This window comes from Oncorhynchus masou, chromosome 2 (assembly GCF_036934945.1).
Source record: "Oncorhynchus masou masou isolate Uvic2021 chromosome 2, UVic_Omas_1.1, whole genome shotgun sequence".
Classification (NCBI taxonomy): Eukaryota; Metazoa; Chordata; class Actinopteri; order Salmoniformes; family Salmonidae; genus Oncorhynchus; species Oncorhynchus masou.
The window spans coordinates 9,081,726-9,210,060 of record NC_088213.1 but is presented as its reverse complement, the minus strand read 5'-3'; the positions used below and the strand labels follow the sequence as shown (position 1 = coordinate 9,210,060).

Genomic DNA, 128,335 nt, shown 5'->3' with positions numbered 1-128,335 from the left:
TTACCCACTAGTCTATACCAATTGTTTACCCACTAGTCTACACCAGTTGTTTACCCACTAGTCTACACCAGATGTTTACCCACTAGTCTATACCAGTTGTTTACCCACTAGTCTATACCAGTTGTTTACCCACTAGTCTATACCAGTTGTTTACCCACTAGTCTACACCCATGTTGTTTACCTACTAGTCTATACCAGTTGTTTACCCTCTAGTCTATACCAGTTGTTTACCCACTAGTCTACACCAGTTGTTTACCCACTAGTCTATACCAGTTGTTTACCCTCTAGTCTATACCAGTTGTTTACCCACTAGTCTATACCAGTTGTTTACCCACTAGTCTTTACCAGTTGTTTACCCACTGGTCTATACCAGTTGTTTACCCACTAGTCTACACCAGTTGTTTACCCACTAGTCTTTACCAGTTGTTTACCCACTGGTCTATACCAGTTGTTTACCCACTAGTCTACACCAGTTGTTTACCCACTGGTCTATACCAGTTGTTTACCCACTAGTCTACACCAGTTGTTTACCCACTAGTCTTTACCAGTTGTTTACCCACTGGTCTATACCAGTTGTTTACCCACTAGTCTACACCAGTTGTTTACCCACTGGTCTATACCAGTTGTTTACCCACTAGTCTAGACCAGTTGTTTATCCACTAGTCTATACCAGTTGTTTATCCACTAGTCTATACCAGTTGTTTATCCACTAGTCTATACCAGTTGTTTATCCACTAGTCTATACCAGTTGTTTACCCACTAGTCTATACCAGTTGTTTCTGGCTTTAGAAGATGTAGGGCCTGTCCCAAATGGCTGCTGCTCATGTCAAGCCAAGGCTGTCAGTCTGTCTGAGAGCTAACTAATAACAGACTAATATTACTACCCTGTAACACCACACCACTACCATCATATTACTACGCTGTAACACCACACCACTACCATCATATTACTACCCTGTAACACCACACCACTGCCATCATATTACTACCCTGTAACACCACACCACTACCATCATATTACTACCCTGTAACACCACACCACTACCATCATATTACTACGCTGTAACATCACACCAACACACCACTACCATCATATTACTACCCTGTAACATCACACCAACACACCACTACCATCATATTACTACCCTGTAACACCACACCACTACCATCATAGTACTACCCTGTAACACCACACCTCAACACCACTACCATCATATTACTACCCTGTAACATCACACCAACACACCACTACCATCATATTACTACCCTGTAACATCACACCAACACACCACTACCATCATATTACTACCCTGTAACATCACACCAACACACCACTACCATCATATTACTACCCTGTAACATCACACCAACACACCACTACCATTATATTACTACCCTGTAACACCACACCACCACACCACTACCATCATATTACTACCCTGTAACACCACACCACCACACCACTACCATCATATTACTACCCTGTAACACCACACCACTACTATCATATTACCACCCTGTAACACCACACCACTACCATCATATTACTACCCTGTAGCACCACACCAACACACCACTACCATCATAGTACTACCCTGTAATACCACACCACCACACCACTACCATCATATTACTACCCTGTAACACCACACCAACACACCACTACCATCATATTACTACCCTGTAACACCACACCACTACCATCATATTACTACCCTGTAACATCACACCACTACCATCATATTACTACCCTGTAACATCACACCACTACCATCATATTACTACCCTGTAACACCACACCACTACCATCATATTACTACCCTGTAACACCACACCAACACACCACTACCATCATATTACTACCCCGTAACACCACACCAACACACCACTACCATCATTTTACTACCCTGTAACACCACACCAACACACCACTACTATTATATTACTACCCTGTAACACCACACCACTACACCACTACCATCATATTACTACCCTGTAACACCACACCACCACACCACTACCATCATATTACTACCCTGTAACACCACACCAACACACCACTACCATCATATTACTACCCTGTAACACCACACCACTACCATCATATTACTACCCTGTAACACCACACCAACACACCACTACCATCATATTACTACCCTGTAACACCACACCAACACACCACTACCATTATATTACTACCCTGTAACACCACACCACTACACCACTACCATCATATTACTACCCTGTAACACCACACCACTACCATCATATTACTACCCTGTAACACCACACCACTACACCACTACCATCATATTACTACCCTGTAACACCACACCACTACCATCATATTACTACCCTGTAACACCACACCACCACACCACTACCATCATATTACTACCCTGTAACACCACACCAACACACCACTACCATCATAGTACTACCCTGTAACACCACACCACCACACCACTACCATCATATTACTACCCTGTAACACCACACCAACACACCACTACCATCATATTACTACCCTGTAACACCACACCACTACCATCATATTACTACCCTGTAACACCACACCAACACACCACTACCATCATATTACTACCCTGTAACACCACACCACTACCATCATATTACTACCCTGTAACACCACACCAACACACCACTACCATCATATTACTACCCTGTAACACCACACCAACACACCCAACACCCTTTCTCCATTCTCACGCCAGCCACACAAAGACAGGACGAAATGACTAAACAGTTCCCAGTCAAAAGTTTGGACACACCTACCCATTCAAGGGTTTTTCTTTATTTATTCTTTATTTTATTTCTTCATTGTAGAATAATAGTGAAGACATCAAAACTATGAAATAACACATATGGAATCATGTAGTAACCCAAAAAAGTGGTAAACAAATCTAAATATATTTCCTATGTTGACAGCTTTGCACACTTGGCATTAGGTGTGTCCAAACTTGTGACTGGTACTATTATTGTACCACAACAGTTACCACATGATAAAAGCATCTCTGCACTGCCCTTGGAGTATTAAGGAAACGAATATGGTATGATTATACAGCAACCTCACTTCTCACACAACTAACACAATCACATGGAGATAAGAAGTCATAAACTCTATGTCGTCAGGAAGCAGCAGAGAGAGAGAGATGCAGGGAGAGAGAGAGAGAGAGAGAGGGAGAGGGAGGGAGGGAGAGAGAGGGAGTGAGAGAGAGATGCAGAGGGAGAGAGAGAGAGAGAGAGGGAGAGAGAGATGCAGGGAGAGAGGGAGAGGGAGAGGGAGAGGGAGAGAGAGGAGAGAGAGAGGGAGAGAGAGAGAGAGAGATGCAGGGAGAGAGGGAGAGGGAGAGAGAGAGAGAGGGAGAGAGAGAGAGAGAGAGAGAGAGAGATGCAGGGAGAGAGGGAGAGGGAGAGGGAGAGGGAGAGGGAGAGGGAGAGGGAGAGAGAGGGAGAGAGAGAGAGAGGGGGAGAGAGAGATGCAGGGAGAGACAGAGAAAGAGATGGAAGGAGAGAGAGGGAGAAAGAGAGATGCAGTGAGAGACAGAGAGATGGAGGGAGTGAGAGATGCAGTGAGAGACAGAGAGATGCAGGGAGAGAGAGAGAGAGAGAGAGAGAGAGAGAGAGAGAGAGAGAGAGAGAGAGAGAGAGAGAGAGAGAGAGAGAGAGAGAGAGAGAGAGAGAGAGAGTGAGAGAGAGAGAGAGAGAGGAGAGAGAGAGAGAGATGCAGGGAGAGGGAGAGAGAGAGAGAGAGAGAGAGAGAGAGAGAGAGAGAGAGAGAGAGAGAGAGAGAGTATCTAACAGGCAGTGGCCTAACAGGCATTGTGACAGTGACAGATCTGACCATATTCAGCTTAGACTCCTCCCCCCACTCTCCCTCTCTCTTAATGTCCCTCTCTCCCTCCATCTCTACTTTCTCTCTCGTCTACCCTTCAATCTCCCTTGCTCCCTCCCTCTCTTTTTCTCTCTCCTCCTCCTCCCCCCTCTCTGTCTCTCCCCCTCCCTCTCTCATTTGCTCCTTCGCTCCTCCCCCTAACTCCCTCCCTCTCTCTCTCTCCCCCTTCCTCCCCTCCTCTGCCTCTCTCTCTCTCTCTCTCCCCATGTTCTCTCCATGGAGCTCCACCTCCCAACCCAGACTGACTCACATGGAGCAACACAACATATCACCAAGACTGTGACAATCTATTTCTACATAGTACTGTATCACTCCACAGGCTACGAGTGGACTGTCTGTCTGGTAACTGTCTACGTCCCTTTGCCTGGCTGCTGAGGGGCTACTGTAAAGCCCTGTGGACTGTGGGACAAGCCGTGTTGGACAGTTGGATATTGGTCTCTTTCTTTAGTGCATAACTGTATGGATTAACTGCTGTTCTGTACCATGGCGTTCCTGACACTCCAGGAGGATTTCAACCATGGTAAGAGAGATAGACGGCTGTACTATCAAGTTACAGACTAAGTTGAACAAGGCAGAAGAACAGTATAAGGGCAGAGGGACTCTGGTTGAAGTGTTCTATGGGCATATAGGAGAGTCTAAGAGACATGAGAGGTTTGTTGGCTGGGCAAGTTCCTGTGACTGTCTGTTTCAGCGGAATAGCAATTTAGTTTTTGACGATTGTAGATGAACAACGAGCGCTAGAGATCTCTGTATGTCTCTCTTCTTCTCTCTCTTTCTCTCTCTCTGTGGTGAGATATGGTGAGCTGGAAGCATGAGTCGAGGCTGAGGCAGGCAGAAAGACAGACAGGCAGACAAGCAGGCACTCAGAAAGACAGGCGTGCAGGCAGGCTTGTGATGAGCTTCCTTTGTGATTATGCCCGCTGTCATCATCACAGCCGCATATAACGTGACAGACGGGTGTAAACAGAATTTTCACGTCTCCTTGGAGACACGGCAGTCGGGAACCACTCTTCACACTCTGAGGACAGAGAACGTTCTGTGCAGATGAACTAACACTGGAATTAAGTCCCAAATAGACCCCTATGCCCTAGGGTGCTATTTGTAATGCATCCCGGGACTCAGACAGGGATGTCTCAGCCCGTAAAGCACAGCACATCCATACAAAGTGGTTCTGTGGTAACAGTGTCGACACAGGTGTGTTGTCCCTATGTTGCTTTAAGATAGAGTTTAAATGTGATATCAAAGTCACGGCAGCTTTGTTTTGTCAAATCCAGCTCCCACTATCTATGGTGCTACTTCATACTGACCATCTGTGTGGTGCTACGGCTTCGGTTTCAACAGATCAACATTAGGAAAAAGTAATAACATTAGTTACCTTAGTTACCTTAGTTACATAAGCTAGTGTGATGGATATCCTACTACTTCAGCTCCCCTCAGCAGGTTTGACAATATGAATATACAATATGAATGTTCTTTGAGGGGGAGTCTAAGGGACTCAACAAATGATACTGTAGACTAACCTCGGGAGGGAGGGGGAGGGGGGGATATGGGGTTGATGTGATTGATTTATGTCATAGTGATTGATCTATGTCATAGTTATTGATCTATGTCATAGTTATTGATTTATGTGTGAAGGTAGGCAAGTTGTACCATTGGTCAGAATTCCATTCAGCTCCTTTTCTTTCCACCTTCATATGGAACTGACATAGAGAAGCTGATCTGTAGCTCCTTGGACGTAGTCTCAAAATGCTCACCTCACCATGTCTGTCGCATAATAGACTGAGCATCCTTCCAGTCTCTCCATCCCACTAGTCTACATCATCATCATCATCATCCCAGGCTGGGTCAGGTAACGTTCTGCAGCATTCTCAGCCACACGGCTCTTCACATGGTCTGCTGGCCCTGCTGATGGACACTGCAGTTGATGGGAGCAACCTACCACATTGCTCCTGCTGCTTCCCGCGTCCAGCCTCTTCCGGTCCTCTCATTAAACTGGCCGATTCTGTTGCTCGTTCATTCATCAACATATCCTACATATCCTCCTTCCCCTCCGCTCTCCCCTGCTCTGGTGCTGCCTATGCTGATGTTGTTACATCACACTGGCTCACAGACTAGCTGGTGAAGCTACTGCATAGCAGACAAGGACCCCAGACCCGCAGAATCTATCTGAATATCTCTGGATCCGAATATTTTGGCCATTCTGTTTTATTTCCGTGTGATTTTTATTCCTTTATTCGGAATATTATTTTCGGAAGGATGTAGGTAGATCGCAGTGCGAGAGATTCCACATACCGCCAGTCGGGGGAAAAAAGAAGACTAAAAAAAACAGCAGAAAAAGGCGACAAGCCCTGCGCATCATGACAGATGGACTATCTAAATCCTCGCGCAGCACCAGTAACCTTTCCGAGGGACTTTTACCTCTAACGCGGCTAATAACCCAGTACTGTGTACCATAATCTGAAAATAGCATTTGGGCAACGCTCAGAAAACACTGCATTGCTGCTGAAGGATGAAAAACAACGGCAGCACCTCCGCAGTCCTTCGCAAGCAAAATCATTTCCAAATCAAGTTTGTCTCTCTTGTCTGACTGACTTGCTTGGAAGTTGACACAAATATTAGTATCTCTCTTGAGTGCTGATATTGAATATTTATTTTGAAAATATAAATATAATCCTCCGTCTCAGCAACTGTGTGTGACATATGGTCCAAACGTAACAGGCACTGACTACACCTGTGCCCAGTCAATAACAGGTAAAATACATGCGAGAGAAGTACAGAAAACTATAGGTCATGATTAAATGATTGATTGAATTTGATGTGAAGATAAGCTTATACCGCCTATCGATCTGTGTTTTACTTTAAGTTTAATACATGAGGATTTCATTGAGCAGTCAGACTCAACCGCATAGTCTCTGTGTTTACTATAAATATAATATATAGGCTCAATATGATTGTCAATTAGGCCTATAGACTATGCATTATTTTAGGCTATAGGCTTTATATATGCCTATAGGCTGAACATGACAGGTTGTCAATTAGGCTTATGCATTATTTTATGTACAGACCTACGTCTAAAAACAATGACCTTCTGAATTAACATAATCCTAACTATCAGCAGTTTAATAATGAATTGATGTTAACTGTTTTTAATGGCTGTTAATTGATTTTAAACTGTTTTAATGACTGTTATTTAATGTTGAACTGTTTTGCGTTTGAGGCTTCCCAAGGCTGCTTTGATCCTCCATTCAATAGTGATGGCGGCCTGTTAAGTGTTTTTCCTTTGTATTGGGGCTATCTATTTAGGATAAGATTCTGCCTGGCTGGCTGTCAATAACACTAAGACTATAACAATAAAAAAACATAACAAAAAACACAGTCAGTAAAATAACATCAAATAAACATTAGAAGATAGAATCGCCCTAAACATTTGTTTTATTCCAATATTTTGAATTTACCGCCCGATTCCCCATCGTCTCCGTTCTCCACGTCTGTTGAATGACGCCGACGCTGACGCGGGTAGCCAGTCTGAATGGCGATGGTAACAGACTCGCAGCGCGGTGCGGACGGAGCGCAGCCCGACCTTATATCGCTTTGAAAAAACATCGCTATATCAAATGAAACGGACGAGAACAGTAAGTGATTCAATACTATTTTTTTTGTTTGGTTAGATAAGTATATTGTTATGTGGGAAGGTCGTATTATGTTTTTAAACGGCAGATTATGTGACATTTTCCACGTCGGGTTTTCGACGTCGGCTTTGTGTTAGGAGGGAGCAGGATCCGCTGTTGTATGCCTCAGAGGGACGACCACGGAGCCGAATAAAGCTAACTAGCGACGGCCTTGTGAGGTTAGCCAGCTCAACTCAAGACCCTCTGGCCAACAACAGGGCGCCTTTGTTCATGTCACGGGGATCGTTGAAAACCTCCCTCTCTCTATCAACCAAATATGTGGATAAAACCTTGTTTATATGGGTAATGTTATATAGAAGAAGCCTTTGGCTGAATATCAACGATATTTCACCCCCCTGTAAGGTTAGGATAATGCGAACAGTCAACTAGGGGGTCTGTTCCCCGAAATATCACCGGAGTCGGAGGTTCACGACTTTAATGGGGGGGATCACATGGTTAACTTGGCTAGCAGTGGCTATCTGGAGAAAGTTAATCGTAATAACGTGGTTATCTTCACACAAAATAACCTATAGTCGGCAATACGGCGAGTATGTTTTGTTGGCAAGCTGCTATCGCCATGTTATTTACATTTAAACATTTCGGTGTGTTTTTTCTGGTTCCGTTTTGGATAGAAAGTGTGTCGCTAGTTAGCGAATGATGCTACAGTAGCTAGTTTACCAGGCGACTCAACTCCACGATTAACTATGGAGTTGAGCGGCGCAGTGTTAACATTTATTTATTGTATTTTTTTAAAGGAAAAAAAGTAGCGTTTGTCCATTTGTCCCTAGATGACATAATAGGGATTTGTTTTTACGTTTATGCTGTCCCTCAGTCCTCTCATGCAATGAGACATTAAATCATTAAAATGCACATTTAAACAAAAACAAAAAAACAACAACAAGTACTTTTTTTGAAAATAGTATACACTTTATTTTTTAACTTGTTATTATTGTTTATGCCTTATAGAGAGCTGTGGGGTCATTTGACAAGGAGCCGATTTAATAAATTAACTTCACTTGCTGCAGCAGAGGGGTGAGGACCAAGAGGCTAGAGTGGCGCTACCTTAGTGGAGCAGGAGAGGAGCAGCTGAGTTTAGCCAGGCAGGGCACACAAACACGGAAGTCACTAAATCCCGAGTGGCGCAGTGGTCTAAGAGTGACGTAGAGAGCAGCTCGCTAAGACACTGCAGTACCTGGTTCGAAACCAGGCTGCATCATATCCGGCCTTGATTGGGAGTAGCATAGAGCGGCGCACAATTGGCCCAGCTTTGTCCGGGTTTGCCTGGGTAGACGGTCATTGTAAATAAGAATTTGTTCTGAACTGACTTGCCTCGTTAAATAAATGAAATCAACCAAAACTAACTGGGGCAGCCTTTAAAAAGTATCTAAATACATTTGCCAATAAAAGTCGCTCGAAGAATCTGACTTGCTAAATCTAGCAACAAAGTATTTAAAATGAAGTTTTTATTAAAAACTACTGATTTCATTACCCAAAGAATATCCTGCAATTACATACATTGTTCTCTGTAATTGCAGGCTAACGCTATTCTTTGGGTGCTGAAAGAGGTATTTTTTAATAAAAACTGTTATTTTATGTGAGGTCGGAGGTCCAGTCCATCCACATTTCAGCCAGGTGTACAGTCGTGGCCAAAAGTTTTGAGAATGACACATATTAATTTCCACAAAGTTTGCTGCTTCAGTGTCTTTAGATATTTTTGTCAGATGTTACTATGGAATACTGAAGTATAATTACAAGCATTTCATAAGTGTCAAAGGCTTTTATTGACAATTACATGAAGTTGATGCAAAAGAGTCAATATTTGTAGTGTTGACCCTTCTTTTTCAAGATCTCTGCAATCTGCCCTGGCATGCTGTCAATTCACTTCTGGGCCACATCCTGACTGATGGCAGCCCATTCTTGCATAATCAATGCTTGGTGTTTGTCAGAATTTGTGGGGTTTTGTTTGTCCACCCGCCACTTGAGGATTGACCACAAGTTCTCAATGGGATTAAGGTCTGGGGAGTTTCCTGGCCATGGACCCAAAATATCAATGTTTTGTTCCCAGAGCCACTTAGTTATCACTTTTGCCTTATGGCAAGGTGCTCCATCACACTGGAAAAGGCATTGTTCGTCACCAAACTGTTCCTGGATGGTTGGGAGAAGTTACTCTCGGAGGATGTGTTGGTACCATTCTTTATCCATGGCTGTGAGTGAGCCCACTCCCTTGGCTCAGAAGCAACCCCACACATGCATGGTCTCCGGATGCTTTGCTGTTGGCATGACACAGGACTGATGGTAGCGCTCACCTTGTCTTCTCCGGACAAGCTGTTTTCCGGATGCCCCAAACAATCGAAAAGGGGATTCATCAGATTAAGTGACTTTACCCCAGTCCCAAGCAGGCCAATCCCTGTACCTTTTGCAGAATATCAGTCTGTCCTTGATGTTTTTCCTGGAGAGAAGTGGCTTCTTTGCTGCCCTTCTTGACACCAGGCCATCCTCCAAAAGTCTTCACTTCACTGTGCGTGCAGATGCACTCACACCTGCCTGCTGCCATTCCTGAGCAAGCTCTGTACTGGTGGTGCCCAGATCCCGCAGCTGAATCAACTTTAGGAGACGGTCCTGGCACTGGCTAGACTTTCTTGGGCGCCCTGAAGTCTTCTTCACAACAATTGAACCGCTCTCCTTGAAGTTCTTGATGATCTGATAAATGGTTGATTTAGGTGCAATCTTACTGGCATCAATATCCTTGCCTGTGAAGCCCTTATATGCAAAGCAATGATGAGGGCACGTGTTTCCTTGCAGGTAACCATGGTTGACAGAGGAAGGACAATGATTCCAAGCACCACCCGCCTTTTGCAGCTTCCAGTCTGTTATTCGAACTCAAACAGCATGACAGAGTGATCTCCAGCCTTGTCCTCGTCAACACTCACACCTGTGTCAACAAGAGAATCACTGACATGATGTCAGCTGGTCCTTTTGTGGCAGGGCTGAAATGCAGTGGAAATGTTTTTGGGGGGTTCAGTTCATTTGCATGGCAAAGAGGGACTTTGCAATTCATCTGATCACTCTTCATAACAGTATATGCAAATTGCCATCATACAAACAGAGGCAGCAGACTTTGTGAAAATTAATATTTGTCATTCTCCAAACTTTTGGCCCCGACTTAGCAGTCCCCAGACTGGTCTCATCGATTAGACATAACATAGTAAAAGTAAATCCGGGACACTCAAATTAGTATGATATGTTACATTGTACTAATTGCAATTTGTTACATATCATATGAAATGTTTGATGGACATCCACAAATTAATGCATACCATACTAAACTTATCATATCATACGAAATGGAGTGTCTCGGATTTGCGTACAGAATGAATGTGAAATACTCTGAGACCACGTTGTTGTCCCAGACTAGTTTTTGAGATCGGATATGAAATCCCCATGTCGTTGCCTACTTGAGGCGCGCGGCTGTCACCAACGCTCGTTTAATGTGAGCGGGTCAGAGACGCAAATCTGTGATTTTTCCAATCCAATCTTTGAGCAGTCTCAGACATCCAAATATTTTCAAACGTTTGATTTTAATGGCACAAACTCTGCAATGCTCTTGTAGTGTGAGATGTGCAACGACAAGTTTTGACTGAGAACGGTGATTATCAATGGCCAATGAGAGCTCGCTATAGAGATGCCAGGGAGATGTTGCCATTGTTTCACATCACCCTGAATGTGTCGACTGGAGCAGGAGCCATGACTACAACTAGTATGCATTTATATTTGCCTTTAACCAAAGCCAAAGTGTCAAATCGGCTGACGGTAATAACAACCAATGTAATTCAATTAAAAAATGTTGGCTAGATATTTCAACTCTGTATGTAAAGTGTGAAAAATAAGCTAAAATAGAGAATTGTTTTGAGATGATCCTACCAAGGATCATTTATCTATTTTATTTTTTACATTTAGGACCTCCTTTATTTATATATATATATATATGAAACATTGAATTTGGCCTTACTGCTATTAGCTCATAGAAACACATTGGATAACTGGGCACATGCAGATGCAGACAGGTGTATTTTGATGGGAATTTGGGCACAGGGCTAGGCGTTTAACTGGGGCACAGGTACACCAGACTGGGCACAGGGCATGGGACTGGGCACAGGGCAGACTGGGCACAGGGCAGACTGGGCACAGGGCAGACTGGGCACAGGGCAGACTGGGCACAGACTGGGCACAGGGCAGACTGGGCACAGGGCAGACTGGGCACAGGGCAGACTGGGCACAGGGCAGACTGGGCACAGGGCAGACTGGATGTGTTTTTGTTTGTCCATCCTTGGTAAACCCTAAACACTATCGTGCGTTTAAAGGTCTAAGGAGGCTGGCCGTTTCTGAGATACTGGAGCCAGCATGCCTGGCACCGACGATCATACCAACGCTCAGTCGCTAAAGTTAGTGTTGAGCCAGTAACCGTAACGTTGCTGGATCAAATCCCTGACCTGACAAGGTAAAACATCTGTAATTCTGCCCCTGAGCAAGGCAGTTAACCCAGTGTGTTCCCCGGGTGCCAAAGACGTGGATTAAGGCCACCCCCAGCACCTCTCTGACACATTTCAGTTGAAGGCATTCAGTTGTACAACTGACTAGGTATCCCCCTTTCCCATTCTAACATCTGCCTAGCGACTTTCCACAGACCATATGGTCTTTATTGCAACTTAGCTGGATTACAAAGCCAGGTAGCATTTTTTTTTTTGAAGTTTATTGACTAAAACTGGACGTTTTCCTCAAATAGTTAAAATATAAGACTATTTTCCAATAAATATCAAGGGTCTTATTCTGTTGACGTGATCATCGATGCTTAGCTGCCGTTTGACAACTAAAGATCATCTCGCTCTTTTATCGAACAATAATACAATTATAGTCTTATACCCACACTGTATCACACTTGCTATACAACATATATTTTGTGAAAACCATCAGTAGAGTTGAAAATGTGATGAGAAACCATTTAACTTGCTTTTTTTTATTACATTTTTTTTACGTGGGAATTTAACCGCAAAATGTATTTTGATGCACACTGTCATCGCTATGTCATCACTATGTCATCACTATGTCATCATTATGTCATCGCTATGGCATCATGCACATGTCAATTCGATGGAAACTCCGGTGGGAAAATTTGCATATTGTTTTTATGCAGATTTTTAGAATATTTGTGTGGAAAATCTGTCGCCAATTGGATGAAAAACCTAGTTTGAAACTTTTGAAATGTATTAGCTAGCCTTTCTCTCAATGTATTTCTCTTTTGGGTCATCTTAAATTGGACAGTGACAGTCGTTCAGTCCATTTGACGTCAGGCTATTAAACGGTTGAATGGAACTATGTCAAGTCAGCCAGCCATGGCAGTGTTACTATTGTCTAATTGTTGTCTGATTGCTGACCTAAAGCATTGTGTTGTTTCTGTTTCAGGTTACCCCTATGTAAAATGGAGGATAGTTTTGATTGCGACTGTGGTGAGCTTGAGCCACCCGATTGTTGAGGGCCAGACTACTCTGTGAAGACTAAAAGGCAAGACACCATTTTGGATGAGCGGTGGTTTCAACAGGAAGAAGATTGAGTAAATACACACAAAAAAAAACACACAAAAAAATAATAATTTGAAATTGTAGTGCTTTTTGGCGCAATTGTAATCAATGCAGCTCCACAGGATGAGTCAATCACTGAATGTATCTGCACTGTGAGGATGCAACAAGATGCTGTTGTAGTTTTTGAATTGGCCTCTTGAGTTCATTCCATTATTGCTGGCTGTTAAACACTATAAACGTTTAAAAACGGTTTAATAACCGGAGAAGCGGCAAAAAAAAAAAAAAAAAAAAACAGATTTAAATAAAAAAAAAAAAAAAGTAATTCATGTTAGGCCTGGAAAAAGTTGCTCCATTTGTCAAACAAACATGCCTTTCTACTCTGGTTGTGAGTCAAAGAGCCGTGTGATTCTGTGAGGGTTAGACAGGGGGAAACAGTAGTCTTCTGTGAGGGTTAGACAGGGGGAAACAGTAGTCTTCTGTGAGGGTTAGACAGGGGGAAACAGTAGTCTTCTGTGAGGGTTAGACAGGGGGAAACAGTAGTCTTCTGTGAGGGTTAGACAGGGGGAAACAGTAGTCTTCTGTGAGGGTTAGACAGGGGAAACAGTAGGGGAAACAGGGGGAAACAGTAGTCTTCTGTGAGGGTTAGACAGGGGGAAACAGTAGTCTTCTGTGAGGGTTAGACAGGGGGAAACAGTAGTCTTCTGTGAGGGTTATACCATCCAAATTTCTATTTTCACAATGTTACACACCAGGCAAGACCTCCTATAGCTTATTACCAGTCAGTTTGTCCATTTTGTATTGAACAACCCCCAAAGTCAATCGAAACTTAGTCAAAACACCAAATCCAAGATGGCGGAGAAGTTTGAGTCTCTGATGAACATCCACGGGTTTGACCTGGGCCCACGTTACATGGACCTGAAGCCTCTGGGCTACGGAGGGAACGGCCTGGTGTTCTCAGCCATCGACACGGACTGCGACAAACGAGTGGCGGTGAAGAAGATCATTCTGACGGATCCTCAGAGCGTCAAACACGCCCTGAGAGAGATCAAGATCATCAGGAGGCTGGACCACGACAACACCGTCAAGGTAACGGCAGGAAATGCAGTAACGAACTGTACAATACTTTTTTTTATTGGCCATTCGTATGGAAATGTATTTTGTCAGGACAGCAGTGGAATGGGTCAGCTCCTAACACTGCAGACAGTGGAATGGGTCAGCTCCTCACACTGCAGACAGTGGAATGGGTCAGCTCCTAACACTGCAGACAGTGGAATGGGTCAGCTCCTCACACTGCAGACAGTGGAATGGGTCAGCTCCTAACACTGCAGACAGTGGACAGTGGACAGTGGAATGGGTCAGCTCCTCACACTGCAGACAGTGGAATGGGTCAGCTCCTCACACTGCAGACAGTGGAATGGGTCAGCTCCTCACACTGCAGACAGTGGAATGGGTCAGCTCCTCACACTGCAGACAGTGGAATGGGTCAGCTCCTCACACTGCAGACAGTGGAATGGGTCAGCTCCTCACACTGCAGACAGTGGAATGGGTCAGCTCCTCACACTGCAGACAGTGGAATGGGTCAGCTCCTCACACTGCAGACAGTGGAATGGGTCAGCTCCTCACACTGCAGACAGTGGAATGGGTCAGCTCCTAACACTGCAGACAGTGGAATGGGTCAGCTCCTCACACTGCAGACAGTGGAATGGGTCAGCTCCTAACACTGCAGACAGTGGAATGGGTCAGCTCCTCACACTGCAGACAGTGGAATGGGTCAGCTCCTAACACTGCAGACAGTGGAATGGGTCAGCAGTGGAATGGGTCAGCTCACACTGCAGACAGTGGAATGGGTCAGCTCCTCACACTGCAGACAGTGGAATGGGTCAGCTCCTCACACTGCAGACAGTGGAATGGGTCAGCTCCTCACACTGCAGACAGTGGAATGGGTCAGCTCCTCACACTGCAGACAGTGGAATGGGTCAGCTCCTCACACTGCAGACAGTGGAATGGGTCAGCTCCTAACACTGCAGACAGTGGAATGGGTCAGCTCCTCACACTGCAGACAGTGGAATGGGTCAGCTCCTCACACTGCAGACAGTGGAATGGGTCAGCTCCTCACACTGCAGACAGTGGAATGGGTCAGCTCCTCACACTGCAGACAGTGGAATGGGTCAGCTCCTCACACTGCAGACAGTGGAATGGGTCAGCTCCTCACACTGGAGACAGTGGAATGGGTCAGCTCCTCACACTGCAGACAGTGGAATGGGTCAGCTCCTAACACTGGAGACAGTGGAATGGGTCAGCTCCTAACACTGCAGACAGTGGAATGGGTCAGCTCCTAACACTGCAGACAGTGGAATGGGTCAGCTCCTAACACTGGAGACAGTGGAATGGGTCAGCTCCTCACACTGCAACATCAAACTCTGCAGTCATATGACTTGGCCTGAGTCAAACAATACAAGTCACTTCCAATTGCTGGACTACCTCCCACTAGTTAGTGCTAAACAGGCAGGATGGAAGCAACACTGCACACAGTCAAGAACACACAGACAACATGCAGGTGTGTCTGCTCGTATGAGTTGATGTTAACATGAACACCTTCCCTCTGCCAGGTATTTGAGACCCTTGGGCCCAGCGGTCGTCACCTAACAGAGGACATAGTCTCTCTGACAGAGGTGAACTCTGTGTACATCGTCCAGGAGTACATGGAGACAGACCTGTGTCAGCTCCTGGAGAGGGGTCTGCTCTCTGAGGACCACGCCAGACTCTTCATGTACCAGTTGCTGAGAGGCCTCAAGTACATCCACTCTGCCAACGTACTGCACAGAGACCTGAAGCCTGCCAACTTGTTCGTCAACACAGAGGACCTGGTGCTGAAGATAGGAGACTTTGGACTGGCCCGGATCATGGATCCTCACTACTCACACAAGGTAAGAGGCTAAAACAGAGACTAGTTAAACTAACAGTCATTACTGTCTGTAATAATAACCATGTGATACCTGCCTAGCGTTCTGGCTTTATTGCCCAAAAAAACAACTGGGCTAATCCCTCGGGTGACGCTATCAGCCTACCACACTGCACCGCAGGACGTTCAATAGGAGGTATGGTAGTTCCTGATGTCGCGCCTCCGTTTCCCTTCCCAGGGGAAATGCTTCCGCTGAGATAAGGGCCCTGGGAACCAATATTTCCGTTGAGGGTTGGGAGGCCACATCCACATCCTGCCCCGGGGTTGACCAGGCTGTGTGGTTGTTGACCAGGCTGTGTGGTTGTTGACCAGGCTGTGTGGTTGTTGACCAGGCTGTGTGGTTGTTGACCAGGCTGTGTGGTTGTTGACCAGGCTGTGTGGTTGTTGACCAGGCTGTGTGGTTGTTGACCAGGCTGTGTGGTGTTGACCAGGCTGTGTGGTTTGACCAGGCTGTGTGGTTGTTGACCAGGCTGTGTGGTTGTTGACCAGGCTGTGTGGTTGTTGACCAGGCTGTGTGGTTGTTGACCAGGCTGTGTGGTTGTTGACCAGGCTGTGTGGTTGTTGTCCAGGCTGTGTGGTTGTTGACCAGGCTGTGTGGTTGTTGACCAGGCTGTGTGGTTGTTGACCAGGCTGTGTGGTTGTTGACCAGGCTGTGTGGTTGTTGACCAGGCTGTGTGGTGTTGGTGTGGTTGTTGACCAGGCTGTGTGGTTGTTGACCAGGCTGACCAGGCTGTGTGGTTGTTGACCAGGCTGTGTGGTTGTTGACCAGGCTGTGTGGTTGTTGACCAGGCTGTGTGGTTGTTGACCAGGCTGTGTGGTTGTTGACCAGGCTGTGTGGTTGTTGACCAGGCTGTGTGGTTGTTGACCAGGCTGTGTGGTTGTTGACCAGGCTGTGTGGTTGTTGACCAGGCTGTGTGGTTGTTGTCCAGGCTGTGTGTGTGGTTGTTGACCAGGCTGTGTGGTTGTTGACCAGGCTGTGTGGTTGTTGACCAGGCTGTGTGGTTGTTGACCAGGCTGTGTGGTTGTTGACCAGGCTGTGTGGTTGTTGACCAGGCTGTGTGGTTGTTGACCAGGCTGTGTGGTTGTTGACCCAGGCTGTGTGGTTGTTGACCAGGCTGTGTGGTTGTTGACCAGGCTGTGTGGTTGTTGACCAGGCTGTGTGGTTGTTGACCAGGCTGTGTGGTTGTTGACCAGGCTGTGTGGTTGTTGACCAGGCTGTGTGGTTGTTGACCAGGCTGTGTGGTTGTTGACCAGGCTGTGTGGTTGTTGACCAGGCTGTGTGTTGTGTGGTGTTGTCCGGGCTGTGTGTTGTGGGTGTTGACCAGGCTGTGTGTTGTGTTGTTGACCAGGCTGTGTGGGTGTTGACCAGGCTGTGTGGTGTGTCCAGGCTGTGTGTTGTCCAGGCTGTGTGTTGTTGACCAGGCTGTGGTGGTGTTGACCAGGCTGTGTGTTGACCAGGCTGTGTGGGTGTTGACCAGGCTGTGTGTGTGGTGTTGACCAGGCTGTGTGTGTGGGTGTTGACCAGGCTGTGTGGGTGTTGACCAGGCTGTGTGGGTGTTGACCAGGCTGTGTGGTTGTTGACCAGGCTGTGTGGGTGTTGTGTGTGGGTGTTGACCAGGCTGTGTGTGGGTGTTGACCAGGCTGTGTGGTTGTTGTGACCAGGCTGTGTGGGTGTTGACCAGGCTGTGTGGTGGGTGTTGACCAGGCTGTGTGGTGTTGTCCAGGCTGTGTGGTGTGGGTGTTACCAGGGTTGTTGTGTGGTGTTGACCAGGCTGTGTGGTGTGGGTGTTGACCAGGTGTGGGTGTTGACCAGGCTGTGTGGTGTTGACCAGGCTGTGGGTGTTGACCAGGCTGTGTGGGTGTTGACCAGGCTGTGTGTTGCTGGGTGTTGTTGTCCAGGCTGTGTGGGTGTTGCAGGCTGTGGGGTGTTGACCAGGCTGTGGGTGTTGACCAGGCTGTGTGGGTGTTGACCAGGCTGTGGGTGTTGACCCAGGCTGTGTGTGGTGTTGACCAGGGGTGGTTGTTGTCCAGGCTGTGGGGTGTTGACCAGGCTGTGGGGTGTTGACCAGGCTGTGTGGGTGTTGACCAGGCTGTGTGTTGTGGGTGTTGACCAGGCTGTGTGGTGTGGACCAGGCTGCGTGGGTGTTGACCAGGCTGTGTGGGTGTTGGGTGTTGACCAGGCTGTTGTGGGTGTTGACCAGGCTGTGTGGGTGTTGTCCAGGCTGTGTGGGTGTTGTCCAGGCTGTGTGTTGTGGGTGTTGGGTGTTGTGGGTGTTGACCAGGCTGGGTGGCTGTGGGTGTTGACCAGGCTGTGTTGTTGACCAGGCTGTGGGGTGTTGACCAGGCTGTGTGGGTGTTGACCAGGCTGTGTGTGTGTGGGTGTTGGCCAGGCTGTGGGGTGTTGACCAGGCTGTGTGGGTGTTGACCAGGCTGTGTGTTGTGGGTGTTGACCAGGCTGTGTGTTGTGGGTGTTGACCAGGCTGTGTGTTGTGGGTGTTGACCAGGCTGTGTGTTGTGGGTGTTGACCAGGCTGTGTGTTGTGGGTGTTGACCAGGCTGTTGACCAGGCTGTGGGTGTTGACCAGGCTGTGTGGGTGTTGACCAGGCTGCGTGGGTGTTGACCAGGCTGCGTGGGTGTTGACCAGGCTGCGTGGGTGTTGACCAGGCTGTGGGGTGTTGACCAGGCTGGGGGTGTTGACCAGGCTGTGTGGGTGTTGACCAGGCTGTGTGGGTGTTGACCAGGCTGTGTGGGTGTTGTCCAGGCTGTGTGGTGTGGGGTGTTGACCAGGCTGTGTGGTGTTGACCAGGCTGTGGGGTGTTGACCAGGCTGCGGGGTGTTGACCAGGCTGCGCGGGTGTTGACCAGGCTGTGGGGTGTTGACCAGGCTGTGGGGTGTTGACCAGGCTGGGGGGTGTTGGCCAGGCTGGGGGGTGTTGACCAGGCTGTGTGGGTGTTGACCAGGCTGTGTGGGTGTTGTCCAGGCTGTGTGTGTTGACCGGGCTGTGTGGGTGTTGACCGGGCTGTGTGTTGTGGGTGTTGACCGGGCTGTGTGTTGTGGGTGTTGACCAGGCTGTGTGGGTGTTGACCAGGCTGTGTGGGTGTTGACCAGGCTGTGTGGGTGTTGACCCAGGCTGTTGTGGGTGTTGTCCAGGCTGTGTTTGGGTGTTGACCAGGCTGCGTGTTGTGGGTGTTGACCAGGGTGTGGGTGTTGACCAGGCTGTGTGGGTGTTGACCAGGCTGTGTGGTGGTGGGTGTTGACCAGGCTGTGTTGTGGGTGTTGACCAGGCTGTTGTGGGTGTTGACCAGGCTGTGTGGGTGTTGACCAGGCTGCGTGGTGTTGACCAGGCTGTGTTGTGGGTGTTGTCCAGGGTGGTGGGTGTTGACCAGGCTGTGTGTTGTGGGTGTTGACCGGCTGTGTGGGTGTTGTCCAGGCTGTGGTGGGTGTTGACCAGGCTGTTGTGGGTGTTGACCGGGGCTGTGTGGTGTTGTGGGTGTTGACCAGGCTGTGTGGGTGTTGACCAGGCTGTGTGTTGTGGGTGTTGACCAGGCTGTTGGGGTGTTGACCAGGCTGTGTGGTGGGTGTTGACCAGGCTGTGTTGTGGGTGTTGACCAGGGCTGGGGTGTTGGGTGTGGTGTTGACCAGGCTGTTGTGTGGGTGTTGACCAGGCTGTGGGTGTTGACCAGGCTGTGTTGTGTGGGTGTTGTCCAGGCTGTGGGGTGTGACCAGGCTGTGTGGGTGTTGACCAGGCTGTGGGTGTTGACCAGGCTGTGGGTGTTGACCAGGCTGTGTGTGTGGGTGTTGACCAGGGGCGGGTGTTGACCAGGCTGTGGGGTGTTGACCAGGCCAGGCTGTGGGGTGTTGACCAGGCTGTGGGGTGTTGACCAGGCTGTGTGGGTGTTGACCAGGCTGTGTGTGTGTGGGTGTTGTCCAGGCTTTGTGGTGTTGACCAGGCTGCTGTGGGTGTTGACCAGGTGTGGGTGTTGACCAGGTGGGGTGTTGACCAGGCTGTGTGGGTGTTGACCAGGCTGTGGGTGTTGACCAGGGCTGTCCAGGCTGTGTGGGTGTTGACCAGGCTGTGTGTGTGGGTGTTGTCCAGGCTGTGTGGTGTTGTCCAGGCTGTGTGTTGTGTGGGTGTTGACCAGGCTGCGGGGTGTTGACCAGGCTGTGGGGTGTTGACCAGGCTGTGGGGTGTTGACCAGGCTGGTGGGTGTTGACCAGGCTGGGGTGTTGACCAGGCTGTGTGGGTGCGGGGTGTTGACCAGGCTGTGGGGTGTTGACCAGGCTGGCTGTGGGGTGTTGCCAGGCTGTGTGTTGGTGGGTGTTGGCCAGGCTGCTGTGGGGTGTTGACCAGGCTGTGGGGGTTGACCAGGCTGCGCGGGTGTTGGCCAGGCTGCGGGGTGTTGACCAGGCTGCGCGGGTGTTGTCCAGGCTGCGGGTGTTGGCCAGGCTGTGGGTGTTGTCCAGGGTGTTGGACCAGGCTGACCAGGCTGTGTGGGTGTTGGCCAGGGCTGCTGGGGTGTTGGCCAGGCTGCGGGGTGTTGGCCAGGCTGACCAGGCTGTGGGGTGTTGACCAGGCTGTGGGGTGTTGACCAGGCTGTGGGTGTTGACCAGGCTGTGGGGTGTTGGCCAGGCTGGGGTGTGTTGGCCAGGTGGGGTGTTGGCCAGGCTGGGGTGTTGGCCAGGCTGCGCGGGTGTTGGCCAGGCTGTGGGGTGTTGACCAGGCTGTGGGGTGTTGACCAGGCTGTGGGGTGTTGGCCAGGCTGGGGGGTGTTGACCAGGCTGGGTGTGACCAGGTTGACCAGGCTGTGGGGGTGACCAGGCTGTGGGGTGTTGGCCAGGCTGTGGGGTGTTGGCCAGGCTGTTGACCAGGGGGTGTTGGCCAGGCTGGGGGGTGTTGGCCAGGCTGTGGGGTGTTGACCAGGCTGTGGGGTGTTGACCAGGCTGTGGGGTGTTGACCAGGCTGTGGGGTGTTGACCAGGCTGGGGTGTGACCAGGCTGTGGGGTGGACCAGGCTGTGGGGTGTTGACCAGGCTGTGGGGTGTTGACCAGGCTGTGGGGTGTTGGCCAGGCCAGGCTGTGGGGTGTTGGCCAGGCTGGGGGGTGTTGGCCAGGCTGGGGGGTGTTGGCCAGGCTGGGGGGTGTTGACCAGGCTGGGGGTGTTGACCAGGCTGGGGGGTGTTGACCAGGCTGGGGGGTGTTGACCAGGCTGTGGGGTGGACCAGGCTGTGGGGTGTTGACCAGGCTGTGGGGTGTTGACCAGGCTGGGGGGTGTTGACCAGGCTGGGGGGTGTTGACCAGGCTGGGGGGTGTTGTCCAGGCTGGGGGTGTTGACCAGGCTGGGGGGTGTTGTAGATTGAATGCCTGACTGGTGCACAAAGCTCAGAGATGAGGAGATGAGGCTGTTATCTCTGGCTCTGGGAGAATGTAGGTTGAGGTGGCTCTTTCCCCAGTCGTACACTGCTCTTTAGACAGGACTCCGAGGGGAGAGCAGGAGTCACAGAAGAATGAAGAAAGGGTTGAGCAGAGAGCTGAGGAGTGGAGTAGTCACCATGCAGCTACAGGTGTCTTAGATTAGTCATCACCGGGGCCCGTCTGGTGTGGGACTCGGCCCTCTCTCTCTGGCACAGCACAGGATTCACTCGGGACTTTTACAGTTAGCTAGGCCTCACACGTTCTCACACACACTGCTCAGCCCCGAGTCTTTTACAGCTAGGCCACAGCTTCACACACACACACACACGCAGCCCAAAAGCAGCTGGTTTTAGTGGCTCATATCGCAGATCAAGTGTTGACTCGCTACTCTCCAATGACACATCGCTGAGAACACTCTCTCCTTGAATAGTAATCGTGCTGGGGACACGGCAGGAAACTGGCATTTCTGTGTGTGTGTGTGTGTGTGTGTGTGTGTGTGTGCGCTACAGGTGCCTGTTTGAAGTTCGAGAGATTTTCTCACGATCTTCAGTCTCTAGCCAGACACCCCCTCCACATTCCCTCCTCTTCCTCCCTCTCCTAGCCCCTGTAGCAGCTCTGTTCTGCTGTGTGTTTTCCCTATCTAAGCAGGTTTTGTTTTGATGAGGTGGAGGCAAGGGAACGGCCTATTGAAAAGACCCTCTGCTGATGTCAACTCTTTTTGTATTTCCGTGGACTGCAGAAGCTCAAGTGTGTGTGTGTGTGTGTGGACACGCTTCTCTCTGCAGAGGATCACAGCAATTTGGTGTCGCATTCCATGTACCATCCAGAGAGCCTGGACACACACACAGCCTGAGTGGATGGGTGGGGGGGCAACCACTTGACTCCCGTGCCCCTGCTTGCCCAAGCTGCCCTCTGTTGGGGTAGCTGGCTGGCCCTGCCTCTCTGCATGCTATTTGTACAGCTCACTCTGTCTAAATAAAGAACCAGCCCATTTGCAGCAACTAACCTTGGTCTCTGTCGGGACACTGGCAAGAACTTGCACACGTCTCAATGTATAGATATTCTATAGTGTCTATATAGATGCTATATTTGAGCAATATGGCCCGAGAGGGTGTGGTGTATGGCACGACGTAATGCCTGGATACAGCCCTCGGCCGTGGTATATTGGTCATATACCACAAACCCCCGAGGTGCCTTATTGCTGTTAGAACCTGGTTACTAATGCAATTAGGGCAGTACAAATGTATGTTCTGATATAACACGGCTGTTAGCCAATCAGCATGCAGTTTATATTTGTATATATCTTCAGCAAGACCTACTCCATGTCCTGTGTTGTACATGACCAGAGATGGGCCCTGATTGGCTTAATATGGCCAGAGATGGGCCCTGATTGGCTTAATATGGCCAGAGATGGGCCCTGATTGGCTTAATATGGCCAGAGATGGGCCCTGATTGGCTTAATATGGCCAGAGATGGGCCCTGATTGGCTTAATATGGCCAGAGATGGGCCCTGATTGGCTTAATATGGCCGGAGATGGGCCCTGATTGGCTTAATATGAGCAGAGATGGGCCCTGGTTGGCTTAATATGAGCAGAGATGGGCCCTGGTTGGCTTAATATGGCCAGAGATGGGCCCTGGTTGGCTTAATATGGCCAGAGATGGGCCCTGCTTGGCTTAATATGGCCAGAGATGAGCCCTGATTGGCTTAATATGGCCAGAGATGAGCCCTGATTGGCTTAATATGGCCAGAGATGGGCCCTGGTTGGCTTAATATGGCCACCATTTGTATATGATTGGGTTTAGGTGATTGGGTTCTTATGGAGATTACATTGTCTGTTTCTCAGACTTCCTTTAGGCTCTATTGAAGTTCTCCGAATTTGTCCCATCCCCCCACCCTTAGAAATATTCTGAACTCTGCTAGAGGATTGAGTGGTTCTGTATGTTGAGTGGTGTGTGAGAGCCTGTTGTGTGCAGAGTTTCTCAGAGCCTCCTCAGCCTGCTTCTGTGGGACCCGCAGCAGTCAAACACCCAGTGGCCCACCACCAAGAATGTCTGGAATTCACGTGCAGGCAGGAATCAAGCATCTTGTGCATTTCCTTCCTTCCCTCCCTCCCTCCCTCCCTCCCTCCCTCCCTCCCCCTCCCTCCCTCCCTCCCTCCCTCCCTCCCTCCCAGCCAGTCAGTCAATCATTCCTTTGTCCTGCCTATTGTGGGAGCCTTTCTCCAAGACTAGAGCTGCTCTCAAGCTGCTAGCATAGCATAATCATGTCTTGAGGTTAAGCAGGGAACGTGGCTGAGCTGTTACAACCAGTGTTAGTTTAGCATTTAGCTTAGCGTGCCCTTGGGCTGACCAGCTAGACGCATGGGTTCGGCAAAAGCATTGCATTTGCGTCCGTTAGCTTAGCATTAGCAATAGCATCCCTTTTTCGGCTTGGCACAGAGAGCATGGCATGGACTCGGCCGGGACCAGAGTTAGCTAGCTTAGCAGTTAGCTTAGCTTAAGTGTGCCCTTCAGTGAAGCAGGGCAAGGGTTATGGCTGTGTAGACTAGCATTAGCTGAGTGATATGACATCTGCTCAGTGAGGCAACTTGACCTCCTATTTTACAAGATGTAATCCAACCCTGATGATTTCTTAATGCAAAATGGCCTTGACATACATACTGAGGGTTTGTTTATCGGAATATAAAACGTTTTATTGAACCCAGTTTTCTTCTAGGAAGTTAGATAAAATGAAGGGCTGACGGGCTTTTACATGTGAGCAACAAGTGGTTTAAGGGGTGTTTTTTTTTTTTACCAAGTAAGTTAGTCATTTTCCGAACAAGTTGTTTTCATCTAAAACCCTGAAAAGACGTCGGTGTGAATGAGATGTATGTCCCCTAAAACCTCCCCTGTGTGTCATTATGATGAAGCAGCAGACTGTTAGGTTTGCAGATGGTAGCTGCTCTTGATGTGCAGGTGTACATTTCCTGGAATGTTATAAGGAGAGAGGAGGGGGGCTGAGACATGGGGAGGGGGCTGAGACATGGGGAGGGGGGGAAGATGGGGGGGGGGGCTGAGACATGGGGGGGGGGGCTGAGACATGGGGGGGGGGCTGAGACATGGGGAGGGGGCTGAGACATGGGGGGGGGGCTGAGACATGGGGAGGGGGCTGAGACAGGGAGAGGGGGCTGAGACAGGGGGAGGGGGCTGAGACAGGGAGAGGGGGCTGAGACAGGGAGAGGGGGCTGAGACAGGGGGAGGAAGGGGAAATGGGGGGCTGAGACAGGGGGAAGATAGGGGGGGGGGCTGAGACAGGGGGAGGAAGGGAAAAATGTGTGGGGGGCTGAGACAGGGGGGAGGAAGGGAAAGATGGGGGGGAGAGAACGTCATTCCACCACCACACATGCTTCCTGCTGTAGCTCGGATCACTCCACCACAGTCCTCCTCCCATGACACACATACTCACGTTGACCCAATTACCCAGCTATAGCAACACACACACACACACACACACACAGCGCTCCTCTTGGCTCGCCGCTTCCACTCCAAGGTTCACAAGGCTTTTAAAATGGCAGGGAAAAAATGACTTGAGTCGTGTGTATTCACCTTTTATAAGCAGAGCAACAGCTCTAAAAGAAACCATTCTACATGCCTAACACACATCTCCTGGGGATTAAAGCTGTGTGTGTATATATAAAGCCAGTCAGTGTGTGTGTATAGCTAGCTTCATGTGGTTCTCTGAGGAAATCTAGCCACTAATCCTCTGTCACCAGGTTCTCTGAGACAACCCTATAGTACTCTACAACTGCTGCCTTCCTCTCCTTCCTCTTATTTTCCTCCTCCCTTCCTCTACACTCCCTCTTCATCCTCCCTCTCTTCCCTTCCTCTCCCCACTCCCCCCTTCCTTCCACTGAGGTGTTAGCCACCCATCTGAGACAGAAACATATGATCTATTTTTTTTTTCTTCTAAACCACATTGCACAAATGAAGCTAAAGTATAAATGTAAACTATTCTACACAGAAAAAGGCTTTACATAGAGAACCATAGCATGCATGGCTGTTCTTCCTGTCATGAATGGAAGACCCACTAGTCTGGCAGTGAGAACAGCACAGCGCTCAGTGAGTGGAAACAGGTTTTCTCTCTGTCACACACTGGGCTAGATAACACTGACTGTTGCAAACCTGTGGCTTTGGTCTGGTCTGGAGAAATGATGTGTGTGTGTGTGTGTGTGTGTGTGTGTGTGTGACGTGTAAGAATTCTCCTGAAATGAGTTAGACAAGTAGTTAGAATGTTCACTTGTTGTAATCTGCCGTGGATTCTCAGAACCTCTTTCATTCTAGACTTCTTATGCAACATTACAGGCAGTCTACCATGCTGGTTGTTGCCAAATCTCTGACTACAGTCGTCTTGACTGCTGGGAACTGCTTGGAGTTTCCTCATTTGTGATAGTGTATTGACTGATTTCATGACATTCTGCTGGCTGGTTGGCTGGCAGACTGTTCTGGCTGGCTGGTTTTCTGACTGCTCCTTCAGTTGCTTAAAAGCTGCTGATGCAAGAGCGACATCTACCCATTTCTAAATATACCCACCCAGCCAACCGGGCCCTGGTGTTGCTTAGAATATCCAACCAGGTTTTGCTGAGTAGATCATTTCTCCTGTCTCTACATCTAGATCATTATGTCATTCAACCTAGATCATTTCTCCTGTCTCTACATCTAGATCATTCTGTCATTCAACCTAGATCATTTCCAGTTGGTCCACATGTCTCTTGGCCCGCTAGCTGAGCCTTGTTGTCCCTTGGTTGGCTAGCTGAGCCTTGTTGTCCCTTGGTTGGCTAGCTGAGCCTTGTTGTCCCTTGGTCCGCTAGCTGAGCCTTGTTGTCCCTTGGTCCGCTAGCTGAGCCTTGTTGTCCCTTGGTCCGCTAGCTGAGCCTTGTTGTCCCTTGGTCCGCTAGCTGAGCCTTGTTGTCCCTTGGCCCGCTAGCTGAGCCTTGTTGTCCCTTGGCCCGCTAGCTGAGCCTTGTTGTCCCTTGGCCCGCTAGCTGAGCCTTGTTGTCCCTTGGCCCGCTAGCTGAGCCTTGTTGTCCCTTGGCCCGCTAGCTGAGCCTTGTTGTCCCTTGGCCCGCTAGCTGAGCCTTGTTGGCCCGCTAGCTGAGCCTTGTTGGCCCGCTAGCTGAGCCTTGTTGGCCCGCTAGCTGAGCCTTGTTGGCCCGCTAGCTGAGCCTTGTTGGCCCGCTAGCCTTGTTGGCCCGCTAGCTGAGCCTTGTTATGAGCTGAAGACATTAGACTGCTTAGTATGGGACTATCCTACCTGAGCTAATTCATTGATTTATTGGTATGTCCATAATAAAGGAGGCCATGGTTACAGACTGGTGTTCATTACATTTAGAAGGTCAGCACAACCTGTGTGCTTGTCAAAATTGTATAATGATATTCTGACTGACACACAGGGTGTTTGTGAGTGAGCCTTTCTAGCGACAGAGACCGAAACAGCCAGCTCACCACTCTGACGTAGCAGGGAACCAAACAGAAGCAAATGGAACACAACGGGGAGGGGCCTACCTGAATTTGTCCAATAGAAACTTGTTTTCGTTGCAAAAATGTTTTCCATTTGGATTAAATGGTTTCAGTTGTGAAATGTTTTTGACTAATGATTTCTCCCCAGGTCAGAGGGTGTTGTTTTACCACTGTAATACACACACACACACACACACACACACACACACACACACACACACACACACACACACACACACACACACACACACACACACAGCATGGGACCTTGTGGGGATCTAGAATTGATTTCCATTCAAAATCCTATTTTCCCTAACGGCTAACCCATAAGCTTAAAATAGCCTTTGTCCTTGTGGGTGTGATCTTGTTTTACTGTCCTTGTGGGGACTTTTGAGGATGGAAGAACAAGACGGGGCACTGGTTTGGTGGGTGCCTTTTGTGTTGCAGGGCCTGAGGGCAGACTGTCAGGCAGCGTATTGTTGCTGACTCTACTGTCCCGGAAGTACAGATTGGTGTGTGTGAGGCAGGGGGATTATCCTGCTTTCTGTGGCTGCTGACTGGGCCTGTGTATGTCTCCTCGCTCTTTCTCTCACTTTTTGTGCGGCAAAGGGGCGAGAGGCTGTAGGGGCGAGAGGCTGTAGGGGGCGAGAGGCTGTAGGGGGCCAGAGGCTGTAGGGGCCAGAGGCTGTAGGGGGCCAGAGGCTGTAGGGGGCGAGAGGCTGTAGGGGGCCAGAGGCTGTAGGGGCCAGAGGCTGTAGGGGGCCAGAGGCTGTAGGGGCCAGAGGCTGTAGGGGCCAGAGGCTGTAGGGGCCAGAGGCTGTAGGTAGGGGGCCAGAGGCTGTAGGGGGCCAGAGGGCCAGAGGTGGGCCAGAGGCTGTGGAGCCAGAGGGGTGGGTGGGTGGGATTGAGCTCTGGGACAAATGTACGTGTATCTCCTATCGTCACTGAGGATACTGCAGGCAGGTCTAATGTGACAGGGCCCGAGCAGAGCTCTAGTAGCTTTGATCTACCAGGTTGGGTGACTGGCTGCTGGGTGACTGGCCGCTGGGTGACACAAACAAACAGGGACGGCGGCCTATTCCCTTTACAGACACTACACTACCACTACAATACAGACGGAGCTGTAGGGCTTTACAGTGCACTACTGTTGACCAGGGTCCATGTAGGGAATAGGGAGCTGTAGGGCTTTACAGTGCACTACTGTTGACCAGGGTCCATGTAGGGAATAGGGAGCTGTAGGGCTTTACAGTGCACTACTGTTGACCAGGGTCCATGTAGGGAATAGGGAGCTGTAGGGCTTTACAGTGCACTACTGTTGACCAGGGTCCTTGTAGGGAATAGGGAGCTGTAGGGCTTTACAGCGCACTACTGTTGACCAGGGTCCTGTAGGGCTTTACAGTGCACTACTGTTGACCAGGGTCCATGTAGGGAATAGGGAGCGGTAGGGCTTTACAGCGCACTACTGTTGACCAGGGTCCTTGTAGGGAATAGGGAGCTGTAGGGCTTTACAGCGCACTACTGTTGACCAGGGTCCATGTAGGGAATAGGGAGCGGTAGGGCTTTACAGTGCACTACTGTTGACCAGGGTCCATGTAGGGAATAGGGAGCTGTAGGGCTTTACAGTGCACTACTGTTGACCAGGGGCCATGTAGGGAATAGGGAGCGGTAGGGCTTTACAGTGCACTACTGTTGACCAGGGTCCATGTAGGGAATAGGGAGCTGTAGGGCTTTACAGCGCACTACTGTTGACCAGGGTCCATGTAGGGAATAGGGAGCGGTAGGGCTTTACAGTGCACTACTGTTGACCAGGGTCCATTATAGGGAGCTGTCGGGGAAGCTTCCAGAAGCAGATTGTTCTGTTGATACAGCTTTGATGAGTCTCTGCTTCTCAACCGTTAAGAGGTCATTAGCTGAATGTAGTTAACAGGATCAATGGTGCTTTTGAAGTCAATACAGACCTGGAGAGAGAAACACACACACACACACACACACACACACACACACACACACACTGCAGTACAGTAGGATGACATCTGTTTCATTCATAGAATTAAACTAGTAACCTATGGGTCTGTGGTTTAGGTGTATCTCATAAGAGCTGATAAACCAGTTTCAGTCACATTCTGTTTATTCATTCTGAACACACACAGAGCGAGAAAGAAGGGTTGAGTCATTCTGAACAGGGAGAGGGGTTGAGTCATTCTGGAGAGAGGGGTTAAGTCATTCTGAACAGGGAGAGGGGTTGAGTCATACTGGAGAGAGGGTTAAGTCATTCTGAACAGGGAGAGGGGTTGAGTCATTCTGAACAGGGAGAGGGGTTGAGTCATTCTGGACAGGGAGAGGGGTTGAGTCATTCTGGACAGGGAGAGGGGTTGAGTCATTCTGGACAGGGAGAGGGGTTGAGTCATTCTGAACAGGGAGAGGGGTTGAGTCATTCTGAACAGGGAGAGGGGTTGAGTCATTCTGGACAGGGAGAGGGGTTGAGTCATTCTGGACAGGGAGAGGGGTTGAGTCATTCTGGACAGGGAGAGGGGTTGAGTCATTCTGGACAGGGAGAGGGGTTGAGTCATTCTGAACAGGGAGAGGGGTTGAGTCATTCTGAACAGGGAGAGGGGTTGAGTCATTCTGAACAGGGAGAGGGGTTGAGTCATTCTGAACAGGGAGAGGGGTTGAGTCATTCTGAACTGTCAACAGGGAGAGGGGTTGAGTCATTCTGAACAGGGAGAGGGGTTGAGTCATTCTGAACAGGGAGAGGGGTTGAGTCATTCTGAACAGGGAGAGGAGTTGAGTCATTCTGAACAGGGAGAGGGGTTGAGTCATTCTGAACAGGGAGAGGGGTTGAGTCCTACTGAACAGGGAGAGGGGTTGAGTCCTACTGAACAGGGAGAGGGGTTGAGTCATTCTGAACAGGGAGAGGGGTTGAGTCATTCTGAACAGGGAGAGGGGTTGAGTCATTCTGGACAGGGAGAGGGGACTCACACGGGTGACCGGTGAGGCAGGTTGAGTCATACTGAACAGGGAGAGGGGTTGAGTCATTCTGAACAGGAGAGACTGACATGGGTAGTCATTCTGAACAGGGAGAGGGGTTGAGTCATACTGAACAGGGAGAGGGGTTGAGTCCTACTGAACAGGGAGAGGGGTTGAGTCATTCTGAACAGGGAGAGGGGTTGAGTCATTCTGAACAGGGAGAGGGGTTGAGTCATTCTGGAGAGAGAGGGAGTGGTCCTGTGAATGCAGCTTTATCAGGCTCTTGCTCCCGTTCAACTCTTTAGTGTGCACGTCTCACTAAAGAAGTGTTAACTCACCCTCCCCTCTTCCCTCTGCCTCCTCCTCCAGGGTCATCTTTCTGAGGGCTTGGTGACTAAATGGTACCGGTCTCCTCGCCTGCTGCTCTCTCCTAACAACTACACCAAGGCCATTGACATGTGGGCTGCCGGATGCATCTTCACCGAGATGCTCACCGGGAAAACGCTCTTCGCAGGTCAGTCAAGCCCAGACTCACACGGGTGACCGGTGAGGCAGGTTCACTGTGCCACTGAACTACGGGGCGGAAATGTAGGCCACAGGCTCCATGGCACGTGGGTTCTGGCAGAGCTCACTCTCTCTGACTGACATGGTGTAACTGATATGGGCAGACAGTTTTAAGAGGTGCCACGGGGGGGTTTGGATATGGAGCTGCTTGTCTATATCAGTGTTAACTCTGGGGGGTAACCTTGAAAGTTAGCTTGCTAAACTGAGGTAACCTGGAGAGTTGGTTAGCTAAACTGAGGTAACCTGGAGAGTTGGTTAGCTAAACTGAGGTAACCTGGAGAGTTGGCTAGCTAAACTGAGGTAACCTGGGGAGTTGGTTAGCTAAACTGAGGTAACCTGGAGAGTTGGCTAGCTAAACTGAGGTAACCTGAAAAGGAGCTTAGCTAAACTGAGGTAACCTGGAGGTTAGCTAAACTGAGGTAACCTGGAGAGTTGGCTAGCTAAACTGAGGTAACCTGGGAGTTGGCTAGCTAAACTGAGGTAACCTGGAAGTTGTCTAGCTAAACTGAGGTAACCTGGAGAGTTGGCTAGCTAAACTGAGGTAACCTGAGTTGGAGCTAAACTGAGGTAACCTAGCTAGGTAACCTGGGGAGTTGGTAACCTGGTAAGAGTTGGCTAGCTAAACTGAGGTAACCTGGAGAGTTGGCTAAACTAGCTAAACTGAGGTAACCTGGTAACCTGGGGAGTTGGTTAGCTAAACTGAGGTAACCTGGGAGTTGGTTAGCTAAACTGAGGTAACCTGGGGAGTTGGCTAGCTAAACTGATGTAACCTGGGGAGTTGGTTAGCTAAACTGAGGTAACCTGGGGAGTTGGCTAGCTAAACTGAGGTAACCTGGGGAGTTGGCTAGCTAAACTGAGGTAACCTGGAGAGTTGGTTAGCTAAACCGAGGTAACCTGGGGAGTTGGCTAGCTAAACTGAGGTAACCTGGAGAGTTGGCTAGCTAAACTGAGGTAACCTGGGGAGTTGGCTAGCTAAACTGAGGTAACCTGGGGAGTTGGTTAGCTAAACTGAGGTAACCTGGGAGTTGGAGTTGGTAACCTAGCTAAACTGAGGTAACCTGGAGAGTTGGCTAGCTAAACTGAGGTAACCTGGAGTTGGCTAGTTGGTAACCTAGTTGGCTAAACTGAGGTAACCTGGAGAGTTGGCTAGCTAAACTGAGGTAACCTAACCTAAACTGAGGTAACCTGGAGTTGGCTAGCTAAACTGAGGTAACCTGGAGAGTTGGTTAGCTAAACTGAGGTAACCTGGGGAGTTGGTTAGCTAAACTGAGGTAACCTGGAGAGTTGGCTAGCTAAACTGAGGTAACCTGGAGAGTTGGCTAGCTAAACTGAGGTAACCTGGGGAGTTGGCTAGCTAAACTGAGGTAACCTGGGGAGTTGGTTAGCTAAACTGAGGTAACCTGGGGAGTTGGTTAGCTAAACTGAGGTAACCTGGAGAGTTGGCTAGCTAAACTGAGGTAACCTGGAGAGTTGGTTAGCTAAACTGAGGTAACCTGGAGAGTTGGTAACCTAGCTAAAACTGAGGTAACCTGGGGAGTTGGCTAGCTAAACTGAGGTAACCTGGGAGTTGGCTAGCTAAAACCTGGGGAGTTGGCTAGCTAAACTGAGGTAACCTGGGGAGTTGGCTAGCTAAACTGAGGTAACCTGGAGAGTTGGCTAGCTAAACTGAGGTAACCTGGAGAGTTGGCTAGCTAAACTGAGGTAACCTGGGGAGTTGGCTAGCTAAACTGAGGTAACCTGGAGAGTTGGCTAGCTAAACTGAGGTAACCTGGGGAGTTGGTTAGCTAAACTGAGGTAACCTGGAGAGTTGGCTAGCTAAACTGACTGAATCTTATGCTTAGTGATGTTAGATTTGCGTCAATTTGAATCTGGTATCAGGATAAATATGACAGTCACCGATTGTATATTATGTATTTTTTTATTAGCTAAGCAATAAGTGGTAAATGTAATTTTCGTATATACGGGCTCTCTGTCCCACCTCGCAGGGCAAAACAGAGAACTAACAAGATGTATGTAAACAGTATTCTTATACTGTGATAGGCCAACAGACGGGTTGGGACAATGTCTATCACAGTAGAGACTGGGTGTGGTTTAGACTCACCCAGCCTATCGTTGATTGTTGTCGTACGCGCTGGTACCAGCCCCGGGCGCTCCAGTTGATAGATGTAACTTGCTGTGAAGAATATCTATGCGCTAATGCTCGATACCGTTATCTCGCACCTGGCTCCTGTTATCTAACAAAAGGCAGCTTGTTCTCGCGACACCCCCCTCTGAATGTGCCCCCCCCCAACTCATCGAACAGTTCCTGTCTTCATGCTACTCTGCATTTTTCCATCATGAGAAAGGCCCATGGCCCTGAAACTGTTAACAATGTTTCAAGTCAGCTATGTTGCATAACACATACATACATCCACACAAGCCCACAGCAGATAATATTCAATCACATATATGGTAACGGCTATAATGTAAAACACAGGATCCAACAGTGACCAGACAGAGAAGCATCAGGTCCTGTTTTTAGAGTCTTTGGCATCACTCACTCGACCGAGGTTCGAACCCCCCTTCAACCTTTCAATCTCAGGATGGACACTAACCACAAGGCCACTGAGTTGGTGGTCTGACAGTTGGGTGTAAACGAACCCTGTGTCCTCCTGTGTTTTTAACCCTGTGTTGAACCGGTGTTCTTGCAGGAGCCCATGAACTGGAGCAGATGCAGCTGATCCTGGAGTCCATCCCTGTGCTGAGAGAAGAGGACAGGCAGGAGTTACACAGTGTTATCCCCGTCTTCATACACAGTGACATGTCCCAGCCGCACAACCCACTGGCCAAGCTACTGCCCGACGTCAGCCCACAGGGTGAGTCTAGACTCGCACTCGTATAGACACATACACAGTGACATGTCCCAGCCGCACAACCCACTGGCCAAGCTACTGCCTGACGTCAGCCCACAGGGTGAGTCTAGACTCGCACTCGTATAGACACATACACAGTGACATGTCCCAGCCACACAACCCACTGGCCAAGCTACTGCCCGACGTCAGCCCACAGGGTGAGTCTAGACTCGCACTCGTATAGACACATACACAGTGACATGTCCCAGCCGCACAACCCACTGGCCAAGCTACTGCCCGACGTCAGCCCACAGGGTGAGTCTAGACTCGCACTCGTATAGACACATACACAGTGACATGTCCCAGCCACACAACCCACTGGCCAAGCTACTGGCCGACGTCAGCCCACAGGGTGAGTCTAGACTCGCACTCGTATAGACACATACACAGTGACATGTCCCAGCCGCACAACCCACTGGCCAACCCACTGGCCAAGCTACTGGCCAAGCTACTGCCCCACGTCAGCCCACAGGGTGAGTCTAGACACACAGTCACACTCGTGACGTACACACACACACACCCGCACTGGACAAACTGATGCCTGACATACCACCAGGTGAACACACACAACCTAACACACTCCTATTCTATACCATATTGTAAAGCACTGTACATGCCACACTGTACCATGGTAAATGCTCCTCTTCCCTTCCAGCCCTGGATTTCCTGCAACAGATCCTGACCTTTAACCCCATGGACCGTCTGACAGCAGAAGAAGCCCTAGCCCACCCCTACATGTCTGACTACTCCTTCCCCCTGGACGAACCCGTCTCGCTGCACCCCTTCCACATAGAGGATGAGGTGGATGATATCGTACTGATGGACCAGGGTCACAGCCACACCTGGGACAGGTACATGTAGTCTGCATACGCACACTGGGTTCCATAGCTAGTTAGTTATAGGAGAGGGTTTCTTTTACTGTGGAGGTCAGACTCAGGGGTTTGTGCTTTGGGTTGTCTTAACCCTTTTACCTCCCTCCCTCCCTCCCTCCCTCCCTCCCTCCCTCCCTCCCTCCCTCCCTCCCTCCCTCCCTCCCCCTCCCTCCCTCCCTCCCTCCCCTCCCTCCCTCCCTCCCTCCCTCCCTCCCTCCCTCCCTCCCTCCCTCCCTCCCTCCCTCCCTCCAGCAGGTACCGTGACAGTCAGCTTTCAGAAGGGGACTGGCACCTCCACACCCACAGCACTCTGGACACTGACGAGGTACAGGTGGACCCTCGGGCTCTGTCTGACCAAACTGACGAGGAGGAGGTTCAGGTACGGAGAGAAACACACACACACACACACACTCACACTCTCCAAGTCACCACCCTAACCCCTGCCCCTCCTACCCCTCCAGGTGGACCCTCGTAAGTATGCAGACGGAGACCGGGAGTTCCTGGACGATCCCTCCTACGGCTACTCCTCCCTCTTCACTCCCGAACGCTCGTGGCCCGACCCCGATGACGAACACTTCGACCTTCACCACGAGAACAAGTACTGTGACCTGGAGTGTTCCCACACCTGTAACTACAAGGTGGTGTCTCCGTCCTACCTGGATAACCTGATCTGGAGGGACAGCGAGGTCAACCACTACTACGAGCCCAAGCTCATTATAGATCTGTCCAACTGGAAGGAGCAGCAGAGTAAAGAGAAACAGGCTCAGGCTGCAGGCAGAGACAAGGAGCACAAGGCCCAGAAGAGCAAGTGTGAGAAGAATGGCCTGGTGAAGGCTCAGATGGTTCTACAGGTAGAGAAGGGCCCGGTGGAAAAGGACTCCCAGCAAGAGAAGAACCAGACCCAGACTACTCAACAGAATCAAGGCTTTGACTTTGACTCCTTCATCGCCGGCACCATCAAACTGAGCCTGCGAACTGAGCCCAGCGACGTGGGACTCCTGGGAGACGTGGGCCTCCTGAGCGAGGTGGGAGTGGGCCTCCTGAGTGAGGTGGGCCTCCTGAACGAGCTCAACTCGTCTGTGTCCCAGCTGGAGGCTCCGCGGTCAGGCTCCATGTCCAAAACCATCAGCCAGGAGAAGGAGGAGAAGTGCCTGGTGAACTTTGCTCAGGTCAGCATCACCGTGGGGACCGCTGGGTCTGGGGCGCGTCCCGCACACCCCTGGGAGAGCTTCGGAGGAGGGGAGAGGGTGGAGGAGCGGAGAGGGGGGTGTCTGATGGACGGGGCGGGGCGCTGGGACGTCGGGAAAGAGGAGCAGCTCCAGAAGGACAGCTGCTACACCAGCTACCTGGACAGACTGTTCAGCAGGAAGGACGAGGGCAGCGGGGAGAGTGCTGCTAGCGCCGCCGACACCCCGGAACCTGAGCCCTCGGATGTGGGAGGGGAGAGGGAACGGGACCTGGCGAGGAGCGGAGAAATCATGTTTAACATGCAGCTGGACTCTCTGGCGCTGCCGGGATTCGATGCTACGACCGACGTGCCGCTCAAATCCATCCAGGCCTCCCTCGCTCCCTCCACGGTCAAATGCTCGCCTCAAATCGCCCACACAACCTACAGCAGCTTCTTCAAGCATCTGAATTAAAAAAAAAAAAAACATAAATGATACCATGTTCCTCACAGTGCAAGATCTCTAGGCTGGTTCTGTTCTGTTGTCCTTGTATTTAATTTCATTATGGTAGTAATGTTATTTTACTTGAATCATTTCATACCAGATCGTATGGCTCTTTTTTTTTTTTTTTTTTTTTTTAATATAAACTTTTATTTGTATTTTTTTTTATTTTTTAGTTGTTGTAGGAGTTAAAGGTAAAATAGACTGGGTTGAGAAGTTGCTAGCAGATCAAACATCAGAGTTATTACCTCTGGGGTCACTGACCCTACCTGAGTTGATCTCCACAATTTTCCCTCAGCATCCACCAACTGGCAGCATTTACACTGCACACTGAGTACTGTAGACTAAAAGGAGAGGAGAGAAGGAATGGGGAAGAGAGAAGAAAGGTGAAGAATTGGATAGGGGGAGATATATGGAGGGATATGAGAAGTGGTGCGATGCCATGCAGAACAGCCCTGTTGATCCTGCAGCCTTCCCCCTGAGCTCATCACTGATCTAAGACCTGTGGCTGAATAAGTGAAAGGAAGGTTTGCACCCTATCACTTAAACCAATCAGACACTCTCAGATCAGTCATGTGGTCAACACAGGAAGAGGTGTATAGAAATCATTGTATCTGTGCCATTCTGGTGTCTGTGACAGCATGGCCAGTGCCATTGAGGCTATCTCCATTTTAAAGTAGTATATTTTCTTCTTCTTTTGATGTTTGAAGAGTGTAACGCTAATATTGGTGACTTTACCGCCACCTGCAGTCTTCGAGTCTTGAAACCAAATCGTGTTATTCATTTATTGTGGCCACTAAATGGCGGTCATATAGCTTAAAGCCATTTACAAACTAGGCAAACCAATTTGAAGACGACAATGCTCTGCTGATCGCTCCCAACCCATAGGAATCCCCACCCAGTTCAATACTTTAAAATGGTGGAAGCCCTCAATGGAAATGTCCATGCAAAAACAGGTTATTTCCAAGTAATGATCTCTACATCTCCATGGGAGGAAGGATAAATATCTTAACAGAGCCAATGTGAGAAGATGGAGGGCATTGTGAACTAAAGAGAGAGGTGTATTGTGGGAGACGTAGTCATACTGACATCACAATCGCTGTAGGTCTTTTCACTAGGGAGGGGGGGACAGGCTTTTCTTTAAAAAAAAAAGAGGTTTTATTTGAAAATGTACTTTAATTATTTTTACCAAGTGTTTAATTTATTTCTGTATAATTTCCCAAAGGAGGCTTCCTGAAACCCCCCCATTTCATACTGTAGTTTTTTTGACACATGATGCCAGCAGCGAACCATTACTCCTGGACCTTTTGTGAATGTGTTATCTACCTCAAGGTAACAGCAGCGAGAGACATTCGAAGCCGCACTAGTGCTTTACACACACACACACACACACACACACACACACACACACACACACACACTACACATACACACACACACACACACACACACTACCATACACACACACACACACACACTACCATACACACACACACACACACTACCATACACACACACACACACACACACACACACACACACACACACACACACACACACACACACTACACACACATACACACACACACACACACACACTACCATACACACACACACACACACACACACTACCATACACACACACACACACACATACACACACACACACTACCACACACACACACACACTACCACACACACACATACACACACACACTACCATACACACACACACACACACACACACACACACACACACACACACACACACACTACCATACACACACCACTCTCTCACTACCATCCTCATACACATTGCATTGACATAGTGACCTTCTCTTCTGTTTTGACAGTCGTGTTTCCATTATTTATTTCTAGCAGATATTTATTTGAACGTGACAACGTGTTATTTCAATGTAACTGTTCTGGACACCGAGGCGTTGGACGAGAGGGACAGGGGGAGTGAGATGGAAGGACATCCCATTTTTCATTGTGTCACTATGGTGACTCATTAGTTATGGTAGGTTGCAAGTTGATAATTCATTAATCTGTCTAAGTTATAGAAGCTTTCCATCTTCAATCATTTGTCATTTTTATTTATAGGTGCATTCTGTTTTTGTTGTTTTGGGGGGGGGGATGCTTCATGAGAAGCACCTAAGTCTTACTTTTTTCCAAATCTAAATGTAAATTGTTAAAATCGTGTGCATGGAAGAAACAGGAGGTACATTAAAACGAAGTTAAGGGTGTACATCATTACATTTAATTGTGTTTTTATTACATATTTAAGTTTCCAAGCATGATACGATTAAGTTCTGAAGGTGTAGCATGTTCAACATGAGGACATTAGTTTTTGCCTTAAAGCTGCCTCTCCATTTTGTAATAATCGGTTCCCCTGTTCTATGAAATATCTCATTTAATAAACATGACCAGCAAACAATTGGGCTGTCTTTTTCTTTCTTCTTTGTTTTAGAAAGGATTTGAAACCATTTGTTTCAAAGACAACTGTTGAAAAAGCGCTATGGACAAACACATCTTCATGCATCCTGTCCTGTCTCCCTTCTCTCTCTCTCTCTCTCCTGTCTCTCTCTCTCCTCCCTCTCCTGTCTCCTCTGTCTCTCTCTCTCCTCCCTCTCCTGTCTCCTCTGTCTCTCTCTCTCCTCCCTCTCCTGTCTCCTCTGTCTCTCTCTCTCCTCCCTCTCCTGTCTCCTCTCTGTCTCTCTCCTCCCTCTCTCTCCTCCCTCTCCTGTCTCCCTTCTCTCTCTCCTCCCTCTCCTGTCTCCCTTCTCTCTCTCCTGTCTCCCTCTCTCTCTCTCCTCCCTCTCCTGTCTCCCTTCTCTCTCTCTCCCTCTCCTGTCTCCCTTCTCTCTCTCTCCCTCTCCTGTCTCCCTTCTCTCTCTCTCCTCTCTCTCCCTCTCCTGTCTCCCTTCTCTCTCTCTCTCCCTCTTCTGTCTCCCTTCCTCTCTCTCTCCCTCTCCTGTCTCCCTCTCTCTCTCTCCTCCCTCTCCTGTCTCCCTTCTCTCTCTCTCCTCCCTCTTCTGTCTCCTGTGTGTAAAGTGCTGACTGCAGTCCCCTATTGTAGGGTCCAGTTTCACAATGTCCCCATAGACTTTACACACAGCCACTGAACCAACAGCTACATGGACGTTCCTTTACACACAGCCACTGAACCAACAGCTACATGGACGTTCCTTTACACACAGCCACTGAACCAACAGCTACATGGACGTTCCTTTACACACAGCCACTGAACCAACAGCTACATGGACGTTCCTTTACACACAGCCACTGAACCAACAGCTACATGGTCGTTCCTTTACACACAGCCACTGAACCAACAGCTACATGGTCGTTCCTTTACACACAGCCACTGAACCAACAGCTACATGGACGTTCCTTTACACACAGCCACTGAACCAACAGCTACATGGACGTTCCTTTACACACAGCTACTGAACCAACAGCTACATGGACGTTCCTTTACACACAGCCACTGAACCAACAGCTACATGGACGTTCCTTTACACACAGCTACTGAACCAACAGCTACATGGACGTTCCTTTACACACAGCTACTGAACCAACAGCTACATGGTCGTTCCTTTACACACAGCTACTGAACTAACAGCTACATGGTCATTCCTTTACACACAGCCACTGAACCAACAGCTACATGGACGTGCCTTTACACACAGCCACTGAACCAACAGCTACATGGACGTTCCTTTACACACAGCTACTGAACCAACAGCTACATGGACACGCCTTTACACAGCCACTGAACCAACAGCTACATGGTCGTTCCTTTACACACAGCCACTGAACCAACAGCTACATGGACGTTCCTTTACACACAGCCACTGAACCAACAGCTACATGGACGTTCCTTTACACACAGCCACTGAACCAACAGCTACATGGACGTTCCTTTACACACAGCCACTGAACCAACAGCTACATGGACGTTCCTTTACACACAGCCACTGAACCAACAGCTACATGGACGTTCCTTTACACACAGCCACTGAACCAACAGCTACATGGACGTTCCTTTACACACAGCCACTGAACCAACAGCTACATGGACGTTCCTTTACACACAGCCACTGAACCAACAGCTACATGGTCGTTCCTTTACACACAGCCACTGAACCAACAGCTACATGGACGTTCCTTTACACACAGCCACTGAACCAACAGCTACATGGACGTTCCTTTACACACAGCCACTGAACCAACAGCTACATGGACGTTCCTTTACACACAGCCACTGAACCAACAGCTACATGGACGTTCCTTTACACACAGCCACTGAACCAACAGCTACATGGACGTTCCTTTACACACAGCCACTGAACCAACAGCTACATGGACGTGCCTTTACACACAGCCACTGAACCAACAGCTACATGGACGTTCCTTTACACACAGCCACTGAACCAACAGCTACATGGACGTTCCTTTACACACAGCCACTGAACCAACAGCTACATGGACGTTCCTTTACACACAGCTACTGAACCAACAGCTACATGGACGTTCCTTTACACACAGCTACTGAACCAACAGCTACATGGACGTTCCTTTACACACAGCCTACTGAACCAACAGCTACATGGACGTTCCTTTACACACAGCTACTGAACCAACAGCTACATGGACGTTCCTTTACACACAGCTACTGAACCAACAGCTACATGGACGTTCCTTTACACACAGCTACTGAACCAACAGCTACATGGACGTTCCTTTACACACAGCTACTGAACCAACAGCTACATGGACATTCCTTTACACACAGCCACTGAACCAACAGCTACATGGACACGCCTTTACACACAGCTACTGAACCAACAGCTACATGGACGTTCCTTTACACACAGCTACTGAACCAACAGCTACATGGACACGCCTTTACACACAGCTACTGAACCAACAGCTACATGGACGTTCCTTTACACACAGCTACTGAACCGACAGCTACATGGACGTTCCTTTACACACAGCTACTGAACCAACAGCTACATGGACGTTCCTTTACACACAGCTACTGAACCAACAGCTACATGAAGCTCCAGCACCCTGTTCTCTATGTGGTGCACTACTTTTAGACCAGAGCCTTATGGGCCAAGGGAACATGGTGCCATTTGGGATGCACATTGACTCTGTCTACCCCCTAGGGCCCTGATCTATACCAGCAGATACCAGCACTCTACCCAGCCCAACACCTCACTAGGACTGGGTTAATGTATCACTGTTGATATGCCTGGGCTTATGACTGTGGTTACAACACCTATTCCCACTTGGCCTAACAGTTCCGGAACACTGGCTGTTCCTCTGTTGTTATAGTAACAACTCATCGGTCTACACTAGAATGGTTTACGGGTGCTAGCCTGCTAGGCAGAGCCATATATTTACAACTGCCTCCTGTTTCAGTCTGGTCCAAGTTCTTATGCAGCAGGTCAGCCAGGCAGCCTGAGAGTTTCGGTCTGACCAGTTTCATATCCAGGGTTGGAAATTAAATGTGTCCTGAATTGGCTGTCATTTACAGTGGGGTTCTGAACTTGACAACCTTGAAAAAGATGACCAATAATGACTTGAAGTGTTACCTTTTGACCCTCTCTAACTTCCTCACTCTTTATTCACAATTCATTTTGATTTATTTTTATTTCACCTTTATTTAACCAGGTAGGCTAGTTGAGAACAGGTTCTCATTTGCAACTGCGACCTGGCCAAGATAAAGCAAAGCAGTTCGACACATACAACAACACAGAGTTACACATGGAATAAACAGAACATACAGTCAATAATACAGTCCAGCAACTGAGTTAGGAAGGACGCCTGTATGATTGTAGCGACTGGGTGTATTGATAAAGTGATCTAAAGTGTAATTATTAACTTTACCATGTGCAAAGGAATATTCAATGTCTACTTAAAAAAATAAATGTTTGACCCATCTGCCAATAGGTGGCCGCCTTTGTGAGGCGTTGGAAAACCTCCCTGGTGTTTGTGGTTGAATCTGTGTTTGAAATTCACTGCTTGAATGAGAGACCTTACAGATAATTGCATGTGTGGTGTACAGAGATGAGGTAGTTCATGTTAAAACACTATTATTGCACACAATGAGTCCATGCAACTTATGTGACTTGTTAAGCACATTTTTACTCATGAACTTATTTAGACTTGCAATAACAAAGGGCTTGAATACTTATTGACTCGACATTTCAGCTTTAAAATGTTTTATTAGTTTGTAAAAATGTCTAAAAACATAATTCCACTTTGACGTTATGGGGTATTGTGTTGAGGCCAGTGACAATGTTTGGGGTGATTGAATCCATTTTAAATTCAGGCTGTAGCAACAACATGTGGAAAATGTCAAGGGGTGTGAATACTTTGACGGCACTGTATCTCACGCGGATACGTTTTGGGGTGTGAGTAAGTTCTCTTGCTTCGCCTCTTCATCTCTGATACAAGGTCAGATATTTTTGAATCTGCAGTTTTGAAACCGGGTCCTGTCTGGCTCAGTTGGTAGAGCATGGCGGAGCAATGCCAGGATCGTGGATTCCATTGCCCCTGGGGCCACCCTCACGAAAATGTATGCATGCCTGATTGTCGCTTTGGATGACAGCGTCTCCTAAATGACTAACCCACCTGAAGTTGACCCGTCTCAGGTGAAGGTCTGGACTTGCACTAATAATGTCTGGAATTCAGAGAGGGTAAGCTGATCCTAGGTCAACTCTTACCAGAGTATGAGAGACACACATTCACCAATTGTACAGGCAAGCTATCCAATGACCACTGCACACAGAATTGTAGGTAGATACGTCATTGCTTGCGCAACTTAAGCCAACTTCTCCCTCGAGACAGCTCCATGCTGCCTGGGCTGATGGCACCAGCTGTCTGTTGTCAGTAGATAACTAGTTAACCCACAAAAGCATTCCTGACACGAGACCAACAGCTCCCTTTCACTCTCTCCTTCCTGGAAGACCAATTAAAACCAACGTGGCAATATTAGCGCAGGGTGGAAATGGCACCGAAGCCTTCCTTCTAGTAAGGGGCTAAAATAAGTCCAATGGTGGAGGACATTTGGTTACTAAAATCTAACATGGATAACCTCAGAGCAGAATTCTGACTTATCTCCAAGTCTCACTTTGACATCAATCTCTGACTTGAGCTCTTAGTACACATTTATCTGTCTTTATAATGTGAAATGTTTGTGATGCTTCCTTAAATGTTATCTGCCCATGGACTACAGAAGAAAACTAGCCAGCTGGCAAAATCTAGCACTTTTACAGAAATGTTCATTAAAATAAATATATTTGTTTACCCAGCAGGCCATTTGGTGGCTGATGTTTACTGTTTTGGCACTACTAGTTCCAGAACACTACAGTACAGGCAAGCTATCCATTTAGTTCCAGAACACTACAGTACAGGCAAGCTATCCATTTAGTTCCAGAACACTACAGTACAGGCAAGTTGTCCATTTAGTTCCAGAACACTACAGTACAGGCAAGTTATCCATTTAGTTCCAGAACACTACAGTACTGGCAAGTTATCCATTTAGTTCCAGAACACTACAGTACAGGCAAGTTATCCATTTAGTTCCAGAACACTACAGTACAGGCAAGTTGTCCATTTAGTTCCAGAACACTACAGTACAGGCAAGTTATCCATTTAGTTACAGAACACTACAGTACAGGCAAGTTGTCCATTTAGTTCCAGAACACTACAGTACAGGCAAGTTATCCATTTAGTTACAGAACACTACAGTACAGGCAAGTTATCCATTTAGTTCCAGAACACTACAGTACAGGCAAGTTATCCATTTAGTTCCAGAACACTACAGTACAGGCAAGTTATCCATTTAGTTCCAGAACACTACAGTACAGGCAAGTTATCCATTTAGTTCCAGAACACTACAGTACAGGCAAGTTATCCATTTAGTTCCAGAACACTACAGTACAGGCAAGTTATCCATTTAGTTCCAGAACACTACAGTACAGGCAAGTTGTCCATTTAGTTCCAGAACACTACAGTACAGGCAAGTTATCCATTTAGTTCCAGAACACTACAGTACAGGCAAGTTATCCATTTAGTTCCAGAACACTACAGTACAGGCAAGTTATCCATTTAGTTCCAGAACACTACAGTACAGGCAAGTTATCCATTTAGTTCCAGAACACTACAGTACAGGCAAGTTATCCATTTAGTTCCAGAACACTACAGTACAGGCAAGTTATCCATTTAGTTCCAGAACACTACAGTACAGGCAAGTTATCCATTTAGTTCCAGAACACTACAGTACAGGCAAGTTATCCATTTAGTTCCAGAACACTACAGTACAGGCAAGTTATCCATTTAGTTCCAGAACACTACAGTACAGGCAAGTTATCCATTTAGTTCCAGAACACTACAGTACAGGCAAGTTATCCATTTAGTTCCAGAACACTACAGTACAGGCAAGTTATCCATTTAGTTCCAGAACACTACAGTACAGGCAAGTTATCCATTTAGTTCCAGAACACTACAGTACAGGCAAGTTATCCATTTAGTTCCAGAACACTACAGTACAGGCAAGTTATCCATTTAGTTCCAGAACACTACAGTACAGGCAAGTTATCCATTTAGTTCCAGAACACTACAGTACAGGCAAGTTATCCATTTAGTTCCAGAACACTACAGTACAGGCAAGCTGTCCATTTAGTTCCAGAACACTACAGTACAGGCAAGTTATCCATTTAGTTCCAGAACACTACAGTACAGGCAAGTTGTCCATTTAGTTCCAGAACACTACAGTACAGGCAAGTTATCCATTTAGTTCCAGAACACTACAGTACAGGCAAGTTATCCATTTAGTTCCAGAACACTACAGTACAGGCAAGTTATCCATTTAGTTCCAGAACACTACAGTACAGGCAAGTTATCCATTTAGTTCCAGAACACTACATTTAGTTCCAGGCAAGTTATCCATTTAGTTCCAGAACACTACAGTACAGGCAAGTTATCCATTTAGTTCCAGAACACTACAGTACAGGCAAGTTATCCATTTAGTTCCAGAACACTACAGTACAGGCAAGTTATCCATTTAGTTCCAGAACACTACAGTACAGGCAAGTTATCCATTTAGTTCCAGAACACTACAGTACAGGCAAGTTATCCATTTAGTTCCAGAACACTACAGTACAGGCAAGTTATCCATTTAGTTCCAGAACACTACAGTACAGGCAAGCTATCCATTTAGTTCCAGAACACTACAGTACAGGCAAGCTGTCCATTTAGTTCCAGCAAGCAAGTTAAATCAGGCACATGTAACATATTTGGACAAACACATACTGTTTGGATCCAGCGGGTCTGTTATGTGCTCTGTCCATCCAGCTGACCCCAGAACAGCCCTGACCCCAGAACACCAGTAGCTGAGAGGGACTGGACCGGGGCCAGAGAACACTAGGCTGTTATATTACAAAGTGCTCTTATAAATAGACATGTTGCGCTCCCTCCATCCCTCTCTCTCTCTCTCTCTCTCTCTCCATCCCACTCTCTCTCTCTCTCTCCATCCCACTCTCTCTCTCTGTCTCTCTCTCTCTCTCTCTCTCTCCATCCCACTCTCTCTCTCTCTCTTTCCATCCCCTCTCTCTCTCTCTCTCTCTCTCCATCCCACTCTCTCTCTCTGTCTCTCTCTCTCTCCATCCCACTCTCTCTCTCTCTCTCCAGAATCCCACTCTCTCTCTCTCTCTCTCTCCATCCCACTCTCTCTCTCTCACCTCGCTCTCTCTCTCTATCCCCTCTCTCTCTCTCATCCCACTCTCTCTCTCTCTCTCTCTCTCTCTCCATCCCACTCTCTCTCTCTCTCTCTCTCTCTGCAGCTATCTCTCAGGCAAGTTCTCCATCCCACTTATCTCTCCATCCCACTCTCTCTCTCCATCCCCTCTCTCTCTCTCTCTCTCTCTCTGCAGCTATCTCTCACCTTCTCTCTGCGCCCATCTCCCCCTTTCTCTCTCTCTCTGTCTCTCCCTGCACCTATCCCCCTTCCTTTCTCTCTCTCTCTCTGCGCCTATCTCCCCCTTCCTTTCTCTCTCTCTCTGCACCTATCTCCCCCTTCCTTTCTCTCTCTCTCTGCGCCTATCTCCCTTCCTTTTCTCTCTCTCTGCGCCTATCTCCCCCTTCCTTTCTCTCTCTCAGACTGCGCCTATCTCCCCCCCTTCTCTCTCTGCCAATCTCTGTCTCTCTCTGTCTCTCCCTTATATCCTTCCTTTCTCTCTCTGCGTCTCCCTCTCTCTCAAATGACAGCAATGAAGTTGTCAAGACAGCTCAAACAGCCTCTGGACTCAGGCTATAGTTTAATCACCTTATAATATGACTCAGACTATAGTTTAATCACCTTATAATATGACTCACTATAGTTTATTCACCATGACTCAGACTATAGTTTATTCACCTTATAATATGACTCAGACTATAGTTTAATCACAGACTTATAATATGACTCAGACTATAGTTTAATCACCTTATAATATGACTCAGACTATAGTTTAATCACCTTATAATATGACTCAGACTATAGTTTAATCACCTTATAATATGACTCAGACTATAGTTTAATCACCTTATAATATGACTCAGACTATAGTTTAATCACCTTATAATATGACTCAGACTATAGTTTAATCACCTTATAATATGACTCAGACTATAGTTTAATCACCTTATAATATGACTCAGACTATAGTTTAATCACCTTATAATATAAATGTAAATTATAATATGACTCAGACTATAGTTTAATCACCTTATAATATGACTCAGACTATAGTTTAATCACCTTATAATATGACTCAGGCTATAGTTTAATCACCTTATAATATGACTCAGACTATAGTTTAATCACCTTATAATATGACTCAGACTATAGTTTATTCACCTTATAATATGACTCAGACTATAGTTTAATCACCTTATAATATGACTCAGGCTATAGTTTAATCACCTTATAATATGACTCAGACTATAGTTTATTCACCTTATAATATGACTCAGGCTATAGTTTAATCACCTTATAATATGACTCAGACTATAGTTTATTCACCTTATAATATGACTCAGACTATAGTTTAATCACCTTATAATATGACTCAGACTATAGTTTAATCACCTTATAATATGACTCAGACTATAGTTTATTCACCTTATAATATGACTCAGTTTAATCACCTTATATAGACTATAGTTTAATCACCTTATAATATGACTCAGACTATAGTTTAATCACCTTATAATATGACTCAGACTATAGTTTAATCACCTTATAATATGACTCAGACTATAGTTTAATCACCTTATAATATGACTCAGACTATAGTTTAATCACCTTATAATATGACTCAGACTATAGTTTAATCACCTTATAATATGACTCAGACTATAGTTTAATCACCTTATAATATGACTCAGACTATAGTTTAATCACCTTATAATATGACTCAGGCTATAGTTTATTCACCTTATAATATGACTCAGGCTATAGTTTAATCACCTTATAATATGACTCAGGCTATAGTTTAATCACCTTATAATATGACTCAGACTATAGTTTAATCACCTTATAATATGACTCAGACTATAGTTTATCACCTTATAATATGACTCAGACTATAGTTTAATCACCTTATAATATGACTCAGACTATAGTTTATTCACCTTATAATATGACTCAGACTATAGTTTAATCACCTTATAATATGACTCAGACTATAGTTTAATCACCTTATAATATGACTCAGACTATAGTTTATTCACCTTATAATATGACTCAGACTATAGTTTAATCACCTTATAATATGACTCAGGCTATAGTTTATTTAGTTCCAGAACAATGCAGTAATAACCAACAAGTAATCTAACTAACAATTCCTAATCTAGTTTTATACACAGTGTAAGGGGATTATGTACATCCAGAACACTAGTGAGTACAGAGCAGCATAGGCAAGATACAGTAGATGGTATCCAGTAACACATATGAGACAGTATGTAAACAAAGTGGCATAGTTATCCAGTGATTTAGTTCCAGAACACTACAGTACAGGCAAGTTATCCATATGAGATGAATAATTAGGTAAGTAACACTACAGTACAGGCAAGTTATCCATTTAGTTCCCATTATTAAAGTGGCTAGTCGTGTCAGTGTGTTGGCAAGCCACTCAATGTTATCCATTTACAGTCGGATTCCTTGAGATAGAAGCTGTTTTTCAGTACAGTCCCAGCTTTGATGCACCTTACTGACCTTCTTCTGGATGACTACGGGGTGAACAGGCAGTGGCTCGGGTGGTATATGTCCTTGATGATCTTTAGTTCCAGAACATCTAGGTGTCCTGGAGGCAAGTTTATCCCCCCGATGATGCGTTGTGCAGACCTCACTACCCTCTGGAGAGACGGTTGAGGGCGGAGCAGTTGCCGTACCAGGCGGTGATATCCACAGGCAGGAGCTCTATGCCAGTTTTGAGTGCTTTTGTTCCAGAACACTACAGCCTCCAGGCAAGTTATCCATTTAGTTCCAGAACAGTTTGTCTGTGATGTGTACAGGAACTTAAAACTTGCCATTTCTTCCACTACTGTTCCATCGATGTGGATAGGGTGTTCCCTTTGCTGTTTCCAGAAGTCCACAATCATCTCCAGTTTTGTTGACGTTGAGTGTGAGGTTATTTTCCTGACAACACACTCCGAGGGCCCTCACCTCCTCCCTGTAGGCCGTCTACGTCGTTGTTGGTAATCAAGCCTACCACTGTTGTGTCGTCCGCAAACTTGATGATTGAGTTGGAGGCGTGCGTGGCCACGCAGTCGTGGGTGAACAGGGAGTACAGGAGAGGGCCAGAAGCACCCTTGTGGGGCAGTGTTGAGGATCAGCAGGGAGGAGATGTTGTTACCTACCCTCACCACCTGGGGCGGCCCGTCAGGAAGTCCAGTACCCAGTTGCACAGGGCAGTCGAGACCCAGGGTCTCGAGCACTGATGACAAGCTTGGAGGGTACTATGGTGTTGAATGCCGAGCTGTAGTCGATGAACAGCATTCTCACATAGGTATTCCTCTTGTCCAGATGGGTTAGGGCAGTGTGCAGTGTAGTTGAGATTGCATCGTCTGTGGACCTATTTGAGCGGTAAGCAAATTGGAGTGGGTCTAGGGTGACCAGGGTGGAGGTGATATGGTCCTTGACTAGTCTCTCAAAGCACTTCATGATGACGGAAGTGAGTGCTACGGGGCGGTAGTCGTTTAGCTCAGTTACCTTAGCTTTCTTGGGAACAGGAACGATGGTGGCCCTCTTGAAGCATGTGGGAACAGCAGACTGGTATAGGGATTGATTGAATATGTCCGTAAACACACCAGCCAGCTGGTCTGCGCATCTCTGAGGGCGCGGCTGGGGATGCCGTCTGGGCCTCCAGCCTTGCGAGGGTTAACACGTTTAAATGTTTTACTCACCTCGGCTGCAGTGAAGGAGAGACCGCATTTTTCCGTTGCAGGCAGTGTCAGTGGCACTGCATTGTCCTCAAAGCGGGCAGTTATTTAGTCTGCCTGGGAGCAAGACATCCTGGTCCGTGACTGGGCTGGATTTCTTCCTGTAGTCCGTGATTGACTGTAGACCCTGCCACATGCCTCTTGTGTCTGAGCCGTTGCTTGTCTCTGTACTGACGCTTAGCTTGTTTGATAGCCTTACGGAGGGAATAGCTGCATTGTTTGTATTCAGTCATGTTACCAGACACCTAGTTTAATCACCTTATAATATGACTCAGGCTATAGTTTATTCACCTTATAATATGACTCAGGCTATAGTTTATTCACCTTATAATATGACTCAGACTATAGTTTAATCACCTTATAATATGACTCAGGCTATAGTTTATTCACCTTATAATATGACTCAGACTATAGTTTATTCACCTTATAATATGACTCAGACTATAGTTTAATCACCTTATAATATGACTCAGACTATAGTTTAATCACCTTATAATATGACTCAGACTATAGTTTAATCACCTTATAATATGACTCAGACTATAGTTTAATCACCTTATAATATGACTCAGACTATAGTTTAATCACCTTATAATATGACTCAGACTATAGTTTAATCACCTTATAATATGACTCAGACTATAGTTTAATCACCTTATAATATGACTCAGACTATAGTTTAATCACCTTATAATATGACTCAGACTATAGTTTAATCACCTTATAATATAAATGTAAATGTATAATATGACCCAGACTATAGTTTAATCACCTTATAATATGACTCAGGCTATAGTTTAATCACCTTATAATATAAATGTAAATGTATAATATGACCCAGACTATAGTTTAATCACCTTATAATATGACTCAGACTATAGTTTATTCACCTTATATGACTCAGACTATAGTTTAATCACCTTATAATATGACTCAGACTATAGTTTAATCACCTTATAATATGACTCAGGCTATAGTTTAATCACCTTATAATATGACTCAGACTATAGTTTAATCACATTATAATATGACTCAGGCTATAGTTTATTCACCTTATAATATGACTCAGGCTATAGTTTATTCACCTTATAATATGACTCAGGCTATAGTTTAATCACCTTATAATATGACTCAGGCTATAGTTTATTCACCTTATAATATGACTCAGGCTATAGTTTAATCACCTTATAATATGACTCAGACTATAGTTTATTCACCTTATAATATGACTCAGACTATAGTTTAATCACCTTATAATATGACTCAGACTATAGTTTAATCACCTTATAATATGACTCAGACTATAGTTTATTCACCTTATAATATGACTCAGACTATAGTTTAATCACCTTATAATATGACTCAGGCTATAGTTTAATCACCTTATATGACTCAGACTATAGTTTATTCACCTTATAATATGACTCAGACTATAGTTTAATCACCTTATAATATGACTCAGACTATAGTTTAATCACCTTATAATATGACTCAGACTATAGTTTAATCACCTTATAATATGACTCAGACTATAGTTTAATCACCTTATAATATAAATGTAAATGTATAATATGACTCAGACTATAGTTTAATCACCTTATAATATGACTCAGGCTATAGTTTAATCACCTTATAATATAAATGTAAATGTATATATATGACCCAGACTATAGTTTAATCACCTTATAATATGACTCAGACTATAGTTTATTCACCTTATATGACTCAGACTATAGTTTAATCACCTTATAATATGACTCAGACTATAGTTTAATCACCTTATAATATGACTCAGGCTATAGTTTAATCACCTTATAATATGACTCAGACTATAGTTTAATCACATTATAATATGACTCAGGCTATAGTTTATTCACCTTATAATATGACTCAGGCTATAGTTTATTCACCTTATAATATGACTCAGGCTATAGTTTAATCACCTTATAATATGACTCAGGCTATAGTTTATTCACCTTATAATATGACTCAGGCTATAGTTTAATCACCTTATAATATGACTCAGACTATAGTTTATTCACCTTATAATATGACTCAGACTATAGTTTAATCACCTTATAATATGACTCAGACTATAGTTTAATCACCTTATAATATGACTCAGACTATAGTTTATTCACCTTATAATATGACTCAGACTATAGTTTAATCACCTTATAATATGACTCAGGCTATAGTTTAATCCCCTTATAATATGACTCAGGCTATAGTTTATTCACCTTATAATATGACTCAGGCTATAGTTTAATCACCTTATATGACTCAGACTATAGTTTATTCACCTTATAATATGTCAAAGTGCTCGGTCAGTGTTTCCTCATCAGGTGATTTTCATTCAGGCATTTGGAAATTGCTCCCAAGGATGAACCAGACTTGTGGAGGTCTATAATTATTTTTCTGAGGTCTTGGCTGATTTCTTTAGATTTTCCCATGATGTCAAGCAAATACATCCACAGGTACACCTCCAATTGACTCAAATGATGTCAATTAGCCTATCAGAAGCTTCTAAAGCCATGACATCATTTTCTGGAATTTTCCAAGCTGTTTAAAGGCACAGTCAACTTAGTGTATGTAAACTTCTGACCAACTGGAATTGCGATACAGTGATTTATAATGTCTGTAAACAATTGTTGGAAAATTGACTTGTGTCATGCACAAAGTAGATGTCCTAACCGACTTGCCAAAACTATAGTTTATTAACAAGACATTTGTGGAGTGGTTGAAAAGTGAGTTTTAATGACCCCGACTTCAACTGTATCTATCCAAAATATGTATATGTAAGATGTATGGATAAACCATTTCTCCAACGTTTTTAGCCATTTAACAAAGAACCAAGAGCAAAAACATATGCATGATAACGTATCAAAACTTACAATCAGCTATTAAAGACTACCACTGGATTCTTGTAACGGGTGTCGTCGTCGGATGAGGAGGAATCGGACCAAAGCGTAATGTGGTAAAGTGTTCATGACTTTTATTGAACTGAAAACCCTTACAGAAAAACAACAAAGTGAATAAACAAACCCGAAACAGTCCTGTCAGGTGAAGAACACTAAACAGAAAAACAACAACCACAAAACATAGGTGGGAAAAAAAGCTACCTAATTATGGTTCCCAATCAGAGACAACGATAGTCAGCTGTCCCTGATTGAGAACCATACCCGGCCAAAACATAGAAATATAAAACATAGAAATGGGAACATAGAATGCCCACCCAAATCACACCCAGGGCGTGACAATTCTCCAATTACATTGATTGAAATAGAGGACAAAATACAAACCCTCCAACCCCAAAAAGTCTTGTGTTATACTAAACAAAATGATAAAAAATCCAGACCACAAATTCAAATGGGCTTTTCAACATTATCCTCATCTTTGGCATATCCCCTAATATTTGGAACCAAGGCCTGATCCCACCCCAATCCACAAAAGTGCAATATGCGTTAGCAGCGATCTCTGATAAATCCTCTGCAGTATCATCAACAGCAGACTCCAACATTCCTCAGTGAAAATAATGTCCTGAGCAAATGGCAAATTGTCTTCTCACTAAAATATTGTGCAACAGACCACGTATACACCCTTACTGACAAACAAACTAAGCAAAAGCAAAGTCTTCTCATGCTTTGTTGATTTCAAAAAAGCTTTTGACTCAATTTGGCAAGGTCTGCTATACAAATTGACGGAAAGCAGTGTTGGGGGGAAAGCATAATTATAATATTAATGTACACAAACAACAAGTATGCAGTTAAAATTGGCAATAAACACACAGATTTCTTTCCTCGGGGCCGTGGGGTGAGACAGGGATGCAGCTTGAGCCCCACCCTCTTCAACATACAGTGCATTCGGAAACTATTGAGACCTCTTGACTTTTTCCACATTTTATTACGTTACAGCCTTATTCTAAAGAGATTCAAAAATATTTTAAACCCAATAATGACTATGCAAAAACAGGTTTTTAGAAAAAAACTGAAATACCTTATTCACATAAGTATTCGAACCCTTTGCTATGAGACTTGAAATTGAGCTCAGATGCATCCTGTCTTCAATGATTATCCTTGAGATATTTCTAGAACTTGATTGGAGCCCAGCTTTGGTAAATTCAATTGATTGGACATAATTTCGAAAGGCACACACTTGTCTATGTAAGGTGCCACAGAGACAGGATTGTGTCGAGTCACAAATCTGGCAAAGGGTAGCAAAACATTTCTGCAGCATTGAAGGTCCCCAAGAACACAGTGGCCTCCATCATTCTTAAATGGAAGGAGATTGGAACCATCAAGACTCTTCTGAGACCTGGCCTCCTGGCCAAACTCAGCAATCGGGGGAGAAGGGCCTTGGTCAGGGAGGTGACCAAGAACCCAATGTGACAAAAACCAAATTGAGACTGCATGCAGAATTCTGCAAAACTATCCTCCTTGTATAAGGTAAATCACCAAATAATGCATGCAGAATTAGGCCGATACCAGCTAATTATCAAAATCCAGAAAAGAGATGTTAAATTCTACAACCACCTAAAAGGAAGCGATTCCCAAACCTTCCATAACAAAGCCATCACCTACAGAGTGATGAAACTGGAGAAGAGTCCACTAAACAAGCTGGTCCTGGGGTTCTGTTCACAAACCGACCCACAGAGCCCCAGGACTGCAACACTATTAGACCCAACCTTATCATGAGAAAACAAAAAGATAATTACTTGACACATTGGAAATAATTGACAAAAAAACAGAGCAAACTAGAATGCTATTTGGCCCTAAACAGAGAGTACACAGTGGCAGAATACCTGACCACTGTGACTGACCCTAAATTAAGGAAAGCTTTGACTATGTACACACTCAGCGAGCATAGCCTTGCTATTGAGAAAGGTCGCCGTAGGCAGACCTGGCTCTCAAGAAAAGACAGGCTATGTGCTCACTGCCCACAAAATGAGAGGAAACTGAGCTGCACTTCCTAACCTCCTGCCCAATGTATGACCATATTAGAGAGACATATTTCCCCCAGATTACACAGATCCACAAAGAATTTGAAAACAAACCCAAATTTGATAAACTCCCATATCTACTGTGTGAAATACCACATGGTGACATCACAGCTGCAAGATTTGTGACTTGTTGCCACAAGAAAAGGACAACCAGTTAAGAACAAACACCATTGCAAATACAACTCATATTTATGTTTATTTATTTTACCTTTTGTACGTTAGTGTTTCTCAATTGCTAAAACACTGAAACCCATTGACTGAACAAAGTTCTCAGTTGTAAAACACAGTCTGTTGTCAATACCTTAAACCATTTCACATGGTAAAACACAGTCTGTTGTCAATACCTTAAACCATTTCACATGGTAAAACACAGTCTGTTCATTTCACATGGTAAAACAATTTGCAGATCTCACTTAGACTTTTCAGCAAAACTCTAAACACATTCTCAAAACACATTCTCAAAACACATTCTGCACTCTAATGCACATGTCTTCCATACTGGTAAACACAAGTGGCAACAATCAAATACAAATAGAGAACACATGTCATTGATTGAACACAACCACTCAAAATGGACTTGTTTCAAATGATGCTACACAACCAATATAAGCCAGTTCAGAGAGCGAACAGGTTGTTGAAGGTGGGAAGGAGAAAGTCTGAGAATGGATAGAAGAAACAATGTGAGAGGACGAGTGCGTATGCGAGGTGGGCGACGAGGAGGAAGAGGAGGGCAAGAAAGAGGAAGAGGAGGACGAAGAGGAAGAGGAAGACAAAGAGTGGAAATATCTGATGAAATTCGAGCAACAGTTAAAGACCATGTTCTTGTCCATGGACTGACAATCAGGGAAGCAGGACTTAGAGTGCAACCCAATTTGAGCTGATTCTCTGTGTCCACCATAGTAAGGACATTCAGAGAACAGAACAAGTACAGGATACTACTGTATTGTTGTTATTCGCAAATGTACTGTACTACACTATATGCAGCTGTTTCAATAGACATTTATGAAGTTAATCACTGTATGTATTGTACTGCATGAATATGTTTTGTAACTGCACAACTACTTTTTGTAGAATTGCAAGGCTGCCACATGCAGGTGGAAGAACAGCTATATTCACTCAGGAGCAAGAGGCCGTTATAGTTGGCATGGTCCTTCAAGATAATGCAATACGACTCAGAGAAATCCAGGAACGAGTGATACAAGACAACACACACTTCCAGGGAATCGACAGTGTGAGCATTTCCACTATTGACCGTGTCCTCCATCGTAACAGGATGCGAATGAAACTAGTACACAGAGAACCTTTTGAGTGCAACTCACCAAGGGTGAAAGAACTGCGAGCTCAGTATGTGCAAGTAAGTGTACATTCAGAAACATTTACTGTAATCCAGATTGTCTACAGTACTAACGCATACTATGTGAATGACATTACTCTTCAGTACATACAATGTATGTGAATCAGAAGCCTAATTGTACTCTACAGTATAGCACTGTCTCTGTACGACTGACAAAATCCTACATACAGTGTATTGTATTTCTACACAGACAATATTTGACTTGGAATCCTTGGACAGACCCCATGAGTTCATCTTTTGTCGATGAAGCAGGCTTCAATCTAACAAAGAGGAGAAGGAGAGGCTGTGATTGGACAGCGGGCCATTGTTGAAGTCCCTGGTCAACGGGGTGGCAATGTCACAATCTGTGCTGCTATCAGCAACCATGGTGTTCTACATCACCATGTTACACTCGGGCCATATAACATTTTGTCTGTAGTACAGTGCATTGGAGGCTGTATACTGTAGTACAGTGCATTGGAGGCTGTATACTGTAGTACAGTGCATTGTAGGCTGTATACTGTAGTACAGTGCATTGGAGGCTGTATACTGTAGTACAGTGCATTGTAGGCTGTATACTGTAGTACAGTGCATTGTAGGCTGTATACTGTAGTACAGTGCATTGTAGGCTGTATACTGTAGTACAGTGCATTGTAGGCTGTATACTGTAGTACAGTGCATTGGAGGCTGTATACTGTAGTACAGTGCATTGTAGGCTGTATACTGTAGTACAGTGCATTGGAGGCTGTATACTGTAGTACAGTGCATTGTAGGCTGTATACTGTAGTACAGTGCATTGGAGGCTGTATACTGTAGTACAGTGCATTGTATGCTGTATACTGTAGTACAGTGCATTGTAGGCTGTATACTGTAGTACAGTGCATTGTAGGCTGTATACTATAGTACAGTGCATTGTAGGCTGTATTCTGTAGTACAGTGCATTGTAGGCTGTATACTGTAGTACAGTGCATTAGAGGCTGTATACTGTAGTACAGTGCATTGGAGGCTGTATACTGTAGTACAGTGTATTGTAGGCTGTATACTATAGTACAGTGCATTGTAGGCTGTATACTGTAGTACAGTGCATTGTAGGCTGTATACTGTAGTACAGTGCATTGTATGCTGTATACTGTAGTACAGTGCATTGTAGGCTGTATACTGTAGTACAGTGCATTGTGGGCTGTATACTGTAGTACCGTGCATTGTAGGCTGTATACTGTAGTACAGTGCATTGTAGGCTGTATACTGTACAATGGACAACTTGTATGGCCCTGAACATTGTGCTTTCCATTTATTAACAGTACTGACTGGTCAATAGATTTTGACTGGTTGCAGGTTCATATCAACAAAGAACAAGAATTACAGTATCACAGAGACAAAGGACAAGTTTGTGAGATGCAGGGTACAGTACTGTAAAAATAGGGGTACAAGGAGGAGGAAGAACAAAAAACAAAACTGCAAAGAGCAAAGCAGTGTAGTAATTTCAGATAAATTTTGAGCTACTATGATAGAACATGTTTTCGTTCATCAAAAGACAACGACGGAAAAATATGAATATTTTTTTAGATTAAAAATGTACTTCTCCCTGAGAATTGTATGTTTTGAACAATGTGTTTTCAGTTTTATGGTGTATTGTTTACTGACTGCTTGAGAGTGTGTATCATTTAGATCACTTTGTTTATGATTTGAGAGCAGTGTTTTATTTTGAACACAGGTAAAACTGTTTTGAGGGGATTGTTTCATTTTGCGAGATGAGTCAGAGGTTATTTAAATTTTGTGTTTAATGTTCTCAGGAAATGGAGCAAGGTTTCAGAAATGGTGTTTTAGCAATTGAGAAAAACTAACTATTTGCACATTGTTACAACACTGTATATAGACACAATATGACATCTGCAATGTCTTTATTCATTTGGAACTTGTGTTTGTAATATTTACTGTTTAATTAATTTCATATTTACCTCACTTGCTTTGGAAATGTTAACATGTTTCCCATGCCGAGAGAGAGAGAGAGAGAGAGAGAGAGAGAGAGAGAGAGAGAGAGAGAGAGAGAGAGAGAGAACAACATACTGTATATACTGTAACTCAGGGGTCACACGCATCATAGCATGTTCCCACCCTCTGAACAAGCTCGACATGCTCCTCTCCACATGTTCTGTTCTTGCTACGACACGTACTTTACATATCTGTTGAAGATGAATTGTCACCAAGGTATAAACTACACTAGAGCCATAATGTAATCACATAAAGAAAAGCAGTTACATCCAAATGTTCCACTCTCTCATGGAACTTCCTGTCTTGATGGAATGCTATGCAGTCCCCTGTGTGTCTCCGTGGAAACACATTACCGAGCCCGAAAATATACTTTGATTAGTCCTGTTTTCTGACTAGCTGTCATTCATGTTGAATGATGGTCGTCTAAACTGGAGCTGAGTTCCCCAAGCCTTTCCTTAGGGCAGGGTTTCCCAACATCCATCCAGGCAAGCTGATCCTAGATCTGTGGTAGAGCAGGCAAGCTGACCCTAGATCTGTGGTAGAGCAGGCAAGCTGACCCTAGATCTGTGGTAGAGCAGACAAGCTGATCCTAGACCTGTGGTAGAGCAGGCAAGCTGACCCTAGACCTGTGGTAGAGCAGGCAAGCTGACCCTAGATCTGTGGTAGAGCAGGCAAGCTGACCCTAGATCTGTGGTAGATAAATGATTAATTAAATCAAATCAAATGTATTTATATAGCCCTTCGTACATCAGCTGATATCTCAAAGTGCTGTACAGAAACCCAGCCTAAAACCCCAAACAGCAAGCAATGCAGGTGTAGAAGCACGGTGGTTAGGAAAAACTCCCTAGAAAGGCCAAAACCTAGGAAGAAACCTAGAGAGGAACCAAGCTATGTGGGGTGGCCAGTCCTCTTCTGGCTGTGCCGGGTAGAGATTATAACAGAACATGGCCAAGATGTTCAAATGTTCATAAATGACCAGCATGGTCGAATAATAATAAGGCAGAACAGTTGAAACTGGAGCAGCAGCACGGCCAGGTGGACTGGGGACAGCAAGGAGTCATCATGTCAGGTAGTCCTCGGGCATGGTCCTAGGGCTCAGGTCCTCCGAGAGAGAGAAAGAAAGAGAATTAGAGAGAGCATATGTGGGGTGGCCAGTCCTCTTCCGGCTGTGCCGGGTGGAGATTATAACAGAACATGGCCAAGATGTTCAAATGTTCATAAATGACAAGCATGGTCAAATAATAATAAGGTAGAACAGTTGAAACTGGAGCAGCAGCACGGCCAGGTGGACTGGGGACAGCAAGGAGTTATCATATCAGGTAGTCCTGGGGCATGGTCCTAGGGCTCAGGTCCTCCGAGAGAGAGAAGGAGAGAATTAGAGAACGCACACTTAGATTCACACAGGACACCGAATTGGACAGGAGAAGTACTCCAGATATAACAAACTGACCCCAGCCCCCCGACACATAAACTACTGCAGCATAAATACTGGAGGCTGAGACAGGAGGGGTCAGGAGACACTGTGGCCCCATCCGAGGACACCCCCGGACAGGGCCAAACAGGAAGGATATAACCCCCCATATAATTACTGTGGACATGTCTGCAGGCTCTGGCATGATACAGTCATGGAAAACTAACCACTATTGAAAAGAAAGGAGAGATCAGAACAGATAGGTGGCCAATCACATCCATCTGTTCCTTTCCTCGTGTTCCATTCATTCTCGCACCAAACCAGAGCAGTCGGCCTTTGTACCAATCATATGGCTTATACACGACTGTAGTCCCTGCAACTGTGGTACCTTGGCAGAACCAGTGGCATGTCTGAGGACAAACTGTGTGGGTGTGTTCCATGGCTGCATTTAGATAAGGCACATGTCATTAAAGCCTCCTCCTCCTATGTGAGACAGGCTAGATGATGGTAATGATCATGCCAGTCTGTCACTGTGTGGGTACCATGCAGAACAGACTGAATCCCTTCAGGATCATTAGACCCCAGCCTATCACCGCCTGGTACGGCAACTGCACCGCCTGCAACCGCCCAGAGGGTGGTGCGCTCTGCCCAACGTATTACCGGGGGCAAACTACCCATCCTCCAGGACACCTACAGCACCTGATGTCACAGGAAGGCCAAAAAGATCCTCAAGGACATCAACCACCCGAGCCACTGCCTGTTCACCCCGCTATCATCCAGAAGGCGAGGTCAGTACAGGTGCATCAAAGCTGGGACCAAGAGACTGAAAAACAGCTTCTTCCATCTCAAGGCCATTAGACTGTTAAATAGCCATCACTAGCACATCAGAGGCTGCTGCCTATAGGCATAAACTAGAAATCACTGGCCACTTTAAGGAATGAAACACTAGTCACTTTAATAATAATAATAATAATCTATTCTACTGTATCTTAGTCTATGCATTACTCATCTCATATGTATATACTGTATTCTATACTATTCTACTGTATCTTAGTCTATGTATATACTGTATTCTATACTATTCTACTGTATCTTAGTCTATGCATTACTCATCTCATATGTATATACTGTATTCTATACTATTCTACAGTATATGAGTCACTTCATGTTTACATCTGGCGTTACTCATCTCATATGTATATACTGTATTCTATACTATTCTACGTTATCTTAGTCACTTAATAATGTTTAAATATCTGGCATTACTCATCTCATATGTATATACTGATTTCTATACTATTCTACTGTATCTTAGTCTATGTATTACTCATCTCATATGTATATACTGTATTCTCTACTATTCTACAGTATATGAGTCACTTCATGTTTACATCTGGCGTTACTCATCTCATATGTATATACTGTATTCTATACTATTCTACTGTATCTTAGTCTATGTATTACTCATCTCATATGTATATACTGTATTCTATACTATTCTACAGTATATGAGTCACTTCATGTTTACATCTGGCGTTACTCATCTCATATGTATATACTGTATTCTATACTATTCTACGTTATCTTAGTCACTTAATAATGTTTAAATATCTGGCATTACTCATCTCATATGTATATACTGATTTCTATACTATTCTACTGTATCTTAGTCTATGTATTACTCATCTCATATGTATATACTGTATTCTATACTATTCTACTGTATCGTAGTCTATGTATTACTCATCTCATATGTATATACTGTATTCTCTACTATTCTACTGTATCTTAGTCTATGTATATACTGTATTCTATACTATTCTACTGTATCGTAGTCTATGTATTACTCATCTCATATGTATATACTGTATTAAATACTATTCTACTGTATCTTTGTCCATTCTGCTCTGACATCGCTCATCCATATGTACAGTGCCTTGCGAAAGTATTCGGCCCCCTTGAACTTTGCAACCTTTTGCCACATTTCAGGCTTCAAACATAAAGATATAAAACTGTATTTTTTGTGAAGAATCAACAACAAGTGGAACGACATTTATTGGATATTTCAAACTTTTTTAACAAATCAAAAACTGAAAAATTGGGCGTGCAAAATTATTCAGCCCCTTTACTTTCAGTGCAGCAAACTCTCTCCAGAAGTTCAGTGAGGATCTCTGAATGATCCAATGTTGACCTAAATGACTAATGATGATAAATACAATCCACCTGTGTGTAATCAAGTCTCCGTATAAATGCACCTGCACTGTGATAGTCTCAGAGGTCCGTTAAAAGCGCAGAGAGCATCATGAAGAACAAGAAACACACCAGGCAGGTCCGAGATACTGTTGTGAAGAAGTTTAAAGCTGGATTTGGATACAAAAATATTTCCCAAGCTTTAAACATCCCAAGGAGCACTGTGCAAGCGATAATATTGAAATGGAAGGAGTATCAGACCACTGCAAATCTACCAAGACCTGGCCGTCCCTCTAAACTTTCAGCTCATACAAGGAGAAGACTGATCAGAGATGCAGCCAAGAGGCCCATGGCACTCTGGATGAACTGCAGAGATCTACAGCTGAGGTGGGAGACTCTGTCCATAGGACAACAGTCAGTCGTATATTGCACAAATCTGGCCTTTATGGAAGAGTGGCAAGAAGAAAGCCTTTCTTAAAGATATCCATAAAAAGTGTTGTTTAAAGTTTGCCACAAGCCACCTGGGAGACACACCAAACATGTGGAAGAAGGTGCTCTGGTCAGATGAAACCAAATTTGAACTTTTTGGCAACAATGCAAAACGTTATGTTTGGCGTAAAAGCAACACAGCTCATCACCTTGAACACACCATCCCCACTGTCAAACATGGTGGTGGCAGCATCATGGTTTGGGCCTGCTTTTCTTCAGCAGGGACAGAGAAGATGGTTAAAATTGATGGGAAGATGGATGGAGCCAAATACAGGACCATTCTGGAAGAAAACCTGATGGAGTCTGCAAAAGACCTGAGACTGGGACGGAGATTTGTCTTCCAACAAGACAATGATCCAAAACATAAAGCAAAATTTACAATGGAATGGTTCAAAAATAAACATATCCAGGTGTTAGAATGGCCAAGTCAAAGTCCAGACCTGAATCCAATCGAGAATCTGTGGAAAGAACTGAAAACTGCTGTTCACAAATGCTCTCCATCCAACCTCACTGAGCTCAAGCTGTTTTGCAAGGAGGAATGGGAAAAAAATTCAGTCTCTCGATGTGCAAAACTGATAGAGACATACCCCAAGCGACTTACAGCTGTAATCGCAGCAAAAGGTGGCGCGACAAAGTATTAACTTAAGGCGGCTGAATAATTTTGCACGCCCAATTTTTCAGTTTTTGATTTGTTAAAAAAGTTTGAAATATCCAATAAATGTCGTTCCACTTCATGATTGTGTCCCACTTGTTGTTGATTCTTCACAAAAAAATACAGTTTTATATCTTTATGTTTGAAGCCTGAAATGTGGCAAAAGGTCGCAAAGTTCAAGGGGGCCGAATACTTTCGCAAGGCACTGTATATAGTCGTAATTAATTCCTACTTATATTTGTGTGTTTTGGGTATTTGTTGTGTAATTTGTCTGATATTACTGCACTGTCGGAGCTAGAAGCACAAGCATTTCACTACACCCGCAATAAAATCTGCTAATCACAAGCATGTGACCAATAACATTTGATTATTGGTTGATTTGATATCAAAAGCCTAGCCTGGGCCCTAGCCTGGGTTCTAGTCTGGGTTCCAGCCTGGGTTCTAGCGTGAGTTTTAGTCTGGGTTCTAGCCTGGGTTCTAGCGTGAGTTCCAGCCTGGGTTCTAGCGTGAGTTCCAGTCTGGGTTCTAGTGTGGGTTCTAGTCTGGGTTCTAGGCTGGTTTCTAGCCTGTGTGCCAGACTGATCCTCCATCTAAAAAATATTACATTGCTTGTTTGGCAAAACAGGGAAAAAGTGAATGTCTCTGTAGCAGAAACAGACCAGCACTGCGGATAATCAATAGCCTGAGGGTTTGAGAGAGAGAGAGAGGAAGCACACATTGTATCTGTAGCCTCTACTTAGGAGCTGAGTGAGGGTAACAGCTTTGTTCTCTACACATGAACATATTCTACTCTGCCTGGTGTGGATAACTGGCCATGGGTCTGTGTGCCAAATGTCTTCCTGTGCCCTAAATAGTGCTCTTTGGGGCTTGGTAGTGCAGTACAAAGACAATAGGTTGCCATTTGGGACCATAAAACTGCATTGGGTTTATGTAACAGAGCAGAGCTGGCTGTGCTGGAGGCTTGTGTGTAATTGCGACGTCCCTGGCTGCCGTGCCAGAGAGAACACTGTGTGGGTGATTGTTGTCACGACGACTTGCCTGCTGTTGCTGGATATAAAATAGCCATGGTGCTCCTCCCTCCCCATGAGGAGGGAGGAGCACCAGATATTGTTAGCCTGTTTCTCTCTGCCTCTCCTTTTTAATGATGTCATGCTTTGCTGTACTTTCATCAGTTATGTCAGCAATGTTGCCACAGCAGGTAGTAGGAAGACAGACAATTAGATTCAACAGCAATCAATTAATAGTTGATTTATATAATTGATCATAAAACCCATCAAATACAAGAAAATAACAATGTTGGTTTTGAGTTAGAGATTAGATTTATATGATGTCATATACAGTATAGAACCTGGACAAACCAACAGAGGCATTGGAGGCCTAAGATTACTATGATGTCATATATAGAACCTGGACAAACCAACAGAGGCCTTGGAGGCCTTAGATTACTATGATGTCATATATAGAACCTGGACAAACCAACAGAGGCCTTGGATTACTATGATGTCATATATAGAACCTGGACAAACCAACAGAGGCCGTGGAGGCCTTAGATTACTATGATGTCATATATAGAACCTGGACAAACCAACAGAGGCCTTGGAGGCCTTAGATTACTATGATGTCATATATAGAACCTGGACAAACCAACAGAGGCCTTAGATTACTATGATGTCATATATAGAACCTGGATAAACCAACAGAGGCCTTGGATTACTATGATGTCATATATAGAACCTGGCCAAAACAACAGAGGCCTTGGAGGCCTTAGATTACTATGATGTCATATATAGAACCTGGACAAACCAACAGAGGCCTTGGAGGCCTAAGATTACTATGATGTCATATATAGAACCTGGACAAATCAACAGAGGCCTTGGAGGCCTTAGATTACTATGATGTCATATATAGAACCCGGACAAACCAACAGAGGCCTTGGAGGCCTTAGATTACCATGATGTCATATATAGAACCTGGACAAACCAACAGAGGCCTTAGATTACTATGATGTCATATATAGAACCTGGACAAACCAACAGAGGCCTTAGATTACTATGATGTCATATATAGAACCTGGACAAACCAACAGAGGCATTAGATTACTATGATGTCATATATAGAACCTGGACAAACCAACAGAGGCCTTGGAGGCCTTAGATTACTATGATGTCATATATAGAACCTGGACAAACCAACAGAGGCTTTAGATTACTATGATGTCATATATAGAACCTGGACAAACCACCAGAGGCCTTAGATTACTATGATGTCATATATAGAACCTGGACAAACCAACAGAGGCCTTGGAGGCCTTAGATTACTATGATGTCATATATAGAACCTGGACAAACCAACAGAGGCCTTAGATTACTATGATGTCATATATAGAACCTGGACAAACCAACAGAAGCCTTAGATTACTATGATGTCATAAAGGTCATTCGTGTATCAGAGGGAAGTCTTCTCAACAAGCCATGAAGCTACATGGATGATTGCAATGGGAGGTGAGTTCACTTCAGGTCAGAACTGACTGCTTTAATAAACTGTTTAAACTAAATAGCTTTGACTATCCAGACAGACAAGGTGTTAGCCTATTCACCTTCTCATCAAAATGCCTGGGAATATGAAGTGTGTTTTTGTTAGTGTTTCCAGTGCACAGCAGTTTGAAGATGTACAGCGTGATCATGATAAAACATGACTGAGACACAAGAGACTGTGCTTGATGTCAGTGTTGATGGGTTGCTAAGACATTGTCTTCTAGCTGAGTTCTCTCTCAAACACACACAAGTATCTGTCTGAATTGAGAGTAGTTCAGAACACGGTCTTAGACTCCCAGCAGTGGGAGAAAGAGGCACAGAGCAGAGAGGCACAGTTAAGTCAGTTGAGATGAGTCCCAGGTCCTTGTTTGTTTGTTTGTTTGTCTGTTAGACAGACAGACAGACGGTCACTTTGTTCTAGATAACTATTTGTGTAGGTAGCTATCCGTCCGTCCGTCTGTCTGTTTGTCTGAGGGTCAGTCTGTCTGAGGGTCAGTCTGTCTGAGGGTCAGTCTGTCTGAGGGTCAGTCTGTCTGTCTGTCTGAGTCTGAGTCATGCATGTGTGAGTGTGAGTCTGTGTGAGTGGACAGTGTTGACTGCACCATGGTTAGACAATTCCTCAAGCCTAAGATTGAGACCCAAATGGCACCTTATTCCTTTTTTAGTGCACTAATAGAGATCACTGGTCAAAAGTAGTGCACTAAATAGGGAATAGGGTGCTATTTGGGACTTAGAGACTAAGAGAATGAAGAAACCATTGTCCAAGACCATCCATTTTCGCCTCAGCCTGTCTGGTCTCTGGCATGACGACACCTTAAGCAGCACAACCAGACAGGCAGGTATCTACTCAAATCTCCCAAAACTGAAAGTGAAAAGAGGCAAAATAACAGGCATTTAAAGCAGCACCTTGACACCTGCCTGCTACAGCACTGACCTTTCACCTCTTTCTGTCTGTCTCTTCTCATTGGTCACCAGTGCAGCCAATCCCAGCGGTGTTCAGGGTCAGGTGATGCCCATGGAGGAGTTGGGGTGTAGCTCAGGATGGGGGGTGAGGGTGAAGGGGGAGCAGGGGAAGAGAGAGGACAGGCGGCTGGCGGGGGTGTGTGGTCTGGCTAACAGTGGTAACTCCTGCTACATGAACGCTGTGCTGCAGTGTCTCTTCTCCACCGTGCCGTTGGTGGAACACCTTCTCAGCTCAGACAAACGCTCCCAGCTGGCCAAGTAAGACCCTGTCTGTCTGTCTGTCTGTCTGCCTGTCTATCTGTCTGTCTGTCTGTCTGAGGGTTAGTCTGTCTGTCTGCCTGTCTATCTGTCTGTCTGTCTGTCTGAGGGTTAGTCTGTCTGTCTGTCTGTCTGTCTGCCTGCCTGAGGGTTAGTCTGTCTGTCTGTCTGTCTGTCTGTCTGTCTGTCTGTCTGTCTGTCTGTCTGTCTGTCTGTCTGCCTGTCTGCCTGCCTGCCTGTCTGTCTGTCTGTCTGTCTGTCTGTCTGCCTGCCTGAGGGTTAGTCTGTCTGTCTGTCTGTCTGTCTGTCTGTCTGTCTGTCTGAGGGTCAGTCTGTCTGTCTGCCTGTCTGTCTGTCTGAGGGTTAGTCTGTCTGTCTGTCTGTCTGTCTGAGGGTTAGTCTGTCTGTCTGTCTGTCTGAGGGTTAGTCTGTCTGTCTGCCTGCCTGTCTGTCTGCCTGTCTGTCTGCCTGTCTCTCTGTCTGTCTGTATTAGATTTGTATAGTCCTTTTTACCAGGTACTACAAGCACTTTACATTAGTTGGGGGGAAACTTACATCCTCCAATGCCTCTCCTCCTTCCTCTTCTCCTCCCTCCCATGCCACTCTTCCCCCCCCTCCTCCTCTCCCTCCCCCTCCTCCTCCTCTCCCTCCCATGCCACTCTTCCCCCCCTCCTCCTCCTCCCCCTCCTCCTCCTCCAGGCGTAACAGTCCTGTAGCGGGGGTGTTTGTGCACCTCCTCCAGGAGGTGTGGCAGGGTCAGAGGGGTACCAGCTTCACCTCCCCAGGGGAGATGAGGGCCTTGGTCTCCTCCCTGCACCCCCAGTTCAACAACCAATCACAGCAGGACGCCCAGGAGCTACTCCTCCTCCTGCTCAACGCCCTGCATGATGACCTCAAGAATGTACACACACACACACACACACACACACACACACACACACACACACACACACACACACACACACACACACACACACACACACACACACACACACACACACACAATCCTGCCACCACACGACTCCTTCCACACGACTCCTTCCACACGACTCCGTCCACACGACTCCGTCCAAACGACTCCTTCCACACGACTCCGTCCAAACGACTCCTTCCACACGACTCCTTCCACACGACTCCTTCCACACGACTCCTTCCACACGACTCCTTCCACACGACTCCGTCCACACGACTCCTTCCACACGACTCCTTCCACACGACTCCTTCCACACGACTCCTTCCACACGACTCTTTCCACACGACTCCTTCCACACGACTCTTTCCACACGACTCCTTCCACACGGTCAAAGGCTCTGCATCATTGTCTTTCTTGATTCCCGCTCCTCAAAACCCATTGGATAGTGGATAAGTGTACGGGGATAAGTGTCAGGGGATAAGTGTCTAGGGAATGAGTGTCTAGGGGATAGGTGTCTAGGGGATAAGTGTCTAGGGAATGAGTGTCTAGGGGATAAGTGTCTAGGGGATAGGGGATAAGTGTCAGGGGATAAGTGTCTAGGGAATGAGTATCTAGGGGATAAGTGTCAAGTGGATACGTGTCTAGGGGATGGTGGATAAGTGTCTAGGGGATAGGCGATACGTGTCTAGGGGATAAGTGTGTTTAGGGGATAGGGGAGAAGTGTCTAGGAGATAGGGGATAAGTGCCTAGGGGATGAGGGCTAGGGGCTGATTTGGTATTCAGACAGTGTGTTTCTCCTTTGTGTGTGTGTGTGTGTGTGTGTATATAGAGGACCAGGCAAAAGTTTGGACACACCTACTAATTCAAGGGTTTTTCTTTATTTTGACTATTTTTTACATTGTAGAATAATAGTGAAGACATCAACACTATGAAATAACACATACGGAATCACATCGTAACCAAAAAAGTGTTTATATTTTATATTTGAGATTCTTCAAAGTAGCCACCCTTTGCCTTGATGACAGTTGGCATTCTCTTGGCATTCTCTCAACCAGCTTCACCTAGAATGTTTTTCCAACAGTCTTTAAGGAGTTCCCACATATGCTGAGCACTTGTTGACTGCTTTTCTTTCACTCTGTGGTCCAACTCATCCCAAACCATCTCAATTGGGTTGAGGTTGGGGGATTGTGGAGGCCAGGTCATCTGATGCAGCACTCCATCTCTCTCCTTCTTGGTCAAATAGCCCTTACACAGCCTGGAGGTCCTGTTGAAAAACAAATGATCCCACTAAGCACAAACCAGATGGGATGGCGTATTGCTGCAGAATCCTGTGGTAGCCATGACATCCTGTAACTCATATAGCCTCTCCCAGGCCTCCTTGTGTGAGTTTCCTTGGCAACAACATTTTAATAAATCTAACCTCCCCCTGACAGCAGGAACCATCTTATCAGTAAATAAAAACTCAGAAGTGGGTTTGACCGAAACTTGACCAGTCCTCATGAGAGCCAGTTTAATCATAGCGCTTGATGCTTTTTGCGATTGCACTTGAGGAAACTTTCAAAGTTCTTGAAATGTTGACTGACCTTCATGTCTCAAATTAATGGTGGACTGTCGTTTCTCTTTGCTTACTGTTCTTGCCTTAATATGGACTTGGGTCTTTTACCAAATTGGGCGATCTTCTGTACACCACCCCTACATTGTCACAACACAACTGATTGGCTCAAATGCATTAAGGAGGAAAGAAATTCCACAAATGAACTTTTAACAAGACACACCTGTTAATTGAAATGCATTCCAGGTGACTACCTTATGAAGCTGGTTGAGAGAATGCCATGAGTGTTTAAAGCTGTCATCAAGGAGGCAAAGGGTGGCTACTTTGTAGAATCTCAAATATAAAATTTATTTTGATTTGTTTAACACTTTTTTGGTTACTACATGATTTCCATGTGTTATTTCATAGTTTTGATGTCTTCACTAGTATTCTACAATGTGTGTGTGTGATTCCCTCGCTACAGAAGGGGGAGAGACATCAGACACGTTCTTCCCAGCGGTTGTGTCTGGGCAGGAAGTCGCTCAGCTCGGCGCCAGCGGACTCTACGGCGGTGACACGTCTCTTCGAGGGACAACTCAGCTACCAGATGCTGTGTCTGCGCTGCGACGGACACTCTCACAGCAACCAAGTCTTCACCATTCTGTCTCTGCCAATACCACTGGACTCATACAAGTGCTCCCTACAGGTACAACGGACCCCAATCAGACTAACACATACAGACTAACACATACAGACTCTGCCTATACTACTGGACTCATACAAGTGCTCCCTACAGGTACAACGGACCCCAATCAGACTAACACATACAGACTAACACATACAGACGAACACATACAGACTCTGCCAATACCACTGGACTCATACAAGTGCTCCCTACAGGTACAACGGACCCCAGACTAACACATACAGACTAAACACATACAGACTAAACACATACAGACTAAACACATACAGACTAAACACATACAGACTAAACACATACAGACTAAACACATACAGACTAACACATACAGACTAACACATACAGACTCTGCCTATACTACTGGACTCATACAAGTGCTCCCTACAGGTACAACGGACCCCAATCAGACTAACACATACAGACTAAGCACATACAGACTAACACATACAGACGAAAACACATACAGACTAAACATATACAGACTAAACACAAATACAGAGACTAGCCAGCAACCACACGTCTCTCTTCTCCCTCCTGTAGGACTGCCTGTCGCTGTTCTTCCAGCAGAGTACGTTGACGTGTGGAGATCAGAAGTTGTGTCCAGAGTGTGGAGTGAAGAGAGACACAGCTGTCCTCACCAGCATGGCCAAACCACCGGAGATCCTGGTGCTGCACCTCAAACGGTGGGAAGCTGACAACCCATAGATGACCACTGTTGGTGCACAGACTTAACACAGACAAACATATTGGTGCTGATGGAAACTGCTTGCTTTGAAGTTGTACAACTGAATGCATTCAACTGAAACGTGTCTTCTGTATTGAAACCCTCTGAATCAGAGAGGTGCGGGGGGCTGCCATAATTGACATCCGTGGCGCCCGGGGAACAGTGGGCTAACTGCCTTGTTCAGGGGATATGATCCAGCAACCTTTCGGTTACTGGCCTAACTCTCTAACCACTAGGCTACCTGCTGGTTACTGGCCCAACTCTCTAACCACCAGGCTACCTGCTGCTTACTGGCCCAACTCTCTAACCACTAAGCTACATATCGGTTACTGGCCCAACTCTCTAACCACTAGGCTACCTGCTGGTTACTGGCCCAACTCTCTAACCACCAGGCTACCTGCTGGTTACTGGCCCAACTCTCTAACCACTAGGCTACCTGCTGGTTACTGACCCAACTCTCTAACCACTAGGCTACCTGCTGGTTACTGGCCCAACTCTCTAACCACTAGGCTACCGGCCGCCCCTATAGTAAAGCTTCCTCCGTATTCGGCTCAAACCGAGGCTCCAACCCAAGCGGTTTTCCTTTGCTAGCAGCACACATGACCTTCTGGAGCGTCTGGCCATTCTGCGCCATGTGAAAAGCTTTCTTATCGCTAGAGGTCCCTGTAACCCCTAACTAGAGGTCCCTGTAACCCCTAACTAGAGGTCCCTGTAACCCCTAACTAGAGGTCCATGTAACCCCTAACTAGAGGTCCATGTAACCCCTAACTAGAGGTCCATGTAACCCCTAACTAGAGGTCCCTGTAACCCCTAACTACAAGTTCCTGTAACCCCTAACTAGAGGTTCATGTAACCCCTAACTAGAGGTTCATGTAACCCCTAACTAGAGGTTCATGTAACCCCTAACTAGAGGTCCCTGTAACCCCTAACTAGAGGTCCCTGTAACCCCTAACTAGAGGTTCATGTAACCCCTAACTAGAGGTCCCTGTACCCCCTAACGAGAGGTCCCTGTACCCCCTAACTAGAGGTCCCTGTAACCCCTAACTAGAGGTCAATGTAACCCCTAACTAGAGGTCCCTGTAACCCCTAACTAGAGGTCCCTGTAACCCCTAACTAGAGGTCCCTGTAACCCCTAACTAGAGGTCCCTGTAACCCCTAACTAGAGGTTCATGTAACCCCTAACTACAGGTCCCTGTAACCCCTAACTAGAGGTCCCTGTAACCCCTAACTACAGGTCCCTGTAACCCCTAACTAAAGGTCCATGTAACCCCTAACTAGAGGTGCCTGTAACCCCGAACTACAGGTCCCTGTAACCCCTAACTACAAGTTCCTGTAACCCCTAACTAGAGGTCCCTGTAACCCCTAACTACAGGTCCCTGTAACCCCTAACTACAGGTCCCTGTAACCCCTAACTAGAGGTTCATGTAACCCCTAACTACAGGTCCCTGTAACCCCTAACTACAGGTCCCTGTAACCCCTAACTACAGGTCCCTGTAACCCCTAACTACAGGTCCCTGTAACCCCTAACTAAAGGTCAATGTAACCCCTAACTAGAGGTCCATGGCAGTAATAATGTAACACCTCATTATAAATCAGCTTTACCTCTGCTGCAGCTGCTGTCATGCATCTCAATGAGACAAACCTGTAGAAATAACAGAACCTGTGTGACATTCCAGTTTTGGTTGCCATGGGAGTGAGAAGAGGAAGTTGAGGACCAATGTGTTGTTCTCATTGGACCGTTTAGACCTAAACCCCTTCCTGTCCAGACCCTCAGCCAATCACACCAGCTACTCTCTCTACGCAGTGGTGGTGAGTTTCTGCACGCACGCACGCACACACACACACACACACACACACACACACACACACACACACACACACACACACACACACACACACACACACACACACACACACACACACACACACACACACACACACACACACACACACACACACACACACACCACTGAGGGGAGGACAGCTCATTATAATCGCTGTGACGGAGCAGATGGAACGGCTTCAAACTCATGGAAACGTGTATTTGATTCCATTCCACCATTACCACGAGCCTGTCCTCCCCAATTACGGAGCCACCAGCCTCCTGTGATACACTCACCCATACAGAAAGACACGCATGCACCTACACATGTGAACGCACATACATGATGCTCCTGTCCGGAAAAACACACAGCCAACCATGAACACATGAATCCGCTGGTGTGTGTCTTCACCCCCATCCAGAACCACACAGGAGACCTAGACATGGGTCACTACACGGCCCTGTGCCACAGTACCCTGTCCAGCAGCTGGCACCACTTCGACGACACGGCCGTGAGCGAGGTAGTGGACTTCTTGGTGCAGTCTCCTAACGCCTACATCCTGCTGTACAGCCGTCAACCCTTCCACAGGCCCAGCATACCCCGGATCTGACCCACCACAGGCCCAACATACCCCGGATCTGACCCACCACAGGCCCACCCTACCCCGGATCTGACCCACCACAGGCCCACCCTACCCCGGATCTGACCCACCACAGGCCCACCCTACCCCGGATCTGACCCACCACAGGCCCACCCTACCCCGGATCTGACCCACCACAGACCCACCACAGGCCCACCCTACCCCGGATCTGACCCACCACAGACCCACCCTACCCCGGATCTGACCCACCACAGGCCCAGCATACCCCGGATCTGACCCACCACAGACCCAACATACCCCGGATCTGACCCACCACAGACCCAACATACCCTGGATCTGACCCACCACAGACCCAGCATACCCTGGATCTGACCCACCACAGACCCAACATACCCCGGATCTGACCCACCACAGACCCAACATACCCTGGATCTGACCCACCACAGACCCAACATACCCCGGATCTGACCCACCACAGACCCAACATACCCTGGATCTGACCCACCACAGACCCAACATACCCTGGATCTGACCCACCACAGACCCAGCATACCCTGGATCTGACCCACCACAGACCCAACATACCCCGGATCTGACCCACCACAGACCCACCCTACCCCGGATCTGACCCACCACAGGCCCACCCTACCCCGGATCTGACCCACCACAGACCCAACATACCCTGGATCTGACCCACCACAGACCCAGCATACCCTGGATCTGACCCACCACAGACCCAACATACCCCGGATCTGACCCACCACAGACCCACCCTACCCCAGATCTGACCCACCACAGGCCCAACATACCCCAGATCTGACCCACCACAGACCCAACATACCCCGGATCTGACCCACCACAGACCCAACCTACCCCAGATCTGACCCAACATACCCCAGATCAGACCCACCACAGACCCAACATACCCCGGATCTGACCCACCATACCCCGGATCTGACCCACCACAGGCCAAAAACATAGGATCAGTCCCCAGGATCCAACTAGGACCCGTGCTCTCCTAGCCACTACTCATTCCACAATTTACCACGGCTCTAGGCCCAGAATATCCTCTAACTGGGACCCACCACCACAGGCCCAATTTACCACGGCTCTAGGCCCAGCATATCCTCTAACTGGGACCCACCACCACAGGCCCAATTTACCAAGGCTCTAGGCCCAGCATATCCTCTAACTGGGACCCACCACAGACAGGCCCAACTTACCACGGCTCTAGGCCCAGCATATCCTCTAACTGGGACCCACCACAGGCCCAACTTACCCATCATGCCCTATATCTGACACATCACATGGCCAAAAACATACCGTGGCTCTGATACAAGCATTTCGCTACACTCGCATTAACATCTGCTAACCATGTGTATGTGACAAATAAAATTTGATTTTGATTTGATCAAGACCCAGACTGGTAGAGCCCACAGCTAAACCCCAAAGTGCCAACCAGCCTCTAGTCTAGCCCCATACCCTGTTCATGTTTGCAGATCTGAGGGAATTGGATAGGTGATGGCTCCATTTTACTGTCCAACGAGCTTAGTGAAGCTTCCTCCCACCCAATTAGGTGGGCTTGGGGTGAAGGGCTTGGGGCTCGGTCCAGAACTTGACGACAGACCAACCTGCAGAAGGAGCTGGGTGAACTATCAGAAAATCCTTCTGGAGTGTACTGGACACAGAGACAAATTGGGTTCTGGGTGTTTTTTTTGTAATTCTTCAATAAAACATGAATGAACTCAAGGCAACATGAATGAAAGCAGGTTACCATGGATACCCAGAGACACCAAATGGAACTGTTCAGACGATGTAACGTTCACAGAACGTCCTGATAGAAATGTATCACGTAGAACAGAAGTGATCGTCTTTCAGACAGGATAGGGAATCGTGCCAGATCTATTCATTCTATTTCTACATGCAACTGTCACAGAGCGTTTCCCATCCCTGAATCCAACCCAGGTAAACTACTACTAGGAAGATAGTACCGTGATCCTCTGTAGTTCAGTTGATAAGAGCATGATGCTTGGCCAGGACAGTGGGTTCAAATCCCGGGATGACCCATACTTAAAAATGTGTATGCACGCATGACTGTTGTCACTTAGGATAAAAGTGTCTGCTTAATGGAAAACGTATGTTACTGGGATCCAGCCTGCACCAATATAATAGATCTAGTGCCATCTATTATATTATATTTTACCTTTATTTTACTAGGCAAGTCAGTTAAGAACAAATTCTTATTTTCAATGACAGCCTGGGAACAGTGGGTTAACTGCCTGTTCAGGGGCAGAACGACAAATTTGTACCTTGTCAGCTCGGGGATTTGAACTTGCCACCTTTCAGTTACTAGTCCAACGCTCTAACCACTAAGCTACCCTGCCGCCCCTATTTATTTGAATAAATAGCTACATTTTTCTATGTTTGAGGTTAATACAAGTGTTATTGGAAAATGAGAAAATCAATCAACATACAACACAAGAAAATAAGAAATACATTAGAATGATTTCATGGCAGAAAATGCTTTTCAGAGAGACATCTTAAGTGATTTCTATTTTTGTAATTTTTAAGATGTCTATTAATCTCCCCCTAGAGGGCTACTGGGCCAGTATTCATTAACTGTCTCAGAGGGCTGATCTAAGATCAGTTTTGCTTTTTGGATAATAATGAATACGATTATATGGAGAGGGGTGACCTGATCCAGGATCAGTACTCCTACTACAAGACAGGCCCTGAAGTGTGATTTGTGCTTCCTCCAGACAATCTGTGAGGACTTTGATGTTGCTCCTAACCGCTGCGCTAGGTTCAGATCTATCTATGTTTCCTTTATGGAAACAGTTAAGATTTGGGATAAAGTTACCTGATCCTAGATCTGTGGTAAGAAGAAACCTACCTTGAGTGATCTATCTTCAGAATGCATCCCAAATGGCACCCTAGGGTTTCAATAGACACCCAAAGGGTTCCGTTCAAAAGTAGTGCACTATGTAGGGAATAGGGTGCCAAGGCCCTGGTCAAAAGTATTGCACTATGTAGGGAATAGGGTGCCAAGGCCCTGGTCAAAAGAAGTGCACTATGTAGGGAATAGGGTGCCAAGGTCCTGGTCAAAAGTATTGCACTATGTAGGGAATAGGGTGCCAAGGCCCTGGTCAAAAGTATTGCACTATGTAGGGAATAGGGTGCCAAGGCCCTGGTCAAAAGAAGTGCACTATGTAGGGAATAGGGTGCCAAGGTCCTGGTCAAAAGTATTGCACTATGTAGGGAATAGGGTGCCATAAGGCTCTGGTCAAAAGTAGTGCACTATGTAGGGAATAGGGTGCCATAAGGCTCTGGTCAAAAGTAGTGCACTATGTAGGGAATAGGGTGCCAAGGCCCTGGTCAAATGTAGTGCACTATGTCAGGAATAGGGTGCCATTTGGGTTTTAACCTTAGAAATCATTTGGCTCCAATGTTCACGTGATGTTGTAACACAATCTTGGGATTGTTGTGATGTTGTAACATAATCATGGGACTGTTGTGATGTTGTAACACAATCATGGGACTGTTATTTATTTTACCTTTATTTAACTAGGCAAGTCAGTCAAGAACAAATTCTTATTTTCAATGACGGCCTACAGGGGAACAGTGGGTTAACTGCCTGTTCAGGGGCAGAACGACAGATTTGATCTTGCAACCTTTTGGTTACTAGTCCAACACTCTAACCACTAGGCTACCCTGCCGCCCCTACACTCTAACCACTAGGCTACCTGCTGGTTACTAGTCCAACACTCTAACCACTAGGCTACCCTGCCACCCCAACACTCTAACCACTAGGCTACCTGCTGGTTACTAGTCCAACACTCTAACCACTAGGCTACCCTGCCGCCCCTACACTCTAACCACTAGGCTACCTGCTGGTTACTAGTCCAACACTCTAACCACTAGGCTACCCTGCCGCCCCTACACTCTAACCACTAGGCTACCTGCTGGTTACTAGTCCAACACTCTAACCACTAGGCTACCTGCTGGTTACTAGTCCAACACTCTAACCACTAGTCTACCTGCTGGTTACTAGTCCAACACTCTAACCACTAGGCTAACTGCTGGTTACTGGTCCAACACTCTAACCACTAGGCTACCTGCTGGTTACTGGTCCAACACTCTAACCACTAGGCTAACTGCTGGTTACTGGTCCAACACTCTAACCACTAGGCTACCTGCTGGTTACTGGTCCAACACTCTAACCACTAGGCTACCTGCTGGTTACTGGTCCAACACTCTAACCACTAGGCTACCTGCTGGTTACTGGTCCAACACTCTAACCACTAGGCTACCTGCTGGTTACTAGTCCAACACTCTAACCACTAGGCTACCTGCTGGTTACTAGTCCAACACTAACCACTAGGCTACCTGCTGGTTACTAGTCCAACGCTCTAACCACCAGGCTACCTGCAGGTTACTAGTCCAACGCTCTAACCACTAGGCTACCTGCTGGTTACTAGTCCAACACTCTAACCACTAGGCTACCTGCTGGTTACTAGTCCAACACTCTAACCACTAGGCTACCTGCTGGTTACTAGTCCAACACTCTAACCACTAGGCTACCCTGCCGCCCCTACACTCTAACCACTAGGCTACCTGCTGGTTACTAGTCCAACACTCTAACCACTAGGCTACCCTGCCACCACGTTATGATGTAGGAAAATAATCTTGGGACTGTTGTCACCCCCCCCCTTCTCTACCTCCCCCAGCCAGCCTCCTTCCCCCCCTTCTCTACCTCGTTGTGCTTAAACCTAGACCCCCAGCCAGCCCCCTTCCCTCCATCCACATATTGAATGTTGTGCTTAAACCTAGACCCCCAGCCAGCCCCCTTCCCCCCCTCCACATACTGAATGTTGTGCTTAAACCTAGACCCCCAGCCAGCCCCCTTAACCCCCCCTCCACATACTGAATGTTGTGCTTAAACCTAGACCCCCAGCCAGCCCCCTTCCCTCCCTCCCACATACTGAACGATGTAATTAAACCTAGACCCCCAGCCAGCCCCCTTCCCTCCCTCCACATACTAAATGTTGTGCTTAAACCTAGACCCCCAGCCAGCCCCCTTCCCTCCCTCCACATACTGAATGTTGTGCTTAAACCTAGACCCCCAGCCAGCCCCCTTCCCCCCTCCCACATACTGAACGTTGTGCTTAAACCTAGACCCCCAGCCAGCCCCCTTCCCCCCTCCCACATACTGAACGATGTAATTAAACCTAGACCCCCAGCCAGCCCCCTTCCCTCCCTCCACATACTGAATGTTGTGCTTAAACCTAGACCCCCAGCCAGCCTCCTTCCCTCCCTTCTCTACCTCCCCCAGCCAGCCCCCTTCCCCCCCTCCCACATACTGAATGTTGTGCTTAAACCTAGACCCCCAGCCAGCCCCCTTCCCTCCCTCCCACATACTGAACGTTGTGCTTAAACCTAGACCCTCAGCCAGCCCCCTTCCACATACTGAATGTTGTGCTTAAACCTAGACCCCCAGCCAGCCCCCTTCCCACATACTGAATGTTGTGCTTGAACCTAGACCCCCAGCCAGCCCAACACATTGAGGAAAACAGTCTAACTCAGCTCGAGACATGTTTTTAAAATGTCAGAATCATCGGCGTTCATACGTCCCCACTTGTTAATAAGTGGTTATTCCAGGACCAAGTCGAAAAAAGGACAACAGAAGATCAACATATCACAAATAATCAGCGGCCGTTGTCAAGACAACCAGATTATGTATCTTTTTTCATTTTTTTTAACCTTTATTTAACTGATACGGCTTAACCTATACATGTATTGATTATAGATCTCCTTAACATTGGTATTGAAGGTAAAGTCATGTATTGATTATAGATCTCCTTAACATTGGTATTGAAGGTAAAGTCATGTATTGATTATAGATCTCCTTAACATTGGTATTGAAGGTAAAGTCATGTATTGATTATAGATATCTCCTTAACATTGGTATTGAAGGTAAAGTCATGTATAGATCTCCTTAACATTGGTATTGAAGGTAAAGTCATGTATTTTAGATGAAAACACGTGTTTTAATAGCAAGGGAGTGCAGTAGACGAGTGTACACTGAAGAGGTTAGTAGAATTACACTGATAGATGACATGATTGATTAGGTCTAATGATTTATGTCTCTGTATCAGGCTCAACCGTTTTCAATCGGTCCCAAAAGGCTACGTGTGCTCCCCATTCCCTTAATAGTGCACTACCCTATGGGTCCTGGTCAAAAGTAGGGCACTATATAGGGAATAGGGTGCCATTTGCTACAAATCAAAAAGTCAAGTTGGTCGATTTGAATAAATGAACGTGTTTTATACAAACACCGCAAGTGCATTGTGCTGTTGGTTTTCATAGAATGTGTCCAGCATAAAACAAGCAAGAACTCCCTAAACAACGCAAAGAGTACATCAGAAGACCGGGGGCCAAAAAGCAGTACACTGTGAAGGGAAGTGTTTTTAACGAAACCTCTCCTCTTAGGGCACACCAAAAACATCAACACCTCACCAGGAGAAGGCCCGAGTCTCAAATGATTCCCTATTCCCTAGAAAAGTGCACTTTTTTTATTTTATTTTTTACCCAAGGCCCTGTCAAAAGGCGTGCTCTTTATAGGGGATAGGGTGCTATTTTGGGATACACACTATGTAGTTTAGAATGCTCCTTTATCAAATAGTTAGTCATCAATCATGCCAGCTGCTTCTCTCAAAAAGGAGAAAATGAAAGGATCATTGGTGAGTTTAAATAGAGGAGGAGAATCCCCCTCGGCACCGCGTTCATGTACAATGTGTTTAGTGTTTCATGTGTAACATCAGTGGGAATCTGTTAATATTACTGTATGTACAGATAAGTCACTCTACCTAACTAAACGTCCATATACAGTTCATTCGGAAAGTTCTCAGACCCCTTTCCTCATTCCACACTGTCACAGTACAGCCCTATTCTAAAATGTATTGAAATTAAAACAGCAATCTACACACACTACGCTATTAGAACAAAGCAAAAAACAGGTTTTTAGAAATTTTGGCAAATTACGAAAAAAAACAAAAAACAGAACTACTTTATTTAGGTGACCAAGAACGCGATGGTCACTCTGAGCTCTGGAGTTCCTCTGTGGAGATGGGAGAACCTTCCAGAAGGACAACCATCTTTGTAGCACACCACCAATCAGGCCTTTATGGTAGGGTGGCGAGACGGAAGCCACTCCTCAGTAAAAGACACGACAGTCCTCTTGGAGTTTGCCAACAGACACCTAAAGACTCTCAGACCATGAGAAACAAGATTATCTGGTTTGATGAAACCACGATTGAAGTCTTTGGCCTGAATGCCAAGCGTCACGTCTGGACGAAACCTGGCACAATCCCTACGGTGAAGCATGGTGGTGGCAGCATCATGCTGTGGGGATGTTTTTCAGCGGCAGGGACTGGGAGACTAGTCAGGATCAATGAAAACATGAACGTGGCAAAGTACAGAGAGATCCTTAATGAAAACCTGCTCCAGAGCACTCAGGACCTCAGACTGGGGGCGAAGGTTCACCTTCCAACAGGACAACGACCCTAAGTACACAGCGAAGACAACGCAGTAGTTGCATTCGAACAAGTCTCTAAATGTCCTCGAGTGGCCAAGCCAGAGCCTGGACTTGAATCTGATTGAGCATCTCTGGAGAGACCTGAAAATAGCTGTGCAGCAACGCTCCCCACCCAACCTGACAGAATCTGAGAGGAGAAGAATGGGAGAAACTCCCCAAATACAGGTGTGCCAAGCTTGTAGCGTCATACTCAAGAAGACTCGAGGCTGTAATCGCTGCCAAAGGTGCTTCAACTAATTACCGAGTAAAGGGTCTGAATACTTATGTAAATACTTATTTATTTTGAATAAATTAGCAAACATTTATAAAAACCTGTTTTTGCTTTGTCATTATGGGGTATTGTGTGTAGATTAATGAGGAGAAAAAACAATTGAATACATTTGCCTTAACGTAATAAAATGTGGAAAAACTCACGGGGTCTGAAAACTTTCCGAAGGCCGTGTACGTCACACTAAACGTCCCTGTACGTCACACTAAACGTCCCTGTACGTCACACTAAACGTCCCTGTACGTCACACTAAACGTTCCTGTACGTCACACTAAACGTCCGTCTTCCTAACTAAACGTCCCTATACTCTTCACTAGAAGATTCACAGTACATGGGAGCTTAAATCAGGTCTGTGTATCGGGTCTGCGTATCGGGTCTGCGTATCGGGTCTGCGTATCGGGTCTGCGTATTGGGTCCGCGTATCGGGTCCGCGTATCGGGTCTGTGTATACTAAAAAAAGTCCGTCCACTCCACACAGACTCAACTGAAACCCAGAACTATCAGAATGACAACGTTGCCGTGTTAAAAACAGGGGTTTAAGCTGAGGTGATTAGAACAGGGAACCCTCTCCCTGCTCTCTGGTTTAGTATGACTAGACGTTGTGTTTTAACAGCTGTTGAGTCCTCTATGAGTTGAAGCATCGGAGTGCCTGCTTCTCCCCCTTCCCTGCACACACCCAGTCACTAACCCACCCTTCCACCACACGCTACAGTGTGTCCTTGTCTTTCCACACATCCACATTTCAACCTGTCAGTTCAGTCTACCAAAACCACCAAACCTAGCCAGTTCAGTTATCCAAAAACTACAAACCTTTCATGGCCATACTTGTGAACTTCTGCTTAGACCATGATTTTCCTCCTTAAAAATAAATCACTTTGACAATGTATGAATAACAAACGTTACAATATAATCCTCCTACGTTTGTAATTGAAAAGTACATGGATGTGTGTTAAATGGATAAGAAAAAACACGGAACTTCATCATATATGCGAAAAACATATTTTTTTAATGATGCCACTTGCCTAGTCAAGGAAGCATCATGCAAAAATATATTGGGGAAACTCCACTTAAGACCATGGATAACAAATTAAACCAATCAGTTGGAAGCAAATTTACCAAACGAACAAATGTGATTGGATGGTGGCTCTAAGTTATCTGATAGGTTGATTTGTTTATTCGGATATAATCATCTACTTCGCTGGCCTTCCTCAGCGTGGTGGCTAATTAGCGTGGTGGCTAATTAGCGTGGTGGCTAATTAGCGTGGTGGCTAATTAGCGTGGTGGCTAATTAGCGTGGTGGCTAATTAGTGTTGTGGCTAATTAGCGTTGTGGCTAATTAGCGTTGTGGCTAATTTGACCAGGTTGGCCTGAGAGAAACAGCTAGCAGCCATTTTAGACTAATGGTTTAAACCATGCTCTAAGCAAAAGTTCACAAGTGTGGCCCCTGGCAGTTCAGTTCAGTTAACAAAAACATCGCCAGTTCAGTTCCTTTCTCCCACCAGCAGAGGAAGCTGAGTCAAAGCAGCTTGCATGTTAGCTAGCCTTTATGTAGCCTTTATGTAGCCTTTATGTTGCCTCATAGCTCCTGGCAGTGTTGCAGCTCTGCCCTCATAGGGAGGAGAAGAAGAAGATGTACGCTGCGGAGGACTTGACGGTGGAGGTGGAGATTTCGGAGACCTCGTGGTCGTCAAACTTGTACCAGCGCTGTTTCATGGCGTTCTTACAGTAGGCTGTGTAGTGACCCCCATCCAGACCGCCATAATGGTTCTGTTACAGAAGGGAAGGACACAGGGTTAACGGCCTGTTTACACACACACACACACACACACACACATCTCCTGAGTCGAGGGTTTTTATTTATGTTTACTATGTGCTACATTGTAGAATAATAGTGAAGACATCAAAACTATGAAATAACACATATGGAATCATGTAGTAACCAAAAAAAGTGTTAAACAAACCACAATATATTTTCTATTTGATATTCTTCAAAGTAGCCGCCCTTTGCCTTGATAACAGCTTTGCACAGTCTTAGCATTCTCTCAACCAGCTTCTGGCTCTCATGAGGACCACCACAGGAAAGGAAGACCCAGAGTTCCTTAGAGTTACCAGCCTCAGATTGCAGCCCAAATAAATGCCTCACAGAGTTCAAGTAACAGACATCTCAACATCAACTGTTCAGAGGAGACTGCGTGAATCAGGCCTTCATGGCTTTGCTGCAAAGAAACCACTACTAAAGGACACCAATAAGAGACTTGCTTGGGCCAAGAAACACGAGCAATGGACATTAGACCTATGGATATCTGTCCTTTGGTCTGATGGGTAGAAATGTGGGATTTTTGGTTAGTGGGACTATCATTTGATGTTCAACAGGACAATAATCCAACACACCTCCAGGCTGTGCAAGGGCTATTTGACCAAGAAGGAGAGTGATGGTGCTGCATCAGATGACCTGGCCTCCACAATCACCTGACCTCAACCCAATTGAGATGGTTTGGGATGAGTTGGATCGCAGAGTGAAGGAAAAGCAGCCAACAACTGCTCAGCATGTGTGGGAACTCCTTCAAGACTGTTGGAAAATCATTCCTTATGAAGCTGGTTGAGAGAATGTAAAGAGTGTGCAAAGCTGTCATCAAGGCAAAGGGTGGCTACTTTGAAGAATCTCAAATTTATTTTGATTTGTTTAACACTTTTTTGGTTACCACATGCTTCCATATGTGTTATTTCATCATTTTGATGTCTTCACTATTTATTCTACAATGTAGAAAATAGTAAAAAATAAAGAAAAATCATTGAATGAGTAGATGTGTCCAAACGTTTGACTGGTACTGTATATACACAAATACATACAAAACAGATATCACAAAACATTGAGATAATAAATCTGACAACTCCTTCAGGCCTGGTGAAGTACAACTCCTTCAGGCCTGGTGAAGTACAACTCCTTCAGGCCTGGTGAAGTACAACTCCTTCAGGCCTGGTGAAGTACAACTCCTTCAGGCCTGGTGAAGTACAACTCCTTCAGGCCTGGTGAAGTACAACTCCTTCAGGCCTGGTGAAGTACAACTCCTTCAGGCCTGGTGAAGTACAACTCCTTCAGGCCTGGTGAAGGACAACTCCTTCAGGCCTGGTGACGGACAACTCCTTCAGGCCTGGTGACGGACAACTCCTTCAGGCCTGGTGACGGACAACTCCTTCAGGCCTGGTGAAGACAACTCCTTCAGGCCTGGCCTGGTGAAGTACAACTCCTTCAGGCCTGGCCTGGTGGACAACTCCTTCAGACCTGGTGAAGTACAACTCCTTCAGGCCTGGCCTGGTGAAGTACAACTCCTTCAGGCCTGGCCTGGTGAAGTACAACTCCTTCAGACCTGGTGAAGGACAACTCCTTCAGGCCTGGTGAAGTACAACTCCTTCAGACCTGGTGAAGTACAACTCCTTCAGGCCTGGTGAAGTACAACTCCTTCAGACCTGGTGAAGGACAACTCCTTCAGGCCTGGTGAAGTACAACTCCTTCAGGCCTGGTGAAGGACAACTCCTTCAGACCTGGTGAAGGACAACTCCTTCAGGCCTGGTGAAGGACAACTCCTTCAGGCCTGGTGAGTACAACTCCTTCAGGCCTGGTGAAGTACAACTCCTTCAGGCCTGGTGAAGTACAACTCCTTCAGGCCTGGGAAGGACAACTCCTTCAGGCCTGGTGAAGGACAACTCCTTCAGGCCTGGTGAAGTGAACAACTCCTTCAGGCCTGGTGTATTTCAACATTCCTTCAGGTTCTAGAGGATTCTTTTATTTATGTTTACAACGTCCTTCAGGCCTAAGTACAACTCCTTCAGGCCTGGTGAAGTACAACTCCTTCAGGCCTGGTGAAGTACAACTCCTTCAGGCCTGGTGAAGTACAACTCCTTCAGGCCTGGTGAAGGACAACTCCTTCAGGCCTGGTGACGGACAACTCCTTCAGGCCTGGTGAAGGACAACTCCTTCAGGCCTGGTGAAGTACAACTCCTTCAGGCCTGGTGAAGGACAACTCCTTCAGGCCTGGTGAAGGACAACTCCTTCAGGCCTGGTGAAGGACAACTCCTTCTGGTGAAGGACAACTCCTTCAGGCCTGGTGAAGGACAACTCCTTCAGACCTGGTGAAGGACAACTCCTTCAGACCTGGTGAAGGACTGGTGAAGTACAACTCCTTCAGACCTGGTGAAGGACAACTCCTTCAGGCCTGGTGAAGTACAACTCCTTCAGACCTGTGCCTGGTGGACAACTCCTTCAGGCCTGGTGAAAGTACAACTCCTTCAGACCTGGTGAAGGACAACTCCTTCAAGACAACTCCTTCAGACCTGGTGAAGTACAACTCCTTCAGACCTGGTGACAACTCCTTCAGGCCTGACAACTCCTTCAGGCCAGGACCTGGTGAACTCCTTCAGGCCTGGTGAAGGACAACTCCTTCAGACCTGGTGAAGTACAACTCCTTCAGACTCCTTCAGCCTGGCCTGGTGAAGTACAACTCCTTCAGGCCTGGCCTCCTTCAGGCCTGGCCTGGTGAAGTCCTTCAACTCCTTCTTCAGGCCTGGCCTGGTGAAGTGAAGACCTGGTGAAGTACAACTCCTTCTCCTTCAGGCCTGGCCTGGTGAAGGGCAACTCCTTCAGGCCTGGCCTGGTGAAGTGCAACTCCTTCAGGCCTGGCCTGGTGAAGTGCAACTCCTTCAGGCCTGGCCTGGTGGCAACTCCTTCAGGCCTGGCCTGGTGAAGTGCAACTCCTTCAGGCCTGGCCTGGTGAAGTGCAACTCCTTCAGGCCTGGCCTGGTGAAGTGCAACTCCTTCAGGCCTGGCCTGGTGAAGTGCAACTCCTTCAGGCCTGGCCTGGTGAAGTGCAACTCCTTCAGGCCTGGCCTGGTGAAGTGCAACTCCTTCAGGCCTGGCCTGGCAACTCCTTCAGGCCTGGCCTGGTGAAGTGCAACTCCTTCAGGCCTGGCCTGGTGAAGTGCAACTCCTTCAGGCCTGGCCTGGTGAAGTGCAACTCCTTCAGGCCTGGCCTGGTGAAGTGCAACTCCTTCAGGCCTGGCCTGGTGAAGTGCAACTCCTTCAGGCCTGGCCTGGTGAAGTGCAACTCCTCCAGGCCTGGTGAAGGGCAACTCCTCCAGGCCTGGTGAAGGGCAACTCCTTCAGACCTGTTGAAGGACAACTCCTTCAGACCTGGTGAAGGACAACTCCTTCAGACCTGGTGAAGGACAACTCCTTCAGACCTGGTGAAGGACAACTCCTTCAGACCTGGTGAAGGACAACTCCTTCAGGCCTGGTGAAGTACAACTCCTTCAGACCTGGTGAAGTACAACTCCTTCAGACCTGGTGAAGGACAACTCCTTCAGGCCTGGCCTGGTGAAGTACAACTCCTTCAGACCTGGTGAAGTACAACTCCTTCAGGCCTGGCCTGGTGAAGTACAACTCCTTCAGACCTGGTGAAGTACAACTCCTTCAGACCTGGTGGAGTACAACTCCTTCAGACCTGGTGGAGTACAACTCCTTCAGACCTGGTGAAGGACAACTCCTTCAGACCTGGTGAAGTACAACTCCTTCAGACCTGGTGAAGGACAACTCCTTCAGACCTGGTGAAGTACATGTCCAATCCTTTCAAAGCTTGGAGTTTGGGGACTTTTTCCATTGGATCATTGTAATAAGCCAAGCACTGATGAATTATGGGTCATTAATATACAGTTCATGATCAAAAGTATGTGGACACCTGTTCTTCAAACATCTCATTCCAAAATCATGGGCGTTAATATGGAGTTGGTCCCCCCTTTGCTGCTATAACAGCCTCCTCTCTTCTGGGAAGGCTTTCCACTTGATGTTGGAACATTGCTGCAGGGACTTGCTTCCATTCAACCTCGATAGCATTAGTGAGGTCGTGCACTGTTGGGCGATTAGGCCTGGCTCGCAGTAGGCGTTCCAATTCATCCCAAAGGTGTTCGATGAGGTTGAGGTCAGGACTCTGTGCAGGCCAGTCAAGTACTTCCACACAGAATGGAAACACATTTCATGAAGCTCCTGACGAACAGTTCTTGTGCTGACGTTGTTTCCAGAGGCAGTTTGGAACTTGGTAGTAGAGTGTTGCAACCGAGGACAGACAATTTTTACTCGCTTCAGCACTTGGTGGTCCCATTCTGTGAGCTTGTGACCTACCACTTCGCGGCTGAGCCGTTGTTGCTCCTAGACGTTTCCACTTCACAATAACAACACTTACAGTTGGACCGGGACAGCTCTATTTAGGCAGTGATTTGACGAACTGACTTCTTGGAAAGGTGGCATCCTATGACGGTGCCACGTTGAAAGTCACTGACCTCTTCAGGATGGCCAGTCTACCACCAATGTTTGTCTATGGAGATTGCGTGGCTGTATACTCGATTTGATCCACCCGTCAGCAACGAGTGTGGCTCAAATAGCACAATCCACCAATTTGAAGGGGTGTTCACGTACTTTAGTATATATAGCGCATGTAATTTACCCAAAAAGATTTATCCAAAGTGACAGTAGTTGATGGGGGGCATACATGTTGGTATGAGTGGCCACTGGAGGAATGGAACCCCCTGTCGTTACAAGACCCATGCTCTACCAATCGAGCCACACGGGACCAGAAGACATGTTTGACTGCGGCGTCTCCAGGCGGGTGCTACCGGTACTTACAGACACTCCAAACAGGTTGTATCTCTTGAGGCCGACTCTGGGTCCGATGACATACTGACTGAGGTCTAGGTTCTCCAGAGGAAAGTCCACTGTCGTCTGCAGCTTCTGCTTCCAACGGCCCTCGTAGGAGAACCTACAACAGACGGCGGTACTGGGGTTAACACACATCGTTATCGGTGTGTGTGTGTGTGTGTGTGTGTGTGTGTGTGTGTGTGTGCGTGCGTGCGTGCGTGCGTGCGTGCGTGCGTGCGTGCGTGTGTGTGTGCGCGCGTCTCGGTCATCATGTGTCATTCCAAATGCACACGGTGTCGTCAGTAGGTACCGTTTCAGGTGAACCAGTATGATGGGCGGGACCTTCCAGATCTCCAGTTTCTTGACGGAGTCTCTGAGAGCTTTACAGTGTCGACAGAACACCTTGTTCTGGTCGGTCATCTTCTCCTCCTTAGAAAACAACTTCAGACAGTCCTGGAACACACAGTAAGACATGGTTAGATTAGACAGCTTCAGACAGTAAGACATGGTTAGATTAGACAGCTTCAGGACAGTAAAACATGGTTAGATTAGACAGCTTCAGGACAGTAAGACATGGTTAGATTAGACAGCTTCAGGACAGTAAGACATGGTTAGATTAGACAGCTTCAGGACAGTAGGACATGGTTAGATTAGACAGCTTCAGACAGTAAAACATGGTTAGATTAGACAGTCCTGGAACACACAGTAAGACTGTGAGTGGCGTGTGTGTATGTGTGTGAGAGTGGCGTGTGTGTATGTGTGTGAGAGTGGCGTGTGTGTATGTGTGTGAGAGTGGCGTGTGTGTATGTGTGTGAGAGTGGCGTGTGTGTATGTGTGTGAGAGTGGCGTGTGTGTATGTGTGTGAGAGTGGCGTGTGTGTATGTGTGTGAGTGGTGTGTGTGTGAGTGGTGTGTGTGCGAGTGGTGTGTGTGCGTCTGTGTCTGTGTGTGTGTGTGTGTGTGTGTGTGTGAGTGGTGTGTGTGAGTGGTGTGTGTGTGTGTGTGCGCGCGTCTGTGTGTGTGTGTGTGTGTGTGAGTGGTGTGTGTGTGTGTGTGTGTGTCTGTGTGTCTGTGTGTGTGTGTGTGTGTGTGTGGTTCCACCAAATGAGTACCTCTTGTGTGGCATAACTTCATCATTTTGTTTCTTATTTCACCTCATTTTAACATTGTCATAAAGAGCACGTGTTCAACTTCCTAAAAAAAACACAGTTTTCCATCTCAAGAGGTTCAAATAAAAATATTGACTATAGTAAAAGTACCAACTGACCCCCCCCCCCAGAAACAGCCTGGCTTCAGCCTGGTTTCCTTTCCCCCAGGTGTGGGGGACTCTGCTCAGGTGTTTCCGACCTGCTACATTAGGTTACAGCTAAACATGAACAGGGTTCAATGAGCCATTCGCTTGATGAGCCATTGTCAGTTCCACTGTACCGGCCGTGTAGCATATGCTACTGGCAGGATCAACCAGGTGGCTACTCACAACGTAGAGGTTGTACCTGGACACACTAAGCAAAGAACAATTTCATCCTAAAAATCAGACAGAAATCTTACAATGAGGGACGGACATTTCATGGTATTAGATGAATCACATTAAATGAATAGTGATGTTCAGAAATGACTGTGAAAGCAGCAGAATAACCAGGGCTTTACAATGATGGTGAAATGAACTGGGTTCAAATCTTCCTACAAGTCAGAAAGATGCATAGAGGGACATGTCAAAACGCTGTGGCACTTCCGCTACTTTTTATTCATATATAAAAAAAAATATATATATATATATATATATTTTTAAATCTTTTATTTTAATTCTATTTTTATTATTATTATTATATATTTTAACTTTTTTTTTTTAAGCCTGTCACATCTGTGAATGTGGAACGTGTTTTTGTTGGGTGATTGAAAAACAAGAAAACTTAATAAAAGTTTAAATTAAAAAATATATATACACATTTATTGAATTTTCCATACGGGCCCTTAATTTAATATAACAGGCTTTTAAAATGCTATATTTCTGACCAATTTCTACTTAAAATATCAGAAAAGGGTATTGATTTGGAAGAGCCATATGTATACACACAGGTGTGGTCTCACCTGCAGGGAACACTTGTTGGTGGAGGCCAGCGGCAGGGTCAGGTACATAAAGGTCTCGAAGGTGCGGGACTTCCTGTGGCAGGTGAGACACTGAACTGTGCTCTTAAACTGACCCTGGAACAGCGCTACGATGACAGACTCGTTGAGCAGCTTGTGTTTGGTCCAGGCCTGGTCAGCAGCCCGCTGGTCGTCCAGGTCGTCATTCTCCTCCTCTATGTGACCCTTACGGTTAGCAGCCTTCAGAGAGAGACAGAGGACAGGTCAATACAACATGGACAGAGAGAGGACAGGTCAATACAACATGGACAGAGAGAGGACAGGTCAATACAACATGGACAGAGAGAGGACAGGTCAATACAACATGGACAGAGGACAGGTCAATACAACAACATGGACAGAGAGACAGAGGACATGTCAATACAACAACATGGACAGAGAAACAGGTCAATACAACATGGACAGAGAGAGGACAGGTCAATACAACATGGACAGAGAGAGGACAGGTCAATACAACATGGACAGAGAGAGGACAGGTCAATACAACATGGACAGAGAAACAGGTCAATACAACAACATGGACAGAGACAGAGGACAGGTCAATACAACATGGACAGACACCATCCCCACACCATCTCATCTCCTCTCTCCCCACACCATGTCCTCTCCTCTCTCCCCACAGCATCTCCTCTCTCCCCACAGCATCTCCTCTCCTCTCTCCCCACACCATGTCCTCTCCTCTCTCCCCACAGCATCTCCTCTCCTCTCTCCCCACAGCATCTCCTCTCCTCTCTCCCCACACCATGTCCTCTCCTCTCTCCCCACACCATGTCCTCTCCTCTCTCCCCACACCATGTCCTCTCCTCTCTCCCCACAGCATCTCCTCTCCTCTCTCCCCACACCATGTCCTCTCCTCTCTCCCCACACCATGTCCTCTCCTCTCTCCCCACAGCATCTCCTCTCCTCTCTCCCCACACCATGTCCTCTCCTCTCTCCCCACACCATGTCCTCTCCTCTCTCCCCACAGCATCTCCTCTCCTCTCTCCCCACAGCATCTCCTCTCTCCCCACAGCATCTCCTCTCCTCTCTCCCCACACCATCTCATCTCCTCTCTCCTCACACCATGTCCTCTCCTCTCTCCCCACAGCATCTCCTCTCTCCCCACACCATGTCCTCTCCTCTCTCCCCACACCATGTCCTCTCCTCTCTCCCCACAGCATCTCCTCTCCTCTCTCCCCACACCATGTCCTCTCCTCTCTCCCCACACCATGTCCTCTCCTCTCTCCCCACACCATGTCCTCTCCTCTCTCCCCACACCATGTCCTCTCCTCTCTCCCCACACCATGTCCTCTCCTCTCTCCCCACAGCATGTCCTCTCCTCTCTCCCCACACCATGTCCTCTCCTCTCTCCCCACAGCATCTACTCTCCTCTCTCCCCACACCATGTCCTCTCCTCTCTCCCCACACCATCTCCTCTCCTCTCTCCCCACACCATGTCCTCTCCTCTCTCCCCACAGCATGTCCTCTCCTCTCTCCCCACACCATGTCCTCTCCTCTCTCCCCACAGCATCTACTCTCCTCTCTCCCCACACCATGTCCTCTCCTCTCTCCCCACACCATGTCCTCTCCTCTCTCCCCACAGCATCTACTCTCCTCTCTCCCCACACCATGTCCTCTCCTCTCTCCCCACACCATCTCCTCTCCTCTCTCCCCACAGCATCTCCTCTCCTCTCTCCCCACACCATGTCCTCTCCTCTCTCCCCACAGCATCTCATCTCCTCTCTCCCCACACCATGTCCTCTCCTCTCTCCCCACACCATCTCCTCTCCTCTCTCCCCACACCATCTCCTCTCCTCTCTCCCCACACCATCTCCCTCTCCTCTCTCCCCACACCATCTCCTCTCCTCTCTCCTCACACCATCTCCTCTCCTCTCTCCCCACACCATCTCCTCTCCTCTCTCCCCACACCATCTCCTCTCCTCTCTCCCCACACCATCTCATCTCCTCTCTCCCCACACCATCTCCTCTCCTCTCTCCCCACACCATCTCCTCTCCTCTCTCCCCACACCATCTCCTCTCCTCTCTCCCCACACCATCTCCTCTCCTCTCACCATCTCCTCAATACAACTCTAGGTAATGTTCACACTATGTTCCTTGTTAATGACTTTTCTCCTGTCCGCTCTCCGGTCTCCCTACCTTGTTGAGGTCCTCGTGGAGTCCGTCCATAAGGAAGAGCAGCAGCTCCTGGGAGTCCTGTTGTTCCTGGCCAGAGAAGGATTCATTGATCTTCCCTATAGTGACCTTAAAGTCGCGGGGGCTGATACACTTATACAGGCCTGACCACAGAGCCTTCATGATCACACCAAACTCCTCTGCTACCTCGCCTCGGTGACCCAGGATATTTGCCCTGTTTGGAGGGAGAGGGAGAGATAGAGGGAGGAAGGGAGAGAGAGACAGCAAGAGAAAGAAAGACAGGAGGGAGGGAGACAGAGACAGAAGGAGGGAGGGAGGGAGACAGAGAGAGAGACAGAAGGAGGGAGGGAGACAGAGAGACAGAGAGAGGGAGGAAGGGAGAGAGACAGCGAGAGAAAGAAAGACAGGAGGGAGGGAGACAGAGACAGAAGGAGGGAGTGAGGGAGATGGAGAGAGAGACAGAAGGAGGGAGGGAGACAGAGACAGATGGAGGGAGAGAGAGAGGGAGAGAGAGAGAGGAGGGAGAGAGAGAGAGACAGAGGGAGACAGACAGAGAGTGAGAGTTAGCTGTATATGTGTGATTCTCTTATCTTGGCAGTAATTCTTTTGAATTGTTATTACTACATTATCACTACCACATTATCGTTACACCATTATCGTTATTACATCAGCATTAATACGTTATCGTTGCTGCATTGTCATTACTGCATTGTCATTGTTACATTACCATTGCAACATTATCATTACTACATTATCATTACCGCTACATGACTGACCTGTTGATATCCTCCTGATAGAGGTTCTTGTTGAAGTAGTCGACCATGGCCGGGGTGTTACATTATAAACCACTACATTATCATTACTACATTATCATTACCGCTACATGACTGACCTGTTGATATCCTCCTGGTAGAGGTTCTTGTTGAAGTAGTCCACCATGGCCGGGGTGTTACATTATAAACCACTACATTATCATTACTACATTATCATTACCGCTACATGACTGACCTGTTGATATCTTCCTGATAGAGGTTCTTGTTGAAGTAGTCGACCATGGCCGGGGTGTTACATTATAAACCACTACATTATCATTACTACATTATCATTACCGCTACATGACTGACCTGTTGATATCCTCCTGATAGAGGTTCTTGTTGAAGTAGTCCACCATGGCCGGGGTGTTACATTATAAACCACTACATTATCATTACTACATTATCATTACCGCTACATGACTGACCTGTTGATATCTTCCTGATAGAGGTTCTTGTTGAAGTAGTCGACCATGGCCGGGGTGTTACATTATAAACCACTACATTATCATTACTACATTATCATTACCGCTACATGACTGACCTGTTGATATCCTCCTGATAGAGGTTCTTGTTGAAGTAGTCCACCATGGCCGGGGTGTTGCATTATAAACCACTACATTATCATGACTACATTATCATTACCGCTACATGACTGACCTGTTGATATCCTCCTGGTAGAGGTTCTTGTTGAAGTAGTCCACCATGGCCGGGGTGTTACATTATAAACCACTACATTATCATTACTACATTATCGGTACTACATTATCATTACCGCTACATGACTGACCTGTTGATATCCTCCTGATAGAGGTTCTTGTTGAAGTAGTCGACCATGGCCGGGGTGTTACATTATAAACCACTACATTATCATTACTACATTATCATGACTACATTATCATTACCGCTACATGACTGACCTGTTGATATCCTCCTGGTAGAGGTTCTTGTTGAAGTAGTCCACCATGGCCGGGGTGTTGCAGAGACACTGCAGGATGGAGTTCATGTAGCAGGTGTTACCAAGGTTACGCAGGCCGGTGAGCGAGGCGCCCAGACCGCCGAACACAGGGTTCAGGTTGCGGATCTTCGCCGCAGACGGACGGGCGATCTCCACCTTGGTGTAGACGGTAGCAGTGGACGGTCTGGGGGACGGACGGCAGTGACGAGTTACAAACTGACAGCTTCTGTGACGTCGTCCACTTTCATACAGAAATGTGGATTAAATACTTATGGAGACTCAAACCTTTTAAATCAAGTTTTGTCCAATAATCCAATAGTATATTTTTTTTAAATCATATCCATGGATCCAAATGATCTAGAAACATTTAAATTCAATTTAGTCCTAGGGTTGATTTTAACCCCAGACCCCAGATTAAGTGTAGTCGAGGGGTGTATTCATTCGTCGGATTCCATTGCAAAAGGGTGTCTGCTGCAGAACATTTTGTAACGGAAACTTTTTCGATTGGACAAATTCAGCTAGGTCCCTCCCCGTTTCGTTCTGTTTTCTCTGTTGGCTTCCGTTTGGTTCCTAGAGTAAAACGGTAAACGGTTTCCGTTGGAAAAACGTTTCGTAACAGACAAAACGCTTTGCAACGGAATCCAGCTAATGAATACACCCCAGGATTTAAAAACATATTTGTCATTGAAAAAGAGCTTTTTAGTCCAGTAGTAGGCTTAAATCTGAGTGAAACGTATATATTGACCAGGCCCATATCCATGTGACGATGATGTCACCTACTTGGTCTCCCTGTTAAAGGTTGGGCGCGTGGCTGCCGTTATAGGGGCGGTAACCTTCTTTAGCCCCTCCTCCCTCAGGTCCTGGCTGATGTCTGGAGAAGAATAGGAGCGTTTCAGTTTGGACTGCTCCTGGTCACGGTCCATGGTCTGGTCTGGCTCAGCGGGGCGGGACTGCTTCTGTTTGGCCGTAGGAGGGGTGGAGGGGGGCGTCTGGGGCACGCTGACCTCAGGGGGGTAGCGGTGCACCCGGTTGGTTGGGGAATGGTAGTAACGGTAGGTACCGGTTACCGTATCCAAGAACTGGTGTAGAGAGGATAGAGAGGAGAGGGGAGAGTTTCTTTTCGTTCTCCATTTTCTTTTTCTCAGAACTGATGGTTGTGTGTTGTAGTTAACCATCACATGCGATGTAGTTAACCATCACACTGATAGAATAAGGACACTTCGATGCTTTCCCCCCTTGCTGGCTACTTAGCAGTTCTCTTTAAACATCAAGAAACTAAATAGTTTGATATGTCAGTTGAGTGTTTGTTTTTTACCTTCATCCAGCCAACAGGCAGGCCTGGTACACTCCTCCCCATCTCTTCACTTCTGGCTCTGGTTAGGAGCTCCCGCTGTGGGACAACACACACATTACATACGTTACACACACACACACACACGTTACACACAGTGTATAGAGCGCAGCCAATGTAAGGAAAATTCTGCCCAGTCAAAAGGGGGACAGCTATCGGTAGCATTTAAATGCCCAGTCAAAAGGGGGACAGCTATCGGTAGTATTTAAATGCCCAGTCAAAAGGGGGATAGCTATCGGTAGTATTTAAATGCCCAGTCAAAAGGGGGATAGCTATCGGTAGTATTTAAATGCCCAGTCAAAAGGGGAACAGCTATCGGTAGTATTTAAATGCCCAGTCAAAAGGGGGACAGCTATCGGTAGCATTTAAATGCCCAGTCAAAAGGGGGACAGCTATCGGTAGTATTTAAATGCCCAGTCAAAAGGGGGACAGCTATCGGTAGTATTTAAATGCCCAGTCAAAAGGGGGATAGCTATCGGTAGTATTTAAATGCCCAGTCAAAAGGGGGACAGCTATCGGTAGTATTTAAATGCCCAGTCAAAAGGGGAACAGCTATCGGTAGTATTTAAATGCCCAGTCAAAAGGGGGATAGCTATCGGTAGTATTTAAATGCCCAGTCAAAAGGGGGATAGCTATCGGTAGTATTTAAATGCCCAGTCAAAAGGGGGACAGCTATCGGTAGTATTTAAATGCCCAGTCAAAAGGGGGACAGCTATCGGTAGTATTTAAATGCCCAGTCAAAAGGGGGATAGCTATCGGTAGTATTTAAATGCCCAGTCAAAAGGGGGACAGCTATCGGTAGTATTTAAATGCCCAGTCAAAAGGGGGACAGCTATCGGTAGTATTTAAATGCCCAGTCAAAAGGGGGATAGCTATCGGTAGTATTTAAATGCCCAGTCAAAAGGGGGACAGCTATCGGTAGTATTTAAATGCCCAGTCAAAAGGGGGACAGCTATCGGTAGTATTTAAATGCCCAGTCAAAAGGGGGATAGCTATCGGTAGTATTTAAATGCCCAGTCAAAAGGGGGACAGCTATCGGTAGTATTTAAATGCCCAGTCAAAAGGGGGACAGCTATCGGTAGTATTTAAATGCCCAGTCAAAAGGGGGATAGCTATCGGTAGTATTTAAAGGCCCAGTCAAAAGGGGTACAGCTATCGGTAGTATTTAAATGCCCAGTCAAAAGGGGGATAGCTATCGGTAGTATTTAAATGCCCAGTCAAAAGGGGGATAGCTATCGGTAGTATTTAAATGCCCAGTCAAAAGGGGGATAGCTATCGGTAGTATTTAAATGCCCAGTCAAAAGGGGGATAGCTATCGGTAGTATTTAAATGCCCAGTCAAAAGGGGGACAGCTATCGGTAGTATTTAAATGCCCAGTCAAAAGGGGTACAGCTATCGGTAGTATTTAAATGCCCAGTCAAAAGGGGGACAGCTATCGGTAGTATTTAAATGCCCCGTCAAAAGGGGGATAGCTATCGGTAGTATTTAAATGCCCAGTCAAAAGGGGGACAGCTATCGGTAGTATTTAAATGCCCAGTCAAAAGGGGTACAGCTATCGGTAGTATTTAAATGCCCAGTCAAAAGGGGGATAGCTATCGGTAGTATTTAAATGCCCAGTCAAAAGGGGGACAGCTATCGGTAGTATTTAAATGCCCAGTCAAAAGGGGGACAGCTATCGGTAGTATTTAAATGCCCAGTCAAAAGGGGGATAGCTATCGGTAGTATTTAAATGCCCAGTCAAAAGGGGGACAGCTATCGGTAGTATTTAAATGCCCAGTCAAAAGGGGGATAGCTATGGGTAGTATTTAAATGCCCAGTCAAAAGGGGGACAGCTATCGGTAGTATTTAAATGCCCAGTCAAAAGGGGGATAGCTATCGGTAGTATTTAAATGCCCAGTCAAAAGGGGGATAGCTATCGGTAGTATTTAAATGCCCAGTCAAAAGGGGGACAGCTATCGGTAGTATTTAAATGCCCAGTCAAAAGGGGTACAGCTATCGGTAGTATTTAAATGCCCAGTCAAAAGGGGGACAGCTATCGGTAGTATTTAAATGCCCCGTCAAAAGGGGGATAGCTATCGGTAGTATTTAAATGCCCAGTCAAAAGGGGGACAGCTATCGGTAGTATTTAAATGCCCAGTCAAAAGGGGTACAGCTATCGGTAGTATTTAAATGCCCAGTCAAAAGGGGGACAGCTATCGGTAGTATTTAAATGCCCCGTCAAAAGGGGGATAGCTATCGGTAGTATTTAAATGCCCAGTCAAAAGGGGGACAGCTATCGGTAGTATTTAAATGCCCAGTCAAAAGGGGGATAGCTATCGGTAGTATTTAAATGCCCAGTCAAAAGGGGGATAGCTATCGGTAGTATTTAAATGCCCAGTCAAAAGGGGGACAGCTATCGGTAGTATTTAAATGCCCAGTCAAAAGGGGGACAGCTATCGGTAGTATTTAAATGCCCCGTCAAAAGGGGGACAGCTATCGGTAGTATTTAAATGCCCCGTCAAAAGGGGGACAGCTATCGGTAGTATTTAAATGCCCCGTCAAAAGGGGGACAGCTATCGGTAGTATTTAAATGCCCAGTCAAAAGGGGGACAGCTATCGGTAGTATTTAAATGCCCAGTCAAAAGGGGGATAGCTATCGGTAGTATTTAAATGCCCAGTCAAAAGGGGGATAGCTATCGGTAGTATTTAAAATGCCCAGTCAAAAGGGGGATAGCTATCGGTAGTATTTAAATGCCCAGTCAAAAGGGGGATAGCTATCGGTAGTATTTAAATGCCCAGTCAAAAGGGGGATAGCTATCGGTAGTATTTAAATGCCCAGTCAAAAGGGGTACAGCTATCGGTAGTATTTAAATGCCCAGTCAAAAGGGGGACAGCTATCGGTAGTATTTAAATGCCCAGTCAAAAGGGGTACAGCTATCGGTAGTATTTAAATGCCCAGTCAAAAGGGGGATAGCTATCGGTAGTATTTAAATGCCCAGTCAAAAGGGGGACAGCTAACGGTAGTATTTAAATGCAGGGACAAAGGGGGACAGCTATCGGTAGTATTTAAATGCCCAGTCAAAAGGGGGATAGCTATTGGTAGTATTTAAATGCAGGGACAAAGGGGAACAGCTATCGGTAGTATTTAAATGCCCAGTTAAAAGGGGGATAGCTATCGGTAGTATTTAAATGCCCCGTCAAAAGGGGGACAGCTATCGGTAGTATTTAAATGCCCAGTCAAAAGGGGGACAGCTATCGGTAGTATTTAAATGCCCAGTCAAAAGGGGGACAGCTATCGGTAGTATTTAAATGCCCAGTCAAAAGGGGGACAGCTATCGGTAGTATTTAAATGCCCAGTCAAAAGGGGGACAGCTATCGGTAGTATTTAAATGCCCAGTCAAAAGGGGGATAGCTATCGGTAGTATTTAAATGCCCAGTCAAAAGGGGTACAGCTATCGGTAGTATTTAAATGCCCAGTCAAAAGGGGGACAGCTATCGGTAGTATTTAAATGCCCAGTCAAAAGGGGGATAGCTATCGGTAGTATTTAAATGCCCAGTCAAAAGGGGGACAGCTATCGGTAGTATTTAAATGCCCAGTCAAAAGGGGGACAGCTATCGGTAGTATTTAAATGCCCAGTCAAAAGGGGGATAGCTATCGGTAGTATTTAAATGCCCAGTCAAAAGGGGTACAGCTATCGGTAGTATTTAAATGCCCAGTCAAAAGGGGGACAGCTATCGGTAGTATTTAAATGCCCAGTCAAAAGGGGGATAGCTATCGGTAGTATTTAAATGCCCAGTCAAAAGGGGGATAGCTATTGGTAGTATTTAAATGCCCAGTCAAAAGGGGGATAGCTATCGGTAGTATTTAAATGCCCAGTCAAAAGGGGGACAGCTATCGGTAGTATTTAAATGCAGGGTTCTCCTGTTGCTTCACTAGAACGTTTCCGGTAGGCGATGGTAGAACAAATAAAGAAAAATAAAAAATATATATTAAAAAATAAAATTAAAATTCGCAAACTTGGGGATCAAACGTCCCATAGTGCCATTTGCGTCCCGCCATTTCCAACAGCGGTCGAGACCATGCACCCTGGATGCAGAAACAAACTCATAAATAAATACTGAAGCTTTTTCTAAAACAACAACATGCCATAATGAGGTGGTGGTTCAGAGTGGTGATTATATACCTTGGGTATGACATAGTCATCAACTGTTCTATGCTTTAACGTCCCAGGCTGACGACTCCTCTTTACATCACCACTAAGCTTCAGGGGGGAGGGAGCCTGGGGTTTGGGAGGGACACAACACAGCGCAGCTCACATCATTTCACTGTACAGATGAGCTTTATGGGTATCAGTGAGATTGATGGGCTGTATATTAGGACAGTGGTTCTCCAAATCTCTCCTCAGGAACCCCCCTGGTGTTTCACAAATGTAACCCTAAACTATCTCACCTGATTAGCCAGGTCTAGGGCCTGATGATTGATTCACCTAGTCTAGGGCCTGATGATTGATTCACCTAGTCTAGGGCCTGATGATTGATTAGCCAGGTCTAGGGCCTGATGATTGATTAGCCAGGTCTAGGGCCTGATGATTGATTAGCCAGGTCTAGGGCCTGATGATTGATTAGCCAGGTCAAGGGCCTGATGATTGATTCACCTAGTCTAGGGCCTGATGATTGATTCACCTAGTCTAGGGCCTGATGAGCGATTCACCTAGTCTAGGGCCTGATGATTGATTCACCTAGTCTAGGGCCTGATGAGCGATTCACCTAGTCTAGGGCCTGATGATTGTTTCGCCAGGTCAAGGGCTTGATGATTAGTTGACAAGTTGAATCAGGTGTGCCAGTTCTGGAATAGATCAAATGAGGAGAGGTTTGGACTGGCTGGGGGTCCCCTAGGAGAGGTTTGGACCGGCTGGGCGTCCCCTAGGAGAGATTTGGACCGGCTGGGGGTCCCCGAGGAGAGGTTTGGACCGGCTGGGGGTCCCCGAGGAGAGGTTTGGACCGGCTGGGCGTCCCCTAGGAGAGGTTTGGACCGGCTGGGCGTCCCCGAGGAGAGGTTTGGACCGGCTGGGCGTCCCCTAGGAGAGATTTGGACCGACTGGGGGTCCCCGAGGAGAGGTTTGGACCGGCTGGGCGTCCCCTAGGAGAGATTTGGACCGACTGGGGGTCCCCGAGGAGAGGTTTGGACCGGCTGGGGGTCCCCTAGGAGAGGTTTGGACCGGCTGGGCGTCCCCGAGGAGAGGTTTGAGAACCACTGCAGTAGGATATGGGTTACACATGGGATGGGCTTATCAGATTTCCGCTGGCCAATGGGGACAGACGACTTACTAACTGGTGGCTAATAGATAGTATCCAGTTGTGGATACTATCAGACAGGTGAGATGGATGGGGTTCATATTAAGAGATGGGTTGGCTATGGGATGGGCTTACTGGCGTTGGGCTGGAAAGGTACAGTAGAGACTGGGAGAAACGGTTAGATGCTTCGTGTCTCTTTCAGCATCACAGAAACAGAGACTCACTGCCACAGGCAGACGGAGAAAGTAGGCCGGCCCTCCTTGAAGTCTCGTAGTTTGATGCATTGCGCTCTTTTTGGTTATAAAGCCCTTTGGCATAAACGTCCGTCATAATTGACCTCATTGGTAACCTTCAGACGTACAAGTTACCAGACCTGGACTCAGGGATAGCTAACCCTGGAGATCATTCTCCATCGAGTTAGGTCAATCTGCGTTTAGTCTTTTGGCACCACTCATGTGGAATTATCTCCAAAAAATTTTAAACGGAATATCTATGAACATAGGTGTACAGAGGCCCATTATCAGCAACCATCACTCCTGTGTTCCAATAGCACGTTGTGTTAGCTAATCGAAGTTTATCATTTTAAAAGGCTAATTGATCATTAGAAAACCCCTTTGCAATTATATTAGCACAGCTGAAAACTGTTGTCCTGATTAAAGAAGCAATAAAACTGGCCTTCTTTAGACTAGTTAAGAATCTGGAGCATCAGCGTTTGTGGGTTCCATTACAGGCTCAAAATGGCCAGAAACAAAGCACCTTCTTCTGAAACTCATCAGTCTATTCTTGTTCTGAGAATGGAAGGCTATTCCATGCGAGAAATTGCCAATAAACTGAAGATCTTGTACAACGCTGTGTACTACTCCCTTCACAGAACAGCGGAAACTGGCTCCAACCAGAATAGAAAGAGGAGTGGGAGGCCCCGGTGCACAACAGAGCAAGAGAACATTAGTGTCCAGTTTGAGAAACCGACGCCTCACAAGTCCTCAACTGGCAGCTTTATGAAACAGTACCCGCAAAACAACAGTCTCAACGTCAACAGTGACAAGGCGACTCCAGGATGCTGGCCAATATCTACACTGTATTTCTTATTCAATGAACCATAAACAATTAATGAACATGCACCTGTGGAATGGTCGTTAAGACACTAACAGCTTACAGACCACAAGGTCACAGCTATGAAAACTTAGGACACTAAAGTGGCCTTTCTACTGACTCTGAAAAACACAAAAAGAAAGATGCCCAGGGTCCCTGCTCATCTGCGTGAACGTGACTTAGGCATGCTGCAAGGAGCCACGAGGACTGCAAATGTGGCCAGGGCAATAAATTGCAATGTCTGTACTCTGAAACGCCTAAGACAGCGCTACAGGGAGACAGGACGGACAGCTGATCGTCCTCGCAGTGGCAGACCACGTGTAACAACACCTGCACAGGATCAGTACATCCGAACATCACACCTGCCGGACAGGTACAGGAAGGCAACAACAACTGCCCGAATTACACCAGGAACGCACAATCCCTGCATCAGTGCTCAGACTGTCCGCAATAGGCTGAGAGAGGCTGGACTGAGGGCTTGTAGGCCTGTTGTAAGGCAGGTCCCCACCAGACATCACCGGCAACAACGTCGCCTATGGGCACAAACCCACCGTCGCAAGACTGGCAAAAATTGCTCTCCACTGACGAGCTGTGATTCTGTCTCACCAGGGGCGAGCGGATTCGCATTTATCGTTGAAGGAATGAGAGTTACACCGAGGCCTGTGCTCTGGAGCAGGATCGAATTGGAGGTGGAGGGTCCGTCATGGTATGGGGTGGTGTGTCACAGCATCATCGGACTGAGCTTGTTGTCATCGCAGGCAATCTCAACTCTGTGCATTACAGGGAAGACATCATCCTCCCTCATGTGGTACCCTTCCTGGAGGCTCATCCTGACATGACCCTCCAGCATGACAATGCCACCAGCCATACTGCTCGTTCTGTGCGTGATTTCCTGCATGACAGGAACGTCAATGTTCTGCCACGGCCAGCGAAGAGCCCGGATCTCAATACCATTGAGCACGTCTGGGACTTGTTGGATCGGAGGGTGAGGGCTCGGGCCATTCCCCCCAGAAATGTCCAGGAACTTTCACGTTACCCCACTCTTCCACCAAGGGACATCTCACAGCAAGAACTGGCAAATCTGGTGCAGTCCATGAGGAGGAGATGCACTGCAGTACTTAATGCAGCTGGTGGCCACACCACTCCAGAAACTGTTACTTTTGATTTTGAGCCCCCCTTTGTTCAGGGACACATTTTTCCATTTCAGTTTTTGTCTCAGTTGTTGAATCTTGTTATGTTCATACAAATTTTTACACAGGTTAAGTTTGCTGAAAATAAACGCAGTTGACAGTGAGAGGATGTTTAGAGTTTAGTTGGGTTACAATATTTGGGTAGCAGAAGCCAGAGGGTGTGTAGTGTAATTGATGTGAATATAGATGTGTATAGGAGTCATTGTTGTGTATTGATGTGTTTGACAGGTCATTATTGTAAATAAGAATCTGTTCTTAATTGACGTACCTGTATAAGTAAAGGTAACCCAAACCGGCTGTGCTCCATCATGCATACATTTATTTTGTCCCCCCACACCAAACACGACCACAACACGCAGGTTAAAATATCAAAACAAACTCTGAACCAATTACATTCATTTGGGGACAGGTCGAAAAGTATTAAACATTTATGGCAATTTAGCGTGCACTTGCTAGCTAATTTGTCCTATTTAGCTAGCTTGCTGTTGCTATAGTTAATTTGTCCTGGGATATAAACATTGAGTTGTTATTTTACCTGAAATGCACAAGGTCCTCTACTCCGACAATTAACCAACACATAAAACGGTCAACCAAATTGTTTCTAGTCATCTCTCCTCCTTCCAGGCTTTTTCATCTTTGAACTTATATGGTAATTGGCATCTAAACTTTCATAGTATTACCACAACAACCGGCAACACAGTTCGTCTTTCAATCACCCACGTGGGTATAACCAATGAGGAGATGGCACGTGGGTACCTGCTTCTATAAACCAATGAGGAGATGGGAGAGGCAGGACTTGCAGCGTGACCTGCGTCACAAATAGAACTGACTTCTTTTTAGCCCTTGGCAACGGAGACGCTCGTGGACGCGCGCGAGCCGTGTAGGTGCAATAATTGAATAACATACATTTCTACATTTATTTTGTGACGTGAGCGTTGTAGTCAGGGTATAACAGGGTATAATGACAGACACTGGCCTCCGGAGTGGCGCAGTGGTCTAAGGCTGTGCCACTCGAGACTCTGGGTTCGAATCCAGGCTCAGTCGCAGTCGGCCTCGACCGGGAGAACAACTGGCCCAGCGTCGTCTGGGTTAGGGGAGGGTCTGTCCTTGTCCCATCGCACACTAGCAGTGGGGGGGTGCAGTGCACGCTGACCCGGTCACCCAGTGTCGGTGTTTCCAACACTGATGTTTCCTCCAACACATTGGTGCGGATGGCTTCCAGGTTAAGTCCAATTTAAAGTGGGTATTGTGTCAAGAATCCGTGCGGCTTGGTTGGGTTTAGGAGGACGCACAGGAGTTGCAGCGACTAACTACCAATTGGATACCATTAAATTGTTCACTCCTCATGGTTTTAAAAGGACTGGTGTGAGGAAGATGGTGGAAACTCCCTCCTCCCATGCGTGCACCAAACCAAAGCTTTAAATGACATGAGTGAATGCAGCCGCAGATAAACAGAGACACTGACCTTAATCTCAGTGACGATACGGTTGGGAGCCGGCGAGTCTAGAGAATCACCGTTGGTTGGCGTATCCTCCCTCTGCTCCTTCCCCCTCTTCTCTCGCTCTTCCCTAACCCCGTTCTCCTTCTCCTCCTCTGCCTTGTGTCTCTCCAACCTCTTCCTCTCCTGAGTCCTGTTCTCTTCCTCTTTCCTCCTCTCCATCTCCTCATTTTCGTTCTCCCGGCGTTCCCTCTCTCTCCACTCCTCCTCGGTGCGGCGTTCCTGTTTGCGTTGTTCCTGCTCTCTCCGGGCCTTCTCCGTCAGAGCAGCCGTCTCTGTGTGGATCTGACCTCGTTCCTCGTCCGTCAGCAGCACCACTGGGTCAAAGGCCGGTTTGACCGAGCGGTTGGGTTGGGGTACAGATGGGCCATTCTGGGAGGAGGGAGGCAGGTCCCTGGGGAGGGCATCCAGGGGGGGTTTAGACCCGCCTGAGACTCTGACTGATGGCTTCTTGGTACGGTCGATCTGGGGGAGCGAGGAACGGCAGGAGAGGGGGGGGGGGGGGTAACAAACAGGAAGGATTAAGCTTTTAATTAGACATTTGAAGAACAATAAAAAGCAGAAATTAAAGTTGAGTTTATTTTTTTTACAGGGACAGTGCACATTAAATCAACGTTTCTGTAAAAGTGACGGTTTTAGCCAGCCGGCTAATTTTCAACCACAGTCCCTGGGCAGGTTAAGTGGTGACATTAACGGTCTTTCTGGACTACTGAGAACTAGGAAAAAGCTATCAATATCTCATTGTGACGTTCTCTTGAAATATATTTGAAGGGATAGTTGACCCAAATGACAATTGGTTTCCTTTACCCTGTACGCCGTCTCAATGTATGAGAACGATCCATGATTTAGTTTAGTTTTCCCTGGCACCGTTTTCAAAACGCTATTGGTTTTATGACTTGTGTCACAAATCCAATGCAAGCCATGGTACGTAATACATGACCATTTTTCCACATGAGGTGGCAGGGTAGCCTAGTGGTTAGAGTGGAGGGGCGGCAGGGTAGCCTAGTGGTTAGAGTGGAGGGGCGGCAGGGTAGCCTAGTGGTTAGAGTGGAGGGGCGGTAGGGTAGCCTAGTGGTTAGAGTGGAGGGGCGGCAGGGTAGCCTAGTGGTTAGAGTGGAGGGGCGGCAGGGTAGCCTAGTGGTTAGAGTGGAGGGGCGGCAGGGTAGCCTAGTGGTCAGAGTGGAGGGGCGGCAGGGTAGCCTAGTGGTTAGAGCGTTGGACTAGTAACCGGAAGGTTGCAAGTTCAAATCCCCGAGCTGACAAGGTACAAATCTGTTGTTTTGCCCCTGAACAGGCAGTTAACCCACTGTTCCTAGGCCGTCATTGAAAATAAGAATTTGTTCTTAACTGACTTGCCTGGTTAAATAAAGGTAAAATAAATAATGAAACCAATGTCATCTTGTGATTTGGGTAAACTATCCTTTTAATATATTTAAAAAGCTAAATATTTATTGAATGAATGATAAAAACAAACAAATGCATGAACTCGTGCAGTAACCTGTGGGATGTGCTTGGCTGTCCCTCCAGGCTGGCTGGGGGTCCCTGGCCCGGCTCCAGGGTCCTTCTTGCTGTGGTCTACTCCAGGGTGAGTGAACCCTGTGTGGGGTGAGTCTGTGGCGTCAGCCTCCATCCATGTGGAGGGGGTCAGATCCTCCAGGGGGGCTCCGTTCACCTGTACGCTACCCAGGGAGGCAGGGGGAGCCTGGGGTTCAGGGTCCGGCTCTGGGGGAGGAGGGGTTGGAGGTTTGGGCTCCTCCAGTGACGGGTAGCTGAAGTTCACTGCTCAACAGAAAACATGAACAAGTAATGCTACAATAACTCCTACTGAAGTCATGGTTTGACTCTCTAACTGAATCCAGAGGTCTAAACCAAATCACATGTTATTGGTCACATACACACGGTTAGCAGATGTTATTGGTCACATACACACGGTTAGCAGATGTTATTGGTCACATACACACGGTTAGCAGATGTTATTGGTCACATACACAGATGTTATTGGTCACATACACATGGTTAGCAGATGTTATTGGTCACATACACATGGTTAGCAGATGTTATTGGTCACATACACAGATGTTATTGGTCACATACACATGGTTAGCAGATGTTATTGGTCACATGGTTAGCAGATGTTATTGGTCACATACACATGGTTATCAGATGTTATTGGTCATATACACAGATGTTATTGGTCACATACACATGGTTAGCAGATGTTATTGGTCACATGGTTAGCAGATGTTATTGGTCATATACACAGATGTTAATGCGAGTGTAGTGAAATGCTTGTTCTCCTAGTTCTGACAGTGCAGCAATATCTAACAATTCCACAACTACCTTATACACACAAATCTAAGTAAAGGGATGGAATAAGAAATATAAGTTCACATACACCTTAGCCAAATACATTTAACCTCAGTTAACAATTCCTGATTTTTAATCCTAGTAAAAATGCCCTGTCTTAGGTCAGTTAGGATCACCACTTTATTTTAAGAATGTGAAATGTCAGAATAATAGTAGAGAATTATTTATTTCTGATCTTATTTCATCACATTCCCAGTGGGTCAGACATAATTTGCGAATAAATTCATTAGAAATCCTACAATGTGATTTCCTACATTTTTTTTCTTCTCATTTTGTCTGTCATTGTTGAAGTGTACCTATGATGAAAATTACAGGTCTCTCATCTTTTTAAGTGGCAGAACTTGCACAATTGGTGGCTGACTAAATACTTTTTTGCCCCACTGTGTGTGTGTGTGTGATATAAATATATATATACACACACACACACACACACACACACAGTGGGGAGAACAAGTATTTGATACACTGCCGATTTTGCAGGTTTTCCTACAAAGCATGTAGAGGTCTGTAATTTTTATCATAGGTACACTTCAACTGTGGGAGACGGAATCTAAAACAAAAATCCAGAAAATCACATTGTATGATTTTTAAGTAATGAATTTGCATTTTATTGCATGATATAAGTATTTGATACATCAGAAAAGCAGAACGTAATATTTGGTACAGAAACCTTTGTTTGCAATTACAGAGATCATACGTTTCCTTTAGTTCTTGACCAGGTTTGCACACACTGCAGCAGGGATGTTGGCCCACTCCTCCATACAGACCTTCTCCACATCCTTCAGGTTTCGGGGTTGTCGCTGGGCAATATGGACTTTCAGCTCCCTCCAAAGATGTTCTACTGGGTTCAGGTCTGGAGACTGGCTAGGCCACTCCAGGACCTTGAGATGCTTCTTACGGAGCCAGTCCTTAGTTGCCCTGGCTGTGTGTTTATGGATGGGTTCAGGTCTGGAGACGGGCTAGGCCACTCCAGGACCTTGAGATGCTTCTTACGGAGCCACTCCTTAGTTGCCCTGGCTGTGTGTTTATGGATGGGTTCAGGTCTGGAGACTGGCTAGGTCACTCCAGGACCTTGAGATGCTTCTTACGGAGCCACTCCTTAGTTGCCCTGGCTGTGTGTTTATGGATGGGTTCAGGTCTGGAGACGGGCTAGGCCACTCCAGGACCTTGAGATGCTTCTTACGGAGCCACTCCTTAGTTGCCCTGGCTGTGTGTTTATGGATGGGTTCAGGTCTGGAGACTGGCTAGGCCACTCCAGGAACTTGATGCTTCTTACGGAGCCAGTCCTTAGTTGCCCTGGCTGTGTGTTTATGGATGGGTTCAGGTCTGGAGACTGGCTAGGCCACTCCAGGACCTTGAGATGCTTCTTACGGAGCCAGTCCTTAGTTGCCCTGGCTGTGTGTTTATGGATGGGTTCAGGTCTGGAGACGGGCTAGGCCACTCCAGGACCTTGAGATGCTTCTTACGGAGCCACTCCTTAGTTGCCCTGGCTGTGTGTTTATGGATGGGTTCAGGTCTGGAGACTGGCTAGGTCACTCCAGGACCTTGAGATGCTTCTTACGGAGCCACTCCTTAGTTGCCCTGGCTGTGTGTTTATGGATGGGTTCAGGTCTGGAGACGGGCTAGGCCACTCCAGGACCTTGAGATGCTTCTTACGGAGCCACTCCTTAGTTGCCCTGGCTGTGTGTTTATGGATGGGTTCAGGTCTGGAGACTGGCTAGGCCACTCCAGGAACTTGATGCTTCTTACGGAGCCAGTCCTTAGTTGCCCTGGCTGTGTGTTTATGGATGGGTTCAGGTCTGGAGACTGGCTAGGCCACTCCAGGACCTTGAGATGCTTCTTACGGAGCCAGTCCTTAGTTGCCCTGGCTATGTGTTTATGGATGGGTTCAGGTCTGGAGACTGGCTAGGCCACTCCAGGACCTTGATGCTTCTTACGGAGCCAGTCCTTAGTTGCCCTGGCTGTGTGTTTATGGATGGGTTCAGGTCTGGAGACTGGCTAGGTCACTCCAGGACCTTGATGCTTCTTACGGAGCCAGTCCTTAGTTGCCCTGGCTGTGTGTTTATGGATGGGTTCAGGTCTGGAGACTGGCTAGGCCACTCCAGGACCTTGAGATGCTTCTTACGGAGCCACTCCTTAGTTGCCCTGGCTGTGTGTTTATGGATGGGTTCAGGTCTGGAGACTGGCTAGGCCACTCCAGGACCTTGATGCTTCTTACGGAGCCAGTCCTTAGTTGCCCTGGCTGTGTGTTTATGGATGGGTTCAGGTCTGGAGACGGGCTAGGCCACTCCAGGACCTTGAGATGCTTCTTACGGAGCCAGTCCTTAGTTGCCCTGGCTGTGTGTTTATGGATGGGTTCAGGTCTGGAGACGGGCTAGGCCACTCCAGGACCTTGAGATGCTTCTTACGGAGCCAGTCCTTAGTTGCCCTGGCTGTGTGTTTATGGATGGGTTCAGGTCTGGAGACTGGCTAGGCCACTCCAGGACCTTGATGCTTCTTACGGAGCCAGTCCTTAGTTGCCCTGGCTGTGTGTTTATGGATGGGTTCAGGTCTGGAGACGGGCTAGGCCACTCCAGGACCTTGAGATGCTTCTTACGGAGCCAGTCCTTAGTTGCCCTGGCTGTGTGTTTATGGATGGGTTCAGGTCTGGAGACGGGCTAGGCCACTCCAGGACCTTGAGATGCTTCTTACGGAGCCAGTCCTTAGTTGCCCTGGCTGTGTGTTTATGGATGGGTTCAGGTCTGGAGACTGGCTAGGCCACTCCAGGACCTTGAGATGCTTCTTACGGAGCCAGTCCTTAGTTGCCCTGGCTGTGTGTTTATGGATGGGTTCAGGTCTGGAGACGGGCTAGGCCACTCCAGGACCTTGAGATGCTTCTTACGGAGCCACTCCTTAGTTGCCCTGGCTGTGTGTTTATGGATGGGTTCAGGTCTGGAGACGGGCTAGGCCACTCCAGGACCTTGAGATGCTTTTTACGGAGCCAGTCCTTAGTTGCCCTGGCTGTGTGTTTATGGATGGGTTCAGGTCTGGAGACTGGCTAGGCCACTCCAGGACCTTGAGATGCTTCTTACGGAGCCAGTCCTTAGTTGCCCTGGCTGTGTGTTTATGGATGGGTTCAGGTCTGGAGACTGGCTAGGCCACTCCAGGACCTTGAGATGCTTCTTACGGAGCCAGTCCTTAGTTGCCCTGGCTGTGTGTTTATGGATGGGTTCAGGTCTGGAGACGGGCTAGGCCACTCCAGGACCTTGAGATGCTTCTTACGGAGCCAGTCCTTAGTTGCCCTGGCTGTGTGTTTATGGATGGGTTCAGGTCTGGAGACGGGCTAGGCCACTCCAGGACCTTGATGCTTCTTACGGAGCCAGTCCTTAGTTGCCCTGGCTGTGTGTTTATGGATGGGTTCAGGTCTGGAGACGGGCTAGGCCACTCCAGGACCTTGATGCTTCTTACGGAGCCACTCCTTAGCTGCCCTGGCTGTGTGTTTCGGGTCGTTGTCATGCTGGAAGACCCATCTTCAATGCTCTTACTGAGGGAAGGAGGTTGTTGGTCAAGATGTCACGATACATGGCCCCATCCATCCTCCCCTCAATACAGTGCAGTCATCTTGACCTTCTTCCGTTTTCTAATAATTGCACCAACAGTTGTTGCCTTCTCACCAAGCTGCTTGCCTATTGTCCTGTAGCCCATCCCAGCCTTGTGCAGGTCTACAATTTTATCCCTGGTGTCCTTACACAGATCCTGGTCTTGGCCATTGTGGAGAGGTTGGAGTCTGTTTGATTGAGTGTGTGGACAGGTGTCTTTTATACAGGTAACGAGTTCAAACAGGTGCAGTTAGAAGAGGAGGGCTTCTTAAAGAAAAACTAACAGATCTGTGAGCCGGAATTCTTACTGGTTGGTAGGTGATCAAATACTTATGTCATGCAATAAAATGCAAATGAATTACTTAAAAATCATAGTGTGATTTTTGGGGTTTTTGTTTTAGATTCCGTATCGAACAGTTGAAGTGTAGCTATGATAAAAATTACAGACCTCTACATGCTTTGTAAGTAGGAAAACCTGCTAAATCGGCAGTGTATCAAATACTTGTTCTCCCCACTGGATGTCTACGACCCTACCCTGGGTTCAATTACACCAGGAGAAAAATGAGATCTCAAAGTTGAACACCATGTTAAAACGGAGCTAACTGACAATGTGGGATCAATTCCATCAACACCACACGGCACCATGCTGAAGTAGCATATCAACTTAAAAAGGAAAGACTAACTCATTTTGAATGTTACATCCAATTTGTGAATCTCTGACTGATGTTCTATCGATTCCTGGGGTCATGTCATGGTTTCATGTGTCTCTGAGCTAGTCACCGTTCAAGCAGGCAGAGTCCTACCGGCTGTATTTCTGCAAGCAGCGTCCTACCGGCTGCATTTCTGCAGGCAGAGTCCTACCGGCTGTATTTCTGCAGGCAGAGTCCTACCGGCTGTATTTCTGCAGGCAGAGTCCTACCGGCTGTATTTCTGCAGGCAGAGTCCTACCGGCTGTATTTCTGCAGGCAGAGTCCTACCGGCTGTATTTCTGCAGGCAGAGTCCTACCGGCTGTATTTCTGCAGGCAGAGTCCTACCGGCTGTATTTCTGCAGGCAGAGTCCTACCGGCTGTATTTCTGCAGGCAGAGTCCTACCGGCTGTATTTCTGCAGGCAGAGTCCTACCGGCTGTATTTCTGCAGGCAGAGTCCTACCGGCTGTATTTCTGCAGGCAGAGTCCTACCGGCTGTATTTCTGCAGGCAGAGTCCTACCGGCTGTATTTCTACAGGCAGAGTCCTACCGGCTGTATTTCTGCAGGCAGAGTCCTACCGGCTGTATTTCTGCAGGCAGAGTCCTACCGGCTGTATTTCTGCAGGCAGAGTCCTACCGGCTGTATTTCTGCAGGCAGAGTCCTACCGGCTGTATTTCTGCAGGCAGAGTCCTACCGGCTGTATTTCTACAGGCAGAGTCCTACCGGCTGTATTTCTACAGGCAGAGTCCTACCGGCTGTATTTCTACAGGTAGAGTCCTACCGGCTGTATTTCTACAGGTAGAGTCCTACCGGCTGTATTTCTGCAGGCAGAGTCCTACCGGCTGTATTTCTGCAGGCAGAGTCCTACCGGCTGTATTTCTACAGACAGAGTCCTACCGGCTGTATTTCTTGCTTGAACGGCGAATAGCTCAGTGCTGTGGTGTGTTTGGGGTACAGACAGAAATATGTGAATGTGGTCCGCTGTGGGAGGGTGTTATAGCTGTGTGTTCGGGGGTTAGGGTTAAGGTAAGGGTTAAGGGGTACTCACGCTGTGGGAGGGTGTTGGAGCTGTGTGTTCGGGGGTTAGGGTTAAGGTAAGGGTTAAGGGGTACTCACGCTGTGGGAGGGTGCTGTAGCTGTGTGTTCGGGGGGTTAGGGTTAAGGTAAGGGTTAAGGGGTACTCAAGCTGTGGGAGGTTGTTATAGCTGTGTGTTCCGGGGTTAGGGTGAGGGGTAAGGGTTAAGGGGCACTCACGCTGTGGGAGGGTGTTGGAGCTGTGTGTTCAGGGGATTAGGGTTAAGGTAAGGGTTAAGGGGTACTCACGCTTTGGGAGGGTGCTGTAGCTGTGTGTTCGGGGGTTAGGGTTAAGGTAAGGGTTAAGGGGTACTCACGCTGTGGGAGGGTGTTGGAGCTGTGTGTTCAGGGGATTAGGGTTAAGGTAAGGGTTAAGGGGTACTCACGCTGTGGGAGGGTGTTGGAGCTGTGTGTTCAGGGGATTAGGGTTAAGGTAAGGGTTAAGGGGTACTCACGCTGTGGGAGGGTGCTGTAGCTGTGTGTTCGGGGCGGTCTGACTTTGGCGTTGGATGTGTACATGGGGTAGAAGAGGAGCCAGCTCTCATAGCCTCCCTCCAGAACCATGGGCTCACTACGCAGGATAGTGGTACTGTCCCACTGTGAAGCACACATTACCTCAATGAAACACACTGACTGAGGAAACACACATTACCTCAATGGAAACACACATTACCTCAATGAAACACACATTACCTCAATGAAACACACTGACTGAGGAAATACACATTACCTCAATGAAACACACTGACTGAGGAAACACACATTACCTCAATGGAAACACACATTACCTCAATGAAACACACTGACTGAGGAAACACACATTACCTCAATGGAAACACACATTACCTCAATGGAAACACACATTACCACAATGGAAACACACATTACCTCAATGGAAACACACATTACCACAATGGAAACACACATTACCTCAATGGAAACACACATTACCTCAATGGAAACACACATTACCTCAATGGAAACACACATTACCTCAATGGAAACACACATTACCTCAATGGAAACACACATTACCACAATGGAAACACACATTACCTCAATGGAAACACACATGACCTCAATGGAAACACACATGACCTCAATGGAAACACACATGACCTCAATGGAAACACACATGACCTCAATGGAAACACACATGACCTCAATGGAAACACACATTACCACAATGGAAACACACATTACCACAATGGAAACACACATTACCACAATGGAAACACACTGACTGAGGAAGCATTGCAGGGAACACACATTCCTATGTTATGTTACCTTGTAGAGAGCATCTTTGAGGCTTTGTAAGGTGCTTCCCAGTTTGAGGTCCGTAACAGAGCTGAACCAGTCCAGTAGGATGATGTAATCTACGAACCCCCGTCTCTTCCACGTCTCTCTGGACGCATCAGGTAGATTGGCCTCAATCTGGTTCACTGTGATGCTGTGAGAACAGAATGATGACCTGTTACCCTGTGCAGGGGTGCACAACACACGGCCCACGGGCTGAATGTGGCCCCAGAGAAGACCGCTTGTAGCCCGTAGTGATTATTAGTCATTTTTAATACATTTATTTGGGCATGGTCAGAGTGGAGACCTGGATCAACCATAAAACCCTCCGCCCATCGCTCCCTCCGTACCCAGGGTTGATAGCCTCCTCTGGGACACTGATGACAGTCTGGGTGGGGACCTGGATCTGTGAGTCCTGGAAGTCTCGGAGGCAGCGGGCGTCCATCACAATCACCGTAATGGCCTGGTCCCTCATCATCTTGAACAACCCCTCTGCTGTGATCCCTCCTGCTGACACCGCAGCTAGGGAGGGAGGTATGGAGAGAGGGAGGGAGGTACGGAGAGAGGGAGGGAGGTACGGAGAGAGGGAAGTACAGAGAGAGGGAAGTACAGAGAGAGAGAGGGAGGGACGGAGAGAGGGAGGGACGGAGAGAGGGAGGGACGGAGAGAGGGAGGGAGGTAGGGAGAGAGGGAGGTATGGAGAGAGGGAGGGAGGTACGGAGAGAGGGAGGGAGGTACGGAGAGAGGGAGGTACGGAGAGAGGGAGGGAGGTAGGGAGAGAGGGAGGTACGGCGAGAGGGAGGGAGGTACGGAGAGAGGGAAGTACAGAGAGAGGGAGGGAGGTACGGAGAGAGGGAGGTACGGAGAGAGGGAGGGAGGTACGGAGAGAGGGAGGGAGGTACAGAGGGAGGGAGGTACAGAGGGAGGGAGGTACAGAGGGAGGGAGGTACAGAGAGAGAGAGGGAGGGAGGTACGGAGGGAGAGAGGGAGGGAGGTACGGAGGGAGAGAGGGAGGTAAGGAGAGAGGGAGGTACAGAGAGAGGGAGGTACGGAGAGAGGGAGGGAGGTACGGAGGGAGGGAGGTACAGAGGGAGGGAGGTACAGAGAGAGAGAGGGAGGGAGGTACGGAGGGAGAGAGGGAGGTAAGGAGAGAGGGAGGTACAGAGAGAGGGAGGTACGGAGAGAGGGAGGGAGGTACGGAGAGAGGGAGGGAGGTACGGAGGGAGGGAGGGAGGTACAGAGGGAGGGAGGGAGGTACAGAGGGAGGGAGGGAGGTAGGTAGGTACGGAGGGAGGGAGGTACGGAGGTACGGAGGGAGGGAGGTACGGAGGTACGGAGGGAGGGAGGGAGGTAGGTACAGAGGGGATAATAAAAGATGGATAAATCAATAAACATCAACCTGTTGTGTAAAACAACTTATATTCATGTCATAACTTCGTATTACCTCAAATTCTGAAACTTTTTAAAAAGCATTTGAGACAGTTTGCTGGTCACCATCCTTACCTTTTGAAGTTACATTTTTCAGCTCCTTCTGCTCTTTTACCTAGAACACAGAACATTACAACTGAGACCACAGAACATTACAACTGAGACCACAGCATCTTAAAGGACCAACTCTCAACCACAACAACTGGTGCTGACAGGGGTGGTGTCGACAGGGGTGGTGTCGACAACTGGTGTACACAGGGGTGGTGTCGACAGGGGTGGTGTCGACAACTGTACACAGGGATGGTGCCGTACAGGGGTGGTGCCGAACAGGGGTGGTGCCGAACAGGGGTGGTGCCGAACAGGGGTGGTGCCGAACAGGGGTGGTGCCGAACAGGGGTGGTGCCGAACAGGGGTGGTGCCGACAGGGGTGGTGCCGACAGGGGAGGTGCCGACAGGGGAGGTGCCGACAGGGGAGGTGCCGACAGGGGAGGTGCCGACAGGGGAGGTGCCGACAGGGAGGTGCCGACAGGGGAGGTGCCGAACAGGATGTAAACAGGGAGGATGTAAACAGGGAGGATGTAAACAGGGAGGATGTAAACAGGTGGATGTAAACAGGGAGGATGTAAACAGGGAGGACGTAAACAGGGAGGACGTAAACAGGGAGGACGTAAACAGGAGGACGTAAACAGGGAGGACGTAAACAGGGAGGACGTAAACAGGAGGACGTAAACAGGGAGGACGTAAACAGGGAGGACGTAAACAGGAGGACGTAAACAGGGAGGATGTAAACAGGGAGGACGTAAACAGGGAGGATGTAAACAGGGAGGATGTAAACAGGGAGGTTGTGAACAGGGAGGATGTGAACAGGGAGGATGTGAACAGGAGGATGTAAACAGGGAGGATGTAAACAGGAGGATGTAAACAGGAGGATGTAAACAGGGAGGATGTAAACAGGGAGGATGTAAACAGGGAGGATGTAAACAGGAGGATGTAAACAGGAGGATGTAAACAGGAGGATGTAAACAGGGAGGATGTAAACAGGGAGGATGAAAACAGGAGGATGTAAACAGGGAGGATGTAAACAGGGAGGATGTAAACAGGGAGGATGTAAACAGGAGGATGTAAACAGGGAGGACGTAAACAGGGAGGACGTAAACAGGGAGGACGTAAACAGGGAGGACGTAAACAGGAGGACGTAAACAGGGAGGACGTAAACAGGGAGGACGTAAACAGGGAGGACGTAAACAGGGAGGACGTAAACAGGGAGGATGTAAACAGGGAGGTTGTAAACAGGGAGGATGTAAACAGGGAGGATGTAAACAGGGAGGATGTAAACAGGAGGATGTAAACAGGAGGATGTAAACAGGGAGGATGTAAACAGGGAGGATGTAAACAGGGAGGTTGTAAACAGGGAGGATGTAAACAGGGAGGATGTAAACAGGGAGGATGTGAACAGGAGGATGTAAACAGGGAGGATGTAAACAGGAGGATGTAAACAGGAGGATGTAAACAGGGAGGATGTAAACAGGGAGGATGTAAACAGGGAGGATGTAAACAGGGAGGATGTAAACAGGAGGATGTAAACAGGGAGGACGTAAACAGGGAGGACGTAAACAGGGAGGACGTAAACAGGGAGGACGTAAACAGGGAGGATGTAAACAGGGAGGATGTAAACAGGAGGATGTAAACAGGGAGGATGTAAACAGGGAGGACATAAACAGGGAGGATGTAAACAGGAGGATGTAAACAGGGAGGATGTAAACAGGGAGGACGTAAACAGGGAGGATGTAAACAGGGAGGACGTAAACAGGGAGGATGTAAACAGGAGGATGTAAACAGGGAGGATGTAAACAGGGAGGATGTAAACAGGGAGGACGTAAACAGGGAGGACGTAAACAGGGAGGACGTAAACAGGGAGGACGTAAACAGGGAGGACGTAAACAGGGAGGACGTAAACAGGGAGGATGTAAACAGGGAGGATGTAAACAGGGAGGATGTAAACAGGGAGGACGTAAACAGGGAGGATGTAAACAGGGAGGATGTAAACAGGGAGGATGTAAACAGGGAGGATGTAAACAGGGAGGATGTAAACAGGGAGGATGTAAACATTCACCTCAGTAACACACAGAACAGAAACATGCTTCACCAGACTTTCCCTAAACTCTGATTCGTTCCTTCAGGTGTTTACATCAGATGTATTTATATTTAACAACTGAACACATTACTGGAGTTCATTCAAGCGGATTACAATCTATTTATTACAGTGTAATACACATTAACCTTTGGATCCAAACATTGTTTTTAAATGAATAAATTGATCCACTGTCATCTGCACAGGAAATACACTCAAGACGTGTGAACATACTCGTTTCATGTTCGTGGGGAATCATTATATCTCGACCCAACAGAAAAGACAAACCCGGACATGTCCTTTTCCAGTACCACTTGATTATCTGAGCTTACATATCGACCTCACAGACATGTCCTTTTCCAGTACCACTTGATTATCTGAGCTTACATATCGACCTCACAGACATGTCCTTTTCCAGTACCACTTGATTATCTGAGCTTACATATCGACCTCACAGACATGTCCTTTTCCAGTACCACTTGATTATCTGAGCTTACATATCGACCTCACAGACATGTCCTTTTCCAGTACCACTTGATTATCTGAGCTTACATATCGACCTCACAGACATGTCCTTTTCCAGTACCACTTGATTATCTGAGCTTACATATCGACCTCACAGAGATGTCCTTTTCCAGTACCACTTGATTATCTGAGCTTACATATCGACCTCACAGCCTTCGTCAGAGCGGAGGAGTCCTCGTCATCATTCAGGGACCTACCTTCTTGATCTCTCGTCCTGCTTTTGGAGATGCCCTCCCGCCATCTTTCTCCGTCTTATCCTCCCTCCTTTTCTTCTCCTCTTGTCTCTCTTTCTCCTCAAGCTTTTTGCGAACCTCGACCTCCTCGTACCTAAACACACACACACACACACACACACACACCACACACACCACACACACCACACACACCACACACACCACACACACCACACACACCACACACACCACACACACACAGGAAAACAGAAACATCAACCTGTAGAAGCATTAGGCTGAGATTCTATAGCTTCAAATCAACGTATCTCCGTCTTTGGCCCAAGTCCATGGTCTCCTTCAAACCATTCAGGGTTATAGAAGTTCAGCTAAAACCTATGCCAACTGAATAGCAGTTGATTTAGTAACATCCGGTACAAAGTGAACGTAATGTCTGTGAATAAATGACGACGACGACACACCAACCTGAGTTTAAGGCTTTCAGAGAGTTTCTCGGCTTCTTCTATGGCCTTTTTAAAGCTGGTGGGCCCCAGCACAGACAGGAAAAACCCCTTGGACAACAGAGAGGAAAGGTGCTTCAGATGACAGCGGTCTCAATAACGGGGGGACAAAAACAGCTGGCCAAAATCAATACACTGTGTCGTTGCCAAACGGAATGACTTTTCACAATGTCAGCGAAAATCAAGTACCTTTAGTATTGATGGTCAACGTGAAACCAGCAGCATCCACATCAACTAAGACAGTAATATTCTATAACCAAATCGGGAAAATCGATAGAGCGTGAAATCACGGTAGGAAGCCTCTTCCTCGTACGGTTCGAACCTTCAATATGGTCAGTATCATGACAGTCCCGTGTGAGAGTGTGGCTCATCACTAGTTCTGCAGTCTACAAGCACTCAGCCCGTGTTGGCATGGGGTTGAATCCCTCTTCAGCCACTACTAACCCCCCCCTGTTCTCCCCTCTACATGCTGCGCCCCCCCATTACATTCCTACAGTCTGTAAAACCACTGAATACATGGGGAGATGGGAGCTCCCAGTCTCCTTTAACACATATCGTATGGCTTTTAAAAACATATATATATTTTACCTTTATTTAACCAGGCAAGTCAGTTAAGAACAAATTCTTATTTTCAATGACGGCCGAGGAACAGTGGGGTTAACTGCCTGTTCAGGGGCAGAACGACAGATTTTGTACCTTGTCAGCTCGGGGGTTTGAACTTGCAACCTTCCGGTTACTAGTCCAACGCTCTAACCACGAGGCTACCCTTGAACTCCCTCTGTGGTCTGAGTAGTAAAACATGGGTGGTATTCACTCGGGACCAAACGGAAGAACAGGGAAGGTTTATAACCTGTCCATATAAAGAAGCACTTGTTTTCGACAGGGCTTCCGTCGGTGGCACGGTGGGAACGAACGGACCACGGTTGGTACCTGTTGCTGCTTGAAGTCGGGCCTCTTCTTGATTAGATCATAAACCGTCAGGTATTTCATGTAGAGAACATAGGCCTTCTCCTCGTCACCATCCAGACGACACTCCTCCGCAGCCTTGAAGATCTTACAGGCACTCTGGACATAGCTGGAACACACAACAGAACATTTGCCATACACTCTGGACATAGCTGGAACACACAACAGAACATGTACCATACACTCTGGACATAGCTGGAACACACAACAGAACATTTACCATACACTCTGGACATAGCTGGAACACACAACAGAACATTTACCATACACTCTGGACATAGCTGGAACTCACAATAGAACATAGCTGGAACTCACAACAGAACATTTACCATACACTCTGGACATAGCTGGAACACACAACAGAACATTTACCATACACTCTGGACATAGCTGGAACACACAACAGAACATTTACCATACACTCTGGACATAGCTGGAACACACAACAGAACATAGCTGGAACACACAACAGAACATTTACCATACACTCTGGACATAGCTGGAACACACAACGGGACATAGCTGGAACACACAACGGGACATAGCTGGAACACACAACAGGACATAGCTGGAACACACAACGGGACATAGCTGGAACACACAACGGGACATAGCTGGAACACACAACAGAACATCTACCATACACTCTGGACATAGCTGGAACACACAACAGAACATAGCTGGAACACACAACAGAACATTTACCATACACTCTGGACATAGCTGGAACACACAACAGAACATAGCTGGAACACACAACAGAACATTTACCATACACTCTGGACATAGCTGGAACACACAACAGAACATAGCTGGAACACACAACAGAACATGTACCATACACTCTGGACATAGCTGGAACACACAACAGAACATAGCTGGAACACACAACAGAACATTTACCATACACTCTGGACATAGCTGGAACACACAACAGAACTCGACATTTACCATACACTCTGGACATAGCTGGAACACACAACAGAACATGTACCATACACTCTGGACATAGCTGGAACACACAACAGAACATTTACCATACACTCTGGACATAGCTGGAACACACAACAGAACATTTACCATACACTCTGGACATAGCTGGAACACACAACAGAACATTTACCATACACTCTGGACATAGCTGGAACACACAACAGAACATAGCTGGAACACACAACAGAACATAGCTGGAACACACAACAGAACATGTACCATACACTCTGGACATAGCTGGAACACACAACAGAACATAGCTGGAACACACAACAGAACATTTACCATACACTCTGGACATAGCTGGAACACACAACAGAACATGTACCATACACTCTGGACATAGCTGGAACACACAACAGAACATGTACCATACACTCTGGACATAGCTGGAACACACAACAGAACATTTACCATACACTCTGGACATAGCTGGAACACACAACAGAACATTTACCATACACTCTGGACATAGCTGGAACACACAACAGAACATTTACCATACACTCTGGACATAGCTGGAACACACAACAGAACATTTACCATACACTCTGGACATAGCTGGAACACACAACAGAACATTTACCATACACTCTGGACATAGCTGGAACACACAACAGAACATTTACCATACACTCTGGACATAGCTGGAACACACAACAGAACATTTACCATACACTCTGGACATAGCTGGAACACACAACAGAACATTTACCATACACTCTGGACATAGCTGGAACACACAACAGAACATTTACCATACACTCTGGACATAGCTGGAACACACAACAGAACATTTACCATACACTCTGGACATAGCTGGAACACACAACAGAACATTTACCATACACTCTGGACATAGCTGGAACACACAACAGAACATTTACCATACACTCTGGACATAGCTGGAACACACAACAGAACATAGCTGGAACACACAACAGAACATAGCTGGAACACACAACAGAACATGTACCATACACTCTGGACATAGCTGGAACACACAACAGAACATAGCTGGAACACACAACAGAACATTTACCATACACTCTGGACATAGCTGGAACACACAACAGAACATTTACCATACACTCTGGACATAGCTGGAACACACAACAGAACATGTACCATACACTCTGGACATAGCTGGAACACACAACAGAACATTTACCATACACTCTGGACATAGCTGGAACACACAACAGAACATTTACCATACACTCTGGACATAGCTGGAACACACAACAGAACATTTACCATACACTCTGGACATAGCTGGAACACACAACAGAACATTTACCATACACTCTGGACATAGCTGGAACACACAACAGAACATTTACCATACACTCTGGACATAGCTGGAACACACAACAGAACATTTACCATACACTCTGGACATAGCTGGAACACACAACAGAACATTTACCATACACTCTGGACATAGCTGGAACACACAACAGAACATTTACCATACACTCTGGACATAGCTGGAACACACAACAGAACATTTACCATACACTCTGGACATAGCTGGAACACACAACAGAACATTTACCATACACTCTGGACATAGCTGGAACTCACAACAGAACATTTACCATACACTCTGGACATAGCTGGAACACACAACAGAACATAGCTGGAACACACAACAGAACATTTACCATACACTCTGGACATAGCTGGAACACACAACAGAACATTTACCATACACTCTGGACATAGCTGGAACACACAACAGAACATTTACCATACACTCTGGACATAGCTGGAACACACAACAGAACATAGCTGGAACACACAACAGAACATTTACCATACACTCTGGACATAGCTGGAACACACAACGGGACATAGCTGGAACTCACAACAGAACATTTACCATACACTCTGGACATAGCTGGAACACACAACAGAACATAGCTGGAACACACAACAGAACATTTACCATACACTCTGGACATAGCTGGAACACACAACAGAACATTTACCATACACTCTGGACATAGCTGGAACACACAACAGAACATTTACCATACACTCTGGACATAGCTGGAACACACAACAGAACATTTACCATACACTCTGGACATAGCTGGAACACACAACAGAACATAGCTGGAACACACAACAGAACATTTACCATACACTCTGGACATAGCTGGAACACACAACGGGACATAGCTGGAACACACAACGGGACATAGCTGGAACACACAACGGGACATAGCTGGAACACACAACGGGACATAGCTGGAACACACAACGGGACATAGCTGGAACACACAACGGGACATAGCTGGAACACACAACGGGACATAGCTGGAACACACAACGGGACATAGCTGGAACACACAACGGGACATAGCTGGAACACACAACGGGACATAGCTGGAACACACAACGGGACATAGATGGAACACACAACGGGACATAGATGGAACACACAACGGGACATAGATGGAACACACGACGGGACATAGCTGGAACACACGACGGGACATAGCTGGAACACACAATAGAACATAGCTGGAGAATTGAACACAGGCCTGTTACCAAGACCAGTGTCTGTATGGTTTTGGTAACAGGCCTGTTGTGTCCAGCCAGTGTCTGTAAATAACATCCATACCAGAACAACAGGCCTGTTACCAGGACCATTTAAATAACATCCATACCAGAACAACAGGCCTGTTACCAGGACCATTTAAATAACATCCATACCAGAACAACAGGCCTGTTACCAGGACCATTTAAATGACGTCCATGCCAGAACAACAGGCCTGTTACCAGGACCATTTAAATGACATCCATACCAGAACAACAGGCCTGTTACCAGGACCATTTAAATAACATCCATACCAGAACAACAGGCCTGTTACCAGGACCATTTAAATAACATCCATACCAGAACAACAGGCCTGTTACCAGGACCATTTAAATAACATCCATACCAGGACCATTTAAATAACATCCATACCAGAACAACAGGCCTGTTACCAGGACCATTTAAATAACATCCATACCAGAACAACAGGCCTGTTACCAGGACCATTTAAATAACATCCATACCAGAACAACAGGCCTGTTACCAGGACCATTTAAATGACATCCATGCCAGAACAACAGCTTACCTCCTGGTGTTGATTTTGTCAGGCTTGACTTCAGCTTTCTTGTTGAGGTCCCCCAGGTTCGTAGAGAGGTACAAGTCCTTCGCCCCGCGGGACACCGCAGGCATCTTCAATGGTGGGTTATATATCACCAGCACTGTACAATGTTCACATATTCCAGTCCTCTCCACTCTGGAAAGACAAAACAATGTAATCAAATAGCTTTTAGTATCATTATTATTAACCCCTTGCCTGCCCCATTCATAGAGGCCAACAACCTTCAGCACCGATTGATGAAGCATCTTCTTCCAGGGGACTTTAAGAGCCCAGACGTTGGGTCTGAACGTTAACATGCATCACTTGTGGTTTTTGGAAATTAAGGAGGAGGGCCGCCAGAAATGGGTTGGAACTGAAAAATACTGTCAGTCGCAATTGTGATAAAGTCGGTGAGGGATGAATCAAATGGACCTGTGTTCTGAAGTGGCTGTCCTGTATCTGAGAGAAATAACAAAGATGAGGACTTTAAAGGCTTTTTAAAAACAAATATTTAACCACTTATTTATATATTTACATTTTTTTGCACTAAAGTACTTCCATTCATGTTTAAACTGGTACCGGGCTGCCTACAGACACTTCTAGTCAGGCTGGTACCGGGCTGCCTACAGACACGTCTAGTCAGGCTGGTACCGGGCTGCCTACAGACACATCTAGTGAGGCTGGTACCGGGCTGCCTACAGACACATCTAGTGAGGCTGGTACCGGGCTGCCTACAGACACGTCTAGTGAGGCTGGTACCGGGCTGCCTACAGACACGTCTAGTGAGGCTGGTACCGGGCTGCCTACAGACATGTCTAGTCAGGCTGGTACCGGGCTGCCTACAGACACATCTAGTCAGGCTGATACCGGGCTGCCTACAGACACGTCTAGTGAGGCTGGTACCGGGCTGCCTACAGACACGTCTAGTCAGGCTGGTACCGGGCTGCCTACAGACACGTCTAGTGAGGCTGGTACCGGGCTGCCTACAGACACGTCTAGTCAGGCTGGTACCGGGCTGCCTATAGACATGTCTAGTCAGGCTGGTACCGGGCTGCCTACAGACACATCTAGTCAGGCTGATACCGGGCTGCCTACAGACACGTCTAGTCAGGCTGGTACCGGGCTGCCTACAGACACGTCTAGTCAGGCTGGTCCCGGGCTACCTACAGACACGTCTAGTCAGGCTGGTACCGGGCTGCCTACAGACACATCTAGTCAGGCTGGTACCGGGCTGCCTACAGACACGAACTGTAAGAACTGTAACTCAGAAAAATAAATAAAAAGTTGCATGTTGCGTTTATATTTTTGTTCAGTGTAGAACCATGTCCAATAGGTTTTTGACGTTTTTGTTAGTAAGCGGTTGTTCTCTGAATGGCCAAGCAAAGTACTGTATTGTGATTTGTGTACCTGGGGGTCAATTTCCAGTGTAACGTTACGTATGATTATCTTTGGAAGTTCAGCTGGAGTAATGCAGCCAAGCAAGATGTAAACATGAACTGTGCATTTAGCAAGGCTTCCCCGAACGAAACCACAGACAATTTCTTTGACGAAATTGTAAATATAATATGTGACATTGGACTTGCTACTAGCTAGTACGTTCGCAAAACTTTAAGTTAGCAAGCCAGGTAGCTTCCTAAGTAATGTTTCATCAGGAAGTGCAGTAAACTAGCCAACCCCATCTGTCAAGCTAGTTTATTAGCTAAACTAGGCTAGCTAGCTTTCACTGTAGTTGTTTACTCGAACAGGCTCTGTCAGCTTATGGATGATTAGCGAGGGAACGACAAAGACGTTATAACCGTACCTATAACGGCGAATAACAGTTATTGCAATGAAGAGATAGCAAGTGAATACGTTTAAAAAAGGAAATTATACAACTTACCATAACGTTGCACTGTTGTCTTGTTCAGTTGTTTTCTTGTTTTCCGCTAGTTACCACAGCCACAAAGTCAAAATTGGCCATGTCGTAAAATGTTATTTTAAAAAAAATGTGTTTTGGGGGCTTAATTTAGTGTTAGAAAAAAGCGTATGGTTAGAAGTGTGGTTACGGTTTGGTATATAATCGCATTTTAAGAATATATATTTTAGAAACAGGCGGGGTTTATGACTGTGATAACTAGTGACGAGCCCTAGTCAGCTGACTCCTGATTCCCGGAAGAACTCAAGGGGGCGTATTTGTTCAAAATGGCAAAACTTTATCAACAATGTAGAACACGCCACTGCTAGAATCAACCCGATTTTTTTGAACAACAACGGTTGCTACGCGAGGCCTATTTGATCGATTAGAAGTTTCGTAATGGTTAGGTTGTTATGAATTTACTGTACTGAAACAGCAGGGAGCAGATCTCGAACCGTTGACCTTCTAGCCAGAAATCCAGCGCGCTATTTACTGTGCCGCAAAAGCATGCTCGACCGGCAGAGTCGATATCCGCGCTTATAAACCCAGGGTCTTTACAGTACTAACATAGGTGGACGTGCCATTTCGGCCACTTTGTAAAAATCTAGTTGTGCTTGTTTTCTTAAGATACTGGTAGAGGACTAAGCCGTTTTAGCATGGATATTGCTGGAGCCATTGAAATATTGAACTGGGTGGGGCTTCCTATGAGTTGGAGCAATCAGCCATTGAAGGAGAAGACAATTGACTACTTTCAAATGGAGATAGCCTTAATGGTACTGCCCATGCTATCACATATGCTACGTCTACCTCTAACTTCCTTCATACTGGACACAGACAAACAAATGGTATCCATGAGTTAATCTGACTCCGGGGAAGTAGATAAAGAGCCTCATTGCCAACATTCTAAACGTATCGCTTTAAGCTGCACAGCCAGTAATACACTCATGTCCCCGCTCATACATAAAACACCCTCCATTAAGGTTGCGAAGGCATCGGTTCCCTCCTTAAATAGCTTTAATGCCATAACGACTGGGGGGGAAAATATACAAGAAGTAGAGCTGCAGGTAGCCTAGTGGTTAGAGCGTTGGGCCAGTAACCGACAAGGTACAAATCTGTCCTTCTGCCCCTGAACAAGGCAGTTAACCCACCATTCCTAGGCCTTCATTGGAAATAAGAATTTGTTCTTAACTGACTTGCCTCGTTAAATATATCTATATATTTTTTAAATAAAAAAATAGAGAGAAGTAGGGTACTTTATTTTGCCCCGTTGGATGTGGAAGTTGGATCTCTTTTGTTGTAAAAAACAAAAGTTGCTTCCACTTCACCGGAAGGTCAATCAATCTTATGATTTCCTGTTTGCAGTTTTTCAAAATTCCCAACAAGTGCTAAGGCACTAGCTTAGCAGTTGAAATTATTGTTTTTTTTACCCCTTTTTTGAACCAATGCTAATGAGCTTTAGAGCAATGACTGCTAGACTTCCAATTGGTAGTTACATTCTTGTCCCATAGGTGCAACTCCCGTACAGACTCGGGAGAGGTGAAGGTCAAGCGTCTCCCGAAACACAACCCAGCCAAGCCACACTGCTTCTTGACACAGTGCCAGCTTAACCAATGTGTCAGAGGAAACACCACACACCTGGTGACCATGTCAGTGTACACTGCACCCAGCCCACCACAGGAGTTGCTAGTGTGCAATGGGACAAGTACATCCTTGTGGGCCAAACCCTCCCCTAACCTGGACGACACTGGGCCAATTGTGCACTGCCCCATGGGTCTCCTGGTTGCTGCCAGCTGCAACAGAGTCTGGACTCCAACCAGGATCTCCAGTGGCACAGCTAGCACTGCCATGCAGTGCCTTAGATCACTGCGCCACTCTGAGTCCCTTTTGCAGTTACATTTATGGAATTTATACATCTTAAGACTAAACTGCCTGATTTCGTGCACTAGATTCACTGGACATTACGGATAATATGTTTACAATACTTATTTTATTGATATCCCACCGTTTAATAAGTCAGAACACCATAAAATAGAGGAATATATTATGTGTGTGACATTCAACAAAATAAAATGGTGTCTGGGATCTTGGTTGAACAAGAGGGAGTAATCTTTACACCCTGCGCAGTCGGTGCACTGCAGAGCTGCGGGTTTGCATTATGGTTTGCATGCGATCTCCCCTGCTGTCAAAGTTCTGTCTGTAGTGGATTTTCTGATTTGTCCATTTGCACATTCCTTTCCAGTAGGCTCATAATAGCTTAGTAAACTAGGCAAGAAAGATTGACAAAAAAGGACATAATCTGCTTATTCCTCAGTTTTATTATTGTTGCAACACAACAGCTTTTGAGGCGCACAGAATCCTTAAAGGGATACTTCAGGATTTTAGCATTATCGCAATGACTGGAAGTCTACTGGTATCTGCTAGCAGTCATTGCTCTAAAGCTAGTTAGCTTTGGGGCACGAAACTACCTCTAACTTTCCTTCATACTGGACACAGAAAGATAAATATGGTATAAATATGCTGCTGCTCCAGTTTCAACTGTTCTGCCTGCGGCTATGGAACCCTGACCTGTTCACCGGACGTGCTACCTGTCCCAGACCTATTATTTGACCATGCTGGTCATTTATGAACATTTGAACATCTTGGCCATGTCCTGTTATAATCTCCACCCGGCACAGCCAGAAGAGGACTGGCCACCCCACATAGCCTGGTTCCTCTCTAGGTTTTGGCCTTTCTAGGGAGTTTTTCCTAGCCAACGTGCTTCAACACCTGCATTGCTTGCTGTTTGGGGTTTCAGGCTGGGATTCTGTACAGCTGTACGAAGGGCTATATAAATACATTTGATTTTGATTTATCCACAAGTTTATAAAGGGCCTCATTGCCAAAATCTCAAAGTAACCCTTTAAGTTCCATCACTGCTAGTATATGAATAAATATCTCATCCACTCCTTCACAACCCGGGTGCCTGCTGTGCTGTCTTCTCCATTAATCATTATTTATGCAACAACATCTTTGGCTTTCAAACAAATTCATGTTGCCTTTTTAAAATAATTGACAAACATAACGTAGTGTCCTATGTTATTCTAAAAAGAGAATTACATTGAATTACCAATTCACTAGTAACAGAGGAAGTTCCTCTCCTCCCAGTCCCTGTTTCCCCAAAGCTCTCCCTCTCTGGCCAGGGTCCCACAGCGGAGGTGTTGGGTGGGGCAGCCTGAGCCAACCTCCTCCCAGTCCCTGGTTCCCCAAAGCTCTCCCTCTCTGGCCAGGGTCCCACAGCGGAGGTGTTGGGTGGGGCAGCCTGAGCCAACCTCCTCCCAGTCCAGGCCTGGTTCCCCAATGCTCTCCCTCTCTGGCCAGGGTCCCACAGCGGAGGTGTTGGGTGGGGCAGCCTGCAACCTCCTCCCAGTCCAGGCCTGGTTCCCCAATGCTCTCCCTCTCTGGCCAGGGTCCCACAGCGGAGGTGTTGGGTGGGGCAGCCTGAGCCAACCTCCTCCCAGTCCAGGCCTGTTTCCCCAATGCTCTCCATCTCTGGCCAGGGTCCCACAGCGGAGGTGTTGGGCGGGGCAGCCTGAGCCAACCTCCTCCCAGGCCTGGTTCCCCAATGCTCTCCCTCTCTGGCCAGGGTCCCACAGCGGAGGTGTTGGGCGGGGCAGCCTGAGCCAACCTCCTCCCAGTCCAGGCCTGGTTCCCCAATGCTCTCCCTCTCTGGCCAGGGTCCCACAGCGGAGGTGTTGGGTGGGGCAGCCTGAGCCAACCTCCTCCCAGTCCAGGCCTGGTTCCCCAATGCTCTCCCTCTCTGGCCAGGGTCCCACAGCGGAGGTGTTGGGTGGGGCAGCCTGAGCCAACCTCCTCCCAGGCCTGGTTCCCCAATGCTCTCCCTCTCTGGCCAGGGTCCCACAGTGGAGGTGTTGGGTGGGGCAGCCTGAGCCAACCTCCTCCCAGTCCAGGCCT

General features: G+C 46.9%; 3 protein-coding genes and 1 long non-coding RNA gene across 5 annotated transcripts; 3 read left to right on the top strand and 1 right to left on the bottom strand.

Annotated features, from left to right (window-relative positions):
• The first annotated feature begins 6,698 nt into the window (after nucleotides 1-6,698).
• LOC135554978 (uncharacterized) lies at nucleotides 6,699-13,348 on the top strand. Its single transcript, XR_010457797.1, has 2 exons — nucleotides 6,699-7,548; nucleotides 13,045-13,348. It is a non-coding gene; the product is annotated as an uncharacterized LOC135554978 (long non-coding RNA).
• Nucleotides 13,349-13,772: 424 nt separating this feature from the next.
• Nucleotides 13,773-38,428, top strand: mapk6 (mitogen-activated protein kinase 6). Of its 2 annotated transcripts, none has more exons than XM_064987288.1 (7): nucleotides 13,773-14,246; nucleotides 15,770-16,087; nucleotides 30,367-30,511; nucleotides 33,252-33,416; nucleotides 34,108-34,303; nucleotides 34,580-34,703; nucleotides 34,786-38,428. In XM_064987288.1, the coding sequence occupies exons 1-7, from the start codon at nucleotides 14,010-14,012 to the stop codon at nucleotides 35,962-35,964; spliced, it is 2,364 nt and encodes a 787-aa protein (XP_064843360.1). In that variant the 5' UTR covers nucleotides 13,773-14,009; the 3' UTR covers nucleotides 35,965-38,428. The 2 variants fall into 2 exon arrangements, with proteins under 2 accessions (XP_064843360.1, XP_064843354.1); XM_064987282.1 differs by having other exon boundaries at nucleotides 34,577-34,703.
• A 21,341-nt stretch (nucleotides 38,429-59,769) lies between these two features.
• Nucleotides 59,770-72,616, top strand: LOC135552446 (ubiquitin carboxyl-terminal hydrolase 50-like). Its single transcript, XM_064984080.1, has 7 exons — nucleotides 59,770-59,879; nucleotides 66,067-66,312; nucleotides 67,012-67,213; nucleotides 69,241-69,462; nucleotides 70,000-70,142; nucleotides 71,860-71,992; nucleotides 72,428-72,616. Exons 1-7 carry the CDS (start codon nucleotides 59,770-59,772, stop codon nucleotides 72,614-72,616), a joined length of 1,245 nt encoding a protein of 414 aa, XP_064840152.1.
• Nucleotides 72,617-81,757: 9,141 nt separating this feature from the next.
• usp8 (ubiquitin specific peptidase 8) lies at nucleotides 81,758-124,626 on the bottom strand. Its single transcript, XM_064987326.1, has 19 exons — nucleotides 124,370-124,626; nucleotides 122,479-122,646; nucleotides 118,316-118,460; nucleotides 117,351-117,436; nucleotides 116,892-117,021; nucleotides 114,114-114,153; nucleotides 112,961-113,132; nucleotides 112,602-112,764; nucleotides 111,770-111,911; nucleotides 105,105-105,385; nucleotides 103,574-104,071; nucleotides 94,517-94,591; nucleotides 93,982-94,280; nucleotides 93,164-93,385; nucleotides 91,435-91,645; nucleotides 89,242-89,478; nucleotides 87,465-87,607; nucleotides 87,143-87,275; nucleotides 81,758-82,236 (listed from the first exon to the last, which is right to left on the bottom strand). The coding sequence occupies exons 2-19, from the start codon at nucleotides 122,580-122,582 to the stop codon at nucleotides 82,078-82,080; spliced, it is 3,240 nt and encodes a 1,079-aa protein (XP_064843398.1). The 5' UTR covers nucleotides 122,583-122,646; nucleotides 124,370-124,626; the 3' UTR covers nucleotides 81,758-82,077.
• Nucleotides 124,627-128,335: the final 3,709 nt, after the last annotated feature.

Coding starts and splice junctions, on each gene's coding strand:
- LOC135552446 (XM_064984080.1), top strand. CDS start 59,770: ATGCAGAACAGACTGAATCCCTTCAGGATCATTAGACCCCAGCCTATC. Junction 66,313..67,011: donor AAACGCTCCCAGCTGGCCAA/GTAAGACCCTGT, acceptor CTCCTCCTCCAG/GCGTAACAGTCCTGTAGCGG. Junction 70,143..71,859: donor CTGGTGCTGCACCTCAAACG/GTGGGAAGCTGA, acceptor GTGACATTCCAG/TTTTGGTTGCCATGGGAGTG.
- mapk6 (XM_064987282.1), top strand. CDS start 14,010: ATGGCGGAGAAGTTTGAGTCTCTGATGAACATCCACGGGTTTGACCTG. Junction 14,247..15,769: donor ACCACGACAACACCGTCAAG/GTAACGGCAGGA, acceptor TCCCTCTGCCAG/GTATTTGAGACCCTTGGGCC. Junction 34,304..34,576: donor CACAGCCACACCTGGGACAG/GTACATGTAGTC, acceptor CCCTCCCTCCAG/CAGGTACCGTGACAGTCAGC.
- usp8 (XM_064987326.1), bottom strand. CDS start 122,582: ATGCCTGCGGTGTCCCGCGGGGCGAAGGACTTGTACCTCTCTACGAAC. Junction 117,022..117,350: donor TCTGAAAGCCTTAAACTCAG/GTTGGTGTGTCG, acceptor GTGTGTGTTTAG/GTACGAGGAGGTCGAGGTTC. Junction 87,276..87,464: donor ATACTGGTTCACCTGAAACG/GTACCTACTGAC, acceptor CGTCTGTTGTAG/GTTCTCCTACGAGGGCCGTT.